The following is a 144,179-nucleotide window of genomic DNA, read 5'->3' as shown; positions in this document are numbered from 1 at the left end:
CTTACTGTACCATGCTGCTTATTTAAATTATTTTTGTTTTTATATTACTAGTGTGTTATTGTCTTTAATTTAACTTAGTTATTCTATTTATGTCCGTAACATGTCACCAAGACAAATTCCTTGTATGTGACAAAAACATACTTGGCAATAAAGCTGATTCTGATTCAATATTAAAGATATCAATGTTTTTTTTTACAGAATGTTGTTTACATTATGTAGAATGAGTTAATGTAGAAAACAGTAAATCACAGAAAGATTACTAGCTGAGTTTTCACTAAGTTCATGTTTAGGCCTAATGTTTATTGTTAAAATGTTTTAATATTTGCAGTCACTGATCATCAGTGAATTGAATAAGATGTGGGGTAAAAGTTAAATAAACAAACAACTTAAATAAATGACAAGTTATTTTTGTTTCCATTTAACAGTAACTTGAATAGATATATATATAAAAGAATATTTTTTAAATAACTCCAATACAACACTCAAATAAATGATTGATTAAAACGTTACATGTATCATTGCTAATATACCTTATCTTGTTGTTTAAAGATGATTGTTTAATACATCTTAACATTACCACATGTTAAGATAATACATTACACAATGCTAAAAATGTAAAATGAGTTTACAGTCCCTTACGAAAATTAACCATGGTTTTATTGTGGTAAAAGTGTAGTAACCATAGTTTTTGGTGTGATTATCAGCAAAACCATGGTTTTACTACACAACCATGGTTTTCAAAAACAATAGTTAAACAATGGTTAATCAAAACTATAGTTATTTTGTGGTTACCATGGTTTTACTACAGTACCAGGTTTTTTTGGTTTTAACTGTAGTAAAACCATGGTTAATTTTCGTAAGGGGTAACGTTAGCCTACTCATTCAATACGATCAGCTTTTATGGATAAATTATGTGAAAATAACTGCACTGAACACGCGAAAACATGGTATTATTTTGCCCGTGGGTATCCACGTAAATTTATTAACTAATCTAGGACAACAGCGCGTTTATCGGCATTTGACGGCAAATGTGTTAATGTTTGTGTTCAAATACACAACCGAGCACTGGATTTGGATTTATATTCACTGCGCATGCGTGTTTGAACATCCACTACGTACTGGATTAATCCACCACGTCATCGCGCTGCAAGCTGCAGCGAGGACTTCTTGGTCAGAAGAGGCACGGGTGAGGGGGGCGGGGAATCAACTTGCGACTGCAAGTCCCTCGCTCGCCTTAAGGGGGGCGAGCGAGGGATTGACTGATCCCAGGCCAGAGGTCACACAGCACAAACTGCTGCGTCTGCTTCCAAATAACTGATCCCAGGCCAGAGGCCACACAACACAAACTGCTGCGCCTGCTTCCAAGTAAATTGTATTTTTCATTCCTAAAATTAACATAGACCCATATACATACGAACATGTAATTAATTGGGTTTTGTGAAAAAAATTCTGTAGAGTCATCTAACTTACGTGACTCACGTCACGTGACTCCGGTTGATTGACGGGTAAAACGGACGTTATTGTTGTTGGCAAAATGTAAGGAAAGTTAATGATGTCGAGTCATCCATCATCCATGGATCAAATTAAAAGACCAAAGTAGCCATCTCAGTTGCCCGGTTCAGGAAAAGAAGATGAGGAGAAACGGGCAAAAGATAAAGGTATGCCGATTTATATGAGTGACGACGTGAGTGACAGTAGGAAATAGGCTATTTATATTAGCCTCGCACTCTTGCTAATATGTTGCTATTAGCCACAGAATACGACTGTATTTGGTTTTAGTTTTGCTGAACTAGCAACTATTAGAATTGAGGCATCATGCCATGCAACTAAATTCACTCTATAGGCAACACAGTCTAGTTGGTGTGTGCAACACAAAAAGTGCAAATTCACACAGACCTCCTGACTGTGAAATTTTTTATTGTTTTACGCTATATGTGTCAACTTAAATAACTTCTAATATACATTGACATGGCATTTTGTAAGCTACAGTGATATAGCTTTTTAAATAAATTGTAGTGTATGCTTAGTTTATATAGGATGTTAACAAATACTAATAAAATGTGTGTTATGGTCATTTTAATTGAGTAACTGATGCATGTGTGAAACAAGTGTATCTTACTTACATAAATGTATCTTAATTGTAAATTCAGGGGCATTTCTGAAATATTTTAGAGCTAGAGCACCCACTGGCCAAAATGAGGAGTCAGATACTTCCACAGCAGCATCTCTGTGTGTGTGTGTGTGTGTGTGTGTGTGTGTGTGTGTGTGTGTGTGTGTGTGTGTGTGTGTGTGTGTGTGTGCGTGTGCATGAGTGGGTGTTTATACTGTATTACATGTTTTTCTCTGTTCTTGCTACCTTTTTGTATTTAAGATTATATATAACAAAATAATACATGAAGGTGGCGGGGTTTGGGGGTAATTATTTTTTCTGGGGGCGGCCAAGGGATGGTTCGCCCAGGGCGTAAATCTAGCCAGGACCGCCACTGCGTATGAGGGACAAAAATGGAAATGCCTGTTCGGACCGAAATCTATGATTTGTTGAACATTTTTTGGTCCTACGCCTTTCACAGATAACATACATTTCTAGAAATACATTTAAACAACTTAACACAGTGATTGCTATCAGGATGTGAGGAGACTTTTAACCAGCATAACAAAAAATGTTTCAGGATCAAATCTGTTACCCTACCTTTAATATGTTTCACAAAAACTCATTTATGAGAACATTTAATAAAAATATGTCTGTATCTCAGGAAATATGACACAGTACATAAAGAGAGATATTGGAGAGATCTCTTTGCATTTGCGGCAGACACAAGGATTCAGAAACCAAAAGGATGATTGTGGAGCATTGCTGCAATTGTTACCATGATGTCAATAATGACAGCAGAAACAAGTAAGTATTTATTTTGCATTTAGTATGTAGTTGTGTGATATCTGAATTTGTAATAAATAGGCAACTGTCAATCATTCATTCATTACCAGGTCTAAGTGCAGCACATCCGTCTCCAGCAAGGAAATCACATCACCTGGCTATAACAGAATTTAAACTGCATCTACAAAATCTTTCTTATTTCAGAGCAGTCATGTAAGTAGGGCCTACTTACTGTCAAACACTATTTATTTTCTCCACCCTATTTTTTGTTATTCACAAATCATACTACCTGTCTTTGCACACAGTTTCTACATTGACAAGGGTCCAAGATGCAGGAGCTGGAGGGAGAGCTGGGTGGAAGGAAGGAAGATCCAGGAACTCAGACGCTAAAGAAGTAAGTCAATGGTGTAATTTAATTTAAAAATTACAATAAGCAATTTGGATTGATGCAATATAAAATATTTTTATATAATAAAATAGAGATGAAGAGCATAAGACTCCGAGATCTGAACATATTTTGTTTTCCACATCATAATTGAATCATAATTTACTAAATAATGAAAGCCACTAATTATTTGTTCCTGTCTGTTACAACGTATGATTATGCAAATCGGAAATAACATTCTGGGTTAAATATAGACGATTAGCTAATTCTCAAAGTAATGCATCTGGGTTCCCACGAAATCCAGACTTAGAAGGTGTCCAGTATCAGATTTTTTAAAAAGCCAATTTTTTTGCACATATAAGATTAAGGTCTAAACTTATTTTTAGAGGATTTAAAAAATATAATTATTTACATTTTTTAGATTATAATTATAAAAAAATTATCATTACCTCATCATGATATTACATTAAATAGATGCATTTACAATCTCATTTTTCGGTAATGAGAACTAACAAGTTGTCTAGGTACTATGACAAACAAACTTTCAACTTTTATCTGGAGAGAAAAAATAAGAACTGCTTACCTGGTAGCCATATTGAGTGTCACAGTCACAATTATGCCCCTTTCAACTTTTTTTTGAAAATGTTAGTTCCTTGAGGGCTTAGACAATGGTTGAAAATTGTTGCGGAGGATGAGAAAATTTTTCTTGGACACATTTATATTACTTATTATTGTCTCTACATTTAACAATGATCACCAAATACCACATTTTTATTTACTGTAAATGTTTATAGTATAAAATGCACTGAAGCTTTTTATTTATTTATTTATTTTTAATGATAAATATTTCCATGTCAAAGAACCCAAATCCAGTCATGGACACATTGCGGTAATGAAATTTTTCCCCTTAAATGTGGAAAAAACAACAAAATTGGTGTGTATGATGTTATTTGAAATCATGTGCAAATAGTACCTGAAGAGATGTTTGTATATGCTTCTTATTTTGATACTATAGGCTACTTTGCATTTACTTTTTTATCAAAATGTTTCATGACACCTCATAAGTCTAATTTCGCGAGAATCGAACATCTATTTAGGTGTTAAAGCCTTAATTCAACTATGGGTTCATTTATTCGTTTACACATTGCACATCCTCACCATCACGAGTGAAATCAGAAGTTGCAGGTGCTGCGCAGACCGATCGGCGAATGACATCAAAGTACCGCGAGAGCGATTGCGGTGCTTTGATGTCATACGCCGATCGTTGCTGCGCAACGCTTCACGAGACGTCTATCAAACGTTTTCCATTTGCGTGGAGTCGTACTCCTTCAGATGTATACACTGTTGTGCTTCGTGAATTAACATTTTATCGTGTCAGACAAACAGTAAAACTGAACGATAAACATTTATAAACAAATCTATCATACATTGTGGATAATGGGGTCATTTCTGTCTCCTGAACTGAGGAGAGTGCCTCCTCGAGCTTCCCCTGAGGAGTCTGTGAACGGTCAGTCAATACAAACAATATAATGACTAAGAATAAGCCTAAATCTGCTGTATGAACCTGCATTTGTTTAATCTGTTTTGTATTTTAAAATGTTTAAAACAGCTGGGTTATCACATATGCTTTTAGTCTAAACGTATAAAAATAGCTTTAGGCTAATGTACATTATCTATGACGTAACGTTATGTATTTTTCAGACGTTTTAACACCCCTTAATGTTTCAAACTTAGTGAAAGCATTGATTTATTGCAGTCTGGCGTGTAAATGTTTACTAATCTACAGTTGATAATGTTGTTTTTATAGACAACCAAACATAGCTACCATCAAAGTTACATAAATCTGAGGTTTTGTAAAAGCATTTTCCAGCAGGGCAAGCGATCTAGAAATGAACAGGCCAGTTTAATGGTATGAGCATCAGAGCTTAAAACATCTGTAATATCAATATAAGCCACTTGTCTTTGGTTTTGTAATCAATTATGTTCATCCTGTCTGTGGTATGATTTGTCAAAGTTGATTTACATGAATAATAAATCAAACATATTTTTTTCAGGATATAGACATAACTGGAGTAACTTTGTGGAGTTAAAGGGATAGTTCACTTTAAAATGAAAATTCTGTCATCACTTACTCATCCTCATGTTGTTCTTAACCTGTATGAATTTCTTTTTTCTGATGAATACAAAAGAATATATTTTAAGAAATGATGGTAAACACACAGCAGTAAGTGACCATAGACTTCCATAGTAGGAATAAAAAATATGATGAAATTTAATGGGTACCATCAGCTGTGTGCTTACCATCATTTATCAAAATATTTTTTTCATCATTTATCACAATACTTCCAAAATATTTTGTTCCTACTATGAAAGTCAATGGTCACTTACTACTGTGTGTTTACCATCATTTCTTAAAATATCTTCTTTTGTGTTGAACAGAAAAAATAAATTCATAAGTAAATGGTGACAGAATTTTCATTTTAAAGTGAACTATCCCTTTAAAGCAACAATATCCGCAATGGACACTAAAGACTTTTTGAACCTTAGACATCAGTTTAAGTTTTTTTAATTTTATTGTCTTGATTACAGTGATTTATAAGTAAATGACTAATGCATGCTACAAATACAGAGAACATTCTTTAAAGGGACAGTTCACCCAAAAATAAAAAAATGTGTCATTATTTACTCACCCCCATGCAGAGGCGGATTTATTTTACTTTTACTTAAGTAAAAAGTACTTTGGTACTTTTACTAAAGAAAAGTAAAAGTGCAATTTTTATGTATTTAGGTATTAAATCAAGTTTAATATGTATTATAAAAGGAATATACAGTATGATTCTATGCTTTAGAATGTAGTGAATTTTTTTTAGTAAAGTACATTTTTCCCCAAGACAAACACTCTGATAAAGCACAGATGCTTGGAATATGTAATTAAAATACTCAAGTAGTGTCCACATCTGCCCCCATGTTGTTTTAGACCTGTATGAATTTCTTTTCTCTAAAGAGGACATTTTAGTAAATGAGGATAAGCTCACAGCTGGTGGAAACCATTGGTTTCCATAGTAGAATAAACAAATACTATGGAAGTATTGTGATAAATGATGATGACGATATTTTGATAAAATATGGTAAGCACAGAGTTGACGGTTCCCATTGAATTCTGTGTGCTTTTCATCATTTCTTTTGTGTTCATCAGAAAAAAATAATTCATACAGGCCTAGAACAAAATGAGGATGAGTAAATTAAGACAGAATTGACATTTTTGGGTGAACTATCCCTTTAATGTCAAATTAATCACATGTAATTTGAGTATGTTCGCTCTAGGTGGCAGCACTGTCCAACATTTAGTGATGAGTGATTGGTTTTGCATTTTTTGTAACACAGCAAAATAATCTTTATTTTTCTTATGATCTTTTTAACTTCTAATCTTTTTAACCATAAACTCTGGGACAGCAATACAACACTTGACTTCTTTCGGGATAAATCCTCTCCTGAGCAGCAAAGAGCAATATTTGACAATGTAAACACCCATCACAACAACTTTATAAAATTTGCGGAGTATCTTCAGGTTTTTAATAAAAAAACATTACATTGAAAAATTATACTTACATTTATACAGAAGCGTTAATGGCGGTTTGTTTTATAGTGACTAACTAATTCAACTGCAGTTAACTATTTTGCCTGATGGTTGTAAGAAAAAAAATAGATATGGATGTTTCTATCTTTCAGATGATGAATGATATTAACATTGGGACACCTGTACCCAGAGCTCCAAAAATGGAGAATAACAAAAACCTTGCCAATTTGGACATAATCTCTGATGTAGAAAAAGCAGATCCCTTTATAGATAGGCCTATGTGTTATTCTAAACAAGAGTGATTAGTATTGTCTTTAGTAATAGCTATGTAGGTTTGAACGCATTATTTATTAGTGATTTAGAGACATTCACGGAGTGACTTTAATGCTATGTTTATTTCAGCATTGTTTACAAACAATGACAAACATCTCAGACTTTATAATCATACATAAAACATAAAGAATAAAAAATAAAGATTCACACAGAAGACAGTATACAGTTAATATTTTGTCAGATTAGAAATCATGAACAAATGATGACAGATGCAGATCTGAAATGAATGTAATCTGCATTCTGCACTCAAATAAAACCACAACTATCCGCAGAAACTATGGGCTGCTGTCCATTTTGGCAGTGGTGAGGTGCTGATGTCTAGTACGTGTCTTTTTATTCATTTTTGAGCTGTAAAAAATACAAATTTAAGTCATTAAATGTTATATGATCAACATGAAAGAGCAAGTACATTTGTCACTAATTTGAGATATAAATGTTACATGAGACTTCTTTTTAAGGTTACGAAACACCCAGGGCACCCATTTCTTACCTTAGACGATAAAGAATTTCTTTTACCCAATTGTCATTAATGCTCGCACACACCTTCTTCTTGTGCTTGGTAAAGAAACTTAAAAAAAAGATTATGACATCAATTACATATATCTCAAATGCACTTGTTGCACTACATATATTTTCTGGATCAAACTTTAAATTCAACAACCATCCAGTATTATTTTTGTCAAAAGGCTGCTTATTGTTATATGTTATTCTTTAAGATTAAAGGCAAATGTAATAATGCTGTAATAATAGTGCCCTGTTATAATGCCGTGGGTTTCGTGACAGTTACAGTATGTGCCACATATTTAAATGCATTGCTTATGCTGGTGTAACCACTTTGTTGTGGGTAGGTGGGTGAACCCTGACTCATTTCTGTGGTCACCTGGTTACAGTACTCACATAATGGCATCCATACGACACACCTCACGGGAGCTCTGCTCGATGTAGCCTTTGATCCAACTGAAGGGCAAAGGCTCTCGAGTGTATTTCACACAACAGGCATAGTTCATCGGCCCGTCTGATATGACACAAAACACGCACAGCAACAGATACATCAAACAGAAAATGACTTCATATCTGAAATTCAGACTTAAGTCTCATAATCTAATCATGCGGTTATAACCATCAAAATTTGATTTCAATCTTTGACGTGACCAAAAACCTTATTCACAAAAAATAACTAGTTGTGTTTTTTACAGACTGAGTCATATATTGCCTCTATACAGTATGTTAAATAAATAATTAAAATAATTGAACAAATCAACAACAACAAATACAAAGCTTATAAAGTGTTAGTATGCATGCTGGACTTACAAGCTGCTGGAGTTTGAGGAAACAAGCATAGAAGCAGGCTGCTGATGAGAGCAACTGTGACTACAGACATTATGAGAGTTGTATCAGTCAGTCAAAGATGTTTGCTTCGATACCGCAGGGCTTTATATATAAGCGAGATATACCCATATCTTAGAGCAAATCAAGATTCGGGGTCAAAAATGGGGACAGCAACATGTGAAAAGGGGACAGGAAGCCAATACAAGCAGAAATTTTATATTGCTTACAAAGCAGGTTTTAACCGCATGTGCAGAGTGATCTAAGATGCTTTCTATTCTTAAGCAATCACATGAGTAAGAAGTCCTGCATGTTTATTTTAGAAGAGCTTTGAATGTCACATTTGCCTTACTGCTTTGTAATTTTTATGGACTGCATAGGGGATTAAGAAATTAGGGCGTAAATCAGTGTTGTCATCATGGTGCTTGTGACAAAAAGTGTTTTCAATTCTTGTCTCTTTGATGTCTAACATGAAAAATATTATGCATGCACTCTAAAGAATCATTGGGTCAAAAATGGATGAACCCAACCCACTTGGTTGTAATTTAACCTATGCTGGGTTGTTCAAACTTAAATGCCGGGTTATTCAACCCAAAATTCTGGGTGTTTTAAGTTACTGTTGGATCAAATAAAAACATTTTCTGACTTAATTTAACCCTGGGGTGCATTAAAGGAATATTCAATTTTCTTAAAAGAAAAATCCAGATAATTTACTCACCACCATGTCATCCAAAATGTTGATGTCTTTCTTTGTTCAGTCCAGAGGAAGTTGTGTTTTTTGAGGAAAACATTGCAGGATTTTTCTCATTTTGATTGACTTTAATAGAGCCCAACATTTAATACTTAACTCAACACTTGGCAGTTTTTTTTCAGCGGAGTTTCAAGGGACTATAAACAATCCCAAACGAGGCATAAGGGTCTTATCTAGCGAAAGTGGACTAATCCTTTAAGACCTTAATTAGTTGCTTCAGGTGTGTTTGATTAGGGTTGAAGCTAAACTCTGCAGGACACTGCCCCTCCAGGACTGAGTTTGCACACCCCTGATTTGACCCAACGGCTGTGTTCGTCCCTTTTTGACCCAACGCTGGGTTGAAAGTAACCCAGCATATTTTAAGAGTGTGTCATGTTTGCATTTATGTGTAGTCTAGCTGTTTGTGATAGGCCTATTTACTTAATCTTATTCATTTTTTTGACTACATTACAATTTGATGACATCATTTCACACCTTATCTTATGCCACCAAATGTGTTTACTGCGGAATTTGTTTGTTATGCAATGTCAGGATTAGCTAAACCTCTTCTTTACCATGACCCATTTAGCGGTGAGAATGACAATTTCCCCTCTGAGCAAAAGAACAAATTAACACGCACAGCTTCTGTGACCTAGAAAACATTTCAATACCAGAATCTAACTGAGAAGAGAGAGAGAGAGTCAACACAAATATCATACAGTACATTATATACATTTAATGCACATATAGTCTGCCTACTACACTCTACATTCTGCTGGGTTATTTTTAACCCAATGCTGGGTAAATATTGCGCAAAACACATGTTGGGTTATAAATAAATGCTTGGTTGTTGTTAACCCAACCATGAGTTGAAACAACCCAGCATTGCATTGAAACAACCCAGCATAGGTTTATTTATTAACCCAACATCTGTTCTGTCCACTGTTTACCCAGCATTGGGTTAAATATAACCCAGCAGAATGTAGAGTGTATGTGGCAGTTTTCCAGACAATGTTTAGATTAATCCGAGACATTGGTCTATTAGGACATTTCCAAACATATCTTACAAAATATTACTGGTGTGCATCTTGACACAAAACAATATAATAAGATATGTTAGTGCAAATGTTTTTAAATTAAGGCAGATTAAATATCCATTTAGTCTGGGACTAGGATAAGCCCTATCTGGGAAACCGTCCCTATCTTTGATAAAGCCAAGAGATAAGATATACATTTAAAAAATCTTTTCATGTAAGGTGCAAAATGTCAGCTGCAAGTTCTATTTTTGTCCATTGGTAAATCATTTATACCATATTTCCAGGAAATGTCTTGAGAGCCAAGTGATATCTAAGAATTATAGCAAGAGTTATTTCTTTTGTCATACATTCCTCTATTACATTCTTTACAGCATAATAACATCTTTTTATATGTCAGTGATAGATGATAGTGATATATGTTTGACAGATAAATAAAACAGTCAAATAGATAGACAGACAGACAGACAGACAGCAATATTGGACATATTAAAGGTACATATTATTTGCAAAGGATGAGTCAGACTATTGCTGCTACATTTTCTTATCTCCTTTCTTATTCCTCTTTTACTTTATATATTTTTTTATATTATTAATTTTGCATTCACTACAAGTTCACTGTAAGCACAGACATGTTGATTCAACTTAAAAAACACAGGGGGACTCGCTGCCCTAAAATATTTGTTTAACAAACAAGTAATTTTAAAGGGGTCATAGCGTGATAATCGAACTTTTTCCATGTTTAAGTGCTATAATAATGTCCCCAGTGCTTCTATAAACGTTGAAAATATGAAAAAGAACAACCCAGTAACTTTGTTTGGGTAAGACATTTTTTGCAAGCATGTGAAAAATTAGGTCGTTCAGATTTCGCCAGTTTTGTGAGGTAGGTAACAAGGCGAATTACAATAATACTGCCCCTTAATCTGCCCTATCCAACCACGACACTGCCATTTAGTGCAGAAAGAAAGAGAGAGAAAAAATATAATTGACAGCACAATTGAGTTCCAAATGCAACAAACCACCACCAGATCAGTGTTTGCATTTCATCAGCTCATTTGCATTTTAGAGGACACACCCAAAACGGCACATTTTTGCTCTGACCTACAAAATGGGAATTTTAACATGCTATGCTAAATTATCTGTGGAGTATTTTGAACCAAAACTTCACATATGCACTCTGGGGAAACCAAAGACTTATTTTACATCTTAAAAAAATCTCATAATATGACCCCTTTAAGTTAAACCAATAAGTAATTTTAAGTTAAATCTACTTAAAATTGCGGAACAGGCAATTAAAATTTTTCATTCACTGAACGTAAAACATCTTGCTCCAGCAATCTATCATTGTTAGATTAACTAAACATTTCCTGTTCTACAAATGGTCATTTAACAATATAAGAAACTTTATTTCACACATCTAATTTTATAAAACTGGTAATGTTAAAGGCGGGGTGCACAATCTCGGAAAGCCAATGTTGGCATTTGAAATCACCTAAACAAACACGCCCCTACCCCAATATAATCTGGGCCTTCTTTTGATAGACCCGCCCCACACACGCAACCCAGGCAACGATGTCGCGAAGTAGACACACCCCTTACTGCTGATTGGCTACAAGTGTGTTTTAGGAGTCATCCCGACTCCCTTTTCCAAAATATTTTTTTAAAAATCACGCACCCCTCCTTTAAAGGAGACATTTCACAAGACTTTTTAAGATGTCAAATAAATCTTTGGTGTCCCCAGAGTACATATCGTCGCTGTCTTTCCAAATCCTTGTATCTCCATATTTTGTGATTTCATTTTTTTTTTGTCATAACTCATTCTTATTGGTCACTCTTTATGTTTGTCTAACACAGTCTCACCCCATGTCGTCAATATTTGACGACACTTGACCATTCGTCAATATGTGACGCGGAGGGTATACCTTTCGCGTCATTTTTTGACGAACTGGGGACTTCAATACTATTACGTCCGTTGCATTCTCTTCTCCTATTTCTTACCATTTTCGCGTCGGTTTAGGGTTAGATTACGCAAAATTAAACAGTGTACGCGAAATTAAACAGTGTACGCGAAATTAAACAGTTGTCACCTGGCGTTGGGGTTAGAAACAGTTGTCACCTGGCGTTGGGGTTAGAGTTAGGTTTGGGTAGGGATGTCATTATGTAAATCCAACCCTAAACCGACGCGAAAATGGCAAGAAAACAGGAGAAGAGAATGCAACGGACGTAATAGTATTGAAGTCCCCAGTTCGTCAAAAAATGACGCGAAAGGTATACCCTCCGCGTCACATATTGACGAATGGTCAAGTGTCGTCAAATATTGACGACATGGGGTGAGACTGGGTTGGTTTGTCAGTGGGTTTTGCAAATATTACATCAATAAAAAGTATTAAAAGTGCTTGTCAACTTACAAAACACAGTGTGTAATCAATAAAAAAATATAGTGTTTATTCTGTTTCTTGAAAATTTCTGAATTTGGACATACAAGCTTTCGGAAGGACTGCGACGATATGTAAAGTTCTAGCACCAAATACCATATAGTTAATTTATTATAGCATGTTAAAATTGCCACTTTGTAGGAGTGAGCAAAAATGTGCCGTTTTTGGGTGTGCCCTTTGAAATGCACTAAACGTCAGTGCCATGGTTGGATAGTGCAGATTAAGGGGCAGTATTATCCCCTTCTGACATCACAAGGGGAACCAAATGTGACCAATTTTTTTCATATGCTTGCAGAGAATGGTTTACCACAAGTTACTGGGTTGTCCTTTATTACATTTTTTAGGTTAATAGACGCACTGGGGACCCAATTATAGCACTTAAACTTGGAAAAAAGTCAGATTTTCATGATATGTCCCCTTTAAGGGAACTCTCAACTTCACACAGAGACATCAACATTCAACACACAAGTCTCAATAATGGGGCAGTAATCAAATCGCATTCATCACAAAAATAATAAGCAACAATGATAACAAAAACAACTGCAGTAGTATAAATGAAGACAACAAACAGCAAAACAACACTCATATAACAGTAGCAGTGCAATGCATGATGGTTAAAATGGTCAAATCCAGAGACTTAAATAAGTTAAAATAAATTGATTTAACTCGAAATCAACTTGTTAAATGATAGAAATCATGCAATTTGTGCATTAAACTTAAACAATTTTTCAGGGTTTAGGTGTACTTATTTATTTGGGTTAAAATAAAATGAGGGTTAACAGTGTTGTACCATATATATGTGACCAATAAAACGATTGTCATTAAAATGCCATTTTATACCACTACCACATTATGTTTTATATAAGCATTGTACAGAACATAAATAAAAAACATTAACTAGACAAAAATATACAGTCTTTCATTTATATGTTTGCTAAAGATGATGATGAATGTAATGAACTTTGACATATGTTGCATTAGCAGTAGGTTACATTCACCATTATCAAAATCAGTCTGGCTCCATATGTATACAGCACACAGCTGAATTAATGAGCAATGTGACACCTCTCTCAATATCTCTTTGCTTTGTTTCTTTTTTTTTGAGACCTTTCTCTGTGCCTCTGTCTCCGCTCTCCCCCGCGCTCTGCTCTGAAACACACGTGAATCATATCGTACGCCCCCTCTCGTCTGCACCAGAGCAGAGTGGGACTTTGCTCGGTTTCTGTGTGTGCACTTCAATCTTGTGTGTTTGTTCTCAGTCTGAATAATTACCGTATGTGGGTGGATGTAAGCTTCACTCATTTTTATTCCTTTATAATGACCCAGTGGGAGGTTAACAAATTAATACTTCAAATGATGAATCTACACAGTAAAAACAGAGACACAGAGAGAGAGAGACAGACAGAAGACATGTCAGGTCACCAGCCATCCCATTTATTGCTCTCCTGTGATAAATATTTCATCCCGAGATTAAAATTCATAGGGTAAATTTTACACCTGGGTCCTCCCGAAGCCTGATATTGCCTGTCAAAGTCAGAATACCCAGAGCATTTGTACATTGATTGGAAATGCCTGTGAAATCAGGAGATAATCATTGTTTGACCTTCACATTTGACCTAACTTGACCTTGTGGTCAGTGTGATAGAGTGAATGGGCTTAATCTGAGCAATTTATTCTGACTGTGTCGATTAAAAATACCCATCCGATGCCTACATTTGTTTATAAGTGAGAGATGAAATCAATCACCATTGAAATTCTCTACAGTGAGTGAATAAGATGACTGATTTATGGTATATGAAATTGAAAAAACATTAACTACGTGAATGAACATTTCTATGATGAATACTCTGCATACAGACATTTATTTAAATGTATGACTGCCAGATAAGGATACAAGCTCCCTCCTGAATCATAGTTCATACTCATCAAACCAGACCACACTGCAAAAAATGACTTTCTTACTTAGTATTTTTATCTTGTTTTCAGTACAAATATCTTAAAATTCTTAAATTAAAATGTATTGTCTTGATGAGCAAAATTACCTAGGAAAATAAGTCTAGTTTTTAGACAAACAATATACAATTCAAGTGAATTTGTGCTTAAAAGCATAAAATCTTCAAATGGAATAAAAAAAAAATTCTTGAGTTTTTTCTTGAAAAAAAAATACTTATTTTCTTATGTAATTTTGATCATTAAGAAAATACATCTTAGTTTAAGAATTTTTTGATATTTTTACTAATAATAAGAAAAAAATCATGAAAAAAGTTTACTTTAAACTGTCAAGAACCACAAAAGTCAAGGATCCCAATGCAGAGGGTTTTTTAATGAATGAATCAGTGGGTATGTATAATCAAACAAACAATGTCTTCATGTAATAGTGTGTGTGTGTATGTGTAAATGCAAAAGTCTCAAAGTGGGAAACACTGAAGGACATCCACTTGATATACACTTGCTGAAATCCTCACAGGGCACAGAGAAGGAATCCTGGTGGGAGAGAGAGAGAGAGGCGGTCAGATCTTCAGCAGAGTCCGTGCTGGACAGCGCACTGCAGCGGTCCGAGAAAAGCGCAGAATTACGCGCCCGAAAGCGCACTGCGGCTGGACAGCGCAAGGTGTGTAGCAGCGCTCGGAGAAACCACAGACTGAGAGTCCTTTAGCTGGATGATAGTTGACACTCCAATCGGGAGAGACTGACGGCAGGACAGGGAAATCTAAGAGGCTAGGCAGCAGAGAGCTCGGTGAATAATTCAATACGAGAAACAGATAACAGACTCGACAAGACTAGAACTAGACTAGCTAGCGGGCAGGCACATACAAAGACGAACTTGCAAAGAACAAAGGAAACGAGGGGAATTTAAATCAAACCGGATTGGACAATAATGAAAATCAGGTGCGGGTCGCAGGTGAGAGAAGTCAGAGATAAAGAGATCACCAGGTGGAAGACGCGCACGTGTGGAGCTGTCAAAACAAAAACACAACACATAGTGAAACAAAGACAAAGCAGCCAATAAGACCGAAATCATAACAGGACTCCCCCCCACGACCGCCACCGGGCGGTCCATGAGGAGGCTCACCCCGTCGCCGACGGAGATCCTCTATCAGCCCAGGGTCCAGAATGTCCCGGGCCGGTACCCAACACCTCTCCTCCGGACCATATCCTTCCCAGTCTAGGAGATATTGAAATCCCCTACCCCGGCGACGCACATCCAGTAAAGACTTAACTGAATACACAGGGGCACCATCAATAAGCTGAGGGGTGGGAGGGGTGGGGGCAGAGGGAACAGGATTAAGGTGGGAAAAATACACAGGCTTCAGTTTAGACACATGAAAAACTGGGTGAACCCGACCGAGTGCTGGGGGCAATCTGAGCCTGACCGTCACGGGATTAATGACCTTAACAATGCTGTATGGCCCAAGGAATCGTGGAGCCAGCTTGCGAGAAGGCTCGCGGAGAGGTAAATCCTTGGACGAAAGCCATACTTTCTGCCCACAGATAAAGCGGGGCGCGGTTCTACGGTGACGATCGGCCGCGGCTTTGGTTCGTCTGGAAACCTGACGTAATGTAAATCTAGCCTTTCTCCAGGTGCGTTTGCAACGACGGACAAAAGCAAGTGCAGACGGAACCACCGCATCAGGTTCTTGTGACGGGAATAAAGGGGGCTGAAACCCCATGGACGCCTCAAATGGGGACATGTTAAGGGAAGAAACCGGGAGAGAATTATGGGCGTATTCAACCCAGGGTAACTGTTGGCACCAGGAGCTCGGATATTGTGATGTCAGACAGCGGAGAGCTCTACCTAAATCTTGGTTAGCCCGTTCACATTGCCCGTTGGTCTGAGGATGATACCCTGAAGACAAGCTAGCTGTGGAGCCTATTTGTCTACAAAATTCCTGCCAGAAACGAGAAATAAACTGAGGACCCCTATCTGAAACAACGTCTGTGGGCAGACCATGTAAGCGAAAGACGTGTTCGATCATTACCTGGGCAGTTTCCTTGGCAGTGGGTAATTTGGGCAAAGGGACAAAATGAACCGCCTTGGAGAAGCGGTCCACAATGGTCAAAACAACAGTGTTTCCCTTAGAACTAGGCAAATTGGTTACAAAATCAATGGCGATATGTGACCAAGGACGAGAGGGGATGGGTAACGGTTTAAGCAGACCAATAGAGGCTTGATGAGAGGCCTTATTGCGGGCACAAACCTGACAGGCTAACACAAACTGTCTGACATCGGGACCCATAGAAGGCCACCAGAAACGCTGACGTACGGTAGCCAACGTTCTCCGAACCCCCGGATGGCAAACAAACTTGGACTCGTGACCCCACCGGATGACCTCGGAGCGAAGCGCATTCGGCACCCACAATCGACCCGCTGAGACAAAACGGCGCCTACCCCGACATCCGAAGCGTCCACCTCCACAATAAATTGAGCAGCCGGATCTGGAATAGAGAGAACAGGAGCAGAGATAAACCGGGACTTTAAATTATCAAAGGCCTCCTGAGCACTAGAATTCCAGACAAACCTCTCCTTAGTGGAAGTGAGAGCAGTAAGTGGCTGAGCAACCTGACCATAATTTCTGATAAATCGCCGGTAAAAATTGGCGAAGCCCAGAAATCTTAATAAATCTTTACGGGACTCGGGGACTGGCCATTCGGCAACCGCTTTGATCTTGGCTGGGTCGGGACGGATCTCACCTGGGGCAACCACAAAACCCAAGAACGAAACTGACTTACGATGGAATTCGCACTTCTCCGCCTTAACATACAACTTATTCTCTAACAACCGGCGTAAGACTCGGCGGACATGCTGAGTGTGTTCCTGCATAGAGGGGGAAAAGATGAGAATATCATCTATGTACACAAAGACAAACCTGTTAATCATGTCTCTCAGCACATCATTAACCAGAGTCTGGAAGACTGAGGGAGCGTTACAAAGCCCGAAAGGCAAAACGCAGTACTCAAAGTGTCCAGTAGGGGTATTAAATGCTGTCTTCCACTCATCTCCCTCTCTTATACGCACCAGATGATAGGCATTGCGTAAATCTAGTTTAGTAAAGACCTGCGCTCCCTGCAAAAGCTCAAACGCAGTAGACATTAAAGGAAGGGGGTACCTATTCTTAACAGTAATGTCATTCAATCCCCTATAATCAATACAAGGACGCAGGGAGCCGTCTTTCTTTTCGACAAAGAAAAACCCCGCCCCTGCGGGCGAGGTGGAGGGACGGATGAGACCGGCACGCAGGGCATCATTAATATACTGGTCCATAGCCTCTCTCTCAGGACTCGACAAAGAGTAAAGTCTACCCTTAGGCGGAGAAGTGCCGGGGAGGAGATCAATAGCGCAATCATATGGCCGGTGAGGAGGAAGGGAGGTGGCCCGGGCTTTACTAAACACCTGAGCGATATCCGCATACTCCGCCGGGACCCCGGTCAAATCGACTGCCGGAACCTGAGGAAGAGAAAGAACAGAACCAGAAACAGCAGAACCAAGACATGACACATGACAAGACTGAGACCAAGACAAGATACTACTATGCTGCCAATCAACGTGAGGATTGTGTTGCACTAACCATCCATGCCCTAAAATAATAGGAGATAGAGATGCATGAAGGATATGCAACACAATCTCCTCACGATGATTACCAGACACAGAGAGACTCACAGGAGAAGTGCAGTGTGTAATCCGCGCCATCTGCTGCCCCTTGAGGGACCAGACATCCAAAGGGGATTGGAGAGGGACAACCGGGACACCCCAGGCGCGAACCAGCGCTTCATCAATGAAGTTGCCCTCCGCGCCAGAATCGAGAAGGGCAGTGGACGGATGATCACGCCCAGCGAAGGACACAATGACGGGGAGTTGGGTACTGGAAACAGGGGAGAGTTTAGAAGAAGTGCCCACCAGGACTCCCGTACTCACTGATGGGCAGCGGCTTTTAACGGGCAGACCCTAGCAAAATGCCCGGGCTTCCCGCAATACAAGCACAGGGCCTTCTGTATACGCCTCTCTCTCTCTCTCTGTGACAGGCGCAAACGCCCCAGCTGCATGGGTTCAGGCTCGACTGCTGGCAGAGGTGAGGAAGGGGAAGTGACGGTTTCCTCCGTAAACACTCGCTGACGAATGGAGCGTCGCTGATCGCGAAGCAGTCTCCTGGCCTCGATCCGGAGAGCGAGATCTATGATGGCATCTAGTGATGGAGGAAGGTCTTGAAGAGCGATCTCGTCCTGAAGATCATCGGACAACCCCTCTACAAACTGGGCTCGGAGGGCCGCCTCATTCCAGTGACAGGCAGCCGCTAAGGTCTTGAACTCTATGGCATATTCTGTAACTGTGAGTCTGCCCTGAACGAAATGTGCCAGACGAGCTGCTGCGGCGTCCCCACGCACCGACCGTTCGAAGAGTTTCTCCATTTCCTCCCTAAACTCGTCAAAAGACCGACAGCAAGGATCATTGGCATCCCACACGGCCGTAGCCCACTCGCGCGCTTTGCCAACCAGAAGGGTAATCACATACGCAACCCGGGTGCGTTCCGAGGCATAGCGGCGGGGCTGGAGGGCAAAAACTAGAGAGCATTGTGAAAGGAAAGCCCGGCAGGAGGCGGGATCGCCATTATATGGAGGTGGGGGGGTAACGTGGGGTTCCGTCTGCGACGGCTGACTGGGCTGGGTGGCCTGATGACTGACCTGATCAAGCCGAGCGGAAAGGTCATTCAAACGGGCAGATAAACCCTCAACCTCTTGAGAAGTGGTGGTGAGGCGAGTCGAGTGTTGTCCTAGCCATGAACCCTGCTGGGCGAGCGCCGTCCGGAGGGCATCAACCTCCGCGGAATCCATAGTGGCAAGTTCGTCCTGTCAAGAACCACAAAAGTCAAGGATCCCAATGCAGAGGGTTTTTTAATGAATGAATCAGTGGGTATGTATAATCAAACAAACAATGTCTTCATGTAATAGTGTGTGTGTGTATGTGTAAATGCGAAAAGTCTCAAAGTGGGAAACACTGAAGGACATCCACTTGAAATACACTTGCTGAAATCCTCACAGGGCACAGAGAAGGAATCCTGGTGGGAGAGAGAGAGAGAGGCGGTCAGATCTTCAGCAGAGTCCGTGCTGGACAGCAAACTGCAGCGGTCCGAGAAAAGCGCAGAATTACGCGCCCGAAAGCGCACTGCGGCTGGACAGCGCAAGGTGTGTAGCAGCGCTCGGAGAAACCACAGACTGAGAGTCCTTAGCTGGATGATAGTAGACACTCCAATCGGGAGAGACTGACGGCAGGACAGGGAAATCTAAGAGGCTAGGCAGCAGAGAGCTCGGTGAATAATTCAATACGAGAAACAGATAACAGACTCGACAAGACTAGAACTAGACTAGCTAGCGGGCAGGCACATACAAAGACGAACTTGCAAAGAACAAAGGAAACGAGGGGAATTTAAATCAAACCGGATTGGACAATAATGAGAATCAGGTGCGGGTCGCAGGTGAGAGAAGTCAGAGGTAAAGAGATCACCAGGTGGAAGACGCGCACGTGTGGAGCTGTCAAAACAAAAACACAACACATAGTGAAACAAAGACAAAGCAGCCAATAAGACCGAAATCATAACATAAACACTTAATTCAAGAAACATTTTTTCACCGCATTGGCAGATATTTTTGCTTGCTTTAAGCACAAATTCACTTAAATTGTATATTTTGGTCTACAAACTAGACTTACTTTCTTAGGCCATTTTGCTCATCAAGAAAATACATATTGATTTAAGAATTTATAGATATTTGTACTGAAAACAAGACAAAAATACTAAGTAAGAAAGTCATTTTTGCAGTGTAAAGAGAAAACGTCAAGTCATTCTGTATGACCAGTGGGCTCGGTTTCCACCAGATGGTTCTGCGGTGCAAAATGCATTGCGTGTTCATCGATTAATTTTTATCTTACGCGAACAAAACTTGATTTATGTTGCTTACATGTGACAACATTTTTTTTTGTCAAGTTAGGCTGAATATATTCCTTTTCATCGTCTGGGTCCGAAAACTTTTATTTGCGGCTGAAACCGCCTGAAGGACACCGATTGCCAGCTTTTTGAGCTGTGAGTCGGTTGGTTGCTGTCATACTTGTCCCGCCCCTCCTCCACTGTGGTTGGACGGCCGTGTGAGAACTGCCATTGACGAGCGAAGCTTTTCACCCAAAGTTGAATCTCTTTCAACTTTCGACCCTCTGTGCCGAGTGTGGAAAAACCGTCGAGCGCCGGTTTTCAGTGCGGAAAAAAAATGCTAGCTGCGGGCTAATTTGAAAAACGCAGAGCTTCCATTGGAAGCATTTGAAAACATGGCCGGCCGCGGGCGTAAAAGCTTTGGTGTGCACGCCCCCTTAGGCAGCTAACTTGTTGCCTCGCTGCCTCATGAGGCAATGACTTCGGAGGCATGAAGGCAGCTAAGAGAAACGCTTTCGGACACACTTCATAGGCAGCGTGTTTGAAATATAAACAGAGAGCGCCTCTGTTTATAACATATTTGAAAACTACAATATTATTTTCATGCTAGAAATGCCATCAAAGGGTGTAAAAAGTGAAAATATACATATTATCGCATAGACTTGTGGGACAGGATGATGGAGGTATCTCAGGAGTCAGGAAATAAACCTAACATTGGATTCGGACATGCCTTGATGCTTTCTTGCCTTGGAATGCTGCCTCAGAAGGCAACAATTAAGCGTTTTCGGACGCAGCCATCGTTTATTCAACACAGAAGTGGATAGCGTTGTATTGCGCATGTGCAGCGCGTCTAACCGTTTATGCAACTGAGCCAAAATAATAAAGTTTTAAAGGGTGCATATGCAGGCTGCATACTCATCAAGCCTTTTTTTATTAACTGAACATTACATTTGCAAGTCATAAACATATTGCAACAATTTACGATAAACTAGAAACAATAGTCAACTTTATAATTGTTTATGTTATAGAATATTAACAAGCGGCTGTCGCGGTCAGCACGTAACATCCGGTAAACTCAGCCAAGAATAAATAACAACAAAGTACTTTATACGTAGTTTATTTATATAACAAGCAAAAAAACAACACATAGATTACCTAGGAAACCAAAACATTTGTTATTTTCGACGAGGCATTTGTTCAAGAGATCAGTTTAGCAACTAGTCAGACCATTAAAAAAACGAAACCGGAAGTAAAGTTCGGATCCAGATGTGTATCACGTGGGTCCGATGAAACCGTCTATATATGTCTTAATGACATATGCAACCTAAAAATGCGACCTCCGGAGACTGCAATCTTCGGATTGAGAAATGGCCTATGTGGCTCAAGTGCACTTTTTTACGAAAATGACAATTAATTAATAGACCCTTTTAAAGCGCATGTGATCAAATAGCCTGCACACGCCCATTTTGGCAACGGAAGTGGTCTTGTTACCCAGTGGTTCTAACGTGTAAGCAACTCAGAAAGTTTATCAAAATGGTTTCCCAGCTTAAAAATGTCTGGTTGTTGCGTTTGGTTGCACTAATATAATATACTAATATATGTATATATGTATCTGGCCAAAAAAAATGTTGATGAAAAAGTTGATGAAATTAAATTTTTTTTTTAAATAACTTTGTCTGTGTTGTTTCACTGCTGATTCTTGCCGTACTTCCATTGCCAATATGCGTGCACACACGTTGCCACGTCATCATTGTGTACAAACAGTAAAAGGGTATATAAAAACGCACTTGAAATTAACTGAAAATAATCAGATTCTTGGACACTCAGATCACGATTCAAATATATCAAACATGTGAGTAAATCCGAGTACTATCATTATATGCACTGTTTAGTGGCTGTAGTTTGTTTGTTAGGCCTGCAGTTGTTTATGTGTTACTGTATGCTCCGTAACTTTACCTGTAAACGGCTAATGGATGTTCACATTTTCAACACGTTATTATTAACGTTTGGTCATACAAAATCACAGAAATTTACAAGACTAAGGTTGTGTGTATGCAGGTTACTTTATGAAATGATTTGTTGACAGAGTTTGTAAGACTTAAGAGAGAAACTTTTAAAAAACAAAAAATGTTAACCTTCCTTATCAGTTTATGTCCTTTTAAATTGCCACACTTTTTTGGAGTACACGACCCGGATTATATTTTGAGTATAGTTAAGTTGAATTTAGTTGCATACCTGTCATTTATTTTGTCATTGATTTTGTTTACCTAATCTTGTTTGTTGTAATCAAAATTAAACTTAGGTCTTGGCTGGTTGACACTTGATATCTGGGGGTCCTGTATTTGAAATTATTCCCATAAGCAAACAGAGTATTGTATAATGTAGTAATTGTAAGCAACTGTTCTAATTGTGATTATTGCCCTTCAGGGGGCGCCAAAGACATGCAGACTTTTTTGTTTTGCCTAAAAAAATTCTCCCAATGTTGATTGTCTAAGTGAAGCTATCTGTATTCTACATCATATTTATACCACATGGCTTTATTAAACAGTTTTGGTCATTTCCTGGTGGCATCTGTTCAGCTTTCTCATCAAATATGCTTTTAACATTAAAATCACCTCAAAGGCTTTGGCCAAAAGCTTAAGTAGGAGATTTGTTACTGAGAATAGACAGAGTGAAGGCAGATCCATAAATCTAAAGAATATCAAATCTGGCATTACCTTGTCATGACGCATCCGATTCTCCTCCTTTCTCGAATTCGGGCAATGAACCAACTTTAAAGTAATCAAATATTTCTCATTCCGGAGATGATTTTTGTAGTTTGTGATAAATTCTGTCCAATAAAGCCTGTGGGATGACAGCTATGAAGGATGTAAAGGACACTAAAAACAATGAATGATTATTTAAGGCCCCGCTTCTTGTTTGAATGGCCTCGTGCCAGAGGCAGCGCAGTTTTTATGAAAGTGTCTGAGTAAAAGTTTTGCTTTCAGAGTCTTGAATTTGCAATGAATAGAGAGATGCAGACTGATGAGTAGTAGTGGGAATAGTATATCTGAAACAAGCTCATATTTAATCTCTCGCTCTTTCTTTCTCCTCCTTTGTTCTGATTGTTTTTTTTTTGCAAAACTTTTCATATTTAAATTGAATTACATTTAGGGGACACGTCAAATAAATCTTTGGTGTCTCCAGAGTCCGTATGTGAAGTTTTAGTTTAAAATACCATATAGATAATTTATTATAACATGTTATAATTGACACTTTGTAAAAATCTGCCGTTTTTGGGTGTGTCCTTTTAAATGCAAATGAGATGATCTCTGCACTAAATGGCAGTGCCGTGTACTGATTATCCCCTTCTGACATCACAAGGGGAGCCAAATTTCAATGACCTATTTTTTCACATGCTTGCAGAGAATGAATCCTTCGTTGTTTTGTGTACCTCTAAATGCAGATGCTGTCAGAGATGTACGAACATTTGGATTTTGATTTGCATTGGATTGATAGACCTAGGATTTGCCTGGAGGTTTATTTGTATCTGGTGTGCAAACGTATGAAAATGTTATGGAAAAATGTGGAAATGTTCATGCACAAACATTCATGCTGGTCTAAGCTGCTTTTTTTCAGGAGGGATAGTCTTTCTCTTTTTGTCTCTCTACCTCTTATTTCTCTCTCTCTTCCATTCCCTCTCTTGCCGTCCCACACTCGCTTTCTTTCTGGCTGTCTTTCAGAAGCAGGAGTCTGTGATAAAGCTAAAGGTGACATGATAAGCTGTGCAATCATCTAGGTCTGAGGTGCCCTAATCCCTGCCTAAGCCCTGTCATAAATCCATCTGTTATCTATGTTTCTTCTCTATTCCCAACACCAAAACACAAAGCACCCACGCCGAGAAGACTCTTGTCAAGATGCATTCTGCCTGCGTTCTCTCTCTCTCTATCTCTCTCTCTCTCTCTCTCTCTCTCTCTCTCTCTGCCTCTCTCTCTCAGGACTGTGTGTGTGTCAAGTCTGGCTCTTTGATTTATTGTGCCACTCTGGCCCGTGTTCGTCTGGGCCAGCGGTGTGTGTTTGTTTTCTGATGCACAGGAGGACAGCGTTGAGCAAATGTTAGCATGCTGCACAGACTGTTAACGTGTTTGCATAAGTAAATCTACAGTAGCAGTCTGTGTGTTGGTGGGCTATTGCCCTTCTCAATGACTCGGTGGATAGACTTCATTAGAATTCCAAGCAATTAATTATTAGTGATGTGATTTTGTGTAGCATCTTCTTGCAGGTAGACTTCCACATAGAGTTCTTTTACGGTAGTTTATTTCTGATAACAAGGGAAATTAATGACAAGTAAATTAGCTTCATTCATTTATCATTTCTAACGCATTTTATATATTACACTCGCACTGAGCTTACGTTACTTCGTAAAATTAATATATACAATGTTAGCTACAGGTTCTTGAATTCTTGCCTGACTGTCAAACCTCTTTGCACCGTTGTGATCCATGCTCGTCGTCTGCCCTCATCTTTAGGAAACCAAAACATTTTGTTTTCGACAAGGTATTTGTGTCAGAGATCAGTTTAGCCACTAGCCAAACCGATAAATAAATACTGACGGGAAATTCAGTTTGGTTCAGGTGCGTAATCGCGACAACGCATGTGCATCAATGTATTAAACATATTTAAAAACTGAAAATTATATAAGCAACACATGTTTCAAATTCTTTTCGATAATTGATTATCTTCCATACATCTGACACAGTTTCTCTGCTATCTGCATCAACCTAAAAAGCTAGATTACTATTTAAAGTATTAAAATCATTCAGATATTGGAAACCATTGCAAAAGTCATGTTGACGATGTGCATATTTGTGGTATTTCGATCATTTTAGTCTATTGTGCAACCCTGTAAAATATCTAGGCAAAAAATGAACAACAAAAAATAAACAATTAATTTCCTCTTATGTGTTTATTAAATAGATTAACTAGTTTGATATGCTTCTATATATTACAGACAGTTTTTAATTTGACTATTTGTTTAAGTGAAATTATCTTTTTTTTTCATTTTGTCAACTATAACAACATTTCTGCCAAATTCCTAATAAAATATGTTTTATTTTAATTTATTTGGAGAAAATTGAAATCGAACAAACTAAGAAAAATATGCAGTGTTTTCAGATCTTGAAAACTTCAAAGAAATTTTTTTTTTAACACAATAATGTTTTTACTTTAGGGGTGCATAACGAATAATCGTCATTAATCTATAGCAGAATAAAAGTTTTTGTTTACATCATATATGTGTGTGTACTGTGTATAATAATTACGTATATATAAATATGCACACTTGCATGTATAATTGTAAGAAAAAATATATATTTATATATTAAGTATGTATATTATACATAAATATACAAATGTATATAAACATGTAATCATTTCTTAAATATATACATGCATGTGTGTGGATCTATCTATACTAAGTTATTATACACAGTTCACACACACATATATGATGTAAACGAAAACGTTTATTCTGCTATTAATTGCGATTAATCGTTATGCATCCCTATTTTACATGTATTTTAGGAATAATTCAAAAGTGAATATTTGATGGAATAATCCTGATTTTTTTTTAACCATTTGTCACTCCTGCTGTTTGCTTTTGTTAGAATTTAACAGAGAGATTAAAATGGTGATTAAAGGCAAAACTGGTTTAAGTTTTTTTCCGCGGCTGTATATTTTACATTTCTGCATTTGGGAAATGCTTTTATCCAAGAAGAAACGCATTCAAGCTGTGCATTTTATCAGTAAGTGTATTCCCTAGAAGTCGAACTCATGACCTTTGCGCTGCTAATGCTGTGCTTACCAATTGAGCTGCAAAAGCATACGGTATTACATATAACGTTACTACTTTCAATGTTTTACACATTTTGCTACGTTTAATTCCAAACAGATTTTTGCTGGTGGTTTGAGCAAAACGCTTGAGCTCTAAGCACTCCCATGGCCTATGTAAAACGCAATTAGTAATAACTAGACGTACACTTTAATGGATTGGAGCTCATTTAAGTCCGTAATAAAATCGGACCACAGTGGCATCGTAAATTTGGCTTCCTAAGCTTGAATAAAAAATGTTTTCATGCTGGTCCAGTTAATTCGCACACATCTAGAGTAAACAAACTCCCAAACTTTTCACCAAAAGGCAGGAATTCCATCCCTACAGCTGTCTTACTAAATGTTTTGATTTCTCTCAATGGGAGGCATGACAGAGGGGGTATACGAGGAACGGGGTATCTTGTTCAAAGAGCCAGAAAAATATGCAAAGCTTTTAGAGATGGTCAGAAAAGCCAGGCAGTTATGTGGCTGTATGTTATCCTCCTCCAGTCCAGTGCATCAGAGGTTAATGCTTTTCATCTTTACATCACTGCAGTATCTTCATAGGCAATTACATAATCCATAAATTAGACATACTGACAGTAGGTCGTTTACATATTTCTCTCCCTGTCTCTGTGTTTTATTACCCAACGCGCTCAGCATACATGTAAAACCACTATGAGTTTATGTTGGATTAAATTTATGGCCGATTTTACAATAACCCACAGAAACATTGCGGATAGACGGACTCAGCCTGAATCCGCTGATTTGTTTTTACTTTTTCGGCGTGAAATCTGTGGAGACTAATTTATACTTTATTCCAGGGGTGCAAACTTGTCACATTCCGGCTAAATTTGCCGTTTTTGATCCAAAATAGGTCGTTCTTATGATTCGTCTATCCAATGAGTTTTTTTTAAATGAGGGGTGAGGGTGGTCTGTGACAGAGTCGCAGTAAATGAAATTATGTGAATATCATGTTCAGCTATTGTGGCAACGATGTCAAATCACAAATCATATGTTTTACAATTTATGGTCACCTTTTTTGCTGCCGAAGTTTAAGCAGTCTGTGCAGATTGAGCGCACACACTTAACTTAAAGCAACACCAAAGAGTTTTTTTTTTACCTTAAAATAACATTTCCAAAAAAGTTTCAGTGGTTCATCCACTCAAAACAGGGTGAACGGCACTTTCACATTCGCTTTGCAGCCCTCTATCGGCCAAAACTGCACTAAAGAAGTTTCCAACCGTCGGGTAGCGGTCCTGTAGTTCGAGTGAAAACTACAAAAACTTGCTTTACGGCAGACCTACAATCCAATCAGAGCAAGCTATGCTGCAGTATTTACGACAGTGGTAATGAACAATTACGCTTCTAACCTGTAGGGGGAGCAAAGAGCCAGAGTTCTTTAGTGTTGCTTTAAAGTATTTTCTCAATTGAGTTTACGCACCCACGTCACATTGCTGTGCTCGTGGTCACAAAAGCGTAACATTTGTACGCGTATTTAAGCACCGCAATTTTAAATGAAGTGATTTTAAGCCGTTGAAACACAAACACAGTGCTATATGCGCTCGCTGTTTCTGTGTGAGAGGAGTGTGCAAGCTGCGCATCCGCTTCTCATTGAGCTTGTGAGTATTTTTGCAGCTGTAAAAAGCTTTACCGTGGGTTCACATCAGCCACGTTTAAGGCGTCAAATTTTTCGTCTACCGCGTCTAGTTTGCCGCTTCAACATTTTGAGTTTACTTGTGTCACTCACGCGTGAAATTCTAGTCATCGAGGCATTCACACGGAAATTCACGTCATGGGAGGGGCTTCTGCGACTCCTCTCGCTTTCTGTAATCACGTCACTACTAGAGTAAGCTCCTGATTGGTTAACGCGGCACGTTTTTCTGCCAAAGTAAAATTTTTTCAACTTGCTCGTTTCCCGCGCCAACGCTCAAATCGGTCCATTCTTGTGAACTAGACCCGCGAATGAGGCCGAATTGGGTGTACCGTGCCGCGCTAAAAGCCTTATTCGTGGCGCGAGACCTCCAGACAGGTGTCAACATGTCTTTACATTGACTTAACATTGAACTCACTCGCGCTTCACCCCGCAACTGCTACTGCGGCTGGTCTGAGCGCAGCATTACCATGGGTTCACACCAGCCGCATTTAAGGCGTCAAATTCGCGTCTACCGCTTCTAGTTTGCCGCTTCAACATTTTGAGTTTACTTTCGTCACTCATGCGTAAAATTCTAGTCATCGAGGCATTCACAGGGAAATTCAGAGAGAGTCTTAAGAGAGAGTAAACAGCTAAAATAGAATACGCACATGTAACAGTATATTAGATCCGGACTTTTGTCTTAAAGGGGAAGTTACCTAATTTTGCTCATGTCTGTCACTGGTGTTAAGCCCTGTGCACACTGTGAGATTTCAGCCACGATTTAGCTGTCTGGGACAAATTTTGAAATCCTAAAAGATTTCTGGAATCCCAGGCTAAAATCTGCCATCTTTGATCGTTAGTTTGACATGTTCACAGACAGCCGATTAATGACCGTTGCGATTAAAATTATCCTCCGACAAAAATCTGGCAGTGTCAGAAATTTTGAGACACAATCCTGCTGTGTGACATCTCCCTACGACAACCGGCAGCTCAATAACCAATAGAAGCACAGAACCCGATGATGCAATTAGTACGGCGACAACAACAAATCAACGCAGACAAATGTCAAAAAGAGCCAGGTTGACTATACAGCAGGAGGAGAAACTTGAGGAGTTATTGAAAGATAAAGAGTGTTTGTACAACGTGTCATCACCACTGTACCATGATAGGATATAAATGAAGCAGCCCGGAGAGAAACCGCGCTGGAAATTCAAATGCCAGGTACTCGTCTCCTTCTTCTTTTTATGCTTATTATTAAAATGAACGGTAAATGTTGTTTCGTTTTGATAGCCTACGATACAGCTTGTTTTTGAACAGCCGTCGTCGATTGATGACGTAAAACTGCTGACACGTTTGTTTGCTTGCGTCTGATTTTTAAAAGTCTTTTAACTCGTACAGTCTGACATTGATGAAAACTGAGATCATACAGTGTGACATGGACTTAACTACGATATTGATCGCACAGTGTGGCAAGCAACAATCCTAAAGGACTATTTAAAATCCCACAGTGTATACCGTGCTTTAATCAAACAGCACTGAGAGAAAATCTCTAACTGGGTGATTCTCACGAAAACTTGGTTTTAAAAATGTCAAGCATGAAATTTAAAAATTGCTTAAATTTACTTTTTTCCCCACCATACATTGAAATACAAAGTCTTGAGTAAATGGGAACATTAATTTAAAAACTTTTACTTATCATTTAACACTTTTTGTAACATAATTTAAAAAAATTGTCCTAAAAAATCTCATTACCGCAACAGTCAGAAAACATCAACACTGACATATTTTCAAAATGACATGACAAACCTGAAAGAACATAATTTGGAGATTCTGCACATGCATTTAAAATCAAAGTATTATGCTTCTATTAATTAAATTAACATTTAATAAGCATCTGTTGCGGTAATGATAATCAAAATGTCGTGTAAGCATTCTGACAAGAAAATATTTCAAATTAACTGTAAAAAAATGATCTTACCTGGTAGCCATCTTGAAGTAACTGGTCCATGTGCTTGGTCACTCAAAATCAAACTTTATTAAAATTCTGTATGTGTGCTTAAACTGTTCTCAAAAAGTGTTGCGGAGGATGAGAACATCAGACATGGACACATCATTTTCCTAATTTTTCTTCATTATTATTATACATGAATATTCAGTAAATATTTTTCTGTCATCTAAAGTAGTCTAGCAAAACATCCATTAATTTTTTTCTTAATATTTTTGTGTTAATTTGATTAAGTTACAACATAACGCATGTTCAAACACAGCCGGACACATTGCGGTAATGAGAATTTCAGCAGAAAATGAGATAAAATTTCCAATTATAAATTCTTATGTTGAAATCACACATTGTGCAAGGTAGAACACAGTATTGTGTTAATTCTGATGCTTTTTAATGTTACTATATTACACATTTTAACGCTAAAATCATTAGTGCCGTGGTGTTTCAATGGTTTCGTGAGAATCACCCAACTGCTCTTAACTTAATCACTTTTCACCCTTTAATAAGATTTGTATGTCGAATTGTACACAAGTTTGATTCGATTTGCTCGTTCAGAGTTAATATTCATACTGTTTTAGAGCTATGACTGTAAACAGAACAAACCCTGAATTATTTGTTTGTGTACTGAATAATATGAAAAACAAATTTCTGTAACACTTTATAAAAAGGTTGTATTTGTTCACATTATGTACACAATGCATTTGGAACAAAAAATGAACAATATATTGTATATAAACATTTATTAATGTATATGTATATATATGAACACTTGTGTCTTTGTCACCTTTTTCACCCCTGATGAGTTTGCACCCCTGTTTTACTGTACTCCTACAAAAGCTACAGCACAATTAAATCAGCCAAAATATTTCATAAATGAATGCGAGGGGCAGATGATGTGTACAGTTTGGTGAATGACAGGCGTTTGAAATCGGCAGGCTCAAATTCCTTAAGCTTATCGGTACGGATGGTATACCACATTACAGTGACTTTTCTTCCCTGGAATACAAACTGGAATTTTCTGAGGCTCCTGTCACTCTGTAAGAGTCCACGGGTGTTTGTCATTGTATGTGCATGGCAGAGAAACAAAAAAAAAATGCATGCTAAGTGAGAGACACACAGCAGGCATTCCACAGCAAACTGTCACTTCATCCCCCTTTAGCTCACACATTGTGGGCGGCAGCTTGACATCTGTGTGTATTTGTGGCCGTGAGTGGGTCGGTGTGTGTCTGTGGATGTGTTACCGATGTGTGCAGGAAAGAAGTTTTGTTTGTGTATTAAAGACCGTGACAGAATGTATATGCTTTGATGTCACTCTATCATGTGTTTGTGTGTACTGAAGCAGAGAGAGGGAGACAGAGAGACATGTATAAATAGAGGATATCTCTCTGGCGTGTTAGCCGGCTTAGAATCTCAATAGGCTACAGTATGAGTCAGTGAGTTGTGAATGAATGAATCCCATACATTTAAAGATCACTTCTCAAAATCTCAAAATGAAAAGAAATATATTCATTTTGATTTTGCATTAACAAAATGAGAGCTATTTTGGGGGATTATACTGACATTGTTTTCATGAATATCAAGCACACATAGTATAGTTCACCCAAAAATAAAAAATAAATATATTAGCATTTACTCACCCTTCAGTTGTTCCAAACTTGTACAATTTTCTTTGTTCTGCTTAACACAAAGGAAGATATTTTGAGCAATGTTTGTAACAAGGCCATTTTAAGCACCATTGACTTTCATAGTATTTTTCTTACCTAATGTGGAAGTCAATTGTGCTTCTGTTTCCTGCTTGATTAGAAAATATGTTCCTTTGTATTCAGCACAGCCTTTTACAACATGAAGTAAGTACATACATTTTCATTTGGGTGAACTATCGTAACATCCGTATAATTTTTGGTTAAAAATAAAAATCAGATATTAAAGGGATGGTTCACCCAAAAATGAAAATTCTGTCATCATTTCCTCATCCTCATGTGGTTCTAAATCTGTATGAATTTCTTTCTTCTGATGAACACAAAAGAAGATATTTTGATAAATGATGTAAGCACACAGCTGATTGTAACCATTGACTTCCATAGTAGGAAAACAAATATGATGCATTCAGTGGATAATATCAACTGTGTGCTTACTATGATTTATCAAAATATCTTCTTCATCATTTATCACAATACTGACATAATATTTGTTTTCCTACTATGAAAGTCAATGGTTACAATCAGCTGTGTGCTTACCATCATTTATCAAAATCTTTTGTGTTCATCAGAAAAAAGAAATTCATACAGAGAACCAGTCCCTCTAGAAAAGCGTGATTATGCGATCACATGATTCAATGCATAATCAGCCAAAGTCTGCATGTTTATCCAGGGCCGCATTTTTTAAATACGCCGCACTTTCGCATCAAGTTCACGCAATTTTGGCAAGTTCCCACAATTTCATCGCATAAATATCCCCATATTCACTCACAATTTTTAAGAAAACGTGCCGCAAGGTCAAGGATTTTTGCCTGCAACAATCAGAAAAAATGCATTTTTCCGGAAGGACTTATTAACATGAGAAAATGAGGACAAAATGTTTATTTTTGGGTGAACTATACCTTTAAGCAAGTACATACAAAATCAGTGTGCAAAACTGTCATACGTTAAGCAAGCTTATAATAATAATTTATAAGGTAAATTGTCTGGTCGAATTTGGGGAAAATTCATTATTTCTCACCAAATGTAAAAATATGCACATAAAGTAACCTGCAATTTTTTTTTTAAACAGTGAAGATGATGATAGCTTAAAGCCAAAATGGCCATGTGTTGTTTGACTGTTACCTCTGTGTATTTTTATCATTTACATTATTCTAAATGGTAATGTACTATAAACTTTCCTGTAATAAAGTATAATATTTATAATACAGTTATTTTTATTTCAGTCAGCATACATCCAAAGCAGATTAATACATTTTATTGCTGTACTGTAGGCCAGTAGTTCTAAAACTGGGGGCTGTGGCCTACAAGATGGTGGCAGGGGGGGGCATAGTTTGATAACATTGTATAAAATACATTAATTTATCATAAATTATGTTTAATTAAACCTCAAAAAAAAAAAAAAAAATGAGGCTACTAACCAACCGCAATACTTTGTATAATTTATTATGTTTTGTTTAATAAAATAATTTTTTATGTCATTCATTTTCTTTGGGGGAACCGGGAAGCACCGTGCACGTGTTTGGTGTGCAAAGTTTGTGCACACCAAAAAAGTTTGAGAACCACTGCTGTGGAATATATAAATATTTAAATGCTTTAAATATATTTTTAATGTAAAAGATAAATAATGTATTCATAATACACTATCCTTATTAATGCTTTGCAGAAATGAGAAATATAATCAAAATTGTTATTTATAATGTCACAAACTAAATAAGTTTAATGGCCCAAAAATTGAAATCTGACAATCTTTTGATTGTATAGGTGAAATGTGACCTGATACTAAACATGTAACAGGTTTTGTGACATTCACTCGACTATATTTGTCTCCCGTGTGTTTGTAGACAGTGAGTAAACATCTTTCACACAGGGATAGAAAACGACATTGAGATGGGGGTAGTTGTCTTGCAGTCTTTGTTTGTCAATGGTCATCCTATTAACAAGCACCAAACCCTAAACCTTAATGATATGCTGTTGGGTACATAGATGGACTATAGCAGTAGCCTGATACTGATTACCCTGAGATAAAGCAGGGCTTGAATAGGGACTGTAATCCAGTCGTAATTTCTGTTTGCTCAGCGCAGATGTGCAGCCATTGAATGATGACAGCGCTAAGAGACCACCCCTGTATTCAAGGGCGCATGACAATCATCCAAAATGAAATAAGAGATTACAGTGGATTATTGGGCTGAAGAGAAACGTGCAAATTAGAAGCAGAAATGTCATAATTTCTGTGTGTGTGTGTGTGTGTGTGCGCGCGCATGTGTGTGTGTGTGTGTGTGTGTGTGTGTGTGTGTGTGTGTGTGTGTGTGTGTGTGTGTGTGTGTGTTAATGTTCCAGTACAGTAGAAAAAACTGAACTGTCAATGCCTGATGTTTCTGTTTTAAAACGACAGTTGTCGTGTAATATGTAAAGATAAAGAATTTTTAGAAATGAAAACATAATAAAATGATTGGAGTTAAAATATCTCCCACCTGAATAAAAGAAAATTAGTTGATGAAAAGTAACAGGCCATTTTTCAACTTTAAGGTTAAACTGTTAATGGGAAAAGTGTATGTTCAACACAATCTCACTGTTGTTCATAAAAAATATTTTACAAGGTTTATTTAGGTTTAGGGGTGGGATAAAAGGTAAGTCTTTATTATTGATTTTTTTTTCTAATAATTGTGTACGGATCACACACGGTCACACACGTTAAATACTTTTAAATTTCATCTTTTTTTAATCTTTTTAGGCATATTGTTCAATTCAATTCAATTTTATTTATATAGCGCTTTTCACAATTGGTGATTGTTTCAAAGCAGCTTTACATTAATAGAAGCAGTGGAAAGCACAGAAAAACGACAGATAGCACAACATAATACACGATAGCACAAGCAGCTAAATTTGCTGCGGCTATGAATCAACATTATAAGCGTGCGTATTGCTAATGTAACGTAAAGAAGAGGGTGCTAAGTTAAGCCCAAGAAGGCTGCCTCCCCGGGATGAAAAACCCCCTAGGAGAAAAAAACCCAGGCTCAGCCGGGGAAGTAAAAAAAAGTCCTAGGAGGGAAAAACCCTTGGGAGATATATTTATATATACATTGAAACGATTAAGGAGATTAGGCGGAGGTTAAGCGGGTTCTGCCGGTGGTCATTGGTCATGCATCAGCTGGGCATCACGTTGAAGGTCTGCCGGTGGGTCAGAGGTGTGCCGACTTTCACATTTACCGGAACTGGGTCTGTTTGTCTCATTGTCCTCGGAGACAAGGACGAGACATGAAGAAAGAAAAACAAATCCCAATTAGCGTATAGGGGCCATTCATATGTATACACATGTACATATACACACATACACACATACACACACATGTACATATACGTATTGAATATATACGTTGTTTCTACCGGTTCATTTAAACAGCTCTGTGGTGTGTTTACTTAGATTCTCCTTGAAAAACCATTCACACTGCATATGGTGACAGTATTTACCGAATTAACCGAATTAATCTTTAAAACTGTATGTTCTATATTGTATGTGTGGATGCACTATGAATGCATTTTGGACATAGTGGATTCGCCATGTTTACAATGTCATGTGACCTGTATGTCCTTTAACTTATAACGTAATCAGAGCAACCCTGACCATAATTAACAGATCCATGTGGTACCCAAACTTTTTATTTTGCCACCCACTTAAATGTATGGATAATGTATGTATAAAAATGCAGATAATATAATCTATCCCACCAACATATTTTTAAATGGAAATTTAAGAATTGAGTAGTTTTATTTTCCTTGTCATTGTATTGATGTGATTGAAATATCAAAATAATTTATAACATACACTGTAAAAATGTGCTGGTTGCCAGTAACTTACTGTAGAAGATTAAGACTGCAAATGTTTCATGTTCATTTAACTTTGAACCAGTGCTTTAAGTGGGCCGGAACGCCCCGGTACTCAGTACCGCCACTTCTAAAAATAGCTCTTGAGCGTACCACCACCTCTACGTACGCCCAGAACGTGCTTTTAGCGTACCGGAACGCTCATCTGTTTAAAAATCAGAGGTTTAATTTAATCATTTGGCTGCGCTGCTGCTTTTCAGAGCGCCCTTAATGTACGCTTCCTAATTCGTTCCACCGAGAGCAGAGACTACGTTACCCATACACCCTTGCGTTTACAAGTTAAAAGCGCATGCGTCCTTCAGTCAGTGTCAACGTGCTCTGGAGAGGTGTGTGTTTGTGTGTGAAACGCGCAACCATAGCTGCTCGGTTAAAATGAAAATACAATGAACACGTAATATGCCCTCCTTGTTTTAGACTCTGAGTAGTAAAAGAACGCCGTCAGAATCAGAGGACTCGCTGACATCCCACCAAGCCAGAATGATAGCTGCAGGTCCGACGCAAGCCTTGTAGGTAGCCTACGTGATAATCTCCGCTGTCGCGGCTTTCAGTTTGGTTCCCCTCGACGCAACTTCGGATTTCCTCAGGCGATGTGCAGAAAACACTCTTGAAATTGTAATATACATTTAGTTTAATTGCTAAACTAAAAGTAAACGAAATTTCAATGAATTTGAACGACGTGTGCACAGTACTTTTACCACCCGCAAAATGGAAAACAATGGGACAAAATAAATGACTTTAATTACATTTCAAATGGCCAGTATTTTGTTATTATTGACCCCATAGACATGGTCTTGGTGTCATTTTAAAGTTTTTTTTCAAGCATTTTCTATCTGAACCACTAGTTTTAGCATTTAACCATGCTGAAAATTTTACTCACATATCTACCTTTTGCACATTTTATTTATGTTCAAAAACTATTTCTACAGTAGCTCTTTCTAATGGTATTTTTTCAAAATCCTTTTGCACATTTTATTTATGTTCAGTAGCTATTTCTAGCTCAAGCAAATCCACAAATTTATAAAAGGATTAATTATTTTTTACAAGGTCGTCTGTTGACTGCTAAATATAAAACCCCTTCAATAGGAGTCGAGTCAGCAAAAAAAAAAAATAGAGTACCGGCACCTCTTTTGGGCCACTTAAAGCACTGCTTTGAACAAACTGTTGCCAGTAAATAACATAAATGTAACATCTACAGTAACTTACAGTAATACCCAGTAATACTGTAATTTCTACAGAATTTTTTTACAGTGTAGCAAAATCATTGTCATTGCTAGTCATTAATTGGACTAAACTGGACTTTTATGTGTCATTCACCACAACAGCAAAGGCACTTTGCGTGATCCAGCCCATCCCACTTTGCCCCTGTTTTAACAAGTGCAATTAAATTATGAGGAATACATTTCTTGGTACCTAATGCTATGTCCCGATTATCTTGATGGTTCTACAGATTATTTTATCAGATTTTCCCTTTGTGTGAGGTGTGTTAAGAGTGTCTGAACCTGATCAGAAGAACGTTGTAGCCACCCCGATCGTGAATTGTAAATATGAAACATGTTTAATATTTACGAACAGAAATCCTGATGTGTGGGCGCGCACGCTCTTGAGATTATCACGTGAAATGAAACCATATCCAATCAGAAAGTGAGATGATGGAAGACGGAAGCAGTCATGGCGCCGCACAAAGTGAAGTTGATGTGGACAGCAGAGATGGACCATGTTCTTGGTCTCCACGACTTTACTCAAACCCTTTTCTTTTTTCCTTGAATTTTTTGTGAAAATTATTCTGAACACTATCATTGACATTTCTTCCTGTCTATCGTCCGCCATGCTTATTCTGATGTCTCGCGAGACTTTGCGAGATTTCTTGTGTTCACAATCGAGACTCTAGTTGGTTGAAAATCTCTTTGTGTGTGGTGTGCTGTCTTTGACACATCATGGCACACTACACACTATAGGAGCAAAATGGTTAAATCTAGGATTTTTTATCCTCATGTTTGTGGTGTATCACATTTTGAAACCTTATAAGATGTAAAAAATCTTTTGGTGTGTACCCAGCATTAATAACTTAAAGAATGAGATTTTTCGAAAATTTTATTATATTCACTGTTTTGAATTTGGGACTGCTTAGCTTGCGTAGCCTCAGATGATAGGAAAGTGTCTATTGAATGCACACTTCTAGCCTTAAGTATTAAGACATCTGGGTACTTTTCACGTACTGTATTTCGAATAGTATGAATTTGGACATACTGCTATATAGTATGGAGCAGGCATTTTCGAAAGCAGTGTTTTCTTAGTAAATATACAGTAAGGCCCTAAAAATGTGGGTATAATAATTTAGCAATAAATAGAAATTTTTTTGTTTGGGATGGAGTATATAACAAGTAGGGATGGGCACGGATATTCGAATATTCGAATATTCGATCGGCAATAATAATTCGAATTTAAAAAATGCTATTCGAATGTTTGTTTGTTTTTAATGTGCCACCAAAGGGTTCCGACTTATTTAATGCTTTTTCACTTCATCTATACTCTTTTACAGACTTAAATGTAAGATATACATGAACATTAATTCGTATATATTTCTGATTGTTTGGCACTGCAGATTGCAGACGAATTTAAGTTTTTTTTCTTTTATCTCCGGGTTTGGCCGCGCCGCGCCATATTTGGCAACTGGCTCAGTGAGGGCTCACGTGTTATTAAACGTGCTTCTCCGCCGCCCGCATCAACACATCATGAGAGATTTGTAAGCTTTCTGTTATAAAGTCTACTTTATTTTGTTAATAACGAGACAGACACGGAGAACGAAATGAAACGGAGAACATTTATAATATGCGGTGCTCTTTCAAAAATGAACCGGATAACTGCACATGGCTGTTTAAAAGCAAAGCTCTGTCTTTGTGAAATCTTGTTAAATTAAGCTAACGTTAGTAACTTTGCACAGTCAACAATAATCTATCGAGCCAGCTTACGTTATTTGTAAAATAATGTTAAATACAGATATTCAATCCGTCTGTTGTTTTTATCGGATAACCATCTCACGTGCAACACGAGGAAGAGTTTTCTCCGCAGCACCAGCATTATTGTATCTAGTCAGAAGAACGGGCTTTCACCGAAGCAGGTAGGGTAAAGATGGTTTCTTTATTCACAAATACATGTCAAACTAAACTGAGAAGATATTTATATGTTGACTGAGCAGTCGGTTATGTAGATGCGTTTTTTCGTTTGCTCCGGGCTCTTATTTGGAGTCTGTTTAAGGGTTTAAATGATGATAGCCTACTTTGTCAAGTCCTCAAACTTTAAACTTCGCAAGTCCTCAAACTTCGCTTAAATTTGGGGTTAATGTATAATATTTGGTATAATATTGTCACGGTCGGTTATTACCGGAAAGTGGAAATAAAAGGAAGAACCCAAACGCAGAGGAATGTATGAAAATATAACTGTATTTGAATAAAACTGAACAAAACAAACCCACGTGGGGGTAAAACAGAATATGAAATAATAACACTGTGTTGGAACACAAATCAGAAACTTAGAATCCAAGGAACAGATAATGGAGTACATAAACACTGGATCTACAACAACGCACGCACACCACACAGAGAACACAAGGGCATTATATAGACAGCACATCAATGGGGAACAGGTGAACATAATTAATCACTTAAGACACGAGAACATAAGGGAGTAAGGTAAAAGTGACAAGACACTGGGAACACGTGTCACACATACATGATGTGAAACAACACGTATTCCCACATAAACACAATGCTGCCCTGGTCTTGCCCTCTGGATAATAACCAAAGTCAGGCAAGACCATGACAGCCACAAAACACTGGGAACACGTGTCACACAGATATGATGTGAAACACACGTGTTCCCACGTAAACACAATGCTGCCCTGACCTTGCCCACAGAACATAGACCTGAACCTATACTAAGGTCTGGCAAGATCACGACAGCAACAAGACACCGGAAACATGTGGAAGTCACACACACAATGTGATTCCACATGCCCCCACACAGAACATAATACTGCCACGGTCCTGTCAGATGCACTCAGACCAACATCTAGCACAGATGTCTGACAGGACCGTGACAAATATAATGTATGTAAGATCCAACAGTAATGAATTCATACTAACGACCGACTTGAAACTAAGGGTTTGACTGACTCAGACTTCGCTCCGCATGGGGTTTTAACGCCTTTTTTTCTGTAGGATATTTTTAAGAAGAATTTAAAATATATATATACAATTTACAATGTTTTCAACTTAAAAATACATACATACATATACATACAGAATATAAGTTTAGCTTGTTGTGGATATTTCCTAATTATAAGCCTTCTGTGAAATTATGAAAAAATGAAAAATACAAAAGACGCATGTCTTAATTAACATAATTTAAATAAACGAATATTAGAATATTCGTTCTTTATGAGCTTAAATATTCGAATAGTAAATTACTGGAAAATGCCCATCCCTAATAACAAGTATAAATCAAGACAAAAATCTTTGAAGTCTTAAGCAATATTTGTTTCTCATTTAAATATATATTTAAAAAAAATTTGTACATATTGTATTTTTCCTCGACAACAAGACAAGATACAACAGGATTCGAGGTCTGTAAAAGCCTCTCTGTGTTTCTTCGTCCATGTGTGTGTGTGTGTGTGTATAACACATTTGAGTTTATTTTGGATCAGCGGTGTTGTGGTTTGTGTGTTCCCCTCAGACCACATTCCGATTTTCGACCGCTTGCCAGCTCCAGTTGAGATGGAAGTGATTCTCAGTCCGACCAGAAATGTATGCCTGTGTTTTTGCATGTGCGTGTGTTTTTGGCTGAACACGCAAACATCTAGCGGCACCAGTGTATGCTTCACTTTTAATTTAGCATTTGCTTTCTTTACGAGCGTGGACGCTGTGTGTGTGCGCGAGTGTGACTCTGTTCAGGTCTCCATATGGAGATATTTACTCAGATGTCATGACACAACTGTGGAAAATCAGTGTGTGGATCTGAAACCGCAGATCTGTGCTGAGCCGTGCTTTGTATCTCACAGGTACTCCCACGTACTCCGAAGAGAACCACGGGGGGGCGAGGCCGTCCTTTGTTACGGCCCTCCCTTCAGGAAGAGCCAGGACAGAGAGTGGGAGCGCAGCTGAAACCCTTTTCTATCCCATCTTTGGTGTCGGGTAAGGCTTTAAACTCACTTCGACTAGAACAAAACAACCCTGCGGTGATCTGTCTCTCTCTCGTTCATTCTCCTTTTCCTTCTCATTGACTCCGTAGGAGCCTCCATGCAACGGGAGATCAGACCGGAGTGCGGATTGGAAATAAGCATACTGACCCCCAGACCACATTTACCCACACCCATCCGCAGATTACAAGCCCCTCTGTGGCCGGGGCATGCCATCGACATTATTAATGGCTGCTAAAATGTGGCTACCTCAAGGTCCAGAGTAGAATAAATATCATTCATCACCGGTACAATTCAAACAAGCAAGACAGATGAGTATTAAAGTACATTCTTTTAGCCAGTGGGGATAAATGCAGTGTGTGCGTGCGTATACTTGGAAGGGATATGTGTAACAAGAGGGGGAAAAGTGAAATATTTTGACTTCAAGTGTACATAGAGGGCAAACACTGTGTTGAACATTTAGCGCATAATATCCGTGTTACAAATAGCCCGTCACACCATGGTTTATTCACACTCAAGGACGCTATAGAGGTCCAAAAAGATGGCACTTCTGATTGATTTGCTAAGGCATGCATGCTCACATTTATTTATCAAAGACCGTTGGTTGTCTGCTTCTTATCCGCACATGTTTTGTTGCAGAAACATCTATGCAGTATGCCGGATGATGTCATTTTTTAATACGTCTGCTCATCTGCAACATGTTGCTAAATCGTCCCCGTCGGATGTTAGAATGACATGCAACAGAACTTTTTTTGACGTTAATGGTTTCGAAAGCATGCGAATCTGCTCTTTTTAATATTTATCATATGTTTGTACACAATTGTGACACTAATGTACAAATACAATGTAATGCTTTCCAGATGAGATTTCTGTAATGCACATGTTCTAACTGGGCAGCAGTTGTGTCTTTTATGTTGTAAGAGACCACAGTGTCAGCGATAGCTCATAAATCCTAGCACACATTTACCAATAGTTATTTTAGCACTCACTCATTCAGTTTTGTGCGTTCATGGTATGGTTATAGTTTCAGATGATAATACCATGATACTTCGATTTTTAATGATTACCATATTTATACAGTATGCTCTGGAATTTAGGTACCACGCAAGATATTTTGCACACATAATAGATGAATTATCATCACAGTATACTCTCAGAAAGAAAGGTTCAGAAGCGGTCACTGTGACGTACCCTTTAAAAAGATCGTAATATGTAACACACTGTAAGAAAAAGTATGTGTTCGTGCTGCCTTCATTTTTAATTAATTCAACGTAGAAATATTAGTTTTCTAAAAAGTCAAATTAAATTAAATAAAATGAATTAAATAAAGATTTTAGTCAACTTTTTAAGTTGAAATAACAAATCTGTTTCACAGTGCAAAAAAAATGCACATGATTGAATTAAGTTGTCTTAAAATAATTTTTCTTAAAAAAATGTTGGATCTACGTAATTTAATTATGTACACCAGCTCAACATGATTTAATTAAGTTCTCTTAAAATGAAATACATTTGAATTTATCTTAATTTCATTTATAAAAAAAACTAATTTAATCATGTGCCACCAACTATATTTCCATTTTTTTTCCAGTATGGATTTACGTACAGATATGTATACCTTTGGTACCAATATGTTCCTTTGAAATAAAATAGGTACAAAGGTGTATGTTTAAAAGGGTTGCACCTCAGTGACAACTTTCATACTTTTATTTGGTACCTGAGAAAGTAAAGTGCAAAATACAAAGATATTATCACACTGTTAAAAGTAAAAAGTTGGATCAACTTAAAAAAAATCATTTAAATGGTAGTACTTAAAAAATTAAGTTTTTTTTAACTTAAAATTTCATTTTAGGTGAAAAAATTACCAATTGAAGTATATAAAGAGTTTGGTTCCAAAACGCAATAAATCCATTTTGACTAATTTTGGTAAAAATTTATTTTCTATACCAAAAAAGTGTTTAGATTTCCAAAAATGTATTATAAAAACGAATTATTTTTTCTGCAAAATGCAATAAATCCATGACGAGTTTTTTTCCCCAAAATGCTATAAATCTATTAAATCAATATATAAATGTGCATTTATCTTTGCCATGTTATATTCATTTAGTTGACTAGTTGTATACACTGATTTAAAAAATAAACATTAATGACATTAATCAAAGCACTTACTTTGTCATATTTAGAACGTCGTCGCTGAACTTTTTGACAGCAATCAGGAGTAAAATATTTTGGTCCTGCTAGATTTTCGATGACTTTGAGTAAAATAATGAAAAGTTTTTCATAAGATCGCCTCTGGTCAATGTGTTAGCATGACAGACGCTTGATGCTGTCGGGAGAACAAGCAACAGCCAGCATTTTTCCATTGCCTAAATGATATATGTTTCTTCTCCGCCCCAGAAAATCACCACAGGTTTATCAATGCCATCAAAATTACTATTTTGTTTTTGTTTGTTTGTTGATCACGAAGTACAAAGTAGATCAGGAAAACTAGGATTCTGTCACTGTGTGTATTTAATGCGCCGCCATTGTTGTTTACAATATGTGGAATGGTGCGCTGTGATTTGTTGAGCGGATTTATTGCATTCTTCAGAGAAGAAGAACTGGCGTTTATCACGTTTTGGGAAAAAAGGGAGAAAAGATGACAATAACACCGTGGATATCAGATTTTGCGTAAAATTAAGAATTTACTTTTTGATACTGACCTGAATAGCGTTTATCGTGTTTTGGAACCAAACTCTTCATATTTTTATATACTTATATTTTTATAAAATTTAATCCAACTTTTTACAGTCCATGCATGAATTTTAAGGTTAAAAACCTGAATGTATAGTTTAGTTGTTATTGAAATGTTAGTATTCAATGAAATTGCAGCCAAGCCTTTGACTCCCCGGCATTGGGTCCGAATACCTGGCAAAGAAAGTCTTTCACTGTTGACTGTTCACCCAAAATTGGACTAAAGAATTTTAATGGACTCAGGCAAATGGGAGCTAATTGGAGAGAAGTAGCGGTAAGGGAAAGGTGGAGGGAAACAAATGGACTGTAGAAAGAGTCAAGTTACAGAGAGGCACATGGGGAAGGATAGACACCATTGCAATTAAATGGAAACCGAACTTTAAGAAAGCCGAAGGGAGGGAGCGCATGAGAAACAGTTGAATTTCGAGCCCGAGCAAAAGGCATCGCATTCCTTCAGTAAATTGCTGTGGTTGAGAATAAAGACGACGCAAAGGATGTCAGTCAGGCTATTGAGAGGCTGTAAATCATATTAAGTCCTGTGCTTACTTCTTATATAATCATCTTTCAATGCTGTCATAGCCTTGCTGCCTGTTTAGGGGAGGTTTTTCTGGTTTTCCTAATTGTGGTTGATGTTGTTTATCACAAACGATGTGGCTACACAAAGCATAAGATGTAAATGTCTTTCACAAACATGTGGTGGAAAAGCGCAAAATTACACTTGACAGTGTTTAAAGACATCAGATTGGCTGTGTGATTTTGTTGCTTTGCGCAGCATTTTAGCTTCCATTGAGGACAGAAAAATAACTCTGCAATTGAAAACCTAGTATCAGGCCAAAGTGTGGTGTGGATAAAAGATTTTTGCCGGTCATGTGAGACACATGGGGCATTAGGGCTGTCATGAGCTGTTGAGAGGTATTTTTAGACGCGGGTCTTATCTAAACTTTCAGAAGCCTGAACCTTGGTCCTTCATCTTGCCAGGTCAGGCACTGAAAAGAGATCGACGGGCATCATGGGAACCGAACGAGTGGTGGAGCCAGAGGGGTCAGTTGGTGACCTCACAGTGCGGCTGGGCAGATCGCTGACAGTCGGATGAGACCAAGACCACCAACAGGTCTATTTTTTCCAGTCCCTCTCACTCAGTTTTACTCTCACATACATTTATGCACACACAGATTTGCTCTGACTAAAACATACACACAATCACATATGGATGTTTTTTTATTGCATTTTGGACCTCTGTAAATATTTCTTATTAAAAAATAAAATTTGAAGTTCTCTGAATAACTAATTAGTTTTTTTAAAACGACTCCTTTTGGCATCTGCATATATAATTAAGCTTGGACCTTTTACTGTATAGTTTAGTGTAAAATGACGAAGATTGACTCAAGCTGCAAGGTCTTGGTTGCGGAATTTAGGCTCTGTTTACACGAGAACGCTCGAGGGTGATAAAATATTTAATCGGATGTGCCTTTGATTTACACGGCGACTGCGTTTTTGAGGATTAAAAAGGCAAATCATTGAAACCACCCTCGAGATTGGAAGTCTTAAAAACGCTCTACCGTCGGTCACATTCCCATCTAAAGGGTAAAAACTTAAAAGTCTGATCACGGTGGCTCTCGTCGCATATGCATTTACGTCACAGGCATTCGCCAGTTCAGTAAAATAACAACAAACATGTTGGATTATTTCCATAGTTCGGACCTTCAAGTTGCCACAGCAGCTCTAATAAATATATAAGTCTTTACAGCAGTTGTAATAAATATTTACTGCTAGTATTACTGAATAGAGAAGGTGCATTAAATTGTTGATGCGCTAATTCGTCGGAGGCAAACCAGACGGCTTTGGACAAGACCTGGGAGAACAAAGAAGAAGGTTGTACGCAGGTGCGTGGACTTGGTGTTGTTGTGTGTCAGTGCTTCACATTGCCACCTAGCCGCCTGGAGTGTATACTACATGATAATGCAATGCCACTTTTGCGTTTTCTCTTCAGATCGTTTCTATGTAAACGTAGCGTTAGTGTTGCCAGATCCCATGATTAAAAATCTTCTTTAAACCTTTAGCAATGTATTGAAATAAATGGTGTCTCAAAATAGCACAGTTGTGTACACTTAGATGTTCTTAAGTTTATCTTAAGAAGTACTAAAGAAAAATTTGATTTATTGGTATTATTTACTATTATTATTATTTTATTTTTTATGAGAAATTACGAAAATTCTGGAAAATGTACAATTTTCATAAGGTATTTTTATTCATTTGGTATTTCTATGTACATTTTAAATAATTTTTGTTCAGGTTTGTTAAATATTTAAAATTGATAGTTTGAAAGGTCATTTTTAAAACAAATTCAGTATTCAGAATTGTAGAATTCTCCCTCTTTTTATTTTTTTGTCAATCATTTATTTTTGGTGTAACCCCTCCCACAATGAAAATGTATTGGTACAAAATTATTCTTGACAGCTGTGTACAGTGTTTAATTTTTGTAATGTTTTGGTTAAAATGTTGTAGGATTAAGTTTCTTATATAGTGTAAAAGCTTAAAAGTGTCAATTAAAAACAAAAAAGTCAAGTATCCCCAAAACTTTCCCCCTTTCCTGTTTCGTTCTGCTCAAAATAAACTCATATGCTCTCAATTTTACCAAAGCAAAACATATTATAGTCCTCTCTTAAGGTCACAGTAATACCAAAATGATTTGTTTGTTTATCAGTGATCATGCCAGCGTGATTACCGCACTAATTACTGCAGTCAAAGTGTAAAATATTACCAAGTGTGAGACGATGCCTCCGCTCACGCTGCAATATTCATATCACAATCATGCTATTACTGTAAACGTGGCTCACTTTACGACAGCAGTAATTAAAAACTGCTTTGATCGCACGTATCTGTGGCAGCTTAGCACCGCCGTACTGTCGGTAATTAACACTGCCGCCCCATCTTACGCTTTCTTAATGAAATCACTCAGACAGATCATAGATTTCTCATTCATCTCCGCAGACCAGGCCTAGGCAACTCACCTCCATAAAGTATGGTGAGACTGTAAGCACGATTTTGCAAATCTCTCCGTCTCTTTCATTCTTATCGGTGAAATCAATAATTTAAGCTGCTGAAATTAAAGCTGTATTTTTGCCTTCGGGTTAGGCTTAGCGCAATCAGCTTGTTCTAGTGAAAGAGGACGTAAGAAACCATGTAATGATAGAATGATATATAAATGGTTTTCACAGTGTAGCTATTGTAATTTCTGGCAACTTGGAGAGACTTTACCGCGTTCCAAGCCCTGCTTTAAAAATCAATATGCCAAGATGAACAGATGGTAGAAGGCATTGTGGCCGGAATCCTGTACGCCATTATGTGATATTTACATACCTAACTAGGTGGCTGACGCTCCAAGATCCAGTCAACTTCTGTCTCAAGACCTCAAGCCCCACATACGATGATTTATTAGGGTCCTGGCACTGGTGAAACCCGCTACCTGGCTGCTTTCCGCCCTGCTCAGCGGGTGTGTGCGATGCATGTGTGTCAGTTTGCTACTTGGCATGTGTATGTCGATTAATTTCCATATGTCTGGGTTGCTACGTGTGCATATGCATGTGTATGTTTATGCATTTGAGTGTTTATAACCGAGTGCATTCGTAAAAATGCACACTTTAAAATAAAAAATTGCTTTGCTGTATTGTGCACATCAAATTTTACCTCTCGGCTCGCAGACAAATGGCACAGGACGTTTAAACAGAGACACGCGGCATAATTTTGAAATCATTTAAGGTTTGGGTTAACACTAAACAGTCATGGCAGTTAGTTTGGTTTTATGACAAAAGGCAGACTACAATATTCCATGACAAATCTCATGTCCCACTATTTAAGCATTGGGTATACATAACTCACAGAGAAAGAAGTAACGGAGCTTTCTAGAATATCAGAATATTGTAATGCGTTTTACAGTCACGGTTGACGCTCTCTTTCCCTTTCGTTTCTCATTCATGCTGTGCTTTTTCCCTTTTCCAGACCTTAGAGTTTCCCATTGCGATGGGATTGTAATTCCTTCGCTATTCTCATGTCTGCTTATTTTTGAAGTGCTGTACGACACCCCGAACTCTTACAACTGGATCCGTTTTCACCGAGCGGCCATCGCGCCACATCTGAAGGTTTCTTTACAGCTGTGGGGTTGTGGCTGGCACTAGGCTGTTATTTAAAAAGGAAAATTAGCAAATAGCAGCCGCGTTACAGCAAACCTTGAAGCCGTGTGGCTCATGGTCCACACCACTGTGGGATGTTTGCCAATGGGGGTCTGAGGAAATAAAGAACCGCAGTCTGTGACCGTTTCCTTCGTTTAAAAAGTGGTCACACTTCAAGATCGTTGATTTGGTTAAAGATGTCTCTATGGGGTTCGAAAGCCCTCCGGTGCTGTGAAGCCAATGAAAATTGGTGGACATGTGGGATAGATGATCAACAGATGCTACAAGTAGCATTAGAGACTTTGTGTCACTGTGTATTTGGCATTTACATAAAAACAGTCCAAACTCGAATACATTGATTGTTGGGTATCTGATGGCATAGTTGGGAAAACATCAGGGAATGCTGCTGATGATTAGGAGCTCTTACGCTATCCATTGATTTCTCTTCTGTGCGGGGAAGAGCGGTTGAGATGGCATAGCAGGCTGATAGCTTTGTGTTTGATTTGCAGTCTGGAATCCATTCACATGCTCGAGGGTACAGAACAGGACTCCATCTCAGACAAAAAGATTTTGGGGGAAAATCATATATAGAGGCAGAGAAAGGAGACAGGGGGACTACAATTCATTCCTCATTTTTAATAGAAAGAACGTCGTTCTATGCAAAATCGTCAGCGAGGTCTTTTGGGTGTGATGAAAGGCAGATGGATTACAACAAAGAATCTTCTCTCTTCATTCGGTCCGTCTGAATGGCTATAGAAACATCTAGTAACCGTACATCTTTATGGAAGATTGAAAACCAATCAATCTCCTATTTTATTAGACTAGGTCACATCTCAATCGTGGGAGCTAAGAGTAAAATAAATGTCTATGTTGTATTTTAAGGCTCGTGTTGTAAAAGGGATTTGTAGCCTTCTCAATAAAACTCTCCGGTTTCTTTGTTCCTCTATCACAAACACCCACACACTTCTTCCAGACTGCTGAGCCCATCCTTTTAATTTGGCCTTCCTGCATTCATCTTTTATACATTTTTTACTCCATTATAACCAATCCGTCACTCATTCTGTGTTTGGATGTGTGCAAGATACACATCAGAGTAAAGTCCTGTCCAGTATGTATGTAAATTGTTTGGAAAATTTGAAAGTAGATGGCGTCTTGTTCGAAGTTGCCAATTACTGACCGCCCAGCGTCCCTTGGGGGTGCAGGGTGCACTTTGTGTTAGCATCGCACAATACAGATGTGTGGGCAGATGCCATCTGGGGCTCGGAGCAAACAAAACAGAATGTGGGGGCGCCGTTCAGGGAATTCAGTCCGGAGACCTGAGAATTCTGGAAGAGAATGGAAAATGATCTGACGGTAATCAATCAAAAAACCGTGACACAAATGACCAAACACAACGGCCCAGAGCACAGCCTCACACAAACAGACCCCTCCTGTGGCGATTCTCCACCCACTGGCTATAACGCGATCAATAGGCCTAAAGCGATATGAGCAGAAGCGATTGGCCAGCTTCGCTAAAAGTGGACCGCCTCTTCGCCGACTAATTGGGCCTTTATGATTGCGCACTCTTTCGTGCACATCACGAAAATAAAACGCCATTCTTTTCGTCAAACTGAGTGACAATCGATGTTGGGCGCCCAACTCGGAACGCCAGATGCTCCGCCCGAACTCATTATGTCGGGCGAGATTGTTTCTCCGGAGCAACCGCCTCGCCACAAAGCGTCTCGATCGTGGCCCTAGAGACGAAGTCTTGAACGTCACCTGCTCCTCAGTTTAATGCTATTAAATACGGGAGGCCCCGAACGCATATGGAAAAGAACAAAAACGCTCGTCTCGGCTATACATAAACAGGAAATGCTAGCCGTGGTAAGACGAATCTTGAATGTTAAAGTCTGGGAAGAGTGCGGCATGGTCCTGTGGGGAAATAAACCATTTGGCAGCCATGCATACTGACCGTCAGTGAAAAAGTATCAAAACTTCGCATTTATTATAAATTGCTGAGACCATCACATCCATTCATAACTGTAATAAAGACATTTATACTAAAACACTGCTAATGGGGTTTCGTCTTTTATGATAAATTACACGAGTTTTATCTACTTTTGATGCTAAAAGCTTTTTCTTAATAAATGCATGTATATTAAAAAAAGTTTTTTGTGTTCATAGTTGGGTAAAATATGGATCGGCCTAATTGTCAAGTTTAAATTAACCAGTGCTGGGTTGTTTCATCCCAATCTAGATATTCTACATGTTTATTTAAACTAACAGTTGGGTTTCTATTTTTTTACATATTTTATTATTTATAAAGAGTTTATCCATTTAAAAAGGCCTCAACACTGTCATGTACACATGAAAACACAGAGAGACTTAAATGATAGGTTATCTAGCAGTTCAAAGTTAACACTCCATATATTATATAATAAGCCATAGCTTATGTTAAGTTATATATACAAAGCAGTTTTACACGCAGATAACAGGACAGCCTGATTATTTATTTAAGTTTCAGAACAAAAACACTGCGCTCTGATATCTCTCTTTATCCCAGACATGAGCATTTATCTTATAGTGACACAGCAATGAAGTACAACCCCGTTAATGTTAAAAGTATAAACATTGACTTGGTTCTTTCAGCTCCAGGGCGGCACCCAATAACTCAGACAGACTCTCCCTTGCAAGCCATCCATATGCAAACACACCGTTGTCAAAGTTGTCAGCACACTGTCAGCTTCCCCCACCCGTTACAGGACGTGGATTGGCTCATCAGGTGGGCCACATGCAGTAAGCCATTACGACCTGCGATCGTTTGCTGCTTTTGATGGATTTCAGTGATGGAGAGGGGCGTTTGGTGCGCAACTTTGGTTGTGGGCGTCACGCAAAACGATTGATTGACAGGGGCAGGAAGGGTCGCGAGGTGTAGGCGTACAGTGTTAAAAGACTAAAAAGGTCCACGCAGTGAGTGCAACTTAAAGCGTTTTACATAAGTAGGCTATGCGAACTGAAAGTGGTGTGATTTACATTTTTATTCATTTTTTTAGCTTTAGTAAATGATAACTTAGCCATAGTTCTTTTCAAACACGACCTTGTGTAATAAAGACAGAAAGTGTAGACTGTGTTGTGGATTAGTTGGATACATTTCAAACGCTAGGCGGCGCACTTGTTCTTTCACTATAGGCTCGTCCAACTTTACATGCATGCTCAGTCTTTTGTGTGACGTATTCAGCTATAATTATTATGGCCATTGCATTTCCCATATATTAAAAATCATGCTCTATGTGTAAAATAGACAATGCATTAAATTAATACATTCCCCCTCCCTCCATTCCTCCCTCTCTTTCCTTCAAGTTTCAATAGGTTTTTATGGCATAATAAAAGAGTTCTTACATGTCCAAATCATAGAAATATGTTACACGTTTAAATGTTAGAAATATGTTACACGTTTAAATGTAGAAATTGTATAAGAATCTATATAGTAGCCTACGTCTATATAAGCGGTAATAAAAGTAGGCTACTTATTAAAAAATCTGTAAACACACACACGCACACACGCACACTTCCACAGTCCAAAGCGCTCGTGCTTTCTTTGATCCCCAAAAGCTTGAAAATAAAAGACTTCAAGCCTGTACAATTCTACTTCAAGCCAGTACAAAACTACCATAGCTACCTGAAAAATGGGCTGACTATTTACCTGAATAGACAGACTGTTGACTTTTGGCGTCTTGCTGTGACAGACGCGTCAGACAGTTAAGCTCCGCCTCTCGGCGGTGATCCTCGCGCTCGACGCATCACTCTCAAACGCTATTATTCCACTGGGATAGACGCAACTTCGGTCCGTGCGCGGAGCGAAGGAGACGCACACCGAAATGACGCTAATGACTGCGCTTGTGTTTACTGCGACTTTTACGCTAATAATTTGGATACCGACTAACGCATTGACCGCACGGGTCTACCCTCCAAATGAAGGTAAGGACTTACTAAAGGATTTATTCAACCGTTGTGGTTACGACTTGGGACGGTGTACATTTTAGTGCCATCTGTTTTTTTTACTTCTTTTTCCTGGGACTTTATCCAGTCAACGTAATGGAGTTATAACATTTTCCTCTCGAAAGTCTTTTTGGGCATCTCCAAGTGTCCGTCGTTTCCGAATGCGCAGTCCCGATTGCGCCGATGTTTCCATCAAACCAAGTTCAGCTCGGACTCTATTAGGACTAAACACTCGCACTCTTTCAGCCCGTTTTTAATTTTATTGGAATGTACAGACACCAGTTTCATCAGATGTGCATGGATAGCCACAATGGAAAATATAAGTTAGGAATTGTTTACATCAAAGCTGTGAAAGAAAACGTAGCTTTATTTATTTATTTATTATTTTCAAGCATCTCACGTTGCCGTTTTAATGCGCAATGTAAGAAATTCGCGCATCATAATACTCATGCAAAACGCGCAAAAGAATTGCATTCTAATCAGATAGGGTCCTTGGACAATCACATCACTTTTTCATGTTTGTAATTTAAGTATAGCCTACAAGTTTAAGCTTTAACTGGGTCTTAAATAAAAAGGGAAAACACTAGGGATTAAAGTGCGCTATTTCGTGCTGCAGTTAAACCTGCATTTACAATGAAGCCAAATGTAAGTGTTTAATGTATCTGCATGCGAATCTTAAAAAATTGAAACCCCAAGAATAGATAAAAATTACATAATATGTGTTGAATACATAAAACTTCTACATAAATCCCTCGAACTGATTATTTTTCATCTTTTAAAGACTTGATGTGGCTTAGTCTGTTTTTTCTTGTTAAAACGACTCATTATATACGTATATATTAAATTATAATTAGGACAAATATTCACGTGAATTATTTAAGCATTCAGACTGTATTTTAACAGCCTATTGCTGATACGGCCTAAATGCACGAAGACGCAAAGAATTTAAGAACTATTGGTGTAGTTTTAAACACTCGTTTAGCAATAAAAACAGGTTGTGACTTAAGAGATAGTTTGATCATGATGGATGCTGGAGGTTGATCATCCATCATCAACGACTGATGGCATCTTGTCTTTCCGCAGTGACGCTGCTGGACTCGAGGACGGTGCAAGGCGAACTCAAATGGGTTGCGAGTCCGACGGAAGGAGGGGTAAGTTCAGATATTGGAATGAAATGGCTTTTGCTTGTTTATTTGCGTGAAAAACATTCGTCCACGATGTTATTGCTTTCAACAGTATCGTGGGAACCATATTCACACAAGAAATAAACAGAGAGGGCCATTTAAAGATATTTTTTGACCACCACGAAAATGCATGATACTGTATTAAAGTAAAGACGAAGGCCTCGTTTCCAAACCCACATCGAAAAGTGATGGAATACAGCTTAAGAGGAGAACCACTGTATGCAATCTGTAGTTTTTGCATTAGCACACAAAGACTAATGAGATCTACACAATCCATAATTATAAAGCCCGACAGCAGAAATGGCTCCGTTCTGTATAAGTTGATGTTTTATACAGACTGAGAAACGACTGGAGTTTAAGTGCTTGTACCCGGGATCATTCATTTTGAAATTATATGCATTTAATAATGTTCATTTTTTACTTTGTTTATGGGTTGCACTCTTTAAATGAATGCAGGGCAGTTAGGCCTATATGTAGGCGACCTGTAGTGTTTTTTGCTTTCTTTTTTTTTGCAAAGTTAACTATGAATTTTTTTTTCGCTTTAATTAAACACATTTGTTTTAATTTTTTTCATAAGTAGGCTACAAACTAAGTTTCAGGTTAATTACTGTAATTACATAATTAATAATTATAATTATGTAATCTTACACTTTTGCAATTAGTTATGTTAGTTAATTATAATTTAGTTTTCGTTAATTATATTGACTTGCATTTAATGCAACATCGTCATTTTAAGGTGCTCATTAAAAAAAAAAATTGCATGCATTTATACAAAAAAAAGATGTAAAAGCGAATAAATTACATATCTAAATCAATCAATCTGTGAATTAATTTATGGCTTTAATTTCATCACCGTTTTGTTAAATTACTGCAAAATTAGGCCTGGTTCACTTGTCCCGCATTCTCTCAGTGCCCGCTTTGATTTCGGGTTTAATAGTGAACTTGGCATTTTAGGAAATGTTACTCACTCCCAACCTAGCAACCCTTTACTGTTTTATCTCATCATCCGGGTGATTGACAGGGTCCCGGCAGAGCCCCCTCCCTCATGCAATCAGGCCAAATGTACAGCTTTATCTGCGTGACAGCTGGGATTTCTACACTTACCACTTACAAAGAGTAAAAGCGAGAAGAAAGGAACACGTCATAGATCTTGACAGGCCTTTTCAAAACTTTTCTTCGACGCGTACGTCTCATTTTAAACTCTCACCAGCAGGAAGTGTGTAACTCTTAGGCCTCGTGTTATTACAATAGTCTAATAGGGGATTGATGGGTGACCAGGATGTTAATGTTGTAAATGTTTCTGGGCTTTGGATTTGTTTAGAACATGTGCAAGATTGTTACACTTTCTGTATTATTGAAAACAGCACTTTAACATCTGTGAAATATTCAAGAATGGAGTGTTAAACACTTTACACGGTAACATCTTTCTCCCACTCACAGTCACCCATCATTTCACGTGTCAACACCTTTTGTCTCCCTTAAACATCTGTTATACAGGGCTTAAAAGTTAGTCTAAATATTAGTTAGTCTAGTTAAAGCAGTTTTTGCACTGAAGCTGCTTAACATTGCGTTAAAGCAGATCATGCTGGATATCAAACAATAGTCTTAATGAAGTTACCAAACAATAAGTTTATTCCTTCATCTGCATTTAAAAGTTGACTTGTTGTCTAAACCTTGGCAGTAGCACATGTGAATACTAAGTGAAAAGAAGCTGGCAGATGTGTGATTATATTCTCATTATCATACTATAATCAATGAAATCATTGCAGCTGTTGGTCTGAATATTTCTGGGCCTTGAATTTTGTGCACCTGCCGAGACAAAAGCCTCTCCAGCAATCTCTATAGATTTACTTACCTCTCTCTTTCTCTCTGTCTCAGTGGGAAGAGGTGAGCATCATGGATGAGAAGAATACGCCAATCAGGACGTACCAAGTATGCAACGTAATGGAACCCAGCCAAAACAACTGGCTTCGAACAGACTGGGTTCCCCGCGGAGGAGCCCAGCGCGTCTACATCGAGATCAAGTTCACCCTGCGTGACTGTAACAGCCTGCCCGGAGTCATGGGAACGTGCAAGGAGACGTTTAACCTTTACTATTACGAGTCCAACAACGACAAAGAGAGGTACATCCGAGAGAACCAGTTCACCAAAATCGACACCATCGCGGCCGATGAGAGCTTTACGCAGGTGGACATAGGAGACCGCATCATGAAGCTGAACACGGAAGTAAGAGATGTGGGAATTTTGACGCGGAAGGGCTTCTACCTGGCCTTCCAGGATGTCGGGGCCTGTATCGCCCTGGTGTCCGTACGGATCTTCTATAAGAAATGTCCACTTACCGTACGCAACCTGGCCCAGTTTCCCGACACCACCACAGGGGCAGACACTTCATCTCTAGTGGAGGTACGGGGTTCCTGCGTGGACAACTCAGAGGAACGGGAGGTTCCTAAGATGTACTGCGGAGCAGATGGAGAATGGCTGGTGCCTATTGGAGACTGTTTATGTAACCCTGGCTTTGAGGAACACGGAGGAACCTGCCAAGGTAAGAGCTTGAATAACCAACTGGCTCATTTCTTTCTTCAACAGAATGTTTCACTCCGTTCTGTTTCACTCTTGGGTTCCTTTGCGCGCAGAAATGTGCCTGTTGTGATTAGAGATTTACACGCCTCCCACACGGAGAATGAAATAAAAACAAGCCCAAATCGCCCAGCAGTAATATATTCTATAATTTAAGGTTGCAAGGTGAGAAAGCGGTGAGATCATTGTAACTGAAGTTGGTCCAGATGCAGTTCTCCCCTCAGGGATGCGAGAGTTTACTCAGATGTAGACAGCTGGGCACTCGTCAGATCGCTGCGGATTAAGCGAGCGTTGCTATTTGAGAGGTCTGGTTATGATTATGAATCGCCCTGTTTGATATCAAAACACATCCCGATGGATTTGTGCGTGAAAATGTTAGCGCTAATTATTTTGTTGGAGCAACAGCCAAAGTGCCCCCACCCTTTCGCTTACGATCTCTCTTTTTCTCGTTCCCTGCGCTATCTCTCAAGAGCATGTGTGAAGGTTTTCAGTTCGCATTAGAGGCATAAAATGTGATTGGCGAAAGTATGAAAGAGCGAGAGAGATAAAGGAAGAAAAGGAAAGTATCAGATAGATTGCTTCTGTCACCCGAGGGCCGTTTCCCTCTGTGTGTGCCGGCTTTGATTCGCAGGGTCCGTAGTCAGGTCGTACGGCAGTAAAGCGGTGATATAGTGTTTGGGGTAATGCTGAGGTCAGTGCAGGCAAAAAGGAAGAGCCAAAAGAGTTTGAACACGCCCCTTCTTTCTTTCTGTACAACAAGCGTCTGGTCTAGTAGAGGGTCATCACAGGGTGATAAACGGCCAACTGGCCAGCCTACAGGCCTTTATTTATGAGCGCTATCTCAGCGGGCTAATTGCATGACAAATACGGGCTGTAATTTAGGGCTGCTGCGGGCTTAGGGGGGCGATCGCTGTTCGCCGCGGGCGGTCTCGCTCTGTGGACTGGCTTGTGTGGGTGGTTTAAGGGGTACACTGGAAAAAGGCCGTTCTCAGGAAACCGGCCATTTTTTGGCCACTCTTTTATTAGGAGAGCCTGCTGGCAATGACCAGTTTGCACACTTTCCATTTGGCTTTCTCCCCCTGCTGTATTTCGCCGTTCAGCTATGTTAAAATAAAGGAAATAGGCTGTAATTTCATGAGAAAAGAATGGTATTTCCACACAGACATTTACCTAAATCACTTCAGGGTCCGCGATGATGATTTCATTACTCTGAGATATTTGAGAGAGCGCATTTTTAATATTTCTGTAATATTACGTCTGTGTTGGCAATTGCAGTCTGCAAAAGTATACAGATTTAATTTCCTAACTCTCCACATCGATTAAAAAACCCTCTGATATTGTGGAGGATATCGTTTTAGTATTCCCAAGCATTTATGTGCATAGCAAAATACTGGCTCTTGGTTTGTCGAAATTTTATATTGAGCTCAAAATAAGTGACCAATATAAATAAATCACATTCTCAATTGGTGTAATGGCTAACTTTTAAAAAAAGGGTTGGCTTTTAAAAGACCATTTCTTTATCTGTTTCCTTCTTAAGCATAGCCCTGTCATCAGTTACTGATTAAGCCATCAAATGCTGTCTTCAGTCAAGCAACAGACAGTTGTTTCCTCATTGAAGAGGGTTCAAAAGGTGCCTTTTTCTCCCAGCATGGAGATGAAAGTCAGTGTCTGTTTAATAAGTCGATGTGTGCAAGAGGGATGCAGAGGTTCACCTTCAATGTGAGGGCGTAGGAAAGGCCGACGACTTTCTCAACGGGGCGTCCCCAGAACCTTGTGAAAAAACCCATTGAGCCTAAGGGATACAAGCCCTGTACCCCAGGAGGCATCAATGGGACCCTATTCCCAATTGTTAGGGTGTCGGGATCGTGGATGGGGTGAGAAGAGAGAAACACTAGGCGGGGTCAAGGGTGACCTCTGGCTTTATCACCGCCATCCCCCCTGAGAAACGGGGGTCATGGCCGAGGTTGAATAAGACGTCAAAATTTTGACAGCTGCTGCCTAGATGGGCAGGTCCAGCGTCCATGTTTGGGCTGAATGGAACAGAGATGCGACCAGAGAAGGATTTTTATACTTTTAAAAGTGTTTGTTGTTTTCTCACTGCTCATCTGTGGTGTCGAGTAGGAGGTGAGGACAGAGAGGAAATCTCTGCTTGTTAGTGGGCGTCCGACGAGCTGGAAAAGTGTAAATGCCCACTGAGGTGCCAGGGTGCAAAGAAAAACAACATCTCGCGTTCTGTGTTCGACTGCACTGTGTATTCAACACACACTATGTAGTAAAACATTATGTAGTGGAAAATCCATCCAACATGAGTCACACTACTGATGCAGCTCTAACAAAAAAGTACCCTGTTAAAATTCTTTGGTGCACTTAAAGTTTTAAGTTTAATCAATTGTAAATTATTATTTTCTTTTAAAGGAAATGAACACCGTTTTTTTTTCATGTTCTTACCTCAACTTAGATTAATTAATACACACCTATCTTTTTCAATGCGTGCACTTTTAATCTTTGTACAGCGCTCGTGAATGTGTTAGCATTTAGCCTAGCCCCATTCATTCCTATGGCTCCAAACAAACGTTTTATTTTGTGCCACCATACTTACTCATGTAACTACTCATGTAACAGTCTTTAAATAGAGAAAACATGGAAGTGTTTGGTGGCTTCTAAATTCATCCCTCTTTGGACCCTAAGGAATGAATGGGGCTAGGCTAAAAGCTAACACATTCATAACGCGCTGTGCAAAGGTTAAAAGTGCATGCATTGATAAAAGATAGGTATGTGTTAATTTGTCTAAGCTGAGGTAAGAACATAGTAAAATATTGAAAAATGATGGTGTTTTCCGTTAAATAATATGGTATGAATATTTTGAATACCTTGGTTAGTATAAATACAGTATACAGAACCAGTATTGAATCTTATTTGCTCCTGCAATGAAAAAAAGTTATTCATTCAATTTACTCAATTTTTTAAGGTAAGTGGTTGCAATCAATTTATTTAAGCTACATTTAAACAAAAAATTAGAAAGGCCAAACAAAACAAAAAACTTTTGTTTAAATGTAGCTTAAATAAATTAATTGCAACCACTTACCTTTAAAAAATTTAGTAAATGTAATGAATCATTTTTTTTTCAGTGTAGTTCAGTGGTTTAACACATTGCGTTATCAGTGCAAAAGGTCATGGGTTCGAATTTAGGGAACATGCATACGTCTAAAAATGTATACCTTGTAATGCACTGTAAGTCACTTTGGATAAATGCATAAATGTAAACATACATTTTAAAACAACATCAACCAATCTTGGTTGTATGTATCACAACACCATAGTATTATCATTTAATACCATCACTGCACCATGGTTTTACCACAGTAAGGGCACTACTAATGTAAAACAGAGCTGTGTTTATGTAATGAGAAAGCAAAAAGCTTTTGAGAAGGAGCTAGAGAACTAGAGCATGATGGGAAAGTGTTAATATGACACACTGAGCTTTGAATCAGAACAGACAGCGACTTGTGTAACCAGAAGAAAAACGATGCTTGACAAAACCGTGTTTATGTATGCGAGCTGAGATCTCAAGAGAAATCTGTATCGACTTTACTAAGCAAAAGTAAATTTTCGTTTGTATCACACATTAAGCAAATTGGTGTACTCGGGGAGTCGTATTGATTTGCCCGTCTCACGTTGTTGTCGAGGTACACAATTTTGCTTTAATGTAAACTCTGCACCTCAGCACCTGCGCATCTGATTCAGAGAAAGCTTCACCGCTGTCATAATCACGAGCAGGTGTATGAGAATCATCATCATCCTCAGCTGTGAGCTGTTTTTGCGCTTTTCTTCATCGAACAATAGCCGTCGCCTGCCAAAACGCTCCTACCTATGAATATTCATCGCTTCCTTGTTCGCTTTTGATGGCAAGCGCATATGTTGATTCCTGTCACAATTCTCCTCAGTTCTCTCCTATGAGCTCCTGCATTGGCTACTGAATGGACTGTCAGCTGTCCCAGGAAACAGAGCGAGAGAGAAAAAACAAAAAGAGAGAGAAAAAGAGAAGGAGAGAGGTGCCCTTTGATATCAAACAAACTGTGATTTGCATATTTTGTGTGTCCATGAAATGCAAAGCCAGCAAACTTGTCTCTCAAAGACAATGGACGGCTCATCCTTTCATTGGCTCCCTCCTCTCCATCCTGTGATCATGAGAGCATGCTGTATATGTTTAAAATCACGATGCGGGCGATTACGTTTAGGTCTAGATTTATACGAGTCTTCGGCTCTGTTTGTCTGGATGTGCGCGATTGCTTGCTCGTGTGCGTGTTGTTCTCCTTGACCTCTCGCTGTCTGTCATCATCCGGTGCTTCCAAACGGAAGCTCCCCTGACAGCTCGCGGCCCTTCACTTGTCATGTTGTGATGGAGGCGCTGGGTGCGAAAACGGCCTGAAGGACAGAGCTGGTGGGAAGGGTGATGATGCTGAGCGGCAATGTCCTGTTAGCGGCAATGCAGATGCTATGATGCATCACTGCTAAATGGTACCATTTAGGGGTGGGAATTTTGCAGTGTTTTATATCTGGATATTATTGCGCCATTTTTTGAAGGAAAGGTTTTAGCACAAAGCAAGCCAGGGGTTAGTGCCTACTTGAATATTTCCAGAATCCAGATTCGTACTGAAATCATTGGACAAAGCAAAATAAAAACAAGTTAGTATTTGTGTCACAGTTTTGATTTACTATATATTAAACATAAAGAAACGGTTTAATTGCATTGTGACCCCTGAGATTTTTTCCTTATGAAACATATTTGGATAGTTTTCACTTATTTCAGTGTCCTTGATCAAGTCATTAAATTTCCCAAGAACTACACGCTAAGCATTTTTCGCTAATGTGAGCTTTCCCGCATCCCCTTTTGAGAAATTCTGATACCGCTAGTCTCATCTCTCTGGTGTTTAATTATTTTTTAATTACGCCGTCTGGCGCACGTTCATTACCGACAGTCTGGATGTGTTAGATCAGAAGAGCTGAGCACAGATCTCCTTAACCTTCTCCTGTACAGCGATGTGGACGGCGCTTTCTCAGCATCCCCTTGCCGGGGCAGATTTCTTTTCGAGTGGATGAGCCTTATTGACTCATCGCTCGAGAGTCTGTCCGCCCCATTTTCCCTGATTAACCCAGGATCCATTTAGCCACATGCTTTATGCCAAAGGGTTCGTGCTTATTTGATGAGATGTCCATCAAGGGTGTACGTGAGCACCCGGCTAGTTTATTCCAACCTCCCCGTCATTTAGGTCCCAGATCTTTTCTCTCCCTATTCAATACATGGAATCTGGCTTCCTCCCCAGAGAGGTCAAAGGTCAGCTTGGCGTGATTTCAGTGGGGTGTTGAAAGCAAGGCGTAGACGGAACGAAAGGAAGACCCGAGCCATCGTTTTTTCCCCTTAAAAGAGTTATTTAAGATGCTGACCTGTTTTATGCAATAGGGGCATGCTTAACTTTACAGTGAGAGCGGGCGCTGAGCCTCATTGTGCTAGGGTTCGATTAGGACGCTGCCAAAGTTTTCTTTGTACAGACGCACCAGATGGAGCCCATGAATGCATTTGTTCACTTTTGTACTAATGAAGTGTTTATGAAGGCATAATGTGAATGGTTTGATTCAGGATGATGGATGCCACAAATTAATCTTAGTACTACCAGCGCAAACTCACTGACAAACTTTTCCCCGTAGAATGAATGGCAGGAACTGAAATGACTCTGTGTTTTCTCACTTGTGGACGTAAATGGCGACGTTGTTCAAAAGCGAGTGAACACTCCATTGCGCAAACATTTTTATTCGGCAACATACTTGAGGATTCCTGACTGAAGTGCCCTTCGGAAAACTCTGCACTTCTATAAAGAGCTCCGATAGGACGTCAGTTAACAGATGTCAATTAGCCGAGAGTGTGTCTACAAAAAACGAGCGGGACTTGGTAATAGGATTATTTGGGGGTCGGCAGACCTGTTTCCACAATGCAAGGCAACACTAGTGATTAGCCCGGAGGGGTCACGACGGCAAATTCACAATGCACATTAATACTGGTAATTATTTGGAGGGGATGAAGCATGACTGGATGTAATGCTCGCTATTAGACTCAAGGGTTTATTTCGTTCATGGGGTTTCGATGGAGTGGATTGGTCTCTCTCAGACCGGCTGCTGTGGAGAATGCCACTCGGTTTGTCACTGAACGCAATTAGTTTTGACTTTATGTCTTTGTTAGCGCAGAGAGAACGACAAAGAAAAGCGGGAGGGGAAAGATGAAAAGCGTTTGCCGAAACACTTCGGTGGACGTAAATCTCACAGTGGTATTTTGTTAAAATAAAGGTACAGCAGCAAAAAAATATCGCAAGACGTTGTTTAGCAGTAAGGCTGCATAATTAATCACAATTAATCGTTTGTAGAATAAAAGTTTTTGTTTACATCATATATGTGTGTGTATTGTGTATAATAATTTTTAGTGATGGCAAAGATTAATCGCGATTAATCGCATACAAAATAAAATTTATTTTTTGCATAATATATGAGTGTGTGCTATATAAATACACACACATTCATGTACAGTATGTATTTAAGAAACATTTATATGTGTAAATATATTTATTTATATTTTATAGATTTTATATTATATATATATAAAAAAAAATATATACATATATTTTTTTAAATTAATATATGTATGTGTTTGTGGTGAAATATACATAATAATTACACACAGTACACACATATATTATGCACTAAATCACTTTTATTTTGTATGCGATTAATCGCGATTAATCTTTGCCCAGCACTAATTTATATATATATATAAAATTAGCATTAAATATTAAATAATATCCCCTAAAATAGCATCAGCATATTTATCTACTGTATAATTATGTTTATAAAACTATATATAAACACTACACACAAATATATGATGTAAACAAAAACTCTTATTCTGTAAACGATTAGTTGCGATTAATTGTTATGCAGCCCTATGCAGTTTTATTTCGACTGGATATCGCAGACATCACAGAATTTTTTTTTTTTTCATTTTTTTCAGACTTTAGTTCATTTGTTTTTAAATCAGTCTAGCTTTTTAGTAACAAACAACAACAAAAAACTTGTTATATGGCATTAGGATTTCTTAATGTTTTGTGCAAGGTAAAACTTGTAAAATGTTATGTCATGTGATAAATTTAAGTTTACTGATTTCTACATGAAATCATCCTACATAATGTAAAGAAAATTCTGTGAAAAATAACCTATTATATCTTTAATATTATTGACTGACTAAGAACATGTCAAAGATTAAAATCATTATGAAACCAATGACTGAATTCAAACTGGATTTCACAGACAGGGTCACAAATATTATCCCTTAAAATAGCATCAGCATATTTATCTACTTTCTTTTAGTTCGCAGTTGAGCATATAACGTCTTAACCTAAAGTTAGCTTGACTGCGGTTTAAATACTTTAAATTGCACGTGGCTTGGCAGACGGTCTCAGTTTCACAGTAGCTGTCCCAACACTGCGCTGTGAAAATGTTTATATTCCCTCATATTCAGAGCAGGTGATAGAAGATGAAAACATTGTATTTCACCAAGTGTTGAGTAGAAAGAAGACTGTAATCTGAGAGGTTTCTTTTCATACTCTTAAAGTGGTTTTCCATATATTCAGCTGTGGTTGCAGTGCTGAATATTAACCTAACACCCACAACATGGGGAGACTTCCTCACAAAGTTGCTCTGTATTTCACAACAAGACATTATATGTCTAAACTGATCAGTTGGCGAGCACACATGCTCCTCTGGTGCGTAAAACGCCCATAACAGGATTATACTCTCGTGGCTAAAATAAGCCAAGTGTGTTTCTTTTTGTCACCCGGCACGTTTGTGTGCTAAACGCTGCATTGCGCAACCTCCTGTATGTACTTCAATTCTGTTTGCACTCTTTAACCTTTACAACCCAACATACATGACCAAAAGAAAGCAGCCTTTGAAAAAAGAGTGTTGCGAAGTGCAGTCATCGTTGATGTAGTGTTGACACATTTACCCTTTAAAGGCCCTGCTGGATATTAATCTGAGATCTTAGAAGTCTTTCTCCTCGCTCACCGCCTCGTCCGCACACACCTCTAAGCATGAACCACACACATTGCCTGTATAACCACAACCCATAGGGCATGTGCGTTATGTATCTCTAAGGAATCCTGGCATTGTGTTAAATATTAGCCTGCTTGACGGACCATATAGCAATTCTAATTTTGCTTATTTTTACAGTAAGTTGTTAGTGCTTACTTTGGCTCTAGATTGATGCACGTAATCATACCATTACTAGATTTTATCCGTGCAGTTTAAAATTTCTCTCCAGGCACAGTGGTCTCCATGTCGTGAGCTGGTCTTGGTTTTTTTTAAGCACAGATTGCTCGCTAAGCGAGAGCGTCCATTCAGTGGGCAGCGCAGTGCATTCTCCATGTCTTTGTGTGGCAGGCTCCCTTTGAAGGCCCTTGGCTGAGAGGAGGTGGGGGGACCAAAGCCGACAGCGAGAACATTAGCATGTGAAAGCTCCCTGAATCAATAAGGGCCTTTTCTATCTCTCTTTTCCCTCTCATTCTCTATCCCCCTCTCTCTATATCCCTACCCAGGGGCTGCGACCCTCCCTGGCATCAACCGGCATCGTACAGACCTTCTCATTTGTCCGCGTTCCTCATTGACCAACTGTAGCTTAGGTGGTGCCTTAATAAGATCATTGTGGGAGATGTAAAAGTGATGCTTTAACTTATAGACCTCATTTATTCTTGAACAGTACACTCAAGAAAACAATGCATCATGAGCAGGTTGATAGGAACACTTATGTAGGTTTTAAATTGCTACTTTTATTAGGACCAGAATGGAAAAATGAGAATCGGAGAAACCCATAAAACCCTCTGTTGTGTCAGTTGTTTGTCCTAGACGGCGATTATATAGAGAGCAAAAGGTGCCTTTCGCTTTAGTCTTACTTCTCACATTTCCTCCTGTAAAAAACACTCGAGTAGTCTCATGTCTGAACTATGATGTCTACAGTAAATAAATGTTACAGCTCTGTTTTACTGTATGTCCAAAATTTTCTTTTTTCTTATGATTTTGATACTTAAATGAAACATAAATGCTTTCTCAAACGGCTGTGATTTCTTTAGTTGCTAAAACAGAGCTGAAATCAGCTGCAATCTGTAACATAAACTTTTTTGGTTTAAAATAAATTAGAATCTGAGCTTATATGTTCTCCCTGAGTCAGCGTAGGTTTACTCCGGGTACTCCAGTTTCCTCCCACAGTCCAAAGACATGCAGTTTAGGTGAAATGGAGATGCTATCATAGTGTTAGGGGGGCAGGGGGGGCAGAGCCCCCCCCCCAGAGCCAGTTATGATTTTATTTGAGCTATTAATGAAATGGAAACATGAGAATTATTATTTTGATTAGTCTGCCCATTAAAGTTTTAAGATTAGACAGAGTAACTTAAGGCTAAAAAAGTTTAAATTAATTTAAACCATATTTAAAAACTATTAAACAGACTAATTTCTTGCTAATTTCAACGTATCGCAGTATACTTGTTTGCTGGTAGGTTCACCAAACTCTGTCTATGGATGCCATATTGTCTTTCCCAACTGTAGACTGACTGTATAGATACTAGGGGTACGCGATATGACCACAATTTTATTTTACGATAGGATTCATTTTATGTCAGGATAACGATATGTATCACAGTAGAGTTTTTTTTTTTAATAAGGTTTTTATGCCATAGAATTTTCATAATTCTAACAAAAACTTATACATGCATAAAAAAAGAAGATAAAACAAACAAAACTCAAGCTCACTGTAGATAAACAGTCAGTATTGAAAGTGATTTAGTCAAGAGCAGTGAGAGATTTTCACAAAAACATGAGTGACAGACAGGAGCAAAATAGGTAACTTCCCGTTTAAGACTAAAGTCCGGATCCAATATATTGTTACACATGCGTTTTCTCTTTCAGCTGTTTCCTTTATTTTATGAGGATACATGCAAAGATGGACATTTTGACACATATATGTATTTAAGACAAATAAAGAGGTGAACATGCTCACAAGCTTAATAAGCAGTGGATACGCGACTTACGCACTCCTCTCACACAGCAACAACGCGTGCATATAGCACTGTTTTTTATGTTTTAATGGCTTAAAAGCACTCATTTTAAAACTGCGGTGCTTAAATACGTGTACAAAAGTTCAATTTCCATGACCATGCAATGTGATGTGGATAGATACCATGAATAAAGCCATAGATGCTGGAATGGCGTTAAGAAATAATAGTAAATAAATAAATAATAATCAGTTATTGAGCAAGTACATAAAAATCACTTTTTATTTAACATTCTTTACCTTACCCTGATTCACAACGGTAAGCTTATCATTTATAATAATTTATACGTTTAGCTGTTGGGTACGATTTCGCGTCACTTTGACGTCACTTGAAAACCTGCATAAATATCAGTACTCGCATTTTATTTTTCAAATAGACAATAGCTTGAGTAAAGTGTAAAAATCTCTGTCTTAACCATGAGCTGTCTAAGCACTATTTCTGGCATTTGCCCATCCTTTGCGGTCTCTGAGGACCGACCGCTGAGCAATACAAGTGGATGGGACATGACCCGTTCTCGCCAGTGTCAGCTCTTCAAGAGAGCTCTACTTAGCCAGAGATTCACGCCGGACATATCCTCTCTGACCCCGCAGCAGAACTCAATATACTACTCCTGCACCGGCCTGGGGTGCCTACTGCCAAGACTGCTTGAAGCGAGTGCTGTTTGTTAATGATTGTAATAGTAATCCTGCCTTTAGCTCTCAGAGATGTGTTGAAAGAGACCGACAGGGCTGAGGGCGAGGTTTATGTAGCGCCAGAATTGCGATTGTGGGACAGAGCTTTCGAAGTGAAGGGGAAAGTTGGCTTTGCCATAGGGGACAATTATTCTTTGCCCCTTGGAATTTTTTTTCATGGTGATACTTTTAAAGGGCTGGTATACATTTTATCAGTATGTATGTATCATGGAACCCATGACCTTTTGCGATGCCAATGCAATGATCTACCAATTGCTAGAAACACTGCATGTAACTGCATCTCATTTGCATCTTTTATAGTGCAAATATTTGTATAAGTACATAGCAATGTAAATTTTTTTTTGTTTACTACTTTTGTTGTCATCTATGCATAATTAGTTGGTAGAGTTTTGTGTGCAATGCAAAGGTCATGGGTTCGATCCCAGAAAACATGCATACTAAAATGTATAGGCTGAATGCACTGTAATTCGCTTTGAATAAAATGCATAAAAATGTTCATGTTTTTAGCGACGCATAGGTGATTATATAATGACAGAATTCTTATCTTGGTCTGAACTGTGCATTTAACATATACATACATTGGATAGCAGCCCCTCCTTGTTTGCTATGCAGGAATTGTAAGGAATGTGAGAGACGTTTGGCCCCCTGCCTCTCTCAGCTGCTCCGATCTAAACAATACGTTGCATTTCTAAGACACTTTACCTCCACATCCCTGCTGCTACTCCTTCCCAGCCCCCACAGTGGACATAGGGAGCGTTTTCTTGTCACCTACCTAAGCAAACCTTTCCAGAAAACTTCCTGAAATGCTGTGTGTAGGTGGAGTTCCTGTCTATCAGATTGAAACCTCTGGCTGAGATCTTGATATGATTCAGAAAGACCTACCCTGGAGTTGTTGTCTATGCGGCTTCGGCCCCTTGAAAGCTTTATGTGGTCCCTTATATAAAATACCGCCACACACACAATCTTTTGTTGAGCAGATGGCCATGTAATAGTTTACCTCATAGTTGAGCTCTCGCACGTAAAGGTTAACACGCGTCCTTTGTGCATGTTTGCCTCTAGCTGTATCGCTGTACATCACTTCAGTAAGACCTTGGGATTGTCTTTTGAAAAGTCTTAGGAAACTTTTGACAAGTTGAAGGATCAGAGAGCGAAATAGGGCAAAGGAAGGGTTTGCAGAAGAAAGATGATGATAGACAGAGACGAAACGGAAGGAAAAATAAAACCTAGGTGAATATATAAAGATTAAATACAGTTCGCTGTTGCCCCAGACCACAAGCTTCTTTGGGTTTAGAGACACATCAATCTGACACACACATACACACACACTGCGGCAATGAGCTATGTTTGCATGCATCAGGAGGCTCATGGTATATCAGTCACTGCAGATATAATTAATAAGCAGAAGGCGGGAACCGATCAATGAGGGAATTGGTGTGTTCGTGCTGGAGGGTAGAGATGATAATGATCTCTCTTTCTCTTTCGCTGGGTTCATTCAGCCATGCCATCAGATTGGAGTGAAAGCAGCGTTTGAAAAGTTCAAAAAAGACATGAGTTGGGAACTTTTGGTGGAAGCGCTCTATCTATATTGGTTTTTCCTTAAGGTAATACTATTGTCAAGAGAGAAGAGTGGTGGATGTTAATGTATTAAATGCAGTCTTATTATGGCAATTGATTTTTTAGTATAATTTATATTAAGGCTGTATAATATCACAATGTGCTTGCCCGTAATTGTCATAACACAGAATTTTGGATGCTTTGGAAGACAAAACTAGTATTTTTTTCTGAAATTGAGAGTTATATATCATTTGAAAGTGGAATAAATAAGCTTTCCATTTATGTGTGGTTTGTAAGGGATAATGTATAGGCAGCAGGTTGTTGTCATCTTATCATGTCTTGTATCACTATGAGGGGGATTATTTTGCTTTTTTATATTAACTTATTTTGCGCGGAGCTTATTACATGGGTGTTTACCTCATTAGTAACGTAAGGAACATTAAATATTGATTTGAAATATTTTATTGGCTAATTTTTAATGAATACAGACCTCCTGTGAAGAAAACACGCATTAGTTTAATTTAAAAATCTGACTTCTCTCATGTTTTAGTGCTATAATTGGGTCTCCAGTGCTTCTATCAACCTAAAAAATGTGAAAAGATCAACCCATTAACTTAGTTTTGGAAAACCATTCTCTGCAAGCATGTGAAAAAATAGGTCATTGAAATTTGGCCTCCCTTGTGATGTCAGAAGGGGATAATACCGCCCCTTAATCTGCACTATCCAACCACGGCACTGCCATTTAGTGCAGAGATCAGCTCATTTGATTTTAAAGGACACACCCAAAACGGCAAATTTTTCTCATACCTACAAAGTGGCAATTTTAACATGTTACAATAAATTATCTATATGGTATTTTGAGCTAGAACTTCACATACGTACTCTGGGGACACCAAAGATTTATTTTAAATCTTAAAAAAAGTTTTGTGAAATGTCCCCTTTAAAACAAGACGTGAAATGTCACAAACGCACTATTCGGTTTAATCGTTTGTAAATATAATGTCATATATGTTATTAAAAAACATATTTAAACACTGTACCTGTCAAAATGATTTGCAGCATCCGGGTTACCATGTGTAATTAGTATCTCCGAATAACAATCCTTGGAATGTCGTGACTGGCCAATCAGAATCAAGCATTTTAGAGTGCTGTTTAATACGATAGGACAATATTTGTGAGATACAACTAATTAAAAAACTGGAATCTGAAGGTGCAAAAAATCTTAATATTAAGAAAATTGCCTTTACATTTTTATATATTTACAATAATAAATGTACAAAATATCTTCATGAAACATGATCTTTACTAATATCCTAATAATTTTTGGCATAATAAATTTATAATTTTGACCCATACAATGTATTGTTGGCTTATACTACAAATATACCCATGTAACTTACTGGTTTGTGGTCCATATGGCAAGGGTTTCAAACAGCAGAGAGAAATCACAGATTCAGAAGCATTTAAGTATCATGTCTGAGACCACAGTGTATGTGTAAATCCAATCTGAATGAGACTTTTAAAGTAATAATATTTAAGATTATTCATTGACCATGTTAAAGGAATAGTCTACTCATTTTCAATATTAAAATATGTTATTACCTTAACTAAGAATTGTTGATACATCCCTCTATCATCTGTGTGCGTGCACGTAAGCGCTGGAGCACGCTGCGACGCTTCGATGGCATTTCGACTCGCCTGAAAAGTCCGCTCCCCTTCTCCCTCTCATAATGGGAGAGGGAGGGTGTTACTGTGCCGAGTCGAAGTACTCCCAAAAGTGCCACCACGCCACAAAACACAGTTCCTCTTCCAAATCCGCCCAGAAAAGCGCCACGTTTTATTTTGTACCACCAAACTTGCTCGTATAACTACTCGTCTTAAATAGGAAAAACGTTGATGTGTTTGGTCACTTCTAACTTTATCTTTAAATGGTACCATTGAATGAATGGGGCCAAGCCAAATGCCAACGAAGCGTCGCAGCGCGCCCCAGCGCCCACGTGCACGCACACAGATGACAGAGGGATGCATCAACAATTCTTAGTTAAGGTAATAACATATTTTAATATTGAAAATGAGTAGACTATTCCTTTAACTTTTAGTTAATGATGTTCTTAAAATAATTATAATGTTAAAAAAATGATACATAAAAGAGAAAATAATGACAAAATAGAAGATTTTTTGCTCTTTATCTCAGACTTTTGGAACTTACTGTATTTTATAAAAATGGAAAATCACAAGTTTTAAGTGCCTTTCTATCACTTAAGGGTAAGCCATTAGTAGCGACGTCCTCATGTTTTCCCCTAGTATCTGAGAAGAGAACAGAATGCAGTAATACAGTGCATTAATGCTAAAACATATTGTATGCCAACAATCAAAATCGTTAAAATTCCAATGTGAACCTGGTAACTCGTGACATGATGTGTGCGTGATGGATTAAACCACAGTTGATCTTCCTGTGCATGGCTACCGAGATAAGCCAGCCCCATAAACGTGTCATAAATATGTTAGCCATTAACTCACATCTGCCCACAGGTCTACACTTTCTCTGCCTTCGGTGAATATGCGTGTATGTGTGGGTAGTATTTTTTATGCATGAGCAGCCAAATTATGTTAAAAATGTACTCTAAACTTTTAATCAATTTCTTATTTCCCATGTTAAACAGTGAGTTTCTCAGCCTCGTAATTATTTCGGTGCATTGTTGGAAAATGGCACCTCGTCGCGCTTCGCTGATATGCTCAGGGTGTGCAAACATGTGACGACAAAAAGAAACCGCGAGATACGGAAAGAGTAGGAGAGAGTTACACCTAACTCATGTGTCTGTGTGAGAAATATAACCTTGCAAAGTGAAGTCAGTGTAGGGTTTCCACTCAGACACACACACGCACGCTGCAAAGACCACCCAGTGTTGAATCTCCACTCATTTTCTTGTCCCTTTCTTCCCATTCCTTTCGTTGCCTCACGTTTCTATTTATTTTTCCTAGAGTTTTACTTCTTTGTCTTTTATTTATTTATTTGCGATTGTCTGAATGGAAACCACCAGTCTTTATTTACACGAGAGTATCATCAAAGCTCCTTCCAGCTGAAAGTCCTCGGATTACATGCATCTAATTTAGGCTCTTTGTCCTGGCTGGGACATCCCTTAGCCTTGTGGAATTTCATAATTCGTTCATTTCTAACCGAGCACAATGTCTCGATCTGCTTTTGTTCCTTAGCCCCACCCTGTGTTATTCAACAACAGGTGACTGTTTTAAGCTCCAAGGCTCATAAAAAGCATTCAGAGCTCAGTCTGAGACGATGTCTTCATTGGGAGAGCATTGTCTTCATGTTGGACACTCGGACGAGAGCACTGACCCAGAATATTGGGGCATAGGCTGGTAATTACGATGCTATTATGTGACAGTCAGTAAGCTCATCTCTTCAATCGTCCAGCGGAGTGGACAATGAGATGGTGATTGTCCTGCTATTGTCCACCCCAGTGGTCATAGGCTTCATGGAGGGAGAAAGAGGAAAGGTCAGATCAGTAGGGGAGCACGAGAGCTGCATGTGGAATGGAAACCAAGCAGTCTCTTGGGAGACTTAGGACGGAGGACTTAGAGAGGGAGGGGACAGCTGGTCGTCCACGGTAGGGACTGAGAAGACCCTTAAGCAGGTGGAGGGTGTTAGATATCTTAAGTGCTTGAGAAAAGTGGCATAAGTCAATGAGTGCATTCGCTTATAAACAAGACCGAATCGCTTTCATTTAGCGCACCTCCGAGCCCCCACGCTGGCGTTTTAAGCTTCCCAGGAATCTGCTTCAATTAACTCTGTCCTCCAGCCGGTGTTAAGATGAACCAAAGCTGATCAGATCTAGCCTCCATTGCTAATTCCCATCCTTCCTCATCAACGCACGGCAACAAAGCTCAATCTTCTCCGGAGGTCACGACCCAGTGCTGAATCCTCTCTCTCTCTGTGCATGTCCTGTCTATCTCCCTTCCTTACCCCCCGCTGTTTAGAAGAAGACAAAATTGCGTTAATCTCCTTTCTGGAGATCCACGTTAACTCTCTACTCTGATCAAGCGTTCTGTTCCGGCTGATTGTGAGTGATTGGAGCCAGGGCAGATTGTGATGGAGAGAGAGAGAGAACTAAATGAAATAGAGGAGGGTGGAAGGTTGCACGTCCCCAGGGCGAGCACTAATGCGGCCCCAGGGTTCCTGTCACTTATGTGAGATTAAAAGAATTGGCCAGGACACAGAGAAAACGAGTGAAGAACAGAGAAAATTGGGGAGAGGCTGATGAGGAGACACTTGTTTGAAGTATTGTGTGTACAAAAGTATCTCTTGACCTTCTGCCTCTCATGTGTCCTTCATTTTTTTTAATAAATAAAAGCACAGTGTTACTGTATGGATCAGGAGTAATGGGATAAGTTTCCAAAACAAAATGACATCCAGTCGGAACATACTACATGATGATTAATTTACTGCTAATGGGATTTCAGTGCTACATGACCGATTAGCCAACCCTGTATCACGAAATTATGTACCTATAGTCACGTAAATTTGTGAGTATTTTCCGTGACACTGTCACGTTTTTCCGCCTTTTTGCATGAACATGTCACGCATTTCTGTTTACTCAACTGTTTCGTCCTATTTTCAAACCATTGATGCTTCGGTTTAGGGTTAGATTTGGTGTTTGCGTTAGGAAGTCATCTTAAGTATTGGTTTATACCTTTTATTAATGATTTATTTTTTTATATTTTATGATTTTTAAACAATTGTCGCCTGGCATTAGGGTTAGAGTTGGGTTTGGGTAATGATGTCATTTTATGTAAATCTAACCCTAAACCGAAGCGACAATGGTAAGAAAATAGGCCAAAACAGTTGAGTAACAAATACATGACAGTGACACGTAAACAGAAATGCGTGACATGTTCAAGCAAAAAGGTGGAAAAACGTGTCAGTGTCACGGAAAAGACCCACAAATTTACGTGACTATAAGTACATAACTTCGTGATACTGGGTTGGATTAGTACCGAGCCCCTAAGGTGACATTGGAGTAAAAAAAATCTAAATTTTAGTTTCATGTGCTCACATGAAACTTTCATGTGCAGAATTTTTTTTAAAAGTTTTGTTTGGGTGCTCACGTGAAACTCGTGCGCACCTGAAACTATCCCATGCGCACCTTAAAGAATCATGAAAAAAATGATTCATTGAATTTAATCAATTCTTTTAAGGTAAGTGGTTGCAATCAATTTATTTAAGCTACATTTAAACAAAAAAGATTAGTAACGTAAAGTAAAATATAAAACTTTTGTTTAAATGTGCTTAAATAAATTGATTGCAACCACTTACCTTTGATTAAAATTTAATTGATTAAATTCAATTAATCATTTTTGCAGTGTGTGTGCACGCAAAAGTATCGCGTGCGATAGTTTCGCATGCAAAACTAAACACGATAGTTTAACGTGCGCACGCTATAGTTTCACCTGGGCACTCGATAGTTTCACGTGCGCACGCGATAGTTTCACTTGCGCACGTGAACAGAAACTTTTTTACATTTTTGCTCCATGTCCCCTTAGGGGCTCTGTAGATTAGCACTGTGATCACTCATTTATTTTGTTAAATTAAGTAAAAAATTTTCACAGTCTGTAGTAGATAAATGCTGTAAAATATTTTATCACGTTCCAGTGCTTCCAGTACGTGCATATGCCTGCACATCTGCATTTCATATAAATATTAATAAAAGTGAATTGAATAAGTTACGTGTGACCGGCATCGAATGCTCGACAACGTTTTCTTTCTGTGCAATGAGGACGTTTACATTCTCTCGATGCACTACAGCTTATTTGTCTTACTTGTAATATAAAAGCCTTGTGTTTCTTTCCCATAATGCTTTGCTAACAGCATGTAAGATTATCACTAAGAGCATTATTATGATTTGTGATATTCCTTAGCGTGCCTTTATATTGATGGGGCCTTTTAGGCAAACACATCTGTTAACCATCTACAAATCGATAAAGTCTTAGATAAATGTCCTAAGTAGCATGGCGTTATTGTTGTTCAAATCTGTATTTATGCTGGTATTGATGGCCTTGTAGGGGAAAAAGTCAATAAGTCCTCAAAGCGCGCTTTTGTCTCTGTCACCATACGTAGGAAAATACGCCGTGTGTGCGGGGAATAGTAGAGGGAGCAACAGAAGAGGAAAGAAGGAAGCTGATAGACAAACAAACAAAGGAAGAAAAGAATATAGAAGGTGGAGACAGGACAAAAATAGTTGAGAAATAAAAGAAAGCTGACAAACTTGAAATGATTGAAAGAGTTTGAAAGGGAAAATAGAGCTGCTGAGAGAGAGAAAAAGAGAGCGAGGGCGTGGCTTGGGTGTTTGGATTAATGACAGTGCATTCCTCTGGTATCACTTCCTCTCTTCATTACATGTCATAAAGCCGTACGCTCGGCTCTCTCATTCATACATTCCACACCACTCCCATACAGTGTGTACTATGCACAGGCCTGACAACCGCACGCATATTTGCACAAACAGATTGTTTGTGCTCAACCAAAAACAAGCTTGAGATTTTGTCTCATGCAAATTAGAAGATTAGTGTAACCGGGAAATGTCGAATAGTTCATGATTATTAACATCTCAATTTTCTCCTCTTTGCAGCTTGTAAGATCGGTTACTACCGAGCGTTAGCTACGGACGACAGCTGCTCTAAATGTCCGCTGCACAGTTACTCCGTGAGGGAGGGATCTACTTCCTGTGCCTGTGATAAAGGATTCTTCCGGGCTGAGACGGATCCAGCCTCGATGCCCTGTACACGTAAGTAGGCTACTGTATAATCTGCACTAAACACACACGCTCTAGGCTTATATCCTAGATCCACCCAGACTTAAGGCCCATGGATAACTATATTACAGTCCATACCAACAGAAAATAATGTTATGTTACCCTAAACCGCGCACTGCGGTTTTAAATTTTAAATGCCGAGCAATTTAAAATCGAAAACTCGAATTTGATTGGCTGTCAAAGATTTATTATATTTATCAGCTGGATAAAAATCGCCCTGAAAGTGATTCAAATAATATTGCTTCTCTGTATATTTATCACTGTAGTCGTGGTGTGGACTTTGTAGTTGGATTATCGAAATCTGATTTTAAAGCACATTTTTAAGTATCTGTACTATATCAGGGTGTTTTTCTTTTATTTCAATACATTTGAAAGCATAATGGGGTGGTTTCTCGGACAGGGATTAGCTTAAACCAGGACTAGGCCTTAGTTTAATTAGGAAATATAACAAACATGCATTTCTAAAAACATTACTTGTGTGCATTCTGAGGCAAAACAAAGGATGCTGGTGTATTTTAAGATAGTCAGTCCAAGTTGTTTTAAGTATGGACAGCTCTTGCATTTATTTTAATCTAGAACTAGTGTAAGGAAACCACCCCTGTGTCATACTTTTTAGTCCACTACCTTTCACATTACATATCTTTTAATACTTAATTAGCAACATAAAAATCTAGTACTTAAGTACTTTTACTTAAGTAAAAGTTGATATACAAATAAAAGTATACACTAGATTTTAATGTATTTAAGTAATAAAAGTAAAAAACAACTTGAGTTTATGAAATGTAGTCAAGTACAGTATTATGCATCAGTATGTAGTGAAGTAAAAGATACTTGAGTAAAAGTAAAATTACTTATCTGTTTATATAAAGTTAATAAAAAACAACATTAACACCCTAACCCCCACTCATAAACCCAATGTCACGTGGCAAAAGCAGATCATACAAAAACGGATAAATGTGATTGTGGAAATTCATACAAATTATATACATCGTAACATACTTTCAAACTGAGAAAAAAAGTGAAAAATAGCATGAAAACTTTAGTCATGATATAGGGCACAGTTTTCTGGTGTGCTACAATATAAATGTATGGGTCAGTGACAAAAACGGTTTGGCAAGATTGTAAACTTGTTTTAAAAGCAGCATCAGGTTTATTTCAATGCACATAGTGTATTTATTAGGGATGCACAATATATCGGCTGACATATCGTAATCGGCCGATAACTGCTTATTTATAATATTATCGGTTATCGGTCTGATAGCAAAATTAGGCCGATAAATGAAAGCCCATAAATGATGGATTATTTTGGTTTGTTGAACCACTTCACTTGCTCATTGCTGGCCATGTGGAGTATTGATTGGTGCTTTCTGTGACATAGCACGAAGATGACACTTGTTGCGAGCTTAAGAAGAGTATGCTAGTCTAGCGCAAAGACAAGATGTCCGCGGCCTGGGAGTTTTTCATTGTGAAAATAATATGAATATTTATCGGCCTATATATATATATCAGTTATCGCCCCCCAAATATAAAGAGTTATCGGTATCGGCAAAAATTTTTCATATCGGTGCATCCCTAGTATTTATGTTAATTTTATGCAATAAAATAATTACATTTGCACCGTTTTTATGAAAGTTAAGACTGAATAGACCTGAAAATGTCAAATGGTGTAACCGGCAATTGCGCCAAAGAATGAGAAATATTAAATTTTTTTATCCACCTTGATGGCATGTAAGCGTATAATCATCAAACAAAAATAAATCATAAAATATTTTTTTTTTTGTTATTTTTAAGTAATTTAAATATTTGTCCTGACATATGCTGAAAACAGCTCTGTTTTCTAAATAATCTTTGACAAATTATGTAAAAATGTATGTAAAAATTTTAATACACTAAACTAGATATTATATTTTATTCAAAACATTTTATGAATATGTTTATATTTTAATAAAAAAAATACTGGTTATTGACACAGACCGGTTACACCACATTCAGATTTTTGCAATTATCCCCCAAATATTTTTTTTTTAAAATGAAATAAAACCAGAAATTTTAGACTTGGTCCTTAAAAAAGAGAATGTATGCAAGAAATCTGCAAATTTATTTTGAAATTTTAACCCTTTTACATTTAATTGAAATAATTAAAGTCACGTCATTGACCCGTAAATAGTTTTACACACACCATTTAAAAGTATATACACACATACACAATAATCAAAAGTCTGGCTATGTGAGATTTCAGCCTTAAAACATGGATGTAAACAGTCTGCCCTGCAGATGAGTAATCATTAGACAAGGTCAGGCCATATAGAAACACATCACTTAGGAGAAGCGGTACTGCCAGGACTTGTATCACACTACATCTGTTCACTTCACACACCCGCGAAGCTCTTATTCTAACGGCCAGAACCAAAAACAGTTAACAACAAAAACACACTTGACAGTGACAAATTATTGACTCCTAACCACACCTCTTCTGCGGCGGACTGTTTCTGTGCTAATTCTTTTATTCGTTTCTTCTTTTATTTCCTAATCGAAAAGTTATTGTGTCGCCACTACTTTCACACACTCACTGTGAATGTGCGGTGAGTTGGGAGGAGTCCGTTCATGATGAGTAAAGATAGATGTGTGTCGGAGCCTGAGGTGACTCATGGACATGATAACAGTCCTCAGTTGGTTAAATAGAGACTTGCAGCAGAATGCCGGCAGTCAGCGCCACGGCTTTGAGCTGAGATGACAGGGTTAATCGTAAAACAAAACACGCATGTCAAATTGCGATTGTTTTTACACACGAATCACACACGTGTGCACGCGCTCGGGTCCATGAATGTATTAAACTTTTTCTCAGAAATGCAGGCAGGTCAGATATGTTCATGGGTCGGACTTGATGGGTTTTCCAGATCTTAATTCGGGCGACATCGCCCTGGGAACGCCTTGTGTGAGCATCCATTTTAAATATCAGGTCGTCTTTCTCACTTCACCGTCTGCATTTTCCTCATTTCTTACTTAATTGAAGCTCTCTTCACCCAAACCGCTCATATATCCGCCCGGCGTTAACACCTTTATCCGCACTCAACACCCAATACACTAAAGGCGCACGCTGAAAAACGAGATATAAAGGCACAAGGTTGCTTTGGGGGAAAAGGGGAGAGAGAATCGACCCCATTACGCTTGCCAGACTGAACCTCTTTCTCACCTTATCGTATTAAAATGCAGTGAAGCCAGTCGACTTAATCAGCTCCTGTCAATCAAAATGTGTGGCACCGAGCCACCATGGGAGCGCTCGGTTCACCCGCGTCTGTCGGGTGGGTACAGCAGTCACATACTTAATACAGGTTAAACTGAGTTTAAAGACCATTTACACTTAAAGCTCAGCCAAGAGGATTCAATCTAATCCAGACCTGGGTCAAATATGTGTTTGAAGTGATTTAGAGGATATGGAGATAAAAATGGCTTTTGCTGGATAAGGAGACCTCAAGCGTGGATAATCAGACGCATCCTGTTTGAATGCGTTATGAAATTTTCTACCACTGAGTTGTTTTGATGTTAATCATGTAGGAACGTTTATCGGAAACAAAAATGATAAATGAGCTCTCCTTGATCTCAATGTTTTTGTTTTAGTCTTTCTCATAGATAGCAGTTTGTATAAAAGAAGATCAGATGAAGAATTTTGCTTCTTTCTAGCTAAAAAAATCTCTCGCATGTTTTCCTACGGAGTTACTACGACCACAAGTCAGCAATAATAAGTTATAGATTTCAAACATTTGTTTTTCACCATTAATTATTTAAAAACTATGCTCTTATTGCATGCCAGCAGTTGTCTCATGTGTTTCTGTTTTGAGCTCTTGACACTTAACATAAATGAAAGCATAATTAAATCTCCCGAGCTATAAAAGTGCAACCTCAGAGCAATAAAAGTTTTCTCTGGCAGGGTTCATGAGTCAGTCTGGTACCGCTGATTCAGAGAAGCGTATTGATAATGAAAACGTCACTGCTTTGGAATACCAGAAGTGGCAATGAGGTCAATCAAATTTGCATTTATGAGATCCCTATCAGCAAGTTGCACACTCTCAAGTCTCTCTCTCTCTGTCTTTCTATCTCTCTCGGGTTTAGTGTGCATCGCCTGTGGTGCCGGTTTGTTGTAAACGTAATTATCTTTTAAATTCAGCAGCGCCTGGTTTACAAAAACACCACAGAGAAAAACAGCACAAATATGCACATGCATACAAACAGACATGCATGCGTCACAGCCCGTAACATCATCTGCCTGCAGTGGCAATAAAAGGGTGTGTACTGGGACGCCTGTGCGTTTGTTTGTCATTTCGGCATCATTGAAGTTTTCTTTGCCAGCGGTGCATTTCGAGCGCAATCTCTGCAGCACTCGTAATCCGTTTTTGTTTGCTCCAAACTTCCAGACATCGCTGTAGCAAAAATGAAGCATAAATCATATGCAAATGTGTCATAATATCTCTAAGCTGTGATTTTTTTTTCTTGCCCCCGAAATTATTTTTCTTTTTTAGAACCTCCTTCCGCTCCCCAGCACTTGATCTCCAACGTGAACGAGACGTCTGTAAATCTGGAGTGGACGACTCCATCCTCCACCGGCGGCAGGCAGGACCTCGCTTATAACGTCATCTGCAAACGCTGCAACTCGGACGGCCAGCGCTGTCAGCCCTGTGGCAACGGCATCCATTTCTCACCTCAGCAGCTGGGTCTGCGTGCCACCCGCGTGTCAATAAATGATCTTCAGGCACATACAAACTACACATTCGAGATCTGGGCTGTCAATGGGGTCTCCAAGCAGAGTCCTGGACCAGAGCAGGCAGTATCTGTGACTTTAACCACTAACCAAGCAGGTGAGCGTTTGTGTGGATTATGAGTGCTTTGTATGCTTTAAACCAGGGGTCTCCCAGCATTTCAACCCAGCATTGGGTCAAAAATGGACGAACCCAGTTTGTTTGGTTGTAATTTAACCTAAGCTGGGTTGTTTAAAAAAAAAAATGTTGGGTAAAATATACTTTTTCTGGTTAGTTTAACACAGCGGATGGGCCCGACTCTTTTTGACCCAATGCTGAGTTGAAAAATAAAGTGTAAAATGAACACATTTATTTTCAACATCGAAAAGTCGTGTTATAGCCACGAAAATTGATGAATTTTTTTGTGTCCATGGCACGAAATCCAGCATTTTTTCATGCCTTGAGCACGAATGTCTTTTTCATGTCAATCGCACAAATTTCTATAAATAGTTTTTTTGTGTCCGTCGCCACTTTCTTTTTCGTGTCATTTTATGTATTGTTTTCTTTTTCTATTTTTTAAATCATTGTCGCTTGGGGTTGAGGTTAGATTTGGGGTTTGGGTTAGGATGTACTTTTATGTATTGGTTTCTACATGTTTTCCTCCGCTTTTAAAACCATTCTCGCCTGGAATGGATGTCTAGAAAATGTAACAGAATGTTATTCTAACCCCAAGCGTCAATGGTAAGAAAATAGGAAAAAACAATGAGAAAACAAGAGATAAAATTAAATGAAAAAGAAAGTCAAGCAACAGACACGAAAAACTATTTATAGAAATTTGTGCGAGTGACACGAAAAAGACATTCGTGCTCAAGGTACAAAAAAGGAGAATTCTTTTTTTTTTTTGATTAAATAAATTAATCAAATTTTAACACGACCATCCGTGAGATCAGTTTTTTAATTTTTCTATTCACATTTATATTTATTAATATTTGGTGTATGCTCCTATCCAAGTAGAGAGTTTATTCAAGCTGTGCATTCACTGAGACGTGAACCCATGACCTTGGTGTTTAAGCTTAGTTTAAGTTTTACCAGTTGAGCTTCAGGAACACATTAAATGTGAGGATGATGTCATTATGTGATCTGGAATAAGGCTGATGTGAAGTGTTTGTCATTGCAAGTCTGATACTAATCTTAGTCATCAGCTCCATAAATCAACTTCCTCACATTTACATTTAAGCATTTGGCAGATGCTTTTATCCAAAGGGACTTTGTCAGTATGTGTGTTCCCAGGGAATAAAACCCACGACTTTTTGTGCTCCTGACGCAATGCTCTACCAGTACAAGAACACCATTATCTCACCACAAAGACATTTCTAATTATTCCTAGTGTCTCAGAATTTCATTTCGACATTAAGCGCGTTGGGTGAAACTGTCCATGTGTACGTTTGCTGGCTGGCCGCATTTGTTTTGCACTCAGTGGACTGTTAACTTTTACAAGGTGTTTAATTTCAGGATCTTGTGAAAGTGTGAGACAGGAAGTGACTTTTGGTCTGGCTTCGGGGACTGCATGTGTAGGACGATGAGGAGTGGTCCAATTGGCATTCCCAAATGCAGCTCCCACCATCATTGAACTGTTAATCTAACAGCCGTCACATCTGTCTCTCCTCGCTTCAAACAGACATTAACTCTCTGACCGTCTGTTTAGGGTCTTTATGTGACCCTGTCTGTGAAATTCTGGTTAAAGTTTCATCATCTAATAATGAGATTAGGAACATCAATGTTTGATTTCAATCTTAGACATGATCTTCCTCAATCAAAATGAAAGATATCAAAGTTATATTTTTACAGATTGCACTTTACATTATATAGGATGAGTTTATGTAAAATACAAAGACTGAGTTCATCTAAAACTATATGAAACACAGATCTGGCATTAATCAGTTTTTCATAGCACAGAGGAACTGAGCCAGAGTCATCTCGAGGCCTGGCTTTAATTCTTCTTGGCAACAGCAGAGGTCCATTGATAAAATTTTAAAGATTACAGATAAGCACATCCTGACTAGATGACTACATCAATGAACCTTCTGTAGTAACAAAGTGAAACGAGAGAAAAGATTCGGAAACACTTGGCTGATTCGTGTAGTGAATCAAGAATGGTGATAAAATAGCAAAATAATAACAAACAACATTTTGGTAAATCTTTTCTTGGAAGGGAGTGCAGCGTTGCTATAATTACCACATTTTTCAGACACTAACCTGCATAGCTTCCAAATTGTACTTGTTTTTCTGGTTTTCTCAGCATGGCGGAGCAAATATCTCCGCTCTCATAGCTCCTTATTGCTTTATGGCGCTAACGTGTTTATGTTTCCCAGAAACAGCTGTGTTCGCCTGTCGGGGTATTCGTAGCAACACTAAACCTTTTCTCTTTCTTTGCTTTTTTCTCTTCAGCTCCCTCTCCGGTTACCACCATCCAGGCCAAGGACATCACCAGACATGCTGTGTCTTTGGCATGGCAGCAGCCGGAGAGACCCAACGGAGTCATCCTCGAGTACGAGGTCAAGTACTACGAGAAGGTGAGATGAATCATGAGAAACGTCCATCATTTCAAAGACCAAAACAGCACAGGTGGACTTACTGTATGCACACATTGCACGTGGATGACCGACTTTTGGTTGGTACTGTTCATACGGGCAGCATGGGGTCAGTTCAAAGTTAGGCCTGGTGACATCACATGCCAACAGCATGTTAAAGAGAAGAACCTTTGAAGCTGTAGCTTAAAATTTAGCAATCAACATCCAGCCTCCACTTAAGACCTTAACAAGAGAGGCATGAGGTCAGGTGCACCAAAATAACAGTTCATGGACAGAGCAGACTGCTCAATCTCACAGCAGGAGTTAGGTGACCCGGGGGTCCGAAACACTAGGAGGTGGATGGACAGGGTTGGGGGGAGGCCGTTGGGTTTAGAGACTTCTTCTGTCTCTTCTCCTGCTGTGTCCTCCTTTGATTGACTGATTACAGATTGCAGTCGTGCTCAGATTCCTTTCCCTCATATTCTGACACAAACATTAGCACACGCTTGCATACCTTCCCATACAATACCAGTACACAAAGGTTGTCTTGGTGTGATCCAACGATTACAAGACAAACACTGGGGGATATCAAAAAAATAATTATTAAGCATAGTTCCTTTGCTTGTTTTGGTTCAAGTTTGATGTCGTTTAAGTGGTTTGGAAGTAGTGAAGAAACAGGGGAGTTTTAAACAAGCAAATTCAGGTTACACCCTAGGGAGAGAGAGAAAACAAAGACGGCAACCTCGTTTTTGAACAATGGAGCTGGGGTTTTTCTTACAAAAGCGGACTTTAAACAAATCTCTCCTCTGTTTTGTTTTATCGTGCCCCGATTCCAAATCAAACAAACACGAGCACCAATCCCAGAAGTTTGTTTAACGTTTCCCGTTTCTCTCGCTCAATCAGGATCAGAACGAGCGGAGCTATCGGATAATGAAGACCTCGTCCCGCAGCGCCGAGATCAAAGGCCTGAGCCCACTCACTTCCTACGTGTTCCACGTGCGCGCTCGCACCGCCGCCGGCTACGGAGACTTTAGCGCCCCCTTCGAGTTCATGACCAACTCAGGTAAGCCCACGAGTGTGCGTTACTGATATGGCATGCAAAACGACAATGGCTGTTTGTTTCCACAATTAGAGACTAGAGTGTTGAGTTTAATCGCTCATCCGGAAACTTTAAAGTTACATAATTATAGGCTTTCTGTAGGCTTTTCTTTTTTATGATGGTTTCTTTGTTTGCTCGGTACAAAGTCGCTGGTATTTTTTAAAAGCACTTGAAAGCGATGGAATGCTTCGGAGCTTTGATACTAGAGTGTTTCAAAATAGAAACTTGAAAAGAGGTTTGCTCTTTACTAATTTACTAGCTGTATCTCTAACTATGGTAAGATAGTTCAAGGAACAAACTACTTTATTAACAGTCCATTGCTTTAAAATTTAAATACTGTAAAAAAGCACATTTTAAGTGCTTAAAATGATTGAAAGAGCACATTGTAAAACATTAAAAATGTTTGTTAAATTTGTGCTGTTTTTTGTGGAATGAATTTCAAAGTTTTATTATAAAAAAATTATATTTAGGACAGGGCTGTCAATCGATTAAAATATTTAAGCTAGATTAATCGCATGATTGTCATGAGTTAACTCGTGATTAATCGCAACTGAATTGCATATTTTTATCTGTTCTATATTTACCTTAATTTACCAATTTTCAAGTTTTTAATACTCTAATTAACATAGGTGTGGACAAATATAGATGCTTTATGCAAATGTATGTTTATTATTAGTGAAAGAGTCAGCAAAAACTATTTTTAAAGAAAAAACAATATTTGTTTAAGGTTCAAAAACCAAATCACTGCATCCATACCGTATATTCACTGGTAAAACTAATAGATAAGCACACACAAAGTCAAAACCAATATCAATATATGTTCAACTTTTTCTTTCTTTTATTTTTTGATTGACATTGAGACAGACAGCTTTAAGATCTACTGTAATGCAAGGATCTAGTTTAATGTTACACATAAGATATTTTTCCCCAACAGTTAAGCAAACATTTACTTAAGACATAACAGATTATATCTGTGTGAATTCTTGCCAAAATAGATATTTGTGAAACTGTAATTCTGTCTTGGTGTGCATTTATCGGGGTCACACGCCTGTGTGCATGCTTCAGATGTGTCAGTCAGCGCGAGGAAGATCGTTTTCGAGTCTTGTCGCTCTTAATAACCCTTTTAACATTAGTCATGTCCCGAACTTTATTTTCTAATTCCTGCATGTTTTAAAACCGAAATCAAAATCTCAGACGCGCGAGTGGATGGACTACTTATTTGTATTTAAGTATGAATCATTTAGTACAAATAAAGATCATTTTAGACATTTGATGACTATTAACTGTCTAAGGCTGCGTCTCAATGTATCCAACAACGTGCTAGGCCTAGGGTCAAACAGAAATTGCATGTTACGTTAATCGCACATTAATAAATTTTGTGTCGTTAAAATTAATTTACGTTAACACGTTATTAAAGTTTATTTTTTTGACTGACCTAATTTTGACTGACCTAATCTAGCAGCATATTACCATATCCAGTGTTGGGAAAAGTAACTTTTTAAAAGAAATGCATTACAATATTAAGTTACTCCCCAAAAAAGTAACTAATTCCGCTACTAATGCTTACGTTACTTTTATGTTACTTTTGCATTACTTTTTCCTACTTGGCTTAGGCTTGATCTCTATCAGGCCTTGCAGGTGTTTTTATCGCAAAAATGTCAAGCTCTGGCCTGCCAACAATACGTTTCTGACTCAAACTGTTCCCGCTCAGGCGGAGAGAGTGCTTAATTCTATTTTAATATGTTTAGTTTAATTCAGTACAGTATTTTATTTTTAAATTGAATTAATTCAACTGAAAAGTAACTCGCATTACTTAAAAAAAATAACTCAAATTTTAATGTGTACATTTAAAAAGTAATGCGTTACTTTACTCGTTACTTCAGAAAAGTAATATTATTACGTAATGCACGTTACTTGTAATGCGTTACCCCCAACACTGACCATATCTGTTTGAAACAGAGTAAATAATTTTAGTTTTTTATACTTCAATTTTGTTTACTTTCAGTTCCCTCTCCTATCATCGGTGATGGTGCGAACTCCACCGTCCTGCTGGTGTCAGTGATCGGCAGCGTGATTCTGTTGCTCATCTTCATCGGAGTCTTCATCATCAGCCGCAGGTAAGCCACCAGTCTCGATCGAGTGTCAATCGTCTCAAACACTTAGAAACAGAAAACAATCCCGCGTCCCCGTGGGCATCTCCGTCACCTCTCCCTCACCCCGTCTGTCAGTCCATATCAGTGTCTCTCTATCTCTCTCTCTCTATCTGTCATGCCCCTGCCGTCTTTCGCTCTCTTTACCCCTCCATCAATCTGTGTCTGCCGGTTCTCACGGCTCTTCCTCCTTAGCTTTTCCTTTTTTCCCCTGTGGTGTAGCTGGTGGTATTGTGACAGGCCGTTGGCAGCTTCGCCTGATTAGCGTCTGCTGTGCCGTGTGTGTCGGAATCCATAGGGAACGTGTCCTGTTGTTTCCCTCCCGAGGGAGTCAGGGACACACGGAAAAGTGGAGGTTGTATGTGCATCCACGCACGTGTACGTGTGAGTCCCGCACTCAATCAGAGCAGCTGTCATACTCCCAAAGGCGAAATGTCACGGTTGCTTTACCGTAATCAGACAACTTTTTCTGTTGTCAAACTCGCACTCTTGGCCGGCAACACATCACCACGGATATTATCGGCTCGGTGCTATGTTTTCCTGTCCGAAGTCTGCTATAAATGGCATTGTACACTCTTAAAAATAAAGGTGGATTTGACTGAATAGTTTTTGGGGAGCATTGACATTTTTTTAAACCTTTATTTTTAAGAGTGTATCTTAGATGCAGGTTTTCCCAGCAAGTTTTCCCAGAAAGGACCATGTAGGCAAGAGAAAGGCAGCTTCGGTCCTGTAGGGCCGGTGTCCTGCAGAGTTTAGCTCCAACCATAATTAAACACACCTGAAGCAGCGAATTAAGGTCTTACAAGGCATACCAGACACTTTTAGGCAGGTCTGCTGGGGCAAGTTGGAGCTAAACTCTGCAGGACAACGGCCCTCCAGGACCGAAGTTGCCCATTCCTGATGTAGGCCTTTACGTTTTGTGGTTGAACAGCATTGATATGCACCAAACTACTAAACAAGCTTTTTTTAGCAAGGAAATCTTCCTTCATTTGCGCAAGCTTCTTTCAGACTCAGCCGTTTTCCCAGGCCGAGGTGAGAGCTTCTATTCTTGCGGTGGTTGACATCGTATCATTATCAGCCGTGATAATCATCTTTGCATCCTCAAAGTCTCTGAAGAGTAGCTTTGCCCTCATTCACAGTGAAAATAACAATCAAAGCTAATGAATGGGCTTTTTGTTTTGGCCAAGCAACCATTAAGCACTTCCTCAGTAGAGCCCTTCACAGGACACAAGGCTACACCTCCTCAGTGGCTCTCACCTTTGGCCCGCTCCTCTCTACCTTGAGGGGACACCAAACCATTCATTCGTAGAAGGAACGGGAGGGGTACAGCCTCGCACAAAGCCGCGGGTACTTTTGGATAGCACACCTGATAATCTCCTTCTTCCTAAAATAACGTGTACTGGCCGCTCAAACCGATGGCAGGGTCTCCTCCCAGGAAGGCTTGGTCCCCTGCAGGCAGAGCTATTTCCAGATTCAACAAAGCACTGAGGCGTTAAAATCTGGTCTTCTCCTCCTGTTCTACCTGTGGATATGCCCTTCTCCCTCCCTCCCTTTCTCCTTTTCCTCCTCCGCTAGCCCCAAACCTTGCCCTTTGTCAGCACCAGAGCGTACTGGAAAAACAATAACAGCAGTTGCGCATTCCTGAAAGTTTTTGGTGTGTGTGTGAGCCCACAGCCAGGTGACCCCCATCCACAGCAGGGAGGTTTGTGTTTTGGGCAGCGTCCCAGGCAGGGTTGTTATCTGTTCCACTGTTTCTGTTTCGCCCTCTGTGCCCATGAGGAGGGGTCAGAAGTCGGACCTAAGGGGTCAAGAGGTGATTGGGTGAAACGGCAACTTTAAAGATGTGAAACAATAACTCATTTATGCCAATGTGGACAGGTGGAGAGTGATGTTTTAGGGGGTGAGGTGGTTACAAATGGTATTTTGTTTGTGTAGGTCATGTGTCACCGACTCTCCATTCCTTTGCCTCATTCTTGATATTTTCTCTGACTCTCAAATGATCTCACTATTATTTAGATTGGTATTTAATCTTTATTGAGCTTTTCCATATGTTCTTCGCAATCCTAAACATTTGGTTACATCCTCGCATCGCCCCAGATTGATTACTACACTCTTGATTTAAGATGAAAGGACAGATGACTTTACGAACAAACCTTTTCTCTGCTTTGATGGTCTACACTTTTGGAGGCTTATTAGCCTGACTGATTTTACGACCCTACTTTTATAGAGAAGACTTTAAAAGGTCATTCAGAAGATTGACCTGCTACAATGAACACTGTTTGCTTTTATGAAGCAGACTGCTGTCTCTCACAAATGTGCCGGTTCATCTGCATGTGTGTTTTGAAGAAATGTTTAGCTGTATTTCAAGGTTGCTCTTTCATGTAGTAGAAGACAATGGAGTACTTGGACATATAAATAGAAACTAATTGGACAGTTGTTGAGATACAATAGCTGGGTTTTCGTGAAGCAAATCTTTTCAAAATTCGCAAACAAAATTAGGTACGTGTCCATCAAGTTGTTCAAGCAAATGACAGTGATATTGGTAACCTAGTAACCAACAGTAAATAAAACAAGGAATGCTTAGAAAATTGAGACAGGACTGCATTTAGTCACGGTTTGGCAAGTTATACATTTACATTGCAGTTTGTAATTGATAAACTGAATGTTGTGCACAAAAAAGAAATGCAGAATTTTTGATGCAGGCACTAGCAGTATATTGCAAGTATATTGCGACGTCGTCAAGCCCCATATACAGTATTGGAAAGACAATGTGAGCTGATACAGCTAGACGATCAGTCACGTTGGTTTAATGTTGTTCACTATGTCCAAATTTATTCAGTAAATGCATTTCCATCTCCCATTACTCACATTTACTCTTTTTCGCATAAGTCAAAAACTAGCGAGCGTTAAAAACGTTTTTGCGAATTAAGGGATTTTTTTATTTGCAGTTTCCATCACTCGTTTCTTATACGATACTTTAAAATGCACATAAAATCAGTGTGATGGAAACCCAGCTAATGAAAGTAATTTGAGTTTAGCTTGGTTTTGAAAAAAAATGGTAGGCTATAAGGTATAATAATTTAATAGAAATATTAAAATCTGTAAGTTTTACAGCATTACAATGTTGTCCACTGACCTTTATCAGGCATTAACATACAATATATTTGGGCTGTCAAAAGATTAATCACGATTAATCGCATACAAAATAAAAGTTTGTTTTTATGTGTGTAATTATTTTGTATATATAAATACACACACATGCATATATGTATTTAAGAAACATTTACATGTATATAAATACTTATTTAGATTTTAAAATAGTTTATATTATATATAAATAAAAAATCTATACATAAATTACATTTTTCTTAAATGTACATGTATGTGTGTATTTATATATAGATGATAATTACACACAATACACACACAAATATGTTTTGCGCAAACAAACTTTTATTTTATATGCGATTAATTTCGATTAATCGCATATAAAATAAAAGTTGGCGCATAACTAAAAATGTAAAATTAAAAAGGTATATATTGTATATATAGTATACTGTATATTGTATATTCCTTGTAAGGCATAAAAGCGTTTTCCATAAATGTAATGGAAATGCAACATAAATGAATTAAATGCGTCTCATCTTTGTGTTAACAGGAGAAGCAAATACAGCAAAGCCAAACAAGACTCTGATGAGGAGAGACATTTACATCCAGGTAATGCAGTTATACACACACAGACATATTCTAAAATTTGTATATATCATTTTTTCTAAATAACGTGAGTGCATGGGGGAAAAGTGTGGTACTGTGCTCTCAGTGTGGTGAAGAACATACAGAAGCCAACCGGAGGGAGGAATGGAAAGCAGATGTTGTATATACATCACATTCCCTTCTGTCAACTTCAAACATATAGTCATGTCTCTCTCCCCTCCTTTCCATCTCTCAACAGGGGTCCGGATCTATGTGGACCCCTTCACCTACGAGGACCCCAACCAAGCCGTCCGTGAATTCGCGAAAGAAATCGACGCCTCCTGCATCAAGATCGAAAAGGTCATCGGCATCGGTGAGCAAACAGCCTGCTGTTTTCTTTTCCACGAGCGTAGCACGACCGCAACTGTTCGGGCTAATTCACATTGTCCCAACAAACGCCAAATTCCAACGGTTTGTTGAATCAGCGTGTTAATGTTTGTCGGGATGCTGTGAAAATGATTCGGGCTCATTTTGAATCCATTAACCTTTAGAATGTTTAAAAAGTTGGCGTGTGCATAAACCCATGTTTATAGTCAAATGTAAACTCTGTGTTCCAGAGATACTTCATGAATCACTAAATACCACAAACATTTTTGATTCGAACCTGATTTTTCCGTCTAAAGGAGAATTCGGGGAGGTGTGCAGCGGCCGTCTTAAGATGCCTGGAAAGCGAGAAATCTGCGTGGCCATAAAAACGCTCAAAGCTGGATATACTGACAAACAGAGGCGGGACTTTTTGAGCGAGGCCAGCATCATGGGTCAGTTCGACCACCCCAACATCATCAGACTGGAGGGAGTCGTCACAAAATGTAAGTCCTTCCTTTTGAGCATCTATGATGACAGGCAAGCTTGTTCACCATAGCCTTTCACCTAGATATTTGCTTATGTTTTGCATATCTTTTGTAAATCACCGCCTGGTTGATTTTACAATTCAAGCTTGAGGATGTGTTTAATGAAATGTCTTTCATAAGCTGATGCTGTGGTGCAGCTTGACTTGTCGGGTTTGTGGAGCAGGTGAGCCTGCAAGCTCCAGAAACCGAAATATATTTTTATTTAGCTTAAATATGTATGTACGTAATTCAATATATGTGACCCAATCTGTGAAATCTCCCATTATTCACATTTACTCTTTTTTTTAATAAATTATAAAATTAGTAGCGTCACTCATTGATCTTCCATTGATTTTTAATCTTTGCATGACCTTACTCTGTCAGTATTAAAGATATCAAATTTAATATATATTTGAAGTAAAAGTGTGAGATAAAAAGACTTGTCATATTATATAAAAGCATAAGTAAAGTCTCCCCAACAAAGCTCCAAAAAATATATGTGATATGTCAAAGATGTATTTAAAAAAAAAAACTTTCACATGGGGCTTTGATGTGACGACTTTACATAAAATTTTCTACCATTTATAACATTACTTTTTTAAAAATATATTTAGATTTATTTACTTGAAATATGAAAAGTGCATTTGCGTAAAAAATATTCTACATTCAAGATATATTCACAAAAAAATAAAAAATTAATATCTTATGCAACTTTGCTTCTCTTTTAAATGTTTCCTATTTAAGGGTGATAAAAATGATAAAAAAAATACTTTTTTCCACCGCTGTCTCAGCTGATGGTTTGTGACATTTCAACTTTTTGCTTTAATTTTTATTTATCAAAAGCCCTTTACTCCTGATTATGTTCTTCCTGCCTGCATCTTAAATGCTTTCTGGAACCATGCTTGAGAAATGGCACTGCCTGTCATTTGATGAAAATCAAACCTATCTTCCTACCAGTACGTAATCTTGGCTAGCTGACAGATCTGACATCAAACCTTTTAATATTCCTATATCGATTGAAAGTTGACTCTCTTTCATATGCATGCAACAAACCTCCAGGGTGCCGTTGTGGCTGGCCCTCACCCGGCAACAACTTAATATATGCAGGAAACTTTGTATGTGTGTGTGTGTGTGTGAGGCATGATTTGCATCGGATGGGTTCGGATTTGACAGCAGCACCGAGGAAACACCCTTAGTGTCTTCTCAAAGTGATGGCTCTATGATGGCAGCCCTGGAGAAACACAAAGATGAAGATGTTTTTTAAGGTTCTTTCAGTGGACTGTGATGGGTGAGGGTTGCATTCACATGAAGGGGCTTCTGCAGACATGTAACAATCCCACCGAGTCACATCTTTTCTCCAGACAGCCCTGGCGAATCCCAATTCGCTCTGTGATGCATTAGGGAAGGCAATGCCAACAGATGGGTTACAGAGAGAGAGAGAGAGAGAGAGAGAGAGAGAGAGAGAGAGAGTATAGAAGTGAGAAAATGTAAAAGAGAAGAGACACAATCCTTTGCATGTCTTAAAGAAACTTTATTGTTTTCTTGACTAGCTAGCTAGATAGATAGATAGATAGATGGATAGATGGATGGATGGATGGATGGATGGATTGACGGACGGACGGACGGACGGACGGACGGACGGACGGACAGACAGACAGACAGACAGACGAACGGACGGATGGATGGGACGAACGGACGGACGGATGGATGGGACGAACGGACGGATGGATGTATTGATAGATGGATGGATGGATGTATTGATGGATGGATGGACAGACAGACAGATAGAAACATAGATAGATGGATAGATGGATGAATGGATGGATGGACGGACGGACTAATGGACAGACAGACAAGACAGACAGACAAGACAGACAGATAGATAAATAGAAACATTTATAGATTGATAGATGGATGTTTTCATGGATAGATAGATGGATGAATGGATGGATGTATTGATGTATTGATGGATGGATGGATGGACAGACAGACAGACAGACAGACAGACAGACAGACAGATAGAAACATAGATAGATGGATGAATGGATGGATGGACGGACGGACGGACGAATGGACAGACAGACAGACAAGACAGACAGATAGATAAATAGAAACATTTATAGATTGATAGATGGATGTTTTGATGGATGGATGGATGGATGGATGGATGGATGGATGGATGGATGGATGGATTGATGGATGAATGGACAGACAGACAGACAGATAGAAACATAGATAGATGGATGAATGGATGGATGGACGGACGGACGAATGGACAGACAGACAGACAAGACAGACAGATAGATAAATAGAAACATTTATAGATTGATAGATGGATGTTTTGATGGATGGATGGATGGATGGATGGATGGATGGATTGATAGATGGATGGATGTATTGATGGATGGATGGATGGATGGCTGGATGGATGGATGGACAGACAGACAGACAGACAGACAGACAGACAGACAGACAGACAGACAGACAGACAGATAGATAGATAGATAGGTAGATAGATAGATAGATAGATAGATAGATAGATAGATAGATAGATAGATAGATAGATAGATAGATAGATAGATAGATAGATAGATAGATAGATAGATAGATAGATAGATAGATGGGACGAACGGACGGATGGATGTATTGATAGATGGATGGATGGATGTATTGATGGATGGATGGACAGACAGACAGACAGACAGACAGATAGAAACATAGATAGATGGATAGATGGATGAATGGATGGATGGACGGACGGACTAATGGACAGACAGACAGACAGACAAGACAGACAGACAAGACAGACAGATAGATAAATAGAAACATTTATAGATTGATAGATGGATGTTTTGATGGATAGATAGATGGATGAATGGATGGATGGATGGATGTATTGATGGATGGATGGATGGACAGACAGACAGACAGACAGACAGACGGACAGACAGATAGAAACATAGATAGATGGATGAATGGATGGATGGACGGGCGGACGAATGGACAGACAGACAGACAAGACAGACAGATAGATAAATAGAAACATTTATAGATTGATAGATGGATGTTTTGATGGATGGATGGATGGATGGATGGATGGATGGATGGATGGATGGATGGATGGATGGATGGATTGATGGATGAATGGACAGACAGACAGACAGATAGAAACATAGATAGATGGATGAATGGATGGATTGATGGATTGATGGATGGATGGATGGACGGACGGACGGACAGACAGACAGATAGAAACATAGATAGATAGATGGATGTATTGATAGACAGACAGACAGACAGACGGATGGATGGATGGATAGAAACATAGATAGATGGATGGATGGATGTATTGATAGATAGATATAAATAGATGGATGTATTGATGGATAGATAGATGGATTGATGGATGGATGGATAGTTAGACAGACAGACAGACAAAAAGAAACATAGATGAATGGATGGATGGATGGATGGATGGATGGATGGATGGATGGATGGATGGACAGACAGATAGAAACATAGATAGATGGATGGATGGATGGATGGATGGATGGATGGACGGACAGACAGACAGACAGAAACTTAGAAGGATGGATGGATGGATGGATGGCTGGCTGGATGGATGAATGGATGGATGGATAGATAGATAAATTGATAGATAGATAGATAGAAAGATAGATAGATAGATAGATAGATAGATAGATAGATAGATAGATAGATAGATAGATAGATAGATAGAAAGATAGAAAGATAGAAAGATAGAAGATAGATAGAAGAAGATAGATAGACGAAGATAGATAGAAGAAGATAAATAGAAAAAGATAAATAGAAAAAGATAAATAGAAAAATGCAGAAAACTGAAATTACAACAGTAGTACTAAAAGCAGAACACAATTTTTATTTATCAGATAACTAATGCTTAAACGATTTCTAAACTCGTTTTTTTTCCTGCTATCGAAGTAATACTTTAACCCAACAATGTTTAAATTATTACTTTATAAGTTTGCCAAGGTACTTTCAGACATCTCGAGATAAAAAAGTGATCTGTATAATCCATCCGACTGCAGTAACATCCTCAAGCGTGCTAAGCAATCTCTTTTAACAAGGTTGCTGTCTCATAGCTCGCTCAGAGAGCCGTGTTACGTTGTGTTTATTATTAGCAGCCTGTCTCCCATAATCCTTTGCTAGGCTGAAGTAGTGTCTTCCGGAGAACTGTTATTACAAACAGACAATGGCAGCCCTTCTCCTCGCAGCCTACGCCTCCAACAGGGCCAATTAAACCTGTTAAATAAATTACTAATGATGTAGAAATTGTCCTAAATAAATAAAGACAAAATGCCCCTAAGCCTCGGAGAGGAGGAATGAAACGCCATGCCAGGCATCCTCGCATTACACATTCACAGACGGGCATGGTGGGCACAGTCTTTTATGCGCTGGCACTAAACGCAAGATTGTATTTGCATAATGAAGGCACCGCTCGAACATTGAAATGATTCCTGGGAGGTAAAGCGCGTATGTGTGTATGCGTTTGTGAGCGGATCTGTGTAGGTGTGTGCGTGTGCCATTGTCCTCTATTGTAAAGCCCCTTCCCTCCTTGCTTTCGGCTCTGTGAGAGGGCCCTACGTTGCCTTGGCTCGGTAATGACTGGCAGGTAATGTGGGAATCCAGCCTTGATAGCCTCCAGCAACGGCTGCATTCAGTAAACAAACCCACACAAAAATCCCCCTTGCAAACAACAGGAGAGGGGTGAGAAAAGAGTAGGGGCTTGAGAACCAACACTTTGATTAGGAAGTGTCTTTCAAATGCTATGATGTGGTCAACTGGGTTTATGCATTGGCTGATGCTTTTATAAGCATGTGTGTTTCCTGGGATCAAAATCCTTAACCTTTTCATTTCTCTGTGCAGGTAAGCCAGTTATGATCATAACCGAGTACATGGAGAATGGATCGCTTGATGCTTTTCTAAGGGTGAGTCCCACTACATCATTTTAAACGTACTGACATAGTCATAAAGCACTCTGGTGTAGTTTAATGCATCATTTAACTTGAATCTCGCTCCTCAGAAGAACGACGGGCGATTTACAGTCATTCAGCTGGTGGGCATCCTGCGTGGCATCGCGTCAGGAATGAAGTATCTGTCGGACATGAGCTACGTACACCGTGACCTGGCGGCACGCAACATCCTGGTCAACAGCAATCTTGTTTGTAAAGTGTCTGACTTTGGCATGTCTCGAGTTTTGGAGGAAGACCCAGATGCTGCTTACACGACCAGGGTAATTCTAACAAATCTTGTTTCGTTTTGTGTTTGCAACCCTAACACATGCTTTTAGATTAGTCCCAGCATTTAACCCGCATGCTCAGCTTTAGAAATTACAATACTAACCCCAACGTCGTATGCTGATCGTACGTGCTTGCATGCGTGTGTATGTGCGTGCGCGTGTGTGATTAACCTCCACGCATGTGTTTGCTATCTCTTTTATAAGGAAATAACAGGAACCTATCAATCACAGGGAGGCAAGATACCCATCCGCTGGACGGCTCCCGAAGCAATCACGTATAGGAAGTTCACCTCTGCGTCCGACGTGTGGAGTTACGGTATTGTCATGTGGGAGGTGATGTCATACGGAGAGCGACCCTACTGGGATATGAGTAACCAGGATGTAAGTGTTGCATCAGGATATCGAAGTGGAAGCAGAGCTTCAGTGTTTAAATATTTTCCTTGGATCTCTCAGGTAATAAAGGCTATTGAGGAAGGTTACAGGCTGCCTCCACCCATGGACTGCCCCGTTTCCCTGCACCAGTTGATGTTGGACTGCTGGCAGAAGGAACGAGCCGAAAGGCCAAAGTTTAGCCAAATCGTCAACATGCTGGATAAACTGATCCGCAACCCCAACAGCTTGAAAAGGACGGGGGGAGAGCTAGCCAGGTAATGCGATTCGCTCCATACTGAATTACTTCCATAAATGTCATACTCATGGTTTTAGTGTTATATTTTAAAGGTGATGGATTGATGTAAATATACTTTTCGCTGTGGCACATAAGTGCATGTTACATGCACGACTGCCGATGTTGTATAAATGTGTTCCAAAGAAATGATGCATATAACTATAAAATCTTTTATAGTTCTTTCGTAAGTTATTAAAAGTAGGCCAAGCCAACCCTAAGACTACTAAGCGCCCCCCTTTTTCTTTTTTCTAGACCCAACACCACCCTCTTAGAGCCCAGCAGCCCCGAATTCACATCCACCCTGGGAACAGTCACCGACTGGCTGCAGGCCATCAACATGGAGCGTTACAGAGACAACTTCACCGCCGCAGGCTACACGACCCCAGAGGCTGTGGTCCATATGACACAAGAGTGAGTCATGTGACCAAATTTTGGGGTGTTTGATGTTGGACATGCTTTTGATTAATGCAAGAAAGCTTTTAAATCGGGAATACCCGGTGCTGACACATGGCTTTGGTAGTCACAGTTCCATGCCCCAAAGCCCCTATAGATCGCAATGGAGCATTTCCTAAGAAGTTCTACTTTGCCTTGCAAATGTTCAGCCAGGATTGAGTCCTTGGATTTCGTGTTAGAAGCAAATATTGTTTCTGTTGGCAATTCAGATGAGAGCAATCGCCTGTTTTCATCACCTCTGTCTTGTGTTTTATTGTAACAGAGACATGACGAGGATAGGGATCTCCACCACGGCACATCAGGACAAGATCCTCAGCAGCGCCCATGGAATGTTGTCCCACATGCAACAGATACAAGACAGGATGGTTCCTGTCTGAACCCACGGGATAGGAACACAAACTCGAAACACGCTTTTTTATTTTGTTTTTTAAGAAAGTCCATTTACCTCATCCATGCACTTTAAATTAAATTTTGGTAATGAATGAAAAACAAACAGAATAAAGATTTCAGAGGAACGATACAGCACTTTTTCTCAATGCCATCATCATTACCCGCCGAGAGTCAAAGAGGATTGTCCCATGCTGTACTGGAAATATTTCCGAGGAAGCTTTTGATCGGTTCCTTCATTTCAATGAAACTACGAAGGAGTTTCTCTGTTTCTTTTAACTGTTTAATTTTGTACGTACGTCTCTGTAAGTAATTGTATAAATAGTACTGAATTTTTTTTGTACGAGTACGCTCCTGCCATTTCACTCGGATCGTTACGCTCAAAATGGAGGCGTTGACGATACAGATTTTACGGACTCTTTAATGCGGAGATTTTCCTCAAACGCATCTATCTTCCCAAAGTCCACAATGGAGGACTTCATCGGGCTTGTTCTGGAGGTCTTCCAGGTCTCCCCACCCTCAGAACGGAATATCTTTCCCCACTCCGCCATTCTCGACACCGCTCCACTTGGCTGGGAACTGTCGGAATAGAAAAATCTGCACTCCGTTTACATCCCTCTCTCTCCACCTCGGTCTCCACGGTCCCCTTGTACTTTTCCTCACTCTCTCGCTCCATCTACGTCTCTCTCCCGGTCTCCGGAGACCTTCAACAGGCCATGAAATCAACACACGTCTCCCTTACTGGATGTTCCATCAGAGCTGAGCTTAGGTAAGCACAAAGTAACAAGTCTGTTTATGAGTGTTTACGAGATCTGCTCTAGTTCTTCTGGGTCCCCTGCAGTTATTTATCCACTCATTAGGTGAGATTAGAACCGGCGTTGATGAATATGTGGATGTGCAAAGACGTTTCATGGGATGAGCTCGAAAAGGAAATAGGAACATATTTTTCTGTGATCCTAGCAATCAAGCAAACAGTCATTTTAGTTTCCATACTCTGAGGATTACTTTAATTACTGCTGTGTGTGTGTGTGTGTATGTACAGCACTTTGCAGTTCGGGCGGCCCGCCTAAGCTGGGAAACCCTACCACCTTACCTAGGTCGTCCAAAAAGAATAATAATAATTCGCTGCACAAAAGACCGTCAAGTGCATCTCGGAGAATAGCGCGGACGTGCTTTACACCGCGAGCGGGCACGCGCGCCACATGGCCAAATGAGGAAAAAGGTGTGGTCCGTCTCTGTCTGTAGGATAACTAGTAGCCAGTTGATAAAACATATCGGAGAATAGTGCGGATGCGCTTCACACCGCGAGCGTACACGCGCGCTACACGGCCGAAATGGTCCATCAACTGTCTGAAAGATAGCCAGTTGATAAAACGCGTGTCCGTAAGAACTGTAAGCGGACTTATGTTTTGGGTTTATTTAAGTCTGTTATTGTATTAGTCTTTAGTTCTTGCAAATTTAAAGTAAGTTAGCTGGTGATTTTGTTGTTTGAGCAACCTGCTAGCTAGGTTGCACGTGCCCGTTGATTCAATATAATAGTTGAGCGCTCTTGCTCAGGTTATTTATGTGCATTATTTACATGCTACAGTAGTGACACTACTTTAAAATAATGTAATTAATAGTTGGAAATAATCAATTTTTGCGCTATCTATCAACGTTCGCCAGAACATCTGCTTCAGTTTTTGTTTATTAACCCTTTAGTTTCACTTCATCACGCAGCTATTTTCGTAAGGAGGTATCTGTTTAAAACATTTAATTCATTAATAATCTATGTGTTCATTTTCTGTCATAGTTTCTTCAAAATTTTGTTTTATTTGAGTGTTTTAATTCAAATATTTTCACTTACATCATGACTCATACGCCCCGCCCCTTTGACCCGCCAAATTTTCTGTGGGAAACCCTGATGTGTCCTGGCTTTGAATCATTTTATCACTTCTCTCTCTCCACAGAATCATCTTCATACATCTGCTCCTCTGTGTGATGTACACAGTCACTACAGAACGACATTTTCCTGACACCGGGACAAAGGACTTCAATTCCCATGATTCCTAGAACGGTTACGCTATCGGAGAAATGACAAACAACCCAAGGAGCGGTTGAGAGCCCTACAGTCATCTCCTTAGAGATCCAATGAGCGATTATAATGAAAAATTTCATCTAGTGGCGTGATTCCTGACAGAATATCTTCCAAGTCTTTGTTCTCGGTGCAGTGAGTTCCTTTCCGATTTGTTTTGAGACATACAGGACTAAAAACTCTTGTGGAGACCTGCATTCTGGATTTGTTTGCTATATACGCTAAGACTGCTGTTTTTTTGCTTTTTCTGGCAAAATTGGAGAACGTAACATATGTCACATTTCCTTGGACTCCAACATAAAGCAATTCAAACTGTCTGAAAGGAACGTGAAAGAGGAACGTTTAATTTGTACCCAAAATGAACTTATTAAAGGAATGTTTATGATAACGAGGGGGGACGGTTTAACATTTCAACATTCGTGCTCTGTTACATGTCAACTAGATTCATTCCGTCCATTTTAAGACTTTATTCTGAGGGAAGGGGGCGGTCCTTGAAATACGTTTCTTTCTTCCTCTCATTTTTTGTTTTAGCTTTCGATATTTCCTCCTCGCTGTTTGGTGTCAACCGTATAGGACCTGTCTGGAATATGCAATGAATGTGAGAGGAGAGAAATACAATAGAATGTACCGTGCCATGTCTCCTAACGTAGTTTATTCTGGAGAAATCCACTAACAGATCACTTTTCTCCGCCGTTCTAGACATTTGAGTTTAACGTTGTGTATAATTGTCAATACTGTCATCGTCTTTTCCATTTTTTATTTTATGAATTTAGGTACATGAAACATGTCATTTATTTATGGTCTTTTTTTATCTAGTTTGTAAATTGTAAAATAGAGCTATGAGAGAAATAAATGATTGCCAAGTGCATTGTAATTAATGTCTTAAATGATTTATGTGAGCAATTTTGTTGAACGATCGCTCGCTAATTCCCCAAAACGAATCGCTGGAAAGGTTAGCCGTCTGCTCGGTTATTTGGATGGGGCGTCTCTCACACGGAGAGAAATGTTTATATCCACGTAAAGTGCCAGCCGAGGGTGAGAGAGGACATTTGGCTCGGTGTGATGCTGGTCACATAGTTCCATTACATTTTGGCTGGGGTTGAAACGGAAACGGTGGAGTCGAATCTTGTGGTATAAACAGGTTCGTCTTTCTTGCCAGCAACATTTCGATTTTCTTTTCTCCGTGCAAAAAACTCTTTCAGCCTGAGTGTTTGTGTAAACGCTAATGCTGATTGTGGGTAAAAGCGACTTGGCAGGGATAACCAACACATTTAAACCGTATCGAAAATATAAGGGAAAAAAAAATGCGCAAATTCTCCCCCGTAGAACAATTTCAACAATCAAAGCGTATTATGATGAAGCGTCGATAGGAGAGGGGGCGGCCCACGAGTGCCTGCGTTTCGTCAGCCTTTCCTTTCTTCCCCTTCCTTTTTTCCTTTAAACTTTTTCCTGTCCTTTCTGCACTCTGAATGCGTCGTAATACAGCCGCTTTGGCACGGTGCGCCTGCTTAATCAGTAAACATCTGTTTCCCACAGCCGTCCCAGTCGCGATGAGGGCTGATTGTGGAAAGCCTTGGATAAATAAAGGAGAGGAGAAAAAACGAAGAGAACACGTAATTTAAGAGGCCAAGAAAACCCCGCCGTGAGCCAAGCAATGTTTTTCCTCTGACAATCATTCTAATGAGAGACGCATTCATTATGCATGTATTTAGACGCCCGTCACCCTCGAAAAAGGAAGCGAGAAGAAACGCTTAACTTTGCACAGGGAAAGACTCACCCGAATGAATTCGCTTGATATCTAATGAGGACGAGAAGCGGCATTCCTGCAGGATGAGAACAGGAACTGGAGTGTTTTGATAGCTCTCATTGAGGTTTAACGGGAATGGTGTGGACCAGCGTTTAAAAATGAAGAGGGTGGTGAGGGACGGCTGGAGCATGGCTGAAGACCCCGAAATGGCTTACAGCTGCGCTCCGAATGAGTTATGATACTCAACCAGCTTTGGAAATCCTAGTTTAATCCTTAATCTTAACCCTGAAATATCACATTCAGGAGCTATCAGGTCATAAGTCACGTCTTACATTTATTAGGATACGTGCTATCTGTGTTCTGTTATCTCTGTGTATTGTAGTTTATATCAATCTTCAGTCGCCGTTTTATCAGTTCTTTAGCAGTTTCCAACACATGGATTTAGAAAAAGCCGTAAATGTCAAACCAAGAAAAATATAACGTTGAAGTCTGGAACAGTAGGAATTGTTTTTTTCTGTGCAAAAGAGATAATGTCTTGCTAGCTAGGATATACTGTAAAAAGAAATAAACAACTTTTGCATTATTTTTTAAGATGCGATGAAAATCAAAAGATTTTTTTACTTCTGCTATGCTGAAAATGTTTTTTCTTGGGTGACTGAATTTAAAAAAAGTGCTATATCTGAAAATACAGTATGGGGGTTAATCATGCAGCAAAGGTTTCGAAAGCAAGAAGCGAAATCACATAAAACAGGAAAGGAAAAGTATTTGAAAAAACGTAATTTAGAGGTTTTTTATTATTACCTCATTTGCAAAAAAATCCCTCCTGTTCTGTTTTTTTTTTTACAAAAGTTTGCATATTAAAGGATTAGTCTATTTTCTTAAAAAATCAAGATAATGTACTCACCACCATGTTATTCAAACTGTCGTTGTCTTTCTTTGTTCAGTCGAGAAGAAATTGTGTTTTTTGAGGAAAACATTCCAGGATTTTTCTCAGTTTAATGGACTTTAATGGACCCCAATACTTAATAGTTTTAGTGCAGTTTAAATTGCAGTTTCAAAGGACTCTAAACGATCTCAAATGAGGCATAAGGGTCTTATCTAGCGAAACGATTGTCATTTTTGGCAAGAATAAAAAAGATGCACTTTTAAACCACAACTTCTCGTCTTCCTCCGGTGCTGTGACGCGCCAGCGCAACCTCACATTATACATCATCACGTCAAGAGGTCACGGATGACGTATCGAAACTACATCAATTTGAAGCTGCGTTGAAACTGCAATTTTAAACTGCATTTAAACTGTTAAGTGTTGGGGTCCATTAAAGTCCATTAAAATGAGAAAAATCCTGGAATGTTTTCCTCAAAAAACATAATTTCTTCTCGACTGAAAAAAGAAAGACATCAACAGTTTGGATGACATGGTAGTGAGTAAATTATTTTACAATTTTAAGAAAATTGATTAATCCTTTAACCTCCTAAGACCTGGATATACATGCTGTACGTGGACATCACATTTTGTTGTTGTTTGCATGCTAAAACTTAATTCTGTGTAACTTGAACCTGTTGTACACAAACGTGGACATTGCTTTATGTTCAAAGAAAAATATTTGGTTATTATATTTTTGGTTCTTCCTAACCACAAATAGCTGGAAGAATCTAAAAAAAAGACAAACCTAAGCTCGGGTCGTATATGGAGCACCTAAGGGGACATGGAGCAAAAATTAAATAAAGTTTAGTTTTGCGTGCGCACGTGAAACTATCGCGTGCGTATGTGAAAGCAAAAGATTTACGTGCGCACGCGATAGATTCACATGAGCACGCGAAACTAAACTTTAAAAATAAACATGAAGGTTTCGCGTGAGCACATGTAAGTTTCACGTGAGCACATGAAACTAAACTTTAGATTTTTTTACTCAAATGTCAGCTTAGGGGCTCGGTAGTCTTAGGAGGTTGAAGGATTTGTCACAATGGATGAGTACAGTTTTATTTTTAATTTAAACATTATTTAATGATTATTTTGCAGAGTAATAATTCTGTGATTTTTTTATTTATTTAAAAAAGTAATGGGACATGAACGTATGCCCTATTTGTGGTAAATGGTGAACACTGGGGGTTGAATAAATGATCATAGCAGCAGTTTCTCAGCTCTTGATGATGCCTGCTGGAAACTTCGGCATTTCCATAATCAGCCTAAAGCTGTATGAGACCTCTGGTCTATTAATCCTTATACAAACAGCTTTCCTGGTGTGTGTGAGACCGTTGTCATGACCTCCTCCAGAACCAATGGAATCTCTCTGTCTCTACGTAAAGACAGGACATGTGTTGTTAATACTCTGCGGATGAATAATCAAATCAGAATACAAAACATTTCTTGAATTTTGAAGCTTATAGAAAGCTAAAAAGATTCAAATGACTTAGGTCCCACAATAAATGAATACATCAAATACGTAAGGAATAATTGACGGCGGGCTGTTGAATTATTCGAAAATAATGCACACCCAAGGTGGTATGCGGCACGATGGAGGAGTAACCTTCCGATCTCTCTGATGAAGCCAATATGGAAGTGATTTAAACTGCAGTTCATAGACTGGCTGCTAGTGACCGGCTCCAAAAGGGAGTCAATTCCCATATACCCCCATGTTAAAATGCCCAACTTTACAGCAGAAAATAATATGTTTACAGCCTGGTACAAAAATAGTTTTTGGTCTATATAGCTAATTTTACTCTACATGGCATTTTTTTGTAACACATCCGTTTAAAGTTCTGCATAATTAAGGGCGTGGCCACTTGAGTGATGCGTGAACTGCCACTGCTGTCACTAGAGTCATGCTGGGGGGTGTGGTTTTAGCAACGAGCCATCTCAGCTTCTTTACCCATTTTCGGATATCCACGAGTAATGCGCAGTGATGGTGACGGCAGACATCACCTACTTTAAGCTTCAAAAACGTTCTTGACATTGACGTTAACAGACATTGCTCTGGGAGTTACATTTGACATTTGACAGGTTAGGTGTGCGTTTATTGAAAAATAATGCATACCCATGTGACATTTCTCAAAAAATCTGAATAAAGCATTCGACAGCCATATGGTATAAAACAACAATCTTGTAGCAAAAGGTATAACCATTTTATTAATTGTATTAATTTGTATGTTCCAGTGGCGGCTCGTGACTGCTCTTCTGAGAGGCGCAAATTCAAAATAAGTGTTCAGAGTGTCATGTGTGTTGCTAGTGTTTTCAAAATATGTTTTGTTGGACATGTGAACCATGTGCATCATGTGTTTTGTCAAAATAAGTGCATGCTGCACACGCTTTAAAATCATTTATAATAAAAGAGACGCTCACGTTTACAAAATACATGCAAGACACTCACTTAACAGTAAATTCTGATTACGCATGAGATTATGCGAGTATCTGGCAAACGCGAGCGTCTCTTATATCATAAACCCTTTAGACACGTCTGCAGCAGCAATTATTTTGACAAAACACACGATGCACACAGGATCACTCGACGCACCGAACACATATTTTGAAATTACGAACCACACACATGATGGGCTATATACATGTTGTGATGAACTTGAGTGCCCTCAAAAAAAGAAATCACCGGTTGCCACTAGGGCTGGGTATCGATTCAGATGTTCCAGATCGATTCGATTTCGATTCGCAAGCTATCAAATCGATTCGATTCCGATTCTTGGATAGATTTTTAACTCGATTAAAGTCAATGAATACAGATTTAATACAAATACTACATTTATAAAAAAGAACAGTGAACATAAGTTTACAAGGGTAATCAATAAAAAGAAATTAAGAGCCACAAACCTGTATATTAAACACTTGTATTTTAGATACACTTGGGTACATTAAAACAGAACCCATCTCTAATTTTCAAATGCATACAATTAAGATAAATACAATACAATTTTGATGCAAGATGAAAAATGTATGCTGAAAAAAGTCAGAACAGTCGAGTGGAGAAGACTATAATTACGTAAAAAAAACGATTAATCGAAAAATATATATTTTTTGCCCAGCCATAGTTGCCACTGGTATGCTCTCATATGTCCCTTTTAGTCTTGTCTACTTTCGCCCCATGACCCTGAGGTTATGGGTGGGGTTAGGGGTGAATTTCAATCATGCTTTTCTTTCGCATAATTATATTTTTGTGTGATTCAAATACTGATCCATACTAATCCTCAACATTTTTCAAACAGGTAAATGAGATCTGGTGGAATAACACCCGGCCCTGACCAGCAAATCATGAGTTATTGCTTATGTACACACTCTTAAAAGTAAAGGTTAACTAAATGGTTCTTTGTGGAAACAAAAAAGGTTATTTTATAGCATCGCTGTGAGGAACCTTTCAAACACCATTATTTTTAAGAGTGCACTACTTGCAGTTTGGCTTTTTTAAAATTCCTATTGCCTAAAAGATTTTAGACCTTGGACCCATAACCTTTTCCTCTGAAATAGTGTGGAGCTGATTTAAACTTTATTTGATTTTGTATTCAATACATTATCGACATTTCATGTCTATTAATATGTAAGGTGTATAAGTTTGAGTGATTGACTCTGGCTGTGTGCACATGCTGTGGTGAGCTCCAAACAGCCCTGCATGATTAATGAGAAAGAGATGACAAAGGTAATGAGGTTTGCTTAACAGTGTCACACTCACCCACAGGCTTTTACCGGTACCACACATCTAATGGAGAGAGAGAGAGAGAGAGAGAGAGAGAGAGAGAGAGAGAAAGAAAGAGGGGGGGGGGTTCAATGCAATTAAAATCTTTAATTTATTTCTCTATCCCACTGTCTCTCCACCACTGTCATTGAATTTTATTTAGTCAGCGAGTCTAAACTTTTGCCAGTGTTTTCTTTACATTTTTCATTTGCCTGTCTTCAAGTTCGTTTTTACAGAGTTCTCACTTGATTTATAGCTATATAGTTCACCAAAAATATAGTTGGTTTAAATATGCTGTTTTTATACATGGAACACGATAAGGAGAATTTTTATAGTTCATGCTATCCAAACGAATAAAAAACACTATAAAATCACCATGAAAGTAATTCTTAAGACTTATGTTTGGCATTTCTGCCTTTTGATATAAACTGAGATGAATTGAAGTCATTATTTACTCTCAAAGCTAATTTTTCACGCGGCTCTCAAATCTCCTTTTGTGTTCCACGGAAAAAATAACAGCTTTTGGGAATGACGTGAGGGTGAGAAAGTATTGTCAGGATTTTCAGTTTTGGATGAAACATGCGTACAAACACTCTGTCTGCAATGTGCAGTCCAAGTAGACAGAAGTGATGAATCGGAGGAGTTAAAGCTGACATAACACAAGACGTTTTTGCCAATCTAATGTTAATCTTGTTTATATATAGAGTAGTATTTCATCATTCATATGTCCAAAGAGTCTTTCGTTTAGTCAGATTTATGAAAGAAAAAACAGCCTTTCCGATTTTTGGCGTAAAAGGTCAAACACTTGAAGGCGTGTGGTAGGCGGAGCTGAAGAGTTACGGGTACGCGCAGCTTCGGATATAGTTGGATTTACAGCCGACATAGATGGAAATAAAACTTAAAAAAACTTTTTTATTAAGTAACCAGCCCTAAATATGATCCAGAATCGGATACTTAGTCAGTAATGGACGAACAGGAACAATAGCAGCAACGATTACACCAGGACGTCTCTATCAGGTAATTGATCCTTGCTTGTTTATCCGCTATTTTAATAAAAAAGCAACATTATCCAGTTTTTAACTGCATTTGCCCGTTTTAAAAGGTGTAAATGTTGTAAATGCAGTACAAAGTGATGTTGTTGGTGTTATTTACATTACATGCACGTATGCGCGATTGCAAACAAAACACGTGAGATTTTGAATTACTTACGCCTGGGGTTGTGACTCCAAAACGGGGTCTTTTAAAGTTTTGACCGCTCCAATAGTTGTAAAAAAGTGGGAAAATCCGGCGTCAAACTGAGCCTTGTTTGTAAAGCAGTCCTCTCCGAAATTCAGCCAGGGAACAAACACTCATTTGCAATTACGTTGCTTTCCGGTAAAAACGAACTGCATCCACTGTTGTCTTACGAAAGGGAAAGCTAAATAAGGTTTTCTTCTCCTTACATCCAAAAACACACTTCTTTTGTCGAACTATCTTGCTAAAACAAAGTTGTCGCGTGCTGTGCAATGATACCGGTGAATTCTACTTGACGGAGCAATGCTAATGCGCGTTTGCGCTCTCACTTGACGTGCAGGGCAGACGTGCTTTTCTGGGGGTAAAGGCCCATAAAAGGAATATGGGGTCAATCAGTCGTAACGGATACCCCCATTTGAAAAAAACTTTCCGAAACTTGTAAGAAAAAGGAGGTGTGAGTTTGGCTCAGAAATACTCTGTTACAAGCCAACTGCTTTTTTGACACTTTGCTTATGTTAAGCATGAGGATTACAACTCTTAAACTGTGTTAATAAGTCAGAAATAGCATTAAACCTCCCCTTTAATAGAACCGCCCATTTTCTACCATGGATGTCGAGTAGACTACACAACACAAACAGCATTCGGGACACTCAGCGATGCAGCGTTCCTCGTCCACACGCCAAGTGGAGTTGGTCTTTCGATTAGTCTAAAACACTGCAGACACCACTGCGGCCAAAAAACAGTCCATTTAATTTTTTTCCCTTCTGTGATAAGTATTTATGAGATTGTGTAAGAAAACCCAGAAGTATAAATCAGGTCAGTGCAGGGGTTCCAGCAATCTTGAAATCCTTAACTTAGGAAGAGTTCAACAGATTCATCTTTATAATGCAACAAAGCCCTGGAACTTTTTCAACCGCAAAGTGTGATATAGAGAAACACTCGTGCGATTCATCAGAAATGAGAGATAGAGAAACCGAAATAGAGGGAGGGATAAATATTAGGGGGAGAGGAGGAAATGTTTGGACAAGGTGCTGAGCTTAGTGCCTTGGTTTGCATCTGCACCGCAGGACAATTCATACAGACTGCCATGCCAAACGTCCCCTGCACCGAATGCAAACACATTGCGAGTTCACCGTGGTCCAAGACCAATACCGTAGAGCTTTAACTTTTCTACAAAACTCTACGTCTTTGTCAGCTTCCAGAATCTTCAGCGAGGCCAAGGGATTTATGGCCAAACCCGACGCAAAACGACAGCTATGCATGAGTTACGCTTAACATGGGACGAGTAATCCGCAGACTATCATCATTTAGCTCGCAGAACATCGTTCAATCAAAACATAAACACAACAATCAAATGCTCAGTGTTATCCTTGAAATTCTTTCCGAATGTCTTCCAAAAGCGAGGCAGAAAGGGAGCGAGGAAGTTTGGAAGAGGCGCTGCAGTGGACTGCAGTGGTCTGGCCAGTGTCCATTTCTGACAGGGGGCAAACAGAGGGAGAGAGAGGGAAAGAATGTGAGGGCGAGCCGGGGAAAGAGAGAGTACGGAGAGGGCTGCTGAGAGCCGTTCTGTTGAAACGTTCAGTGGTGGAGGGAAGCCATCTGCTGCATTACAACAACCTGCAGGAGAGAGAGAGGTGAGGGAGCTTAGCGTAGTGCCGCAGGTAATGATCTCACTCAGGTTGGACTGAAACAAATGCACGCGGCATTCTGCTACAGTGACTTCAATCTGCTGCTGGACATTTATGAACAGGTGACAAAAAGGCAGCCAAAACCGTACGCACATACATTCACCAAAAACATGACTGCAAGAATACTTGACGCCTTGGAGGTTCAAAAGTTGAGATTTTTGCAGTCATGTTTCGTTATTGAGTCCTTAAGAACTAACAGCTGGGCGAAATTTGCTTTTGGGAATCGGGCAAGAAAATGTTTTTGTTTTATTGGGCCATTTTGATGCCCTAGGAAAAACCTCTATTGGCACCCCCCAAACAAAATCATACAATTTAAAAGCACACCACAGAACTTTTTGGCCACTAGGGGGTGCTAGACATGTATTTTTCACATCTAGCACCCCTAGAGGCCACAAGCGCTGCAGCACTGTCGCAAAGGAAAAGAAGACAACTCTTTAGGTCACAAAGTGTGCCTTCCAGCATGTCATATGAATATAATTTCATGGGTTTTATTTTCATGGGTTTTATTTTCATCAAACGCCAAAAACATTGTAACCCAGTTTCTCACTCAAACTGTTCCCACACACAATCCAGTATCACAAAATTACGTACCTGTAGTCACATACTTTTGTGAGTGTTTTCCATTACACTGACACGTTTTTCCACCTTTTTGCGTGAACATGTCACGTATTTCTGTTTACGCTTCACTGTCACGTATTTGTTACTCAAATGTTTTGTCCTATTTTCTTACCATTATCGCTTCGGTTTAGGGTTAGATTTACATAAAATGCCATCCTTACCCAAACCCAACTCTAACCCTAATGCCAGGCGACAATAGTTTAAAAATCATAAAATATAAAAAATAAATCATGAAAAAAAGGTTGAAACCAATACTTAAAGTGACTTTCTAACGCAAACACCAAATTTAATCCTAAAACGAAGCGTCAATGGTAATGTGTTACCCCCAACACTGATGGTGGATCACTTAGGTTGTGACACCCGTTGGACCAGGGGTAGGCAAATATTTTTGACTCAAGGGTCACATTGAAGAGCCGCATACTATGTGAATGACAAATTTTGCTTTATTTATTCCAAATCAACACTAAATTACTATAGTGTACTACAGTTGTACATAGAGATACATTTTTGCCCTGCTTTTAGCAGTGGTGGCCGGTGACTTCTCTTCCGAGGGGCACAAATTCAATATATGTGTTCGGAGTTTCCTAGGTAATCTGTGTGTTGTTTTTTTGGGGAGTAACTTAATATTGTAATGCATTACTTTTAAAAGTAACTTTCCCCAACACTGGTAATCATGTTTTAGCAGATTGTATCGCCATAGTTTTACTACATATAAAATACCATTGTTATTAATAGTGAGAACATCGGAGTATGTAACCACATATTTACTTTGTTTAGTATACTGTAGTTTAATCTTGCTTTATTTTCTTAAGGGGCAAAGCATTGCTTGATAATTATTATAAGTTATAAAGGAAAATTATGTGTTAAAAACAGAGGAAATTTTAAATCACCTAAATTTGATATTTTGGTCTAAAAACAAACACACACAAAAAAATAAATGGTCTTGTTTACAGTAAAAATATCTAAAAATTCTTAAATTAAGATGCTTTTTCTTGAGGAGCAAAACGACTCAAGAAAATAAGTCAAGTTTTTAAATCTGCCAATGGGGTAAGCTAATTTTTCTTGATTTTTTTCTTGAATTTAGTGTTTAAGAAAAATGTTCAAGATTTTTTTGCTTACGGCAGATTTTTTTGCTTGTTCTATGCACAAAATCACTCAAATTTGATATTTTGGTCCAAAAACTAGACTTATTTTCTTCGGTCGTTTTGCTCATCAAGAAAAAGCATCTTAATTTTAAGAATTTTTCGATATTTTTACTGAAAACAAGACAAAAATACTTAGCCCTATCCGGGAAACCACCCCTAGATTTTATCTTAAATTTTGTTGCAGTGCTCATTTTTCACTTATTCAAGAAGTGAGAAGAAGCAGTCAAAATGTATAAATGCCTGCATTTGGTGGTGCCCTAGGCGACGGCCTTGTTCGCCTATGCCTAGAAACGGCCCTGGGTTTTATACAAAATATCTGACATTCGTAGATTCTAGCAAGTCTGAGCAAAGTGTAATTTCTTCTAGAAGGTGCATGCAAGATTATATTCTTTTCCTAAAGAAAATCGTTTCCTAATTTTTCTCTACAATTTATCTAAAAAAGATAACTGACAAGATTTCGTTTGTAATTGTGTACTTTCGTATGGCCGAAGCATCAAATGACAAAAGCTAATTACCTTCACAATGCTTTTTCTTATTAATGCCGATAAATCGCTTAACAATAAAATCATTTGTTATTTGGAAAGAAAAAGCCGCCCATATCAGAGCTCGACCTCCATGTCAGCTGTATTAAACCGACATGGCACAGAATACACAATCGACTGTGAAAAACACAGAGATAAGGCCATTGTTTACAAGGAGAACTCTTTATTTGCAGTACGCCATTGACATTCGCGTTCGGCGCAGGTAACAGATAATATGGAGCCAATTGCGTCGCTCCCAAACTGGCATAAATATTCACCAGCCCTGCCCGCACAAAACAAATTGATTCCACATTCAAGGTTACTGATAAGATAACATCCGTGAGTGAATACCAATCTACCTCCCATTGACTGAGGCACAGCCGACTTCGGCAGGGCGGGAGGGGATGAGGGGGTGCGCAGACGTAGTGCCGTCGAATGATGAATGGTCCAATTGAGTCTGCGGATTTCCATTACTTTCTATCATCAAACGAAACTTGCTAGCGGAGTGCTGCTCTACATTTTAGTGTAGGAAAAGATTATGCATACAAAATGAGGATGGAATTAACCCTCGCCAACTACGTTTGAAGCCTCAAGGCTGTCTGGTTGTCTTTATGCTTTTCTTTCTCCATTATTTTCCTGACCATTTTATAATAATGCTATTCAGCAATAAAATTGGAATCTTGGAATTCCTGTTTTGTCTTTCCTGTTTCGCTCCAGACTTTAAGCTCTTCGGTTGGTGTCCCGCGGGCTCAGACATGCTCCAATATGAGATATATAATATATATATATATATATATATATATATATATATATATATATATATATATATATATATATATATAACCTCAGCATTTAATCTCACTCCCTGAGTCATTTTCATAGCCTAGGGCTTCTCTCTGCTTCTCCAGTTCTTCCATGTTATACTTTTCAGCAAGAGACCAAAGTTTGATCCGCTAACTGACTGTAGTACTGCAGAATAGCTTTTTTAGGATACATCTAGGTTACCTGTTTTTGGTGTGTTTCGTATGTTTTAAATTGTTTGCTCTTTCATACACTTTATTATGAAATTAAAGCACCATTTGATTTCATCGCTAAAAAACTCCGATATTAAGATGTGATTCCCAGATTATCTCATTCTCTTTACATTTATCTTCATCTCTTTCTTTCTCTCCCTCTTTCTCTCTGTTGATAGATCGGTAGCAGTGGCTTTGCTGACGGGATCAGCACGCAGACAGCCGGGTTTATTTATCTCCTGCTCTTGTCCCTGATCCATCAAGTCTGTCATACACACTCCTGCTCGTCCTAATCACCGCCATCTGTGAGCGCGCCGGAGAAACAGGAAGCCGTAGTCGGACATGTGACCTTCTGCCGGCACTCGCCGGGACTAATAAGTGCCCGTGTTATCAGCTGTTGGTGAGCGTGTGATAAAGTGATTTCATGATGAGTGATGATGCTTTGATTGATGCAAATCAAATTTCATAATCTCGATCTCTTAAAGGAGCCTTATGGTCGTAAAGGTCAGCCGTTGAAAGGGAGATGAGGCGCTTGACAATAAAGCTGCTCGAAAAGGCCACTTAATTTGGATTCTCATCACACCGTAACAGCTTGTTTTATGTTAATTCAGGGTCCAGTAGTGCCGGGTTTATATATTCTTAGTCATAAAATGGCATTTATAACCTAGTACTTTCTATCATGTCATATATTTTTGAGTAGGACTTGATATTCAAACTGAAAAAATTTAAGGTGGGACTTGATTGTATCCATATTTTATCCTGATAAAACGGGCATAAAATATTTGTCAGATAAAATGGTCCCTAGCTCTCACTGGGGCAGTACCCTTTCAAAAAGCACACCTTTGTACCTACAGAGTTCACATTTGTACCTCAGAGGTACATATTGGTGCCAAATGTATACATATCTGTACTGATATTGTACATATTAGGACCTCTTTAAAGGGCACTGCCCCCAGTGATGCATGAACAACTTATGCAAAAATAAGTAAAACATTGCGAATTTTTTTTTGAAAATAAACATGTTTGGACCTCATGACATCACCTGTCATAGACACTACAGTAGATTCTACTTGTCTATCTACTTGTTTTATGTAAGGAATGATTGACGTTGGGCCGTTGAATTATCCGAAAACAAAGCACACCCAAGGTGTTATTATTTTTTAATAATTTAAAGGACCAGTTATTTCATTTATACCACGGTGCAGCAAAAATTGCTCTGTTGGTTATTTTAATCCATTTGACAGGTTAGGTGTACGTTTTACAGAAAAATAATCAACACCTGTGGAACCAATTGGTTTCTCAACCAATCAAAATAAAGCATTCAACGAGCCTGTGGTATAAGTAAGGAATAATTGACGACGGGCCATTGAATTATAAGAAAATAATGCACAACCAAGTTGGTAATGTGGCACAAGGCGAAGCGTAGTTACACCGCCGGTGTGCATTATTTTCAAATAATTCAAAGGACCGGAGCCAATTATCCCGCTTATACCACGGTTACCACAAACATTGCTCTGGTGGCTATTTTTTAAGACATTTGACAAGTTATGTGTGCGGTTATCGAAAAATAATGCATACCCGTGGAACATTTCTCAACCAATCAGAATACAGCATTCAACAGATTCGTGGTATAACTCCATGTAATGTATGACAATATTTGGGACCACACCATACCTGTCAACACTCACGTTTGAAACATGAAGAAGAAAAGCTTTCCGAGGATGAAAGTATCGGTGGAGGATGACAAGCCATGCGCAAAGCTAAAACCGCCACGCGCATTAGCGCGCACGTCCGCCCGCCGGAGTGAGCGTACACAAACTCAGACTGCGTCCGAAACCACCTACTATACTATATACTAGATGAAAAGCAGTAGGCGAGGCGAGTAGTATGGCTGTTTCTCAATATGCGGTCTTCAGCGATCTTGCGTCCTTGTGTTCTCACTCTACGTTAACCGTTGAAGCTAAATTCCAATTCTCAAGAATGCAAGTACAGAGGACGCATAAAAATACCAGTATGTGTTTTGATATCGAGGATGCATTGAGTGCAGACTTGACCGCTGAAAATCGCTTAACGCCCCAGAAGTCATTTCTGGCAAAAAAACATGGCGGAGGCCAGGTGACCAACAGGAAGATTGCACACATCTGAAATCTTACACGTGCATTTTGTGTTCACGCGACCTTCTGAGTTTGTTCTTCCAAGGTCGCCAGGCATGAACGAACTCCACGAGAATGCAGGTCCATTCTTTGCGTTCTTGGATTTGAGAAACAGCCTATGTCCAAATTCACAGTATTCCAAAAACAGTAGACAAAAAGTACCCGGATAACTTACTACTTCCGGCGAGATCCCGAAGTGTTCATTCGACTTTGCTATCCCGGGAGAGGAGTTATCCAATGAAAAAGAAGATGAATGGTTGTTGTTTTATTCAAATATATATATATATATACATGCATATATATGACCTAAGAAAATTAAGTCTAGTTTTTAGACAAAAACATCAAATATTAAATTGAATTTGTGCTCAAAACAAGCAAAAAAAAAAAAACCTAGAAAAAACTTATTTCAATATTTTTTTCTTACACCATTGGCCTTTTTTTGCTTGTTTTGGGCACAAATTCAATTACATTTGATAATTTTTGTCTAAAAACTAAAAAAAAAAAAACGTATTTTCTTGTCATTTTGCTCATCAAGAAAATACATCTTGAGTTAAATAATTTTTTTGCAGTTTACACATCCATTTCCTGGTTGTTAGGGTTCGGGTTTGAGAAACTTCCCTTATTTTCAAATCACAATGTTGACGGGTATGGACCACACTAACATCCAAATAACCACAAACACATGGTATAAAGTGTATAAATATCCATGAAAGAGTCATAATGGGGTAACTTAAAACAAACTTTGAAATACTGTTGTTTTTTACAAGCTTCTGGGAATGCACAGCCCTCTTGCTCACGCTAAACAAGAACTTAAAGACATTGAACTTATCTGTGCAAATGCAGTACAGTATGTGCAGTATGATGATTTTGTGCACTTTATTCAGAGCGCTTGGTTTGTTAGCGTGCGGGCGGTCCTGTGAGGCGACAGCAGGAAATATCTGCACTATGCATCTCACCAGATGACTTTTCATCCAAAGAAAACAGATAAAAGTTCTTGTTCAGGTTCTCTACATTTCTTGTCTCTGAGTTGCTATTGGAGGTTAAATCATACCTCTGACAAACTGGTGGGAAATCAAAATAGCATATGATATAACGATACAAACCAGACCGATGTGCTGGAGGGGAAGAAAGTCTGTGGAAAGAAACAGTCAGAGGGGTGTAAAAAATAAACTTAAAAGAATAAAAATGAACCAAGATCTGCAGAAAGTTGCATGAAAGAGAGAACGAGAAGATAACAACCGACTAATATAGGAGTGTATGTGTGTCTGTGTATGTGTACGGACCCTTGACCAACCACAGATCAAACTTCTGCTGATGCCTGCAGGTGTCTGATTTCCTTCATTCTGGTCTGGTAGCCAAGAGTTGATGAGTTTGGCTCTCAGATCACCATGAACAGGCTTTCTGGAGGTTCTTTTTGTTTTCTTGGCTCGAAACAGCATTTCAAAGGCCCAGTGTAGCAGGTTAGCTGTGCTGTGACTCATCAATGAGTCACTGTCTCACAAATTGTCACTCCAGAATTCACCTAGCCGTGAAAAATTTGACATGGTTTTGCTTTCTTACTACCCTATAGTGAGGACAAACTACAGGTATAGGCTATATAGGGATGAGGGAGAGCAGGATTGGGAATCAACAAAGTTCTCTAAGGTAACATTTTACAATAAGGTTGTATTAGTTAACATTAGTAATGAACAAACAATGCATTTTTTAATCCTTGTGGTTACACTTTACTTGAAGATGTGTTCATAAGACTGATATGACACCTTCATAATGACATGTGTCATGAACATGAAAGAGATTTTATGCACATTTATGACAACTGTCATTAAGTGTCATTTGTTCAATTATGTCATTTTTAATGCAAAGATGACATTGTTTGAGATGTCTTTGTTGTGACACCTTTACATAAACCTATTAATCATAACTAGTCATAAATCTGTAATAAACATAACATAGCAGAATAATTATCAAATTTAAGAAACTACCTAGCTTTATGGGTTAACATTACATAAAGCTGTCATCTAAATGTCATTAAGTGGTAATACTATGTCAATTAACTTTAAAGCAACAGACACATCAAAATGTTATACTTAACTTTATATATGTGCTCAATACATAAAAACTGACAACTAACAGAACTTGGTCTTCCTCACACAGAGGGTTCTGAAGTTTTCTGACATAGAAAAAAAACTAACAAAACATTTAATCAATTTAATCTAATGTAATGAACTTTGCAGCAATATGGACCCAACACTGCATGGCTTAACCCATTATTCTACTGTTTTCGTTTAATTTTAGGTGAAATTCATAATGCAATAAAATATAATTTTATCAATTTAAATTACTATTACTATTATTATTATTATTATTATTATTATTATTATTATTATTATTATTATTATTATTATTATTATTATTATTATTATTATTATTATTATTGAATGATTGATTTTATTTGTTAAACACATGAAGAAAACTTAAAAACATTATGAACTGAAGAATATGCATGACACTGTTATAAAACTATTTGACAGAGTATTAACACTTAATGACATTTTAATGACAAATTAAATTTTTACCACTGTAGTTGAGGTCAAGAAAAATAATGACACTGTTATAAAACTATTTGACAGAGTATTAACACTTAATGACATTTTAATGACAAATTAAATTTGTACCACTGTAGTTGAGGTCAAGAAAAATATTAATGACGCTGTTATAAAACTATTTGACACAGTATTAACACTTAATGACATTTTAATGACAAATTAAATTTGTACCACTGTAGTTGAGGTCAAGAAAAATATTAATGACCCTGTTATAAAACTATTTGACAGAGTATTAACACTTAATGACATTTTAATGACAAATTAAATTTGTACCACTGTAGTTGAGGTCAAGAAAAATATTAATGACCCTGTTATAAAACTATTTGACAGAGTATTAACAATGACATTTTAATGATGAGTTTAATTTGTATCACTGGTAAAAAGTGGTCAGTTACAGTATGTTGTCTTGGTAATGTCAAGTTATAATGTATTGGTTGATGCCAAGTTGTCATAAAAAAGACATCTCAAACAATGTCATCTTTGCATTAAAAATGACATAATTGAACAAATGACACTTAATGACTTTTGTTATAAACGTGGATAAAGTTATTAGTTCATGGTGCATTAACTGATGTTAACAGTTACAAAAATAAATAATAAATGCTGTAGAAATATAATTCATTGATAGTTTATGTTAGTCAATACATTAACTAATTGTTAACATTAACTACCTTATTGTAAAGTGTTACCAAACACAAAATAGCAAAGATACAGAAATGAAACAGCCAGATTTTCACCTGAGAAAAGTTTTAAACAAGATATAGTTTAAAAGAAGCACTTAATAGTGCTCAAATTTACCATCTGCAACCAAAGAGATTTCAGTATAAAATGTATCATCAATTTGTAAATGATTGCAGCTCAGTTGGTAGACAATAACAGAATGCATCCACATCCACTTAAAATGGGTGCTCCATAAAAAACTTAAAAAAAGGTTGGCCCACCAAAGCTTCCAAAACCTTAATCTTTATAAATTATGGATTCTTATGTAAAGTGAATTGTGTCTATTTGATATTTCATATTTTTAGAGATTTGCCATGCCGAATTTATATTTATATATTTTTAGCTCATTTGGTACAGCATTAGCAGTACAAAGGTCACTTGGTCTCACTCACTAGGTACCCACAAATTTGTTTGTGAAATGTGCGTACAGACATTTTAACTAACAAATCATGATTCAACAAAAATGTTCATACTAAAATTTATTTTAAATGTATGCAAAAACGTAAGAACAACTTACAATAATCATGAACAAGGAAAAAATTATATATATAATAGATATAGATTATATAGAGTTTGTTGTTCATGATTATTACGTATGTGTTTTTCTTACGTTTTTGCAAACATTTAAAATAAATTTTAATATGAATGTTTTTGTTGATTCATAATTTGTAAGTTAAAACATCCGAATGCACATTTTACAAACAAATTTGTGAGTAGTACGCATGCTTATATTGAATAAGACCCATTGTTTTATCTGTGGTTGGTCCCTACCGTAATAGGATTTTGTTTCTCTCTCCCTGTCTATCTCCCAAGGGTTTTTTTCCTCCTAGGACTTTTTGTTCCTCCCTGAGGTTTTTCTCCTAGGGGGTTTTTCAACCCTGGGGAGTCAGCCGACATTGGCTTAACTTAGCACCCTTTTGTATACGAGACATTATTAATATGCTCGCTTGTAAAGTTTATTCACAGACGCTGTATTTTGCTACTTATATTTTCTGTCGATGCTTCTTTTAATGTAAAGCTGCTTTGAAACAATTACCAATTGTGAAAAGCGCTATATAAATTAAATTGAAAAAAAGTTGGTCAAGAGTCCTGCATACACAGACACATACTCCTATTCGCTTGCTCCTACCCAGTTGTTATCGTTTTGTCCTCTCTTTCATTACCAGTTTCTGCAAATTTCCCCATATCTTGGTTTATTTTCATGGCCTTCTACGCTTCCTACGACTTTAAATGCACTTTGGATAAAAGTGTGTATAAATGTAATGTAAATGTAAAAATCATTGGTAAATGTAAATGCATACCCCTATAGTTTTGACTGTGATGTTGCTATACTTTGAAGATTTTTTTTTATTTCACCGCTGCTTGTCTTTCTTGATTCAAAGTAAAAGCATTCATCTGTGTTGTTTGTTTGTTGTTTAAATCGACTTTAGCAGGAACCTTATTTGTATTCGCGTTGCATATATTCATTAAAGTGCTGCGCCCAGCTTCAATCAGTCTTGTGCGACCTGGTGTCTGTGTATGTGCTGTGCGTGTGTGGATGTAAGCGTTGACTAATGGAAAAGAGAGTCATGACAATAACAATAAGAGCTGCCCATGTCCCCAAAGTATCTCTCACACCAATACACAATTACGAATTGTCTAAACGCGGCATAAAAAAACCAAACATCTAAACGTCACATATTTTCACCTTTTTGGGCTTATATGCGTCATTTTTATCATTGCCTATTCCTTTTGATACCCAAGGTGTAATCATGTGTATGTACTGTGTGCATATTTGAAGCTGCAAATGTTTAAGGGTGCGTCTGAAAAATTCAATTCCTAGCCGAGCAGAAAAGACTCAAAGTACAGTAATGCAGATCTGGCATATCCTAACAGCTGCTGTCACCAGTAGCTCGCAACACCCATCTCTCTGTCTTTTCAGCTCTTGTATTGGCCGTTCCAAAGTCCCACACCATTCTCCTCGCCTGCAGGAATGCAATTTAGTAGCCTTCAACAAAAAGTGGATTAGGTTTGGGAAGGAAACCCTGTGTCTACACTGGCACCCCCTTCTCTTCCCCAAAGCTTGATTTTCTGCGTGATTGCAGCTCTCTGAATGAATAAATGTTTCAGAGACAGATCGGAGAGAAAGAAGGAGAAGCGATGTTCACCTTTTCTGCAATTTAAATGGAGGAATCGCAAGCACAAAACATTCTGATAAAACAGTAAGGAAAGTATTTTTAGACAGGTTGCTCATCCCGACCATATGGTTTGATTTTTTTCTTTATAGAAGATGACAGAATGTTGAACGAGTTTTCTTTTTGGAGAAATTTAAAAAATGATGCTTTACTATACAATGCACCAATTACCCCAAATCACCCAATCCTTACCTCTCTGTCAGAGCGACAAGATCCTCACAAACATTCAAATCGCCATCATTTGCCTAAAGTTGAATCAATATTCCCAGGCAAACAAATCTCCACGCTCCATTCTGTATTGCCTGATCTCACGCTTTACCCAAAATGCAATGCATCTTTTGCATACCAGCCTCAGGGTGTGTGCAAACAACATGTACATAAATACACTGAAAGACTTTCAGAAACAGCTGCACCATATGAGACCGCTCCGGACTGCTGTGAGGCTTAAAGAGAAGCCTTTGGGTACGGGGTGCATCAGAGAGATACAGAGGGTCCGACAGCTTTGAAGAGCTGATCTCTTTAACCACGTTAGACACAGCACTCTTTCATTCTGTCCATTTTATTATGACATCCTGGCACGATCATTCGCTCTCTCTCTCCGTCGCTCATTCCCGTCACGGCATGTGATCCGTGCATGCTCCACCTCTGTGCCAGATCCTTGCCGCTGCGGAGGCCGTGTGTTGATCCTTATGGATCGTGACGTGCAAGAGCGACATACAATCAGCCGGAGAAGAGCGGTCCAGATTTCATCATCTGCATAAATTTGGGTGGGCAAGTGGAAAAAGATAGCTTGAGATGCAGCACGAACGGGACGGTTTCAAATGAAGCAGCCTTTCCCAGAGGATGATTTATGGCTCTGTTGTAGCTTTTTTATAGCCCAGTAGACTTAATGGAGTTCTCGGTTACTGTATGCTTCATTTAGAAATAAACATTTTCTCAGATGTTTCTCCTAAAATGCTGTAGGAGAAACTAAAGACACACATGTTGACAAAGCAATAGTAAGAGTTTATATGAAAATCCTGCTTAAGACATTTGTAACTAAATACTTTTTTACAGGTGAAACAACTTGGAAGTATTAAACACATTTATTTCTCGCTAGAGTCTCATTTTATCTCAGTTTAAGAGATCCTCTTTTTCTCTGGGCTTTCCCATGTCTCTCTTTCTCGCATTGTTTCTTTTTTATCATCAGATTAGTTTCTGTAAAAGGATCCCTTAATCTTCTAATCCCGAACATTGCGGGGTGCTGGTGGGGCGTCTTTACTGCGCGGCCAGCCGTGCCCAAATGTGTGCTGACGAGCAAAAAAAGAAAAGGGAGATGTCTTTAAAAAGCTGCCCCTGCTGCCCATTTCCATTAAAATGCTCGCTGCTGACCAGACCCTGGCTTTAGGGGTTCCCACGGCAACCCCGATTTCCAGCCGCATGGGAGATGACAAAGGCAGAGATTTGGAAAACTGACCCTGGTTGAAGGAAAGACAGACATTTTTGCAGTTGCTCTTTTCTTCCCAGCTGGGGTTGTTTGAGATTTTGACAACTCAATGAGCTCACGGCGGGCTCCGTCCGGCGGGGAGATTGGCTACAGATGAGGCTGAAAAGTGAAGGCTTTCACTGTGGATTTCAGAGTGGCTCGTCTACGCCCCCTGACACGCGGCATTACTTCCACTGCGGCTACCTGCGCTGACAACTCGGCGCCAATAAGATGAGAGGTGTTTGCAACCATAGCTTCTCAGACACAGACGTGCATGCTTCAGGGACAAACCTAGCACTTTTTGGTTTTGGCTCAATCATTCAAAAAATATTTGAGTTTGATTAATTATATTTGTACACAAGCAACACACACATCTCTGCTACAAATGAACATTTGAAGTTTGTTTCTAGTACTTACCATTTTTGGACATTACACCAAATGTGACAAAAGTGCAAACAACTTACCCCATAGGTGGGGTTAATTGTAACAGGCAGGGGGTAAGTTGTAACACTTGCTAAAAATTATTTCAATACTAAGAAATATTTCAATACTAATTTGTCTATATAATTGAAGTGGTTATTGTTTATATATCTGTCTATAATAGACAGGTATCCACACTATTCATCCCTCATCTAACCATAGATTAATTATAAATGGATACAAATGTCTAAATATGTGAGAAAAAGCAGCGCAATTATGACAAAACATTTTTATATGTGACCCAGTCTGTAATAACCATACTACAGTTTCAAAATCAAATTCTGAGATAATGAGCGTCACTCATTTCATTTTGACTTCAATCTTTGACGTGACCTTATTTAATCAATATTTTGGCAATCAATAAAGCTGGCAATCATTCGTGTGTAGCCTATTCAAAACAATGGCTAGAATTACGATAACGATAGCTGTTTTTATATCGTAAGTGCTAAATTTTCAAGCCCACCAAAAAAGTTGCTAAGAGCTGCAGATATATTTCAAAGCGATGCTATGCTATGTTTTAGTCAACGAGAAACTGATTAATATGACATAGCATTGGATTTGGTATCTTACACACCCAACTTAGAAACTAAAAAAAAACATATGATGAAAAAAATTACTTACATGCCACCAAAACACTCTTTCATCAATAACTCTCTGGAAAAAACAATATACATTTCCAATAATTTGCGGGAGATCATCTTTGGCAGCGTAAAAAAATACCAGAAAAACAAAACGCTCAACCTTGTGCAACAATGTAAACAGTCCGTGTTACAACTAAAGTTACAACTGAAAAAGGTGTCTGTAAAATGCATGAATGTTTGACATGAGCAACAATGCTGGCATGCTGTATTGCTAGCATGTAACTTTTCAATATTAAACAGCAACACGCTTGATTCTGATTGGCCAGTCACAACATTCTCAGGTATGTTATGTAAGAAATAATTGACGACGGGCCATTGAATTAGAAGAAAATAATGCACACCCAAGGGTGTGCATTATTTTCAAAGAATTCAAAGGACCGGAGTCAATTATTCCTTTTATACCACGGTTACCACAAACATTGCTCTGGTGCCTTTTTTTAAAGAAATTTGACAAGTTAGGTGTGCGGTTATCAGAAAATAATGCATACCCACGGAACATTTCTCGGCCAATCAGAATACAGCATTCAACAGACCCGTGGTATAATCCAAGATAACGCACGCTTGAATCACGGTAACCCGGATGCTGCAAATCATTTTGTTCTATACAAGTACAGTTTAACCCCTTAGCAGGACACTAAGGGAGCATACCAATTCAAGGGCTGCGGCCTTCCAAGGCCGTATTTAAAGGTAAATGACATCAAGGATCCATAGATGTATCCTTCCCAGCCTTGGCTATCCCAAGATTCAACGCGCGCCTGTGACGTCTGGGTATTTGGAAATAAAAATTCAGTGGTTGCAGTCAATTTATTTAAGTACATTTAAAAAAAAGGTTTTAAATTTTTTTGTACTATTTTTTTGTTTGTTTAAATGTAGCTTAAATAAATTGATTGCAACGACTTACCTTAAAAAATTTAGTAAATTGAAAAAATATTTTTTCAGTGTAGGTCTAAGGTTTTGTATCCCCCTGACAAGCGTTGTGGCCGAGAACAGCAAGTGATGCAACTCCCCCCGTAGGCTAGACCGTCTCATTTCATGGCCCTTAGAGGCTGCCGCCTCAAATATCGAGCCTCGCCTTTAAGGTCCGTGATTTGGGATGCACCCTTGTACTTGTTGTGTTGATTGTATTTTAAAAGGGTTTACATCATTCGAATCACAAGAATCTGAGCTTTTTAAAGATATGTGACACATTTAGCTTTTTGTTTTTGATGTCATAAAGTTTTCTTTCAAATTATATTATATAAAATATAATATGTCCTTTAATAACATATATGACATAATATTTACAAATTATTAAACCAAATAGTGTAACATTTTAACGTCTTGTCTTATCTTAAAACCGAAAGTAAACAGGTTTTCGTCACAGAAGGTCTGCATTCATTAAAAATGAACTGATTTTAATTAATTTTATTAATATTTCAAATTAATATTTAATGTCCCTTACCTTATTTGTGAGGTAGGCATAGCCGTGTAATAAGCAGGATAATGCTTCGCTAACCTTCGATGTGTCCAGTGGGGCTTATTTCTGCGATAACACCCTATACATTATCCCTCACTTAACAAGTAAGATGCAATGAAATGTGTTATTTCTATTAGAAGTAACCCAATACGCATTACTTTTAAAAAGTACATATGGAGATGCATAGTCTCTCTTTCTCCGCCATCTCTTTATTTCTCTTCAGTGAAGATCATCGAACACAGATTGTGCGCAAGTAGTAAAATCATTCTAAGTGCTGACAGCTGAAAGCTCTGCTCCTCTGGGATGCTCCTAAAGAAAGCTGTAAATTTGTCTGTGATGGGCCAAAACCCCAGCTTTATTTTTCTGTCCAGACTGATTCAGCATCATTTTCTGGAGCATTACGCTATACGCACTCAAACAAATTAGGTATGATGCGCTTTGATGACACTACAAAAAATACCCATCACACATACGCAAGCACTTACTAATCCAGGCCTCGTGGATTAAGAGCGCATTGGCACTGGATTGCTGTACGACGCTCAAGGTGGCTCACCGGTAAAAACTTTGTAATTCCCGGGGATTTTTTCCCTGATCCCGGTTCGGAACAATATGGCAGTTCAGATGTGTTTCAATGCACAATGGAATGGCTCAACATTAGGAAACCCAATCATGTGGAACATCCCCTTGTCTCTTGTGGTGCTGTGTGGTGATCATTGTGACTGTATCCACAGGCCTGAATTGTATGGATGAATGGCTCTACCTGAGTTGTAATTGACAGATTGATGATACTTAAAAGGTGCTGACAGTACTTGTATATGTGTGTTTGTGTGCCTGTGGGAAAAGTCACGGGTCACCGGGACAAGCTGAGCAGATAAAGTGCAGTGTGTTCGCACAGATCCTCCCACAATGCCTTGCTCTGACCTGAGCACCTCGTATTACAGGACAGAAATCCAACAAAGGCAAATCAAGAGAGGTTGTTGTCTTAATGAACATTGTCTTTAGCAGAGAATGTCTTGCTTTGTAGAAGAACATGACTAAAATTCAATGAACCGTGACCTCTGATCTCTCCAAATGGTAGTGAAATGAGAGATGAAGGCTCATTGTTGGATACATGTAGAAGATTTCGGGTTCCACACTAGCAAGAGAGTATAGCACCCATCTGTCGCAAATAACCATCTTTCCATTTTTGTTTCTTATGTATCACACGCCTTTTTTCATTTAAAAGTCCTACCTTATGCACTAACAAACAACTTGACACAATTCTACATTGCTCATTTTACATACATTGTATAATATACTTTTAATATAGATTAAAATGTACTACTACTGCTACTTCAACACTACTACACTATAAAAAGTGACAGTTGGGAAGTTACTTAAAAATTACTATAAAAACGATCACTAAAAATTACTATGGAAATTATGAAGACTTGTATGCTTTAATACTTTCTATTTGCCTTCAACTACCAAAATTAATTGATAGAAATGCATTATATATTTTCATTACTTCAAAAAAAACCAACATGTAATACTCATTTTAACCTATGGAGGCGCCATTTTGTTTTGCATTCTAAAATGTATGACATGTAATGTGGTGTACACACCAAACGCGAATTCAACAATTTGCGCAAGTAGATCACATACAAAGTCATTGCAAAGATGCGAATAGATGCGAACTTGTGCAGGACTATGAAAATGACTTGAATTGGGGGGTGTGATTGTTGCGAAAACACATCTTCACACAAGGTGAAACTCATACAACTCATGCCAAAAATTAGCATGATATGAAATTGAATGCTGCGAGTAATCTATAGCGAGGAATGCTATGCTTCGCGTTTGTTGTGTACCCAGCATAATGGTTGTTGTGAAATATTACTACAGTTTATTATAGTATAACCCACTCACAATCTAACCTCTCAGATCCCCTTTATTTTATCTTCATTTTTAATCTTCGTTTCCTGTATTATTCTACATTTCTGTTACTTTTTTTTTTTAGGAAATGCCGACCAAATACCACCACCTGCTGTCTGTGTGCGTTTATAACTTCGTTTCGCATCATTTTATAATCTACTGATTAAATACTTGTTTAACACGTTAACCTCACTGTAGCGTTAATAGAACAAGTTTTATTGCAACCATTTGATCAAAAGGAACATATCATGAAAATCTGACTTTTTTCATGTTTAAATGATATAATTGGGTCCCCTGTGCTTCTATCAACCTAGTAAATGTGAAAAAGATCAACCCAGTAACTTAGTAACTCTGTAAGCATGTGAAAAAATAGGTAATTGAAATTTGGCTCCCCCTGTGATGTCAGAAGGGCATAATACCACCCCGCACTATCCAACCACGGCACTGCCATTAAGTGCAGAGATCAGCTTATTTGCATCTAAAAGGACACACTCAAAAACGGCAAATTTCTGCTCTACAAAGTTGCCATTTTAACATGCTATAATAAATTATCTATATGGTATTTTGAGCTAAAATCTCACATATGTACTCTGGAGACACCAAAGATTTATTTGACATCTTAAAAAAGTCTTGTGAAATGTCCCCTTTAAAAAAGATTTTTTTACAAGTTTTTCAAAACTATGAAATTTGTACTGCTTTTATTTTCAGATTCATATTGCCAATCACAGTGTTAATCTATTAAACCATAAATGTGTTTATAACTGCGGTACATTTTAACACTTTTTTCACTTTAAGTGAAACATTTAAGTATTAAGTATTTTTTCCAACTTTAACTCGATCCAACGTTAACTTTTTACAGTGTACGTCTTGCTTTTCACAGCAAAGCTTTCACAGACAGATGTGTTTACACTTTTCATTCACACTGTCAAATATTTATGATAATTAAAAAACAGGCAAAATTAAAGTCAGCCTAGAATCTGAAGGTCCTCTTTCCATATTTAAGTACCTAACATGAGGTCAACAAAGTCACATGGAATCTGGTAAGTACTGTTTTTAAAACCTTTGTTTTAAATCATACACTACATACACATCGTGAGGACATTTTTCAAGTTTAGATAATTTCCCCCCTATTTTGAGAAGCTGGATATAGTTAAAAAAACAACATGACTTCCGTTTTCATTCATGCCTGATATGTAAATAAATATGGTGTATTGTCAATATTTTACACATCATTTATATGTTCGTACAAACACACATTTTATTTCTGTAGTTCTCAAAATCCATATACTGTATATTGCTGAAATGAACATATATAGGTTTACCAAATGGTTCAGTGATTAACCATTAAGATCAGTTGGATTTAGTGCTGGTCAAATGTATTTACGCAAATCAGATGAGAAGCATATCAAAAGTATTGTGAGCATTCCATTGTGAAAGACATTTACTTCATATGAAAGGTATTTCTTTGATGACACAATGACTAAGTGTGGTGAAAAAGTGAATGTATAATTTTGTGTGTTGTACTGAACATGTGATTACATGTTTAAAAAAATGACTATTTTATGATCCGCTTTGAGTTTTGTACTAACAGTTGTGAGGTTTTGACACATACTTGTGAAAATAGTACCAAACCGAATAAAAAAAACTGTAAGCCGATACCTGCAGAAGAAAAATGATTGCCTATGGACTGTGTGCATACTTAATGAAATGACTTTGAATTCTCTTACAGAGGTGAACTTAAAGGTCTATTCCTTTTTATTCACCATATCACTTATGTAAAAAAAGACTTTCCATTAGTAACCAGTTTGTTTCTCATTCTTTCACTGACTCTATGGTCCTCTTGATTTCTTTCAATATCTCACAAGCGTCATTACCACTATCGCCTGAATCGTAACTGTACATTTTATTATAAACGCTAAATTGCATTTCACTCTCCTTATACAGAGCAGTCTCATAATCTGTTTTCCCTTCTGGGTCTGATTGCTTGGAACTAAAGTGATAGCATGTCCCGAGGAAAATTTTCATCCTGTTTTTTTGTCTGTGAAAGGCTGATTACTATTGTGACAGATGCCTTACACAGCTGCAGCAAGTGTAGCAGATCCTCTGTGCAGACAGCTGAAAATGAACAGTTATTATTTACATTATGTATTGTAGACTCGTTCTTGCATCTCCCTGTCTCTTTCTGTGCGCCTCCCACCCCTTCTGCTGCTTTTCCGTGTCATTCATTGTTTCTTCATAAACTTATGCACAGAGAAGCTGATAATAATCAAAGCATTCGCCCCTCAGAAGGGCAGAACTACTGACCTCCTTTTAGTCACATGCACCTTGTCTCCTTTCTTCATCACTCTTGTTGACTGTTTGTTGATTTGTTTTTTGTCCGTGAATGTGTTTATGCATTATTATCTTATATAGATTATTAATAATCAGCTATCAACGAAAGCTGAAAAACATGGAAGTACCTTAAAGGGATAGTTCACCCAAAAATGACATTCTTTCATCATGCACACCTTCATGTCATTCCAGATGTCGGAATGTATACATTAGTACATTCCTGTTTGCCTTTATTTTATCTGCCGAAAACAAATAAGATATTCTGAATAACTTTGGTAAATGAACAACACTGCCCCCCTTTGATTTCCTTTTTATGGACACAAAACCACAGAAGAAAGAGTCATATGGTTTTAAATGACATCAAGGTGACGATTTTTGTACAAACTACAGTAGATGCAATGAAAATGTGACAATAGTTGCAGCAATATATTTAAATTTCAGTCACTTGCACCCATACACATGCAACCTTTCATATTTCATATTCATTCATTTACATGTACATCCTTAAAATGGAAGTTTTATTAAGTTTATTTTTCACTATCATGTATTTTTCAATATTCAGTATCAGGCGGCGCAAATTCAAAATATGTGTTCGGAGTGTCATGTGTGTTGCTTGTGTTTTCAAAATATGTGTTTGTTGTGTCATGTGAACCCAGCCCAGTCTCACGCAATTTCGTTATATAGTCACATTTTTTTTTATTCTTTTTTCGTGCTATTATCACGAAATTTCGTGTTTTTTCGTGATCGTATAACGAATTCCTGTTTTCGTGTGATTATCACGTATTGGTTACTCGACTGTTTTGTCCTATTTTCTTACCATTGTCGCTTCGGTTTAGGGTTAGATTTACATAAAATGACATCCCTAACCAAACCCAAATCTAACCCTAACGCCAGGCGACATATAAAAAAATAAATCCAAAAAAATAGTATAGATCAATATATAAAGTGACATTCTAATGCAAGCACCAAATCTAACCCTAAACCGAAGCGACAATGGTTTAAAAATAGGACAAAACTGTCGAGTAACCAATACGTGATAATCACACGAAAACAGGAACACACGTCAAAACTGTTTTTGATAAAAGAGACGCTTACGTTCACAAAATACACGCAAGACACTCTCTTAACAGTAAACTCTGATTACGCATGAGATTATGCGAGTATCTGGCAAACGCGAGTGTCTCTTTTATCATAAACCCTTTAGACGCATCTGCAGCAGGCATTTATTTTGACAAGACACGTGATGCACATAGGATCACTTGACGCGTCAAACACATATTTTGAAATTACGAACCACACACATGACAGGCTACATACATGTTGTGACGAACTTCACATCGAGCGCCCTCGAAAAAAAGAAGTCACAGGCCACTGTTCAGTATTATATTTATTTTTCAGTAGTGCACTGTTTCTATATCTGTCAGTGTCTGCGTGTCTGTCTCCAGAGTCTGTCACTGTAAACACCCCTCCCACCCCCCTATAATGTGTCATTTCAGTCATCTAAGCCATCTGTTTATTGCCATTCTCGATTACTCCTGAATCTGTGTGTGCAATTACAGGTGCATGTATGAGAAAGAGCAAGAAGCAATGAGGGAACAGGTGAAGTCAAACGAGTTAAAAACAGGTTGACAGCTAGAAATGTCATCTTATAGCCGGGGTTAGACTTTTTATACTGAGCTGGGTAACTGTATGCAGCTATCTTTTTGTTCCTCTGTAATGAGTTGATCAGCTTACGCATCTTGCAGCATCTTATGTTGATACTGAAGGAGTTGCTTGTCATGTGTCATTGTTTGAAGAGAGCGTCTTTGTGCACAGCCCCTGGAGTGTAAACAAGACGAAGAGGATGGGATTTCATACCAGCGGTGAACTATGAAAGAAAGAAAGAAAGAAAGAAAGAAAGAAAGAAAGAAAGAAAGAAAGAAAGAAAGAAAGAAAGAAAGAAAGAAAGTGAAAGAAATTCAAAATTATGTGAAGAACCAACCTGGTCTCACAGCCATTCATATGCATTTTATGAGTTGGCTAATTTGTATAAATTTGTACGAGGTGAATCGTGCAAAAAATTTACGGGTATTAGAAAAAATTCAATAATTATATCCGACACTTAAAGGATTACTCCACTTTCAATAAAAAATCCTGATAATTTACTCACCCAAGATGTTTATGTCTTTCTTTCTTGAGAGGAAATTACATTTTTTGAGGAAAACATTGCAAATTTTTTCTCCATATAGTCAGTACTTTAAGGGAGCCAGAACGCGTCGGTACTCAGTATCGCCACTTCCAAATATAGCTCTTGAGCGTACCACCACCTCTCTGTGCGCCCTGAACGCGCTTTTAACGTACCGGACGCTCATTTGCACATCTGTTTAAAATCAGAGGTTTAATTTAATCCTTTGGCTGCGTTGCCGCTTTTCAGAGCGCCCTTCACAATGTATGCTTCCCACCAAGAGCAGAGACTACATTACCCATACACCCTTGCGTTTACAAGTTAAAAGCACATGCATCGCTTTTGCTGCTGCTGTCAGTCAGGGTCAAAGTGGTCTGGAGAGGTGTGTGTTTGTGTGTGAAACACTACATGTTTTAGACTTTGAGTAGTAAAAGAACAAGGTCAGAATCAGAGGACTCGCTGGCTGACATCCCACCAAGCCAGAATGATATCACTGCAGGTCAGACGCAAGCTTTATCCAATACCCTTTTGTAGGTACTTGACAATCTCCGCTGTCAGTTTGGTTCCCCTTGACACAACTTTGGATTTCCTCAGGCAATGTGCAGTAAAAACATTCTTGAAATTGTAACTTAGATTTAGTTTAATTGCTAAACTACAAGTGAACAAAATGTCAATGAATTTGAAAGACGCGCACAAGAGTTTTACCACCCGCAAAATGGAAAACAATGGGACAAAACAAAGTGATGACTTTCTAGTTTGAAATGGCCAGTATTTTGTTATTCTTGAACCCATATGGTCTTGGTGTCATTTTAAAGTTTTTGTTTTTAAGCTCTTTCTATCTGAACAACTAGTTTTAGAATTTAACCATGCTGGAAATTTTACTCACATATCTACCTTTTGCACATTTTATTTATGTTTAATAGCTCTTTCTAAGGGTATTTTTCAAAATCCTTTTGGAAATTTTATTTATGTTCAGTAGCTATTTCTAGCTCAAGCAAATCCACAAACCTATAAAAGGATTTATTATTTTTTACAAGGTCATCTGTTGACTGCTGAATATAAAGCCCCTTCAATATAGGAGTCGAGTCAAAATAGAGTATCGGCACCTCTTTTGGGCCACTTAAAGCACTGCAAATAGTGGACTTTAGTGGACCTCAACAGTTTACAGTTTCAATGCAGTTGAAACGATCCCAACCGAGGCAAAAGGTTCTTTCTTATCTAATAAAATGATCATATTTGTTGCAATAAAAATTTAAAATATGCACTTTTAAAGCACAACTTCCTGTCTTGCACTAGCTGTGTGACGACCTTGTGTATTACGTAATCACGTTGAAAGGTCACGCGTTACATATGTGAAATGCGTAATTCTAGACCATTTTAAACAATAAACAACTGACATAAAGACATAGTATCATTCCACATACAACAGCGTTTGAACGGTCCTCTTTCTTCACACTTGTAAACACTGAAGCATTATTTCGCATACGTTAGGCATGACCTTACGTCGTGATTATGTAGTACGCCATCATGCTGGCGGAACACAAGGCTAGTGCAAGACAAGAAGTTAAAATTAAAGTGGTTAAAATTATTATTATTATTATTTTTTAATCATTTTGCTAGAATAAGACTCTTATGTCTCATATGTGATTTGTTTAGAGCCATTTGAAGCTGCATTGAAACTGCATTGAAAGTGCAAACCGTCAGTGGCGGTTCTACACGGAGGCCAAGGGTGGCCCGTGCCTCTCTAGACATGTCACTGGCCACCCCTGTGGCCACCCCGTGCTGACCAAATAAAAAAGTATAAATTTATTTTGATTTTACACGCGAGCGCCAAAAGCGGAACTAATGCGACGCAACGTTTTACACTAGCAAATTAGAGCGACGCACCCAACCACTGCACTGTTGCTGGCTGCGGGTGCTGCTCGGCGAGTGTCTCAATTTGTTCCCAATCTCCCGATGTTGTGAATGTGTATGCAGGTTCGGGCACTGGTAAGGACTCTAGCTCACTTGACACTGGTGCTGCGTCCGAAACCGCCTACTACATACTATATAGTACGCGAAAAGCAGTAGGCGAGGCGAGTAGTATGTCCGAATACATAGTATTCGAAAAACAGTATGCGAAAAGTACCCGGATGACCTACTACTTCCGGTTAGATTTTGCAGTGTGCATACGATGGACGCTTCACTATCCCATGATGCCCCGGACATGGAGTTATCCAACGAAAAAGAAGAGGCACGCGGCTGTTTTCACGCTGAAATGTCTATGGCTGAAATGACACGACGTGATGACGACGTATGTCACGTGATGTAACAACATGGCGGATGTAGTACGTCCGAATCTCATTCATACTACCAGGATTCATACTATACAGTACCTACTGTTTTAACGCCAAGTAAGTAGGTACTTCATCTAATTCAGTACCTACTATACAGTATGCGGTTTCGGACGCAGCCTGGGACACTACTTATTCTCCTGTGACGTGGCTGCGCGTTGTGATCATTCACAGCTGTTACTCATCAACAACCGGCAAAACCAACATCTCGCTAACTTTTTAAAGTTTACATTGTAAAAAGTGCTGTAATTATGTTCTTACATATTTGTGCATAAAATTGGAGGAATATTTTTTTAATGTTACATAAAAAAAATCTTTACAATTTAAAATAAATTATTTTAAATATTGAGTAGATTGTGGTCCCTAACTGTCTAGCAATGTGTGTTTATATTTAAACTAAAACAAACGTTTGTCTTTATAAAAGTTTGCATTTCATAAAGTTTATTGAGTAGGCTCGCGTGATTTTCGGTTGGAGGGCTTTAGAAAAGGTCAAGTGATTTCCAGTAAGGGAACATAGGGACCATCAATGTTTTTTGCGTTGCATGGAATTTTTAGGTAACTAAAGTTTGGCATAATGGTAGACTACCTAACCACAGTGCCCTGACTACTGAACAAGGGAGCTGATGAGACCCCAGCTCCTCTTTTGCACCTGCACTCACTCTTGTATTAAATAAATATGTATATGATTGTAAAGTAAAATAAGTAAAAGTTTAAGGGGTGGTTTCCCGTACAGGGATTAGACTAGTCCTAGACTAAAATAAATGTAAGAGCTGTCCAACCTAATAAAAACTAGCAATGCCATATCTTAAAATACATCAGTGTCCTTTGTTTTGCTTCAAAATGCACACAAGTAATGTTTTTAGTAAGGCATGTTTGTTAACTAGTTATATTTCCTAATTAAACTAAGGCCTAGTCCTGGCTTAAACTAATTCCTGTAACCACCCTTATAATCTTTAAATATCATTTCTTGCCATTTTTTAATGTGCCCCTCTGGAAAACACTGGCCCCTCCTTGGCCCCCCTAGTGAAATTTGTCTAGAACCGCCACTGCAAACCGTTGAGGTGCACTAAAGTCCACTATATGGAGAAAAATCCTGAAATGTTTTCCTTAAAAAAAGTAAAAAAAAAAAAACATAATTTAATTTAAAAAGACATAATTTTGGATGAAATTGGGGTCAATAAATTATCAGATAGGGGGTGAAAGCAAATTGTAAAACATTCAAATTTGGTTATTTTCAGCCCAGTATTGGGTCAAATAGGGACAACCACACCGTTGGGTTAAAAGGCACATACTGTATTATGCAAAATCCACTTTTACAAGGTGTTAACAAAATGTTTGTGGTGTCAGAATTTTATTAACATTGCACTTAAAGACTTTCATGTTTTGGATGTAGCTTCATGCTTCCAGTTAAAAGGGTCCTTACATACAGCAAATAACTCTGCCAACACACAAATAAATGTGTGTTGGCAGAGTGTGAACAACAACAATCCTGCAAAGAAAAAAATCCACCCTCTTCTTTTTTCATCCCCATTAAAGGGCTGCTAGCCTAGGTGTTTTCAGCAATATTAAAATAGTCTCTGGTATCCCCAGAATGTGTCTGTAAAGTTTCAGCTCAAAATACACCACAAATCTTTCATTATACAATGTTGAACATAACCATTTGTGGCTGCAATGAAAACGTGCTGTTTTTGTGTGTGTCTCTTTAAATGCAAAGAAAGTTTCTGTTCCCCTCCCCGTATGCAAAGTAGGGGATAGAGCGATTACACATGTGCTTTATGCGGCTTTTACATAGGACGCGGTGTGCGCTGCGCTATGAAACCCATTAATTTCAATGGCTTGCACCGTGTGAGCGCGGTTTGTTGTTGAGTCCAGCAAAGCGTGAGCGCAGCGGTCAAAGTTCAAAATAGTTTAACTTTTGTGCTGCGCTCTGTGACGGTTACACGTGCTGCCAGTTGAAATGGGGCATCCAATCAAAATGGACGAAAAGATTATACTCGGAATTCACAAAGCTTTATAATACAAGTTTACGCTCCTACAGAGACGTCAGAAGGAAAGCCGTGTCATGGAAACACGTAGCATTTCAAGTTGGCATGTCATGTGTGTTTTGAGTCAAGTAGCTTGTTGTAGGTAGGCAGCTTAAAGTTACATGAAATGGAGACAGGCAACATCAGTCTCTATATTTCTCATCCACTATTTAACCCAAATGTTAAATAGGCGAGGTTTTCAATAAGTTACTACAGTGTAGTAGTAAACACTGTAGTAATTTACTGAAAACCTCGCCTACTTTGGTCTGGCCAGCAGAGCGCAAATCACTTCAATAGAGTCTGGCTGCGCTGAACCCAGCGGCGAGGGCAGCGCACACGGCGTCCTATGTGAAAGCCGCATTAGACTACATAAAAAACCACGTGTCTCTGGAAGAAGGTTGAACTTTGCGCTCATAAGGCAGGGTCTGTGAGCAGTCATGTGTGGGGCGTAATCAATGTGACATCACATTGATAGGGGATCCCCAACAGCCTGTTTTGTGTGACTGTTGTGATTTAAAGGAGATTACACAAAGAAGAATAGATGGATTTGTATAATAACAAGATGTTTCTGTACACAAACTGGTGACTATTTTCTGCTAAAAACACATTAAAAAGTGCATTTTCTAGGTTGGGGGGCTTTAAAAACAAAGCGGTCTCATTAGACATGCTGTTTTGATTCTCTTGTTAATGTGATGTCACACTGAAAAAGCCCCGCCCACTGCAACTGACTGTTTTGATTCTCTTGTTAATGTGATGTCACACTGAAAAAGCCCCGCCCACTGCAACTGACTGACTGGATACTTTTAGCCAAAAGCTTTACTAAATGTGTTTTTAGCACGTTGTAGCGCTAATTTGGCTAAAGTTACTATTGTCTCAGACTGTATTTACAGTAATGAGATCTATTTTTAACCAAAAGCACTCACTGTCTGTTAGTAAAGCAGTGAGGGCAGCAGCTCATTTGCATTTAAAGGTACACACATGAAAACAGCGCTTTTTTGCTCCCACCCAAATAGGGAATGTTATAGTAAATGATCTGTGGGGTATTTTGGGCCCGAACTTTTATAGACATATTCTAGGCACACCTGAGACTTATATTACATTTAGTAAAAATTGGCATAATATGTGAACGGACATAAAGATTTTGAGTGAAATTTTATGTACATTAGGAATATGAAATAAGGGCAGAAAATGTGCTACGTAATAGAAATGACCCAATAAGACAAAACAGGAACAAGTGAGAGAGAGAGACTCCGAGGAGTAGTTCATCTGGAATGGTTTCTGTGCTTTCATTACGGGTAATAACCTTTCCTGCACTATTGATCAGACAAATTTGTCTGTGGGGCTTTTCTGACGCCCTTACACGTCACTCTTTCCTACACTCACTCTTCATGCAGCGAAGCATTAAAAAGCCATTAAACTGTACTCATCTCACACAATGAAAAGATAGATAGACGAAGAGAGAGAGAGTAAGAAATGCACACCAAAAGTCAATTCAAATGATTTATAAGCTGCGTTTTGATCACTGGCTTGTTCCACCCTCTGGTTTTCAAGGACGTGGCTGCACTCGGATAGAAAAACAACTCAATATTAAAGTAAAAAAAGTGTGGAATGATAGATTGTCATTAAGGGAGAGATGCATTATGCTTTAGGTATACAGGACACTTTGTCTGAAACTCCTTAAGTTTTCCAAAGAGTCCCAAACACACGCACACAGTGGAAAAGATTGACAAATTGGAAGATTACTGTAATGGGCTTATAGCTTTTTGAAGACAGCATCGTCTTTCACAGACATTTTAAATACATTCTTGCTAGCCATTGAAATCCATTAGGCCTTTCGGGGTAGCATTACGCTGACTGTGTGTGGCGTGCTGTCGCGGCTGCCGCCCATTTCAAAGACACACCAGAGAGTATCGCAGAACCAGATTTTACCCTTTGAATCTAATCCTCTGACGACACTAGATTAATGGCATGTCTGCGTAACTATGAGAACAACAAAGTTATTGATGGTTAATACGAGGGAATGAACGCAATGCTACGGACGTGATAGCATCTCTGTGAGTGCTTCATCCTGACAGTAGGCTTAGCGTCAGCGTGTGATCATAGTCAAATCCCCACGTCGGCACGCTTACAGAGGGAAATCCATGCTACAGGTGTTGTACTGACACACAGGAAGACTTATGAAGTGTGTGTTTGTGTGTGAGAGTGACGGGTATTAGCACAGGGGTATTTGCTAAGCCCTGTGGCGGTGAACGAGTCGGATGTTTCACCACAGGTATGATGTAAAGCTCTGATGGGAGCCCAGGTGAACAAAACAGACACACACAATACACATTTATTTGTAAGGAAATTTCTTTATGCTTAAAGCTGAGATGTGTTATTTGCCACATGCAAAAAAAAGACAAAAAATGCATGGGAACAGTTTTCTTAACTCTTTCTGTACCTCCAATTTAATATTAAAAGGGATAGTTTAGCCAAAAAAGTAAATGCTGTCAACATTTACTCTCATGTTGTTATAAAATTGTATACATTTCTTTGAATGTTTTGAATTATGAGTACTGTTGTAAACAAACCGAACATAGGTCCCATTGACTTTCCCATAGTAGGGAAAAAGAATACTATGGAAGTCATTACGGCCTCTGATCGATTTGGTTACAAACATTCCTCAAAATATAGTATTTATTAGAACAAAGAAATTAATACAGGTTTGTAACAAATTGAGAGTGAGTAAATGATGACACAATTGTAATTTTTGGGTGAACTATCCTTTTAATGTACAAATGTATTGCATTTTCAATTAAATTGCAAAAAACCTCTATTGAAATAATAATGTTAAAAAGAAAAGTATAAGTATAAAGGAACAAAATAAAGGATTTGTTTGTACATTAACGCTCCAATCCATAACTTTTGTTTCTGTATCGCCACCTCTGTTTGAATCATAAAATTGCAGGTTAATTTACATACTCATTTTTACTTTGATTGAAGTCAAATGACTTAAAGGGGGTTTAACGGTATTTCATGCATTCTGACTATTAACACAGTTTAACTCTTTCCCCGCCAGTGTTTAAAAAAAAGTTGCCAGCCAGCGCCAGCATTTTTCATGATTTTCACAAAATCACAAAAACATACATTTCAAATGAAATAACAGACACTCTGCTTTCAAAAAAACCCCCAAAAGTTTCATCTTTTCTTATTAGTTCTTTTTTATCATCTCTCAAATATGGGTAGGTTTCTTAAAAAACATAAAATTTTGAGCAAAAAGCTGAGATAATTCCATTTTTGTGAAGGACTTTTGATAGGGATCAAATGCAGAGCAATCTTTAAAGATGTCATAGCGTAGAAATCCGACTTTTTCCATGTTTAAGTGCTATAATTGGGTCCCCGGTGCTTCTATCAACCTAGAAAATGTGATAAAGATCAACCCAGTAACTTTGTTTGGGTAAGACATTTTCTGCAAGCATTTGAAGAATTAGGTTGTTCAGATCTCGCCTGTTTTGTGAGGTAGGTAGCAAGGTGAATAATACCGCCCCCTTTATCTGCACTATTCAACCACAGCACTGCCATTAAGTGCAGAGAGAAAGAGAGAAAATAATTCACAGCACAATTGAGTTTCAATTGCAACAAACCAGCATCATTGTGATCAGTGTTTGCATTTAATTCGCTCATTTGCATTTTAAATGTCACACCCAAAAACGGCACACTTTTGCTCAGGCCTACAAATTTGCAATTTTAACATGCTATAATAAATAATCTGTGGAGTATTTTGAGCTAAAACTTCACTTACGCACTCCAGGACACCAAAGATTTATTTTACTTCTTAAAAAAATCTCATAACATGAGCCCTTTAAAACATACACAGAGTTCTTTCTCATTCATGTGAGGCATTACTTCTGGGTTGTATAACTTGCGGTAGAGGTGGATAATAGCGGTATTGTGGAAAGCCGGAAATTCTCATCATTGTCAGGAAAGCGTTTTCTCTTAATTGACGGGAAAACTCGTTAATGGCGGGGAAAGAGTTAAGAGTTGGAGTCCTCATGCTAAACATAGGCAAAGTGTCGAAAAAGCATTTGGACGTGTGACAGAGTATTTTTGTGTCAAATGCACTTCGCTAGGGTTCGTACATGTTTCGGAAAGTTTTTTTCAAACATGGGTACATCTTAAGTAGCATGCAGATCTTACGTATCGTTGAAAGTCCCAACCGGGTCACGAGTTGCATGCAGTAAGTATGTTATGTTGGAAATTGGTGCGTAACTGCATATTATGTAAATGACACAAACATGTAGTGAATCATAAGTTATCCAGTGTTGCTAGCTTGTGACTCGCTCCTCCCGCAGCTCGTGACTCCTCCTGCGCGAATGTTTTTGTGGTTTTCCAGAAACAATTGCTAGAGCTAATCTGTCTTTAATAAATCTTAAAAAACTAAAGACTCTTCGGAGATATGAAGGATGTAATACTACTCTATAGGTACTCAAGATTAACATCAAATATGCAGAAACAATGTGTGTTATGTGAGGTTTATTAAAGCTCACGGAACACACGCTGTTTCTGCATTTCTGATGTTAATCTGGAGTACCTATAGATTAGTATGACATCCGTTATATCTCCGAAGAGTCTTTAGTTTAATCAGATTTATAAAAGAAAGATTAGCTTTACCGAATCTTTCCTATAAAGTACGAAAAAATGAAGAAGGAGGAGTTAATACCGCGGGTGGAGCGAGTACGAGTCATGCAACACTCTACAACACTTATAACTTATGATTCACTACATATTCGTGTCATTTATATAATATGCACGTGCCTATTTCCAACATAAGACAGAAGTCTTACTTACCTCATGACCCGGTTGGGAAAATCCACCGCATCAAACACACACGCAAAAATCCGCTGCTACCCCGGATAATAAACTATATCCATTGTTTCCATAAGGCTGGCTTTCTTCTCCTTACATCCAAAAACACACTTCTTCTTTCGTACCATTGTTGAGTTTTGAAATTAAACAAAGCTGTGTAGCATGATAAGATGTTTGCAAGTTGTAGCTGATTGACGCGTGGGCGGGGTTTTCCGGGGGAAGTGCCCATATAAAGAAGTGATACGTATAGAAAACCCCTGAAACGTCAGTTGGACCTGTAAACAAAAAAAACCCTCCGAAACTATGCTAAGCTTACCAATGAAAATCGGGATAAGGACAAAGTTTAAATACTGTTTATTTCTCAGTAACCGGTATTTCTGTATGGCCTAAGGTCGATATTAAGCGGATTTGAAGTTAAAGTATTTGATGAACAGATAATATGTGCCAAGAGCATTCAGTTAAAATCATTATTTTTAATGATTATTATTAAACTTGTTGTGTCAACTAATATTTTTAAGTGGAATTGACTAAAACCATCAATTGAACAAACTTTATTTTTTTTACAGTGTAGTACCTTAAAGGTACATATTGGTACCAAATGTATACATATCTTTACCTAAATCCTACCTATTAGAACCAAATTTTAAAAGGGACCTGTCCGAGCAAAGCTGCATCTTCGATTCCCAGCGAACACACACACTGATCTTAATGCACTGTTAGTTGCTTTGGATGAAAGCGTCTCCCAAATGCATCAATAAATATGTAAATCTATTCTGAACATGGACACTTAGCTGGTCTGAGATCTGTTGGAAGAAGGTACTTAGGTCCAGAGTCCAGACAGTAATTCTCCACACCTCATCAGGATGTGTTATTCCAGCAGGCCTGATTCTGGATCGACTTTGCTGTACGTGTGTTACCGGATAATCAGACTCCCCCATGGGGTTCAGCTCACGCTGACGCCAGTAATCCTGAGCATGTACCGCTAACTGCTAACAACCCATGCGGCTCGCCTCTCCTGTGCAGTGATCGAACTGTTTCTCGGACAAACAGGCGTAGAGATGATGATTATATTACTGCTAATCTGAAGTCCCTCATTTCAGCCACCGGGGAATGAGTGTGCGGCACTTTTTAATAAGGGCATAAAATGATCCCCACGGGGCAGCAAAGTCCCGTAGGAGAGACCGGGAGAGAAAATTTCACTCTAATGCTTATCACTGTTTGCAACCAGGGGACAAAACAGCAATAAACAAGAGGTGCAGCGCAAGCCAGCAGGGTGATAATATGAACAGTTATTTACATGTCTGCATGTTTATCTGTGCTTGGCAGACTCCCGCCAGATCTGGGATGTATTCAGTGCTCTTGCAGGGAACGCACAAACATGTAAACAGTCTGATTCCTGTGCTACTTAAGTATGTTTTCTAACGGAAATTTGAATATGTGATTGGATTGCGTAGGTGTTTGCGTTTCCTGGTAAAGGGAAGCCCGGCAGAGAAACAGATGATAATCTTCGAAAACAAAGAGAAGAAATGTCGGTGGTGTTTGCCTGTGCAAAACTCACTGTGGTTGTCAGGCTTGGCCTACAGTGCAAAGGCCTACATGTTCAGTCCCTCCAGAAAAACGTGATGATGCGATCGCATGATTCAATGCATAATCAGCCAAAGTCTACATATTTATGCGGGGGCCGCATTTTTTAAATACGCCGCACTTTCGTAGCATAAATTGCAGATTACTGCTCGCAAAATATGCGGGGGCTTGCATAATTTTATAATCCCCGCATTTTCCTAGAAAAAGTCATATATATCTTAGCAGAAAGTTGAAGAATGCTGCATTTACTTCACACATGCGCAGCCATGTCCCTGTTCTCATGGGAATGTTAGGACGTGACATAATTACGCGATGTGAACATCAATCAAAAGCTGGAAACAGTTTTTGCAAGTTCCCGCAATTTCATCACATAAAATTACATAAATATCCAGCATATTCCATCACATTTTTTAACTCTTTCACCGCCAGTGTTATTTTTTTAAAAGTTGCCAGCCAACGCCAGCGTTTTTCATGATTTTCACCAAAGTTTAATGCCTTCCAGAAAATGTTCTTCTTTAAATATATAAACATACAATATACCAAATGAAAGAACAGACCCTCTGCTTTAAAAAAAAAAAATGTTTCATTCTACTTTCAGTGGTTCTTTTGTAATCAGCTTTTGAATATGGGTAGGTTTCTGCCAAAACACCAAATTTTGAGCAAAAAGCAGAGATAATTCCATTTTTGTGACAGACTTTTCATAGAGATCCCATTCAAAGCGATCTTTAAAACAAACACGGACATGCAGCCGCTTGCCATAGGGCAATACTTCCGGGTTTAAAAAGTTGCGGAAGGGCGCCACCTTGTGGATAATAACGGTATTGCGGAAAGACGTAAAATCTCGTCATTGGCAGGGAAGCGTTTTCTCTTAATTGACGAGATATCTCGTCAATGGCGGTGAAAGAGTTAATAAAACGTGCCGCAAGATCAAGGATTTTTGTCCGCAAAAATCATGGGAATGTTTGAACGTGACGTGATTACGCAACATCAATCAAAATCTGCAAACAGTTTTTGCAAGTTCACGCAATTTTGGCAAGTTCACGCAATTTCATCACATAAAATTGCATAAATATCCCGCATATTCCATCACATACAATTGCATAAATATCCCGCATATTCCATCACATTTTTTAAGAAAACGTGCCGCAAGATCAAGGATTTTTGCCCGCAAAAATCATTGGAATGTTTGGACATGATGTGATTACGCGACATGAACATCAATAAAAAGCTGTAAACAGTTTTTGCAAGTTCCCGCAATTTTGGCAAGTTCCCGCAATTGCATCACATAAAATTGCATAAATGTCCCGCATACTCCATCACATTTTTTAAGAAAATGTGCCGCAAGATCAAGGATTTTTGCCCGCAAAAATCATGGGAATGTTTGGACGTGACGTGATTACGTGACGTGAACATCAATCAAAAGCTGTAAACAGTTTTTGCAAGTTCCCGCAGTTTTGCAAGTTCCCGCAATTTTGGCAAGTTCCCGCAATAGCAGTATTGCGGAAAGACGGAAAATCTTGTCATTGGCGGGGAAGCGTTTTCTCTTAATTGACGAGATATCTCGTCAATGGCGGTGAAAGAGTTAATAAAACGTGCCGCAAGATCAAGGATTTTTGCCCGCAAAAGCTCCAAACAGTTTTTGCAAGTTCTCGCAGTTTTTGCAAGTTCCCGCAATTTCATCACATAAAATGCATAAATATCCCGCATATTCCATCACATTTTTTAAGCAAACGTGCCGCAAGATCAAGGATTTTTGCCCGCAACAATCACAAAAATACTCAGCGTTTTCTGGAAGGACTGACTGTTGCTTATGTGTTCATTCAGTGTGTTTTTGACAGATGGCAAGTTGTTCTAGGGTTGTTGCTAGGATGCTGTGAGTGGTTGCCAGGGCTTGCCTACTGCTGATAGGGTGTTTGGAGTGGTTGCTAGGGTGCGTGTCTTTTTTATTTTGCTCTTTTATCTTTCAACAGTGAAAAAAACCACTGCTTACAAAAGTAATACTCCACTTCCCAACAAGCCAGCCACACAATTTCAAGTATCATTCATATCCGTAACAGTGCATAAGCGTTAAGCAGAGAAATGTAATAGTTTTCCCTCAAATTTAGTTAGCATCAAATCTCTATGTATGAGCAATAGCAATAGTAATGTTGCCTTAGCAAGCACCACTTATAAGAAAACAAAAATAGATAACACACCTATACAGGAGATGAAAAATTACTGTGCGTGCATGCGTGTGAAAGAGAGAAAGAGCGAGGAAGGGGGGGGGGGTAAAGTGGTGAAAGGGAGAAGGAGAAAATGGTGGAAATAAAGATTAAGGTTGAGAATTTGGGTCATGAACAGCTGTGTAATATATATACAGCCACTATGCTGGCTTGACTTTGCCATTGTTAAAGCAGAGATATCCAATTCTCCTTGTCCTAACTAATAAACATTATACTTTTAGTCTCCTCGCTGCCTGTTTTTTCTTCCCCCTCACTTTTGCTCTCTACAGCCGTCATTTAAATAGGTCTAGAATGTTCCCCTCCGTGGATTTCACCTTGATTGGGTGTAATGACAGCATGTGTTGCCACAAGTGCCCTTGGCGAGCTCTGGCACAGCAGAGGTTGTCCACGAGTACATGAACCCTTAATACACACATGCTTGTTCAAAAAAAAAAAAAAAAAAAAAACCCTCTGATTACCCCCCCCCCAAAAAAAGGAAATCGCTCTCTCTCATATGAGATTCAGAATAGCAACGCTGACTCTGCAAGACTGTCTTGAGGAAATCCTGGTCGCGGGCAGGGAATCAGATGCACATACATCAACTGTGCTTTGGTACTGTCATAGGTTTTGATGGGCCTTAATAGTGGGCGGATACGTGAACTCGAGATCTGTTAAGATCAGCACACTGTGAAACAAACTCTAAAGTGGGTGAAAATTTTGGTAAACAGCCTCTCAGGCAGCTGTAAAGCTCCAACCTACGTGAGCTGAATCTCTAAAACTGTTTGCCAAGGTGTTTGTTAGAGGAGAGTAATCTTGTTTTAAGTTAAATGTGCTGCATGGTTTTAATATAAATATCAAAGTCAGTGAAGCTTTATTGTCATTTCAACCACACACAGCTTGTGCACAGTGAACTGAAATAAAATTTCTTCAGGAAAAAAACAAAGTACTGTAGCTATACTTGAATGTATTAAAAATACACTTGCAAGTACATGTAGTACTTTCTTGTGCGGAATAAGTGTAAAAGGTATACACTATAAATGAAAAGTTTGGTTCCAAAACGCGATAAATCCATTTTGACAAAATTTGGTAAAAAACGTGTTTTCTATACCAAGAAAGTGACAAAATGAAAACCACTATTTTCTGTTACAAACTTTCACATAGCATCTTTAGGTTATAATAACATAAAAAAGAATCCAATTAAAAAACAGTTTATTTCCGCAAAATGCAATAAATCCATGTCAAGCTTTTTTTTAATGCTATAAATCTAGTAAATCAATATATAACTGTGAATTGATCTTTGCCATGTTAGGGGGTTTTCACACCTGCCTTGTTTAGTTCGATTGAATCGTACCAGAGTTCGATTGCTTAGTTGGTGCAGTTCGTTTGGGCAGGTGAGAATGCAACAATTGAACTCTGGTGCGCACCAGAAGCGGACCAAACAAGCGGACCGAGACCAGCTTGCAGAGGTGGTCTCGGTACGCTTTCAAACCAACTTTAGAGCGGTTCGTTTGTGGTGAGAACACGATCCGAGATCTAACCGACCAACTGCAAAAGTACTGCGCATTTTGGACTAAACCAGCTGCTGTAGTCAGCTGCGCAGTGCATTATCGGATGAGGAAGTGTTTGTTGACCGTTTCTATCAGCAATATTAGCACAATGACAAATCGCGGACATACCTGGAGTTGCGAGGAGGTGCGGGCGGAGCCTCGGAATTTTTTTGTCTTCCCG

General features: G+C 38.6%; 2 protein-coding genes across 5 annotated transcripts; one reads left to right on the top strand and one right to left on the bottom strand.

Moving 5' to 3' along the window:
- Nucleotides 1-7,213: 7,213 nt before the first annotated feature.
- Nucleotides 7,214-8,640, bottom strand: ccl20l (C-C motif chemokine ligand 20-like). Its single transcript, XM_055203153.2, has 4 exons — nucleotides 8,482-8,640; nucleotides 8,068-8,185; nucleotides 7,661-7,738; nucleotides 7,214-7,518 (listed from the first exon to the last, which is right to left on the bottom strand). The coding sequence occupies exons 1-4, from the start codon at nucleotides 8,549-8,551 to the stop codon at nucleotides 7,446-7,448; spliced, it is 339 nt and encodes a 112-aa protein (XP_055059128.2). The 5' UTR covers nucleotides 8,552-8,640; the 3' UTR covers nucleotides 7,214-7,445.
- A 34,784-nt stretch (nucleotides 8,641-43,424) lies between these two features.
- On the top strand, nucleotides 43,425-99,596 carry epha4a (eph receptor A4a). Of its 4 annotated transcripts, none has more exons than XM_055203151.2 (18): nucleotides 43,425-44,713; nucleotides 52,833-52,900; nucleotides 54,812-55,475; nucleotides 74,546-74,701; nucleotides 79,246-79,581; nucleotides 81,910-82,034; nucleotides 82,935-83,094; nucleotides 85,136-85,247; nucleotides 88,939-88,997; nucleotides 89,233-89,346; nucleotides 89,657-89,842; nucleotides 94,769-94,830; nucleotides 94,926-95,135; nucleotides 95,346-95,522; nucleotides 95,595-95,788; nucleotides 96,061-96,219; nucleotides 96,524-97,417; nucleotides 98,598-99,596. In XM_055203151.2, the coding sequence occupies exons 1-17, from the start codon at nucleotides 44,692-44,694 to the stop codon at nucleotides 96,636-96,638; spliced, it is 2,919 nt and encodes a 972-aa protein (XP_055059126.1). In that variant the 5' UTR covers nucleotides 43,425-44,691; the 3' UTR covers nucleotides 96,639-97,417; nucleotides 98,598-99,596. The 4 variants fall into 4 exon arrangements, with proteins under 4 accessions (XP_055059126.1, XP_055059127.1, XP_055059124.1 ...); XM_055203149.2 differs by lacking the exon at nucleotides 43,425-44,713 and adding an exon at nucleotides 51,508-51,728 and having other exon boundaries at nucleotides 95,373-95,522; XM_055203148.2 differs by lacking the exon at nucleotides 43,425-44,713 and adding an exon at nucleotides 51,509-51,728.
- Nucleotides 99,597-144,179: the final 44,583 nt, after the last annotated feature.

This window comes from Misgurnus anguillicaudatus, chromosome 2 (assembly GCF_027580225.2).
Source record: "Misgurnus anguillicaudatus chromosome 2, ASM2758022v2, whole genome shotgun sequence".
Lineage (NCBI taxonomy): Eukaryota > Metazoa > Chordata > Actinopteri > Cypriniformes > Cobitidae > Misgurnus > Misgurnus anguillicaudatus.
This window is presented reverse-complemented; position numbering and strand designations above follow the sequence as displayed.

Coding starts and splice junctions, on each gene's coding strand:
- ccl20l (XM_055203153.2), bottom strand. CDS start 8,551: ATGTCTGTAGTCACAGTTGCTCTCATCAGCAGCCTGCTTCTATGCTTG. Junction 7,739..8,067: donor TGTCGTATGGATGCCATTAT/GTGAGTACTGTA, acceptor CTTTTTTTTAAG/TTTCTTTACCAAGCACAAGA. Junction 7,519..7,660: donor GAAATTCTTTATCGTCTAAG/GTAAGAAATGGG, acceptor TATTTTTTACAG/CTCAAAAATGAATAAAAAGA.
- epha4a (XM_055203148.2), top strand. CDS start 51,629: ATGACGCTAATGACTGCGCTTGTGTTTACTGCGACTTTTACGCTAATA. Junction 82,035..82,934: donor AGGTCAAGTACTACGAGAAG/GTGAGATGAATC, acceptor TCGCTCAATCAG/GATCAGAACGAGCGGAGCTA. Junction 95,789..96,060: donor ACGGGGGGAGAGCTAGCCAG/GTAATGCGATTC, acceptor TCTTTTTTCTAG/ACCCAACACCACCCTCTTAG.